General features: G+C 43.3%; 1 protein-coding gene across 5 annotated transcripts; it reads right to left on the minus strand.

Moving 5' to 3' along the window:
- Positions 1–1,106: 1,106 nt before the first annotated feature.
- RGMB (repulsive guidance molecule BMP co-receptor b) lies at positions 1,107–108,325 on the minus strand. Of its 5 annotated transcripts, XM_077462340.1 has the most exons (6): positions 108,167–108,325; positions 105,701–105,760; positions 99,931–99,963; positions 70,426–70,616; positions 39,218–39,726; positions 1,107–7,227 (listed from the first exon to the last, which is right to left on the minus strand). In XM_077462340.1, coding segments are annotated over exons 3-6 (1,368 nt in total). In that variant the 5' UTR covers positions 99,933–99,963; positions 105,701–105,760; positions 108,167–108,325; the 3' UTR covers positions 1,107–6,561. The 5 variants fall into 5 exon arrangements, with proteins under 5 accessions (XP_077318466.1, XP_077318467.1, XP_077318469.1 ...); XM_077462341.1 differs by lacking the exon at positions 105,701–105,760; XM_077462343.1 differs by lacking the exon at positions 70,426–70,616 and having other exon boundaries at positions 108,167–108,324.
- Positions 108,326–144,179: the final 35,854 nt, after the last annotated feature.

A 144,179-nucleotide genomic window follows, 5' to 3' on the forward strand; every position in this document is an offset into this window, starting at 1 on the left:
AGGCTGTGCTCTCTCCCTCCTGTTTATATACAGGAATTAACACAGAACAACTCCAATCAGCTTTTATCCATCTGCCCCAGTTGAGAAACACTGGTCTATACGATAGAGGCAGCAGAACTCATGGTATAGACTCCCCACTGTGCTGTGTCCCACAATGAACATCTAAAAAAGGGATTTTATGTAAATGAAAAGGTAAAAAAAAAAAAAAAAAAAAAAAAAATACTCTCAGAGCAGGTTTCCTGTAAAAAAAAAAAAGTTCACCAACCATAAGGTAAAAAAGTTAGTTACCAGAAGATAGACTTAATGGGAGGCTGGGGATTTACAGAAATGTGTATTTTTTTTAAAAAATTCCATCCATTAATTGCTTCTTTAGGAACAAAAGGTTTAGTGGAGTTCTCCTTTAAAGCCATGCAGAGTTAAATATTAAAAAAAATGAGGAGATACATGACCATCAAGCACGCACATGGTTACAATTACCAAACATAGCTAAGCTGTGAGTCACAGCATATCTGCAAGGTGTACAACAATTTAGGAGAACTTGTTAACCCCCACCCATACCTCACACCTCTTATGTAAAACCCTTATGCCATACCTTACATGTAGATTTTCTAATCAGCTAAGCTGCCACCCCTTCCTTATACCTCAGAATTCTTTCTACTTTTTTTAACGTAAAACCCATTCTGGTTAGTAAACACCCCCCCCCCCCCCCCCCCCAACCTCCCAGCTCTTATGTAGAATCAAATCTGGTCAGCTAACTCCCAATCCACACCTCCAATCTCTTGTGTAGGACCTACTCTGACCTGGTCAGCTAACTTCCGATCCTTACCAAACTCCAGATCCATATCTCCCTTCTTTTATGTAGAACCCACACTAATTAGTTAACCCCCTCCCCACACCATATGCTTTCCTATGTAGAATCTACTCTGGTGAGTTAATCCCTTCACCCTACCTCTTATGCAGAACCCATTCTGCTCAGTTATTTCCCTCCCAATACCTTAAACATCTTATGCAGAATCCATCTAGTTAACCACATCAGCTATCCATTTTTCTTCACTGTTCACTTTTTAACAAGACAACACAGAAAATTATAACACCACACCAGAGCCTTTTTACCTTAGGGTAATCAACTTTATTCTTGTAGCATAATAAGTTAAACTATTTACACAATGCACAGTCACTTTTACACAAACAGATACTTATTGGCATAACTATGAACCACATCTAAAAGTTTCTGCAAAGACACATCATGGGGCTTATCCAAGCACGACAGGAGGAGGCCATTTTGTGCACATCCTCTCAAAAGTTTTAGCTCTCCCCCGAGGGTACTCGCCAAGTTTTAACTATCCTTATGTTTGGCTTCATCTAAAGCTCTCTTAGCCACAACAGCCTGCAAGAACATGTGCAAATAACATTTTCTCAATTCCCAGAGCTGGGCCAAGAGCGGAAAAACTAAGAAGTGCTAAACTACAAGAAAGACGTACAACTAATACTTAAAAGTTTTCTGGACACGTCCCTGCATTTACTCTCAGCTATAGCTAGAATAAAAACATAAGTTTAGAACTGCTCTTCTTAAAGGGTCCATCTACATAAAACTGATATTTGAATTAAAGCTGGGAGGTGGTGGACTCAATCGTTAAGCGAGTAGTATCACCTTGGTCTTCCTTTGATGAGATCTCTGGACTGGACTTGCCAGGTCCTACTATTTAACTTGCCCTTTAACTACTTACTACAAGGAGTAATGAGAAGAGATGAAAGATTAAACAGCAAAGAAATTATGACAGATCCAGGAACTCCAACAGGCAAATCTTGGGAAGTTCATAACATAAATTAGGTCACATTTTCATCCACCAAAATTCTTGCCCATAAGCCAAATATCCATTTTGGGTGTCCTTTGCCTCTAGTTAAAGAGCAACAGCTTTTACTTCTGTTTGCATAATGCACTAGCTGGTGCGGTCACTGGTTGTAAATACATATGTAATAAAAAGCACTGCAAAAGGTTTTCCTCAGATAACAAGGAAAAATATAGTCACTTTAATAAAGTGGGCTTTTGTCATCTGTGATTTATGTTTTTTTCTTCTTACCTTTACTGAGAGGTTTTCCATATCATAGACAGACTAAATCCAGGAAAGGTTTTTCCCACACATTAGAAGACCTACTCTGAAATGTGCACAAATGGGCAGTTTATTGGTTGAAAAAAATGACTAGTCTATAGTTAGCATGTGAGAGGGTCCACTGTAGCTAAATCTGAATCCTTGAAGCTTCACAAATCAAAAAGGAGGATTTGGTTTCTGGTCACAAAATGGATCTACTGGTCGGTACTTCCCCAATCTTACTAAAGTAAACTGGAATCCATAAAACATCTCTTTAAAGCAACATAAAAACCTATTATCCTAACAAAAAGAGGTTTAGGTTTCATTCACAGTAACAAAATGTACAATAATAATTTTCATTCTTGATAGAGTTGTGTGGAAGTGTTTTTATTCTATGTGTGCTTACTAATGCACCATAATCAGCAAAGTAACAATATTAGAGAGGCATGAGGTACATTGTGTTAAATTGGCATGTGGGAGCTGTTGATTCTTGCCAAGTTCACGATTGGTAGTTTGACTAAAAGGACTCTAATGACCATTACCTTTTCAGGAAGAATTGTGGAGCTTTCCATGGCAGAAACCATTCTCCAATCCCTGGGACACATAGTAGTTCCATTATACTTGAACTAGCACACATCATGGAAGTCAAGAGTACTAATGCTATGGGAGGGTTGAAGCTGTTCTTCTACAAGTGAATCACTAAATGAAAAATGTCTCCATTGTGTGTGTGTGTGTTTAAATGTGAGACACGGGTCCAGTTTGAGAAAATACATAAGTAACTGTACGAGCCCAACTATCAGCGAACTAGAGAGAAATGATTAAGGGATTCTGCAAAGACAAGATTACGTATTTTGGCAAAACGTTTAAAAGATAACATCTGGCCAGAAGGAAGGAAATAATAGGAGCATGTCTCCAGGAGCCAGGATCTGAGGGACAGCCAATATGACAAAATCAATGTAAAAGTTAAAAATCATATTGCTGCATCAAATGTAACTGTCATTGGTGAGATAAGGTCAACAAATGTGAATATTCATGTGCAAAAGCACAAAAGTAGCAATTGGCTTTTCTCTATCAAATCAAAGGAAATGAGAGAGATGGCAGAATTTCAAGACAAAAGAGTGACAAGAAAACTTTGATTTGTTAGCTGAACTCATAACTCAATCCTGGCATCTGATTGCAAGTAAAACCGTCATTGACACCTGCCACTCCATAGGTAACTGGAGGGTCCGATCAGGTCCGCTTGAAAAACTGACAGGCAGACCCGATCAGTCCACCTGCGTGAAAGGCCTCCTACATTGTTATTGAAGGGACCACAAAGCCAGCTGCAAACCTATGAATTCAGTGTTGTTTAGTTGTCACTGGTCAGATAATTCACTCAGTACCTATATATCTCTGGACTATATCAGGAAGAAAACATCAGAAGAATTCCTATTTTCACCAAACTTCCATGGTCACTTCAAAGCCAAATGTTGGTAGGGCACTACTCCAAAGTATTACCTATAACATCAAATATGATTGGGAAGTCCCGAAGAGAGAAGTATTTGTAAAAAGGGAGCAGACTGCAACAAAAAGTTCAACAAAATGGGTCCTAAAATAAGCAGGAAGGGTGATTCAATCCATACATACCCCAACCCAAGAGGCTACAGCACACTAAGTGGGAATTAAGCACACTCAATAAAAGAACCTTTTGTGCCAGTCCTGGTTAAAGTGACTGCTAGAATATGTGGCCATGAGGCCGTTTACATGCACTTCCATGGGCTTGACAAAAGACAATGCAGAAGCCAGGCAACAACGGCTCCTTAAATAACTGTGGCACGTACATACGTTTTCTGAGCCTTTTCTGAAGCTGCCAATGGAACTGGTTTCTTGAATTTTGCAATTGCTTTTTCAGCAAAGTTTAATACCTACTATAAAGAAAACTGCACCATGAAGTTTAAGTAACTGAGTAATTTCCATTAGTCAGTGCTACCAAAGACCACCTCAAAGTAATACATTTTTGTATATGTAAGCAAGTTGAACCACCCACTGTCAACTTATCGAGGAACTTCAGAGCGGAGATCTGTCTCACTCTACCCTCTACTTTGGCACTAGACCAGCAAAGATGGAAATTGACTAATTCAACCTTCCAGCACCCACTGAAGACTGCAAGCTCAGTCCTGCTCTAGCAGCTCTGCATTTTTTGTATTGAAGCAGTCTGCTCCTTAGATTTACATGTAATTGGCTGCATCCATTTAGTTAGTAGTGATGGGGCCAGAAATACTGCTGAAAATAAGTGAATTGCAGGAAGATTCAAGGATTTACTGCAGGGTATCCAGCAAAGAGCACCACAGACACGTGAGAAGTGTAAATGGCAGAAAACACATACTTTCCTAAAAGTTATGTACTGTGCTTTGGGGAGTTCTTCCCCCCATTTGGCCTTGTATGTACAAGGTTCAGCTTGTATATGAAAAGTGTGTACAGCAAACCTCTACAAAGCATTGGCATTGCTTGAAAAGCACCATTTCAATTTGGGAAAGTCAAATACAGATCATATTGTACGTGCTGACACTTTAAACATCTTAGCCGATGTTCGAAAGCATCTGTAAGCTTCTGCACTACTTGAAGCTTGCTGAATGTCTGCAGAAGCCTGTTAGCAGCATATTTAAAGGACAGCACTGCAATTCAGATCTCTGTTTACAGGATACATTCACCTTTGAAAAAAAAATAATAATAATAATAAATGCACATTGTTTTTGCAGGTAAATGTGCAGTTACTATTTTGTTTCTTAGGGGCCTGTTAAGCATTGTACCCGCAAATAACTCCTGCAAACTGTCAGTGTAGCCGTCTGCCCGTACCTTGGAAAGTAGTTACTTCAGTCCAGGAAGCTCAATGGACTACGAGAGTGCTCACCAGCACCCTTGCAGTTCACTGAGAACTACAAGTTTTCAGCTGTAGTCCTTCTGAATGAATGACGTGGTCATCTGGGCAGAGCTCCACATGGTCAAGCTCTTTTCAAATTGTGACAGCGGGTGCAGGGAGAAGATCCCCCCCCCCCGATACCACTGTCACAGAGAAGGGTGGGGGGGGGGGGGTATCAGGGGGCCAAGAGTGGGAGCAGGTTATTGTTCCAACTTTTAAACTTTTAATCAAGCCGCTGAAAGCTTTGCAAATATTTTGTAAATGCTTACTGCTCCAAAAATCATATACGTAATTGCTCATCTTTTTATAACTTGTTTACCATGCATTTAGCTATGATGACCTAAAATGAGTAAAAGAGAAAACTCAGACAAGTTCCTTTGATGGGGATTGATCATGTGACTATAACAAAAAGACATTCCCACTCAGTACCTGGAAAGTGGCTGGAGGAAGTATGAAGCTGAGTGAAATCAGTGTGGGGGCTCCAACTGAAGTGGCAGCGGGTATAAAATTGGCCACATTCCTTGCAATGTATATGCTTGACTCGCAGGTAAGGCTGTTTTTTTTTTTCCCCAGCAAAAGTGGAAATGCACTTAAAACCTAACTCCAGACATTTTTTGCTGTTTTTAATATATTGGAGAAGAGTTAAAATATCGGTCAGTTTGTATTTTCATCTGTGTCTCTATCCCTCACTTCTTTTTTGTGATGCCTGTGCAAGTTATGAGGGGGTTGCTGTAGTCAAACACCGTTTTTGTCCCAAATGGAGATTGTTTTTATCACGCCATGCCAGGAAATGAGGGGGGGGGGGGGATTTTGCCAGCAGTGGCACAGGCCTAAGCTTCAACCCTTCCCCACTCAATCCAATGAAAAAGATTTTGGCTGGAGTTGGGCTTTAGGACAGTGTTCTAAATCCAGGAATGCATACGCTTCATAACACCACATCCGATACTTATACCGTAAATAGAACAGAAGAACTACACTTTGATAAAGTGAACTGCATATTATAAATCTATATAATGGGCATTGTAAGACCTTTGTTTATTCCTCTCTATTGCTCTTAAATGGTCCATTTAGAAGACATAAGAAAGTTGTTCACATTAATTCCTGTGAATAAGCCTCAGAAAGAAAGCCTATTCCTTGATCTACCATGGCAAATCTATTACCACTACGTACCTATCCTGGCAACTGACACAATATGGAAAAAAAAAAAAAAAAAAAAAACTCTTAGGTTTCAACACAATACATAAGCAGAGCTTGGTCTGTGTGCTATCACACACATACTTTCTCACTGATAGAGACACATAAATATATTATAAAAAAATAAAGTGCTTTCTAAAAGGTTCCAGGAATGGAACATACAAAACATTTCACAAGAAAAAAAAAAAAAAACACAAATTAAAACTTAATACTACATCCAAATTAAGTATAAACAATGACAATATTTACAATCTCATGGGCATCCCAAGACGAATATCCCTTCATATACACGGTATATACATATACGCTGTTATCCTTGATCAATATATTATAACAATATATATTTTACATTTTTTTGTTTTTACACAAGAAACCCTCCTACAAAAAAGCAACAAGGACCAAGCATACAAGCCCAAGAACGGCGGCCGGCAAAGCTTGTGTCTTGCTCCCATTTCCACTGTTTGGGAAAATTTGCCATAGCTCCTTCTTGGGGTGTAGACCTTCCACGTCCTCCCAAGCACTGTAAGCTGCAGCAGTGAAGTTTGCATCACCCGTTGTCAACAGGTCAAAGACACAAGAGTGGAAGTAGATGTGTCGGACCTGAAACTTTTCAAGACATTTGGCAATTGCACTTTCCAGTGTGTATGCTGATCGAGCCTGACTAGGTAATGGGCTGGGTGGAGCATTAACAGTCTCCGGAAAACGCAGGTGTCCACCTTCATCAATGCGTTCACTAGATGGGCAGCCATTCATACACAACTGCAAGTCTTGGCTCTCCTCATAAGCCATTGCCAATTCTTCTGGCATGCGAATGGCCAAAGTTAGGTAGTTTCCATGTTGTCGTACAATGACAGTTGTTCCGATATACCTGGCATGTATTTCCACATGCTTTCCACTGACTTTCTCTGTAATCCGCAAGGTTTTAGAGTCTCCATCTCCTCCACTAATTGTGCCGTCAACAAAAGCTGCTGGCAGGTCATCAGTCACAGCCTGGTAAACTTTCTGGTCGGTGCAATCAGGAAAGGATTTAAATATTATAGTAATCTAAAAGAAAGAAAAAAAAAAAGAAAAAAGTAAATGGTGTGTTACAACAATATAATAAAAAGTTGCAAATATCACCCCCACAAAAAAATATATAGATTAAAACTCAGGATCCAAGAAGCACACGTCTAAAAACATCTGGCAACAAAGTTTATTCAACATTTTTTACGATGGTCAACTGAAATATGTTTGTTGGCTCTTTGCCTTCCATCTACTAGATCGGACTGACTAATGTGAAGTCAAACTCCTGATCCATACACTTGTTCTGGGTCAGGAACACAGAATGCACCCAAGACACTGGACTGCCATGACACCAGTAAACCGTTTGCTTCTAACCAGCCAGCAGGTGGTTGACCTGCATTTTTGCCCTTCTGCCCATAAAGTATAACTAAAGGAAAAACTTTTTTTTTTTTAAGTTTTGGATAAAGGGGAGGTGGATTAGAACACCTGTCAGTTTTTATTGCGGTCTGCGTCCTGTTTAGCATTTTCATTACGGGTGAAAGTTAAAGAAAATTTACAATTTTGGGCTGTCCCCTGAAAAGTAATGAGTAAAAAAGTAAAATCTTCCAAAGGGGACACTAGTTCTGGTAACCTGGGCATCCCCAAGAGATTCCCTTAATTTGTAGGAATTTCCACTCACTTCCTGTTTGGCTATGGGAAAGGAAGTGACGGGAAATTGCCCCAATGGGACAAGGATGGCAAAAATAAACCTTACAGGGGTTCTTACTCTATCCAAAATGAAAGAAAAGGGTTTATTTATAGTTCCACTTTTTCTCCACAAGCTGCAAACGCATCCTGTACACACCCTAAAGATGATTCCTCCCATTTGGTTTGGTGGGCAGTATTGCTGTCCAACACGACCCATTCAAGTGATGCAGGCACTTGCAGCAAGGTGGGTCCACATTTTGAGGGTTAAAACAGGTGGTGACGAGGTGACATAACCTCTTCCCTGCCTGTCAAACACCACAGGCATGCAATGTAAACTGTGGGTGTATTTCAACGCCCAAGAGAGTCAGTAAAGGTAATAAATAGCTGTAGTTGGGTATTTGCAGTGTTTGTGTAATCATAAATCTTGCAGCAAGCTAAAGTCACATTCCAGGGATTTACGCTATTACGCAAATTTAGAAGTGCCAAGGACAGGTTTGGGGAACGCTGCTATAGATAATGGTTTACAGTTCCTCCTCACAAGCAGATTTAAATCACTTCTCATTGGACACAATCGAGAAAATCTACAAAAAGCACAGGGGCCAACAGTTGGTCATTTGTAATTGCGTGTTCACAAAAACAAAACAAAAAAATAAATTAAAAAAATAAATAAAAAACACTTCTAAATTAAAAAAAGTAGTTTTTTTTTTAAATTACTTAATTGATCAAACACCCTAAATATTACAAGCTGAAAAAAATATAATTTCTGAGAAATGTATTATATGTTTATATAAACATGCTTTAAAAGGCTGAAAGAAAAGATGTAATGGATCACCAAGGTATAGATCTCTTTATTTCCGACGATTTCAGAACAGATAAATATTTTCAACCTTGACAATTTCAGGGCAGGTAATTTATATTTTCACGGTTGATGATTTCAAATGACTGCCTTGAAATGTTAAATGTGATGTTAGGCTTTAAATAACCATAAAAGTACATGATCATATCCAAATGGATGACTAGGACAGCAGTTTACAAGACAAAATAAAAAAAGAAAACAAGAACGGCAACATCTTCCTCAAGTTTACTCAACACCTGTGAGAGTTGAGAGAACTTGCAGAAGCAGTAATAATGAGAGACAAATGACAGGTCTCTTCATTTAATAGGTACCTTAGGCAACCCGCAATCATAACATTAGCACTGTAAATTACAGCATCAACTCTTCTCACAAAGCTAAGCAATTTGTCTACTTGACAGCCGTGACTCATAAAAGTCTCTGACTTCTCCTACTGAAATCCACCTTGATGGAAAAACTGCAGGATTCAACTCGGGCGCTTAGAATTTTTCACTTTAAAATAAAATGAGCAATCACCTAATATTAAACAACTTCTAATGGGAAGCAATCACTGTGACTGGTGGTTTCAAGAAAAGTGCCATTTTGTTCCAGAAAACATCTTGTGTAAACAGGCAGCCATCCCACCATCTTAGACAGAGCCCAGCATGACCGGGCTCTCATGCACAAATTTGAACACATAACTTTGACCCAGGATTCGCACATTTCTCCAACTGAATCCAACTGGAAAGATGTGTGGATCTTGGGTGAAAGTATCATGACTCCTTAAAGGCTAAGTTCACCTTTTGTTTTCTAAATTCCAGTACCAATTTAGCATTAATGTAATTTTTATGCAAAAAGAAAACAGCTTTCCATTTATTCTACACACACTTACCTCACTGTCCTTATGGCTGTTTAAGAACACCTCTCCATTACTTCTGACTTACTTCCTGGACTGACTTTAGGTCATGACACAGGAAGGAGTTGACCAGCTGAGGGTAGATGCAGGGTGTGTGCTAATGAGATCAGCTGGTCAACTCCTTCCTGTTTCATGACCTAAAATCTGTCCAGCAAGTAAGGCAGAAGTAATGGAGCACTGTTTTCAAACAGCCACGAGGACAGTGAGGTAAGCAGGTGTAGAATAAATGGAAAGTGGTTTTATTTTTACAAAAGCATTACATTAATGCTATATTGTTACATAGGCTGGAATTTAGGAAAAAAATAAAATAAAAAAAGGTGAACAATGGAAAACTTATCCTTTAACCACTTCCGTGGTCATCATACGTCAGCTGTTTCAAGAGGGATATCGTCGTTAGGGCAGCAGTTAGCTACCATAACCTCGGTATCCTCTTCTTCAGCGGGCGGTCCGCTTTTAGATAAAAGTAAGAAGCCACAGCCGGGCACCCAGAGTTACAATGCCAGTGTAGCACAGAGGAGGGGGAGATGAGCGGGGCTTCATTCCCCCGCATCGTGGGACCATGGGACAGGTAAGTGTCCGATTATTAAAAGTCAGCAGCTGCAGTATTTGCACCTGACTTTTACATTTTACATTTTTTTTTTTTTTTTTTTTTTTTTAGCAGTACTCCGCTTTAACTGGTCCGACTTTAGAAAAGGTCCCTGCACTACTTTGGTCTGACTTCTGTCCGATTTCAGCCCAAAAGAACTGAATGGAAGTTGCATCCAAATCTGATCCTCATCTTAATTTGGATTTGGATCCTTGATTTGCATCAGACATCACAAGAAGATTACACAGGCATTCCAAGAAGCTGCTTTGAAGTTGCGTTGAAGTCGCCCAGCAAAGTCTCCTGAATTCCATGTCGGAGCAGTGTGAACCCGGCCTAAAACCAAGAAGCCGATTAGTTACTATGCACAGTTGCATCAGATTCTGTGCACACCGGTTTTAGTAAATCTCTGTGACCAATCTACAAAACGCAAGCAGAAGCACAGGAAGATCAAGGATTTCAAATGCTTAATTTCAATGTTTTCCCTTCCATATATTCCATGTTTTGCATTCCATATTTTTTACTCCTTTGTGATGTGCCCTTGAACTTTCTAGGGAATCTGATGATTGCCGGAAGAGTTGATTACCTAACACAGCCACAGGTTTCCCCCTCTGCCTCATCATAGTCTTCTCATCTTCTGAAAGTGTCTAATTAGTCTCTGTGCGGACATCACATTCAACATGGCCGAGCCCAGCTGCAGTCTCAAGGCTTTCAGATGTCTACACAAGGGAGGCTTTTTCAGGTAAATAATATGCATAAATGCAATATAATCTTATGGCAAGATTGCTGTTCAAATGAAAGATCAGGCATCAGGATCTCTTTAATGAAGTCTAAAATACATTTGGTGGTCCGTTTTTTTTAATTGGGTTTTGTCTGTTAAAGAGGTCACCTGACATCTGCCCAGTCAAGACTTCCCTTTAAAGCGGACAAATCATATCCATATGTCGATATTTTAGTTTAGGAGAGACATCAAAACGCACACAATCACTTACTGCTTCTTCTGCTGCTCCTCTAGTTGCTCTGCACTATGCCACAGCCTTAAAAAAACCAAGCTACTATGTCTCACTACTTGAGCTGCATTAACCATCAACAGTGCCCACTAGATCAAATACCAACCAAACTGCCCTCTTTAGTCATCTCAAGACCTCCTGCTGTCTAGCTCCCTTGTCACCTCCTCCCATGCTCGCCTCCAGGATTTCTCCAGAGCTTCTCCCATCCTTTGGAACTCCCTACCCCAATCTGTCCGACTGTCCCCTAATCTATCCATCTTTAGACGATCCCTGAAAACCCTTCTCTTCAAAGAAGCCTATCCTGCTTCTAATTAACAGTTTTACTTCCTCCATCAGCTCATCCCCCAAAGCTATTACCTTTTGTATCAATTGCCCCTTCCTTTTTAGATTGTAAGCTCTAACGAGCAGGGCCCTCTGATTCCTCCTGTACCAAATTGTAATGTAAATGTAATGTCTGCCCTCATGTTGTAAAGCGTTGAGCAAACTGTTGGCGCTATATAAAACCTGTATAATAATAATGATAATAGATCATTGCTGTAACAAGAGCTAGGCCTTAGCCAAAGAAATCTTACTTCTAGGAGTCATCAAGAGAAATAATAGGCCACTAAGGGACACAACTCACCTGCAGGGATAACTAGGGTTAGCCATTTGTTGTCTGTATCGGGTGAATAAACCCATTTGATAGGATTTTGAGATAACAGTCTACATTTCTAGCTGGTAGTTGCTGCCATTAATTTAGTGGAACGTGCATGACGTGTTTACAAGATTCTACAGGTTCTTAGCAATGCATGGTCTATAGATTGTATTATATTATACATCCCTCACTGTGCTCACATTGATGAGCCGGAGGGAGACAATTAGCTCATCTTGAGCTAAAACACCTAACTTGTCTTGTGTCCTTGTACATTAGACGTTCAGGAATTTGGCACGACCACCCCCACCACCAATATGTCATTTATTATTGATAAACAGAAATGCTGTGTATTTAAAACATCAATGCTTATGTTAAGCTTCTTTCCCGGATGAGCTGCTGCACTCATCCATTTTTAAACAATTTGCTCCTTGGCTTCTCACCAGCTGTGAAAACAGGAACATCAAGGTAAGGATGAGCATTCCAGACCTCCCTACAATGTCAAATACTGCAACTAATGTGCATTAGAGCTTCACCAGTCATGTGACCCTACTGGTACTAACAATATTCTTCAAACAAGGATTATACACAGCCTTGTATACAGTGTACTCTATACCCAAACCTGCAGCTGAAATTTAAATTGTCCATGTGTAATGGAGGGCCCCCTCTACAAACCCATGCAGGGTCCTTGTCCATTTCTTATTTACCATGCCTTGAGTAGTAAAACCTTTTCCCGCCATGTGATGGAACACTTCCATGGAATACAAATTTTATGTAGCACCCTCCTAGGTAGGTGCTAGAAGAGGGTATAGTTTTTGGGTTATTCTGCTCATCATAAAGGCTATCAGCTACATTTAGATGCTCTCTGCTTAACAGGGAGCAAGTATCAATTGATGGGGTCTGCTCATGTTGTTTAGGTGCTGCTCATTTTGTCTGAATGTTTCACACTGGTCCAATAAGGGGGAATATTGGAGAGTATGAGGAAACCTGGTAAATGAGGCACAGGCATAGTTACAGCCCCTGCCACTGGAAGAAGAAAGTGCCCCAGTTCATGCTGGGTGACTGTATATATTCCAAGGGCACATATGCTCAGGGTCTTTGGCTGGAGAGAGAGGTCCCAAAGGGAGGAGGCGGCTGCCCCTCCTCTGTAGAAGCTGCCATGTGGCCTTAGGTTGCTGACCTGAGGGCCTGAAGCTGAGAGTAGCTGCAACCCAGATGTTCTACAGAGCTGACTGGAAGGGGGAAAGGCCAGAAAGGATCGGATTCAGTTCACAGCGAGTACAGATCTGTGTCATGGGGCCTGTCCTGCGAGGGCCACCCCTTCAGCTAGAAGAGTCAGGGGATGGGTGTTAAGCCTGGTACACACGATCAGATTGTTGGCCAACAAAGCGGCAGACTTTTGTCTGAAGGGCGTGTGCCAGGAACTTGTCTTGCATACAAACGGTACCCAATTTTCGGCCAACAAACACGATCGTAGTGATGTACTAGGAGGAATTTCAGCTCTTGAGCGCCACCCTTTGGGCACCTTCTGCTAATGTCCTGTTTGGTGAGCATTGATTCTGAGCATGCCCGTTTGTACTTTCAACTTTTGTGTGATGGACTTGTGTACAGGCGATAGGAAAATCTGACAACAGACCGTTGTCCGCCAAAAATGTACTAACCTGCCATCCAACATTTGTTGGCGGAAAGTTGGACAACAATTGTCTGATGGAGTGTACTAACGGTCAGATTTTAGGCCAACAGTCTGTCATCACACAATTCCCTGCCGAAAATCCGATCATGTGAACGAGGCCTAAGTCAAAAGGGATGCTAGAGAGAGCCGTGTATATATACAGTTTCAGAAAGTCTACTTGCAGAGCAAGCAAAAGACTTATTCTTCCCATTCTTCCCATACAAGCTTTGTATGGTTTAACAGCAAGTCTGTTACCACATCTAACCTGTGAGGCTGAGTGAGAGCTGTCCTCATTTGTAATTCGCTCCAGCTGGAGTATCCCACTATTCCCTTCCAAGTTCCAACAATAAATACCAAAAAAGAAAAAACCTTTACACGTGCTTTTGCACACATATTAACATCTAAGAGATGTTCTTTATTTTTACCTTATAAAACTTGACAATAGGCACCAAAAAACGGCTGTACTTTGAGTGACACCACACTCCAGAATGAGTGGGCACCATTGAATATAACAGAAATCTTAGCGTCAATCTTTAAAGCACTTCTGATGAAGCTTTAGACGACAAGTAAAATCAGTCAGGTGTGAACAGGGCCTTCAAGTGTTTTTTCTACCTTAATGTATTCCTTGAACACCGGCAGTGCGGCTCGGGATCCAGCCTGCTGATGTGCCATGATATCCAGCAGAGCCGGTGAGGCATCGGAGAAAAGGAGGTTAGGGGCTGCTTTGTGCAATGGAATAAGTATAAACAGGTTTGTTATTTCAAGGATAATTTCACCTTTTAAAAAAAATAAAAATAAATGCAAATTTTTTTTGCAAGCAAAAATAAATAAATTTGCATTTAATATTTTTTTCGTAGGAGTCTGGAAAGCACAGCACCCGTAAGCAGCAGAACATAGATGTAATGTGAGGCTTCTGCAAACTGTCAGTGTAGCTGTGTGCCAACACCTTGGCCCGGCAGCTACTTTAGTCCTGGAAGCTTAATGGAATACCACCAGCACCCTCATAGTTCATTGAGAACTACAAGCCGTCAGCAGCAAAGGTGGACAGTACTTGTAGGCATTCATTCACAGAACTCGGCAAAGAGCCACATGGCCAAGCTCTTTTCAAATAGTGACAGTGGGTGTGGGGAAAAGATCCCTGGCCCGCTGTCACAGAGAGGGGGGTGGATAAGGGAGCAGAAACATGTTACATGTTACACCCTAAAAATGGCTAAAAACTTATCCTAAAGCAAAAAAACAATTACTTTAAAGGGGTTGTAAAGACAATTAAAAAACAAAACAACACATGTTATACTTACCTCCACTGTGCAGCTCGTTTTGCACAGAATGACCCCGAAGCTGGTCTTCTGGGGTCCCTCGGCGGCTGTCTCAGCTCCTCCCAAGAACTAACCACCTTCATGCAAGCTCTCTCGCATGGTGGTTAGTTCTTGCCGGCACGCTTCCGTGATACGGCCAGTGGCTATAGCTGCTCACTGTATCACTCGGCCCCGCCCCCCAGCACACCGCATCATTGGATGTGATTGACAGCAGCTCGAGCCAATGGCTGCGCTGCTTTCAATCCATCCACTCTAGCCAATCAATGGCCAGGCTGAGCGGCGAAGAGGGCATCGGGGACGAGCGCAGCAGGTGAATGGGCTCAGGAAAGTAAAACAGGGGGGCTGGGGGCGGTATTGTCAGATTTTTTTTTTACCTTAATGCATAGGATGCATCAAGGTGAAAAAACACGAACCTTTACAACCCCTTTAACTTCTCGCTGACCGCATCACGTACATTTACTGTGGGATGGCGGCTCCTCTGCATAAAACCACCAAAAGAAAGCTCTATTTGTGGGGGAAAAAAAAAAAGAGGACATTTTATTTGGGTACAGTGTCGCACGACCACACAATTGTCAGGTAAAGTAACGGCCTGGTCATGAGGGGGGCTAGAACCTTTCAGAGAGGTGGTTAAAGTTAGAAGCTTTTATAACCTGAAGCACAAAATACTCAGATAAAAGTTTCCTGAAATCAACTTCATTTCCAAATTTAACATTTTACCAAATGAATATAAAAATGATACAAGACCTGCTTCTGCTCAGAATTACAAATTCTTTGGCAGGTAAACTAGTGTAGCATATATATGCATATCCCTTTATATTGTAAAGCTCTGAGTAAACTGTTGGCGCTATATAAATCCTGTATAATAATAATATGCATTTCAACTATGCATTATTTGTTTTCCTGGAGTGTTACTTTAGGTAATAAAAACAAAATCTTGTGCAAATGTTTGCAACCTCCATGTCTGCAGTCCCAGGCACAGACATATACAATATCACTGTTGATAAATGGGAAGCCGTCTGATCTCCTTTAACTATGTGGTTTTGAATAACGCTGTTCTGCTGGAGAGGGTGTGTGACAGTGGAGTTACTGTTAGTTGGCTATCTGGTTGTAGATAGAGAAGCTTCTGGTGGAACACACCTTATCATGGCTGTCAGCCAAAAACTGAATCCAAGCAGGACTACTTATTCATGTGATCGAATAGCATTATAAGAAGACTGAAATGAAATGCATGATAACTGAATACTCTGTTCTGTCGATAAATATGTTGTTTTCTGATCCATTATTTGTTCCAAAATATAAAAAGGCCAAGATTTAAGTGAAGAGTACCTTTCAAAGAATTGTACACCTTCTATAGTCAATTGTGTAATCTGGACCAGAAGTCTTCGGTGTTCCACAACTCTTACCGCAACTAAAACATGGCATCTACCATGTAGAATTATGTGTACAATGCTTTACAGTATCTCACAAAAGTGAGTACACCCCTCACATTTTTGTAAATATTTTATTATATATCTTTTCATGTGACAACACTGAAGAAATTACACTTTGTTGTATAAGCTGTACACTCACTACTTTACATTGTAGCAGTGTAAATTTTCTGCCCCCTCAAAATAACACAGTCATTAATGTCTAAAAAGACCTAGTCAAGCATGGTGGTGGGAGTGTCATAGTCTGGGGCTACATGAGTGCTGCCGGAACTAGGGAGCTACGGTTCACTGAGGGAACCATGTATACCAACATGTACTGTGACATACCTAAGCAGAGCATGATCCCCCCCCCCCTTGAAGACTGGGCCACAGGGCAGTATTCCAACATTACAAACACAACTCAAAGATGACCACTGCCTTGATAAAGAAGCTGAGGGTAAAGGTGATGGACTGGCCAAGCATGTCTCCAGTCCTTAACCCTATTGAGCATCTGTGGGGCATCCTCAAATGGAAGGTGGAGAAGTTCAAGGTCTCCAACATCCACCAGCTCTTTGATGTCATCATAGAGGAGTGGAAGAGGACTCCAGTGGCAACCTGTGAAGCTCTGGTGAACTTCATGCCCAAGAGGGTTAAGGCAGAGCTGAAAAATAATGGTGGCCACAAAAAATATTGACACTTTGGGCCCAATTTGGACATTTTCACTTAGGGGTGTACTCACTTTTGTTGCCAGTGGTTTAGATGTTAATGGCTTTGCCTTGGGTTATCTTGAGGGGACAACAAATTTACACCTGTTATACAAGCTGTGTACTCGACACTTTACATTGTAGCAAAGGGTAATTTCTTCAGTGTTGTCACATAAAAAGATATAATAGTTACAAAACGGTGAGGGGTGTACTTACTTTTGTGAGATACTGTAGCTGTTAACAGTATTTTTCCTGCCTATGGGCACAGAAACTACAGTATATCCATATAATCCTTTAATTCTACTTTTTAATCTCTGTGTTATTTTTCAAAAACCTGGAAGACAAATACGGGCACTTAGAACATGACACTGATAAATCCACCAGTTCCCTTCTACAGCCCGATAACACAAAATGAAAATTCTGCCACTGATGTGAGTCAGAAGTCAATAACCAAGCCTACTTGGGAATCCAAAGAGTTAGTGACAATGACTGGCTTACCTATATCTGTTCCCTTTCCAAAGGACGGGGGGGGGGCAAATATAACGCAGGATGAGCCAGGAGCAGTCACCACGGTGGTACCTACTACTCAGCAGTCAGTTTGCAAACACTTTGCCATCTATAAAGTGTTACTAAACCCAGGACCCTGCATTCACTATATCTGGTCTCCCACAGTACACAGAAATGCATTTTTTTTTCTATATATAAACTGTTAAATACCCTTTCTCATCAGCAGTATATAGCAACCTTGTGACTTCTATCAGTGTCTGGCTAAAGCTGTCCTATGAGGCTGCAGGACCCCTGACCCTCTGTCTGGACATTGCCGATTGGTCCTGTGATGATCACATGCACCCTCACATGAAAAAAAAGCTCTCTAGCAATACACAATAATCTGAGCATATGCAGAGTGATTCCAAAGGCTCTGTCTTATCAGGAGCTGGATTGGGGACAGTGGAATAAGGGGAGGAACAGAGAAGACCGGATCAAACAACCTTTTCACACAATGCAGGTTCCACAGTGAGTATAACCAGCATGCTTTCTGGATGTGACATATGAATAAATTACATGAAACCAAGCTGGCTCAATGTAAGCTTAAAGTGGTTCTAAAGGCTGACGTTTTAGCCGTGGCTGGATGGGGATGATCCCTCCTCATTGGCTGAGACAGCAGTGGGAGCCCATTGGCTCACACTGCTGTCAATCACCAATATGAAACAAATCCCCCTACATAAATTGTTCCTGTTTATTTGCAGTCTCTCGTCTGTTCAAAGTTCAGAATTTATAACATTTGTTTGAGCAGTCAGAAAAAAAAAGGGGGCTGGAAGCTGAAGTTACACTGCGCAGAGCTCAGTGAGGGGAGCTCTGAGAGCTGATTGGAGGGAAGGACACAAGCCTTCACACAGTAACAGAGCTGAGGCTGTCAATCAGCTGAAGATCCCTCCCTCCACCCTTTTTCTCTTTGTTTTCAGGAAAACTTGTCAGAAGTGATTCATACTGATAGCAAAGGAATGAAGCAGAAGACAGAAATGACACTCAGTGCTGTGGATAGAGACAAACACAACCTATGGAGGGATATGCTTTGTTCATATTTCATGTCTGAGGTTTACAACCACTTTAAGCTTTAACAATACAAAATCCAAGCCAAATGAAAACAAAACTACTTTTGCACAATCTAGGTCAGGGGTGGGGCAACCCTGGTACTCCAGCTGTTGTAGAACTACTAGCCCCATGATGGACTGCAAGGTTCTGACAGCCACAGACATGACACCCAAATGCATGATGGGATTTATAGATTCAGCACACCTGCCGAAGTTGCCGACCCCTGGTATAGGATATATATCTTCCCACATAAGGGTTGTTTTTTGTAAATAAGCACGTTCAACCAATACGTAAAGAAAACATTGTGACAGTTAGTTTAGTACAATTGTTATTGCCAACTCCATGATGTTAAAGGATTTGTGCATTGCACACGGCTGTGAAATGAAATAATTGAAAGCCAAATACAGCGATTATGGGGAATGGAGTGGGAGAAAGTTTAATTTTAAACTTGGCACTAAGTAAGATGGAAAAGTTTATGTAAAGTTCTCGAGCGCAGATGAGAACGGGCTGCAATCAGAGCACTCAAGTGTGCGTAACTCAAACATACGGGCAGGCACATCTACGTTCTACGATACATACAACTGATCAATATCACTACACGCTTTTTTTGTTTAAAATACATATAAAGGCAACAGGCAGATATCAAGCTAGAATGGATCCTTCGAAGGGCTCATAAAAGCTAAAGTTTTGTACAGCTTCTTCTGCAACGCACAATACCAAAGGTTAGGATCACCATTTGTAACATATTACACCCATGCATAGGATGTAATATGTTACTGTGCTTCAGACCCCGCCCCCTGCTCCCTAGCTGTGCAGGAGCCAACGGCCCCTGCTGCTGTGTCTGAGACAATGAGGAGAGAGGGCAGCAATGCTGCTTTCGTGTACAACGCTGGATCAACATCAGGTAAAAATGGAGGGGGCGGATTTTGGTGGAGGAGCTGTACATAGACATTTTACCTTAATGCATAGAATGCATTACGGTAAAGAAAAAATTCTGCCTTTAGAACCACTTTAAAAGTAAATGGTCTCTAAACTGCGACCCAGATACGGCCCTTGGGACACGGTTCCTCCCACTGACACCAACGATGAGGCACCATTCCTTTTATGGACACCAACAGTGAGGCAGTAATACTTCACTGACACCAAAAATTGGGCATCTTCTACTGACACCAACAATGGGACACTTTCCTTGCACAAAGATAAACAATTGGGCACCATTCCTTCAACTGACAACAGTGGGATATTATTTCTCCCAATAAGACACCTTTCACACTGGGGCCGCGACCACATTAGCGCTATAGCGACGCTCGTTTTAGCGGCGCTTTAGCATTGTTTAAGTGGCACTTTTAATCCCAAAGAAGAGGGTTAACTGCACCGGTGTTGTGGCGCTACTTTTCAGGCGCTGCCCATTCATTTCAATACAGCACTGCCAAACCTCCTGAAAGATACTGCTTGCAGGATTTTCCTAACGTCCCGCAAGTGCACCGCCCCAGTGTGAAAAGTCACATTGAAGTGAATGGGAGGCAGTTTTCAAGCGCTATTTCTAGCGCTTAAAACGTCTGAAAACCACCTCAGTATGAAAGGGGTCTTAAACCAGTGATAGCCCACTGTTCCTCCTCCTAATGACCACAGGCACTGTGCAATATTTTTTCTCCCACTGACTCTGGGGCATTTTCTGCTCCCACTGGTGGCAGTCTGGACTCCATAAAGTCTAAACTGGCCCTTTGTTTAGAAAGTTTGGAGACCCCTAATATTTAGCACTGTGTTTTAAACAGCTTTTTTTTTTTAATTTAGAATATGGTTAGAATACCATTAAAGTATAACTAAAGGAAAACTTTTAGTTTTGGTCAAAGTAGAGATAAATTAGAACACCTGTCAGTTTTTATTGCGGTCTGTGGCCCCCTGTTAAGGAAATCCACCATCTCTATTTGTCCTGTTTACCATTGAAAGTGAGAGTAGAAGAAAATCCCAAATTGTGGGTTGTCCCCAGAAAAGTAGTAGAGGGGATATCTTCCAGTGAGGACACTAGTTCTGTGACCTGGGGGTGAAGGGAAATATTCGCAATGGGACACAGATGGCGAAAATAAATCAGACAGGTGTTATAACCCTCCCTTGCTCTATCCAAAATGAAAAAAAAAAAAAAATTGCCTCTAGTTCTACTTTAAACCTTTTTTAGCGATGGATGGGTTTCCTGATGACAACAGTGGACTATATATCTTACCATATTTAACAAATTATCAAAATGGCCACCTGTAATCTCCACTGAATGCCCATATGACAGGGCGACAACACACGAGCACCCGTGGAAAAAAGGGACAGAGCGTTGTCACCCTATAACAAGAAGGGTATTCTTTTAATTCTGGCTGCAGATTTTAAAATAGCTAAAATTATTTTTAAAACGATTGATATGTTATAAATTGGTTCTATCCATACAAGACCCTGATGAAAGAGAACCCAACTGTATTTTTTCAAGCTTGTGTCCAAAGTCCAGGAATACACCGCGTCTTACTCCCCATGATCGTTGTGCAAGAGTCTCTTTGGCAGGATACAAGATCTCACTGTCTTGTCCTATGGAACTCAGTTAAAACAAAGCAACAAAAAAGTTCGACATGCTGGCCCTGGTCATTAAATATCAGGAAATGTCTTCTCCATCTGGCCATGATTAGCACACTGGATAAGTGATCAACAAGTTCCAATGAATGTCTTTTTTTCTGTAATTACTTACACATCACAATGGGGTTAGGAAGCCAGCTGTAAATCTAAGAACTGTTGTATGCTGGGCTGATTAGAAAAGCTCATTTTCTACAATTAGGATCGTTAGCAAGACATCTGTTCATATGTTACCATTAGCATTCCATGTAATGTAATAAGCCCTTCCAGAAAAGACAAAAAACAAAACAAAAACACAGATTTTTCTATATATATATATATATATATATATATTTTGTGACATTCACTGATGTCTTTAGGCTACAGAAATGAAAGGTCTCTGTATATGACACAGCGTGTATTCTCATAAAAAACGATTGCTGCTTTGCCTTCTATAGCCAATATTACTTGCAAATGAGCATCAAAGAGAATCATGCGATTTATGTAAACCATCCAGCTTGATGCGAGTTTAATTGCTGTTAAAACTTGGTTACCATTAAATGATTTCTATTGGGTCCCCCCGGCTGGTAAATAACATTACATTAGTTACAGAATGAAGCATCTGGCAAAAGAAAAAAAAAAAAAAAGATAACTGTCTAAATTTATAATGGGGGTGGGAAGTGCATTCATAAGGTCAGGAACACACACCACAACAATTAGCCTGGCCATAGGCAAAACATTTTTTTTATAGCCTTAAGGCTGAACAAAAATTATATATATATTCCTCTGTCCACAGCTCATAGGGACACATCTGCAGTGCTGGCTATTGTATACTATATCCACATGTATCTAGCCACTATTCAGCTGACAACTTTCCACCCTGTTGGGTAGGAAGGTGCCAACAAGACCACCAATAAAGCAAAGGTCATATTTCTGGGGATAACAGTTACACCACAGCAGCGACATCAATCTTTCTTATGATGATGTTGCTTCTGCACCATGCTTTACATACTACCGACCCCCGCACTGTGCTTTACATACTACCGGCCCCCGCACTGTGCTTTACATACTACCGGCCCCCGCACTGTGCTTTAAATACTGCCGGCCCCCGCACTGTGCTTTACATACTACCGGCCCCCGCACTGTGCTTTACATACTGCCGGCCCCCGCACTGTGCTTTACATACTGCCGGCCCCCGCACTGTGCTTTACATACTGCCAGCCCCCGCACTGTGCTTTACATACTGCCAGCCCCCGCACTGTGCTTTACATACTGCCAGCGCCCGCACTGTGCTTTACATACTGCCAGCCCCCGCACTGTGCTTTACATACTGCCAGCCCCCGCACTGTGCTTTACATACTGCCAGCTCCCGCACTGTGCTTTACATACTGCCAGACCCCGCACTGTGCTTTACATACTGCCAGCCCCCGCACTGTGCTTTACATACTGCCAGCCCCCGCACTGTGCTTTACATACTGCCAGCCCCCGCACTGTGCTTTACATACTGCCAGCCCCCGCACCGTGCTTTACATACTGCCAGCCCCCGCACCGTGTGGAAATGGTGCAGAAATCAGATCGCATGCGACCTGATTCCAGTGCAGACCAAAAAAAGGATCCTGCACCATTTTGGTGCGAATTCAGCCATACAGTTTGCACAATTTTCATACAATGGCTGAAATCGCATCGCACAGACATCGCATGTGATCTTCGCAGCAATGCGGTGCGAATCACATGCGATGTCTGGCATCGCACTAGTGTGCACCAGGCCTCACAGTATAGTTTTATGAAGTTTCAGAGGGGGATTTGTTTAAATATTTGTTGGTCAGGTAAGGCTTTTTATCTTAAATGCATAGAGTGCATTATGATAAAAAAAAAAAAAAAACCTGACTTTACAATCCCTTTAAAGAATCTGTGTAATATTTATACTTTCCCAATTTGAAAAGCAGATAGGTGTTCAGCAGCTGCATTAGCAACTTCCAATAATTCACTCACCATAGGCAAAACTCTATTGACAATACATACCCTTGACCCCTGCCCTACTTACGCCTGACCCCTGCACCAAAAGTAGTCTACTCCCAACCCCTGCCCAACTTACTCCCGACTCCTGCGTAACCCCTCCGTAGCTTCCTCCCCCCCCCCAACCCCTCCGTAGCTTCCTCCCCCCCCCCTACCCCTCCGTAGCTTCCTCCCCCCCCCAACCCCTCCGTAGCTTCCTCCCCCCCCCCCAACCCCTCCGTAGCTTCCTCCCCCCCCCCAACCCCTCCGTAGCTTACTGCCCCAAACCCCTCCGTAGCTTACTGCCCCCAACCCCTCCGTAGCTTACTGCCCCCAACCCCTCCGTAGCTTACTGCCCCCAACCCCTCCGTAGCTTACTGCCCCCAACCCCTCAGCAGCTTACTGCCCCCAACCCCTCCGTAGCTTACTGCCCCCAACCCCTCAGCAGCTTACTGCCCCCAACCCCTCAGCAGCTTACTGCCCCCAACCCCTCAGCAGCTTACTGCCCCCAACCCCTCAGCAGCTTACTGCCCCCAACCCCTCAGCAGCTTCCTCCCCCCAACCCCTCAGCAGCTTCCTCCCCCCAACCCCTCAGCAGCTTCCTCCCCCCAACCCCTCAGCAGCTTCCTCCCCCCAACTCCTGCACCCTGTGTCGCTAAAACAGGCAATGTACAGCTGTCTGTAAAACATACCTGCCCATCAGACTGGAGGTGGCATCAGGCCAGTCTAATATAAAGACAATGGTATAAATACATACACTGCCATGTCATATAGAGAACATAGCTCCCTCTGTATGTGTTCTGGATGAAATGGCTGATTTTTGTGTTCAAACACCGCATGAAAGCAATGCTCGAATGCATCTTTAATTGCAGCTCGTCTATAAATTACTTTCAGACAAGAGATCAATATATTCAACTATTCTGCAATTCAATTTCCTCCATTTCAACCAAATGGATTGGCTCTTATCACAATCAGCTAATTAAGAGCCTTCTTAGTCTTCTCTTCCACTATGCAAATAACGGAAAATATACAAAAAGAACACAATGCAAAGTTGCAAACCTGAGTATACAATAAAAGAGGTACCTAATGTTGTTAGATGGAAAAATCTACCCCCCCCCCTCCCCTTCTTTAAATATCAGCCACATGAATAATCCACCTATCCACTTCAGGTGGATCTTGCTGCAAGATGAATGATCCATTTATGTCCGCTTCTCCCCCCTCCCCCACCCCAAGACCCTGTAAAAGTCACCTGCTATAAACATGTGCAAAAGGTACCTATAAAAAGGGAAAAGATTTTATATTTACCTTACCCATTATTTAATACTGCTGGGTGTAAAGACATCTTCCTTGGGGGGGGGGGGGGGGGGGGGACTCTTGCAAAAAGACACTCCAAAGACACGTTGGAGGCGGCAGCCAATGATAAGGCAAGTATAAAATCTCATTTTTTTCTTTACAGGAACATTTTGCTTTGAGCACGCGATCTTTACAGAAGACTTCCTGGAGATTATAGGTTGACCTTGCATTTTAAAGTGGTTTTCCCCTATACCCAGTGAGAAGACTGGCCTCAGGTGATACAAAGTGATGAAACAAATCCTCCTACATAAGTTGTACCTGTTCATTTGCAGTCTTTTCTACATCTGTTCAAAGTGCAGAATTCATAAAGCTTGTCTGAGCGTTTAAAAAGCAGGGGGCAGATAGCTGAAGTTACACCCCGCAGAGCTCAGTGAGGAGAGCTCTGAGAGCTCATTGGGAGGGAAGGGACACCCCCCCCCCCCCCCCCTCCACACAGCACACAGGAACAGAGCTGAGGCTGTCAATCAGCTGGCACCTTTTTTCTTGGTGTCAGGAAAACATGTCAGAAGTGACTCATGCTGATAGCAGGGGAATGAGGCAACTGACAGAAATTACACTTAATGCTCTTACTTGAGGCAAGTAAACACTATAGAGAGATATGCTTTGTTCATATTTCATGTCAGAGGTTTACAACCACTTTAATGCAAGGTTAACGTTAAGGTGAACTCATAAAAAGGTAGAACTGCATTCCCCATTTCCACCAAAATATACATACCCCACCTAGGGCTGGGGAAAAAAAAATCGAGTTAAATCTTGAATCGAGTTGAAAGGTCAAATCGATTCAAAATTTAAGAAAATCGTTTGTTTTGGATTTTTTTTTTCCACCACCGCACTGGTCCTGAGGTGCTGCGGGCAGGAGTTTTTAGGCGAGCCCGCGGCTTCGGCCTAGTCCACAAGGCCGGGCGCCATGGACTAGGCCGAAGCCGCGGCCTCGCCTAAAAACTCCTGCGCCTCAGGACCGGCGTGGTGTCCACCAAAAAAAAAAAAAAAACTAGATTCGAATCGTGTTTTTTTTTTTTTTTAGAAAATCGCCCAGCTCTAACCCCACCTTTAAAAACAGCTCCCAAATTTCTATCCTCACAGGTCCACTTTAAAAAAAAAAATGAATCCCAATAAGACGTCAAAGCAGCAACAAGCTTAGCAGATGGCCCATGGCTGTAAAATGCACACCGAAATGATTAGGAAACATTGCAAGGAAAGGGTTAACACTAGGTGAAGCAGCAGCACAATGTACAGTAACAGCACACTATCAACATGGTAATCATGGCATAAAAGGCTACAATTATTTGTATATTATTTACATGTATATGACAATACAGGATTAAGGTGGGCATAGTTATTTGTTATGTGCGGATATGATTTTGTAAGAAAGTCTCAATTTTCACCGTGTTCCTAGTGGAAGCGTTCCTGCTCTGGTCTCCAGGGCATCTCAATTTTCACTCTGCTGCAAACAGTAGGCAGCTGTAATATCACTAATTAGCAGAGAGCGTTATCTACAGCCTGGGTACACGGAACTAAGCTGACCTAATGGAGCAAGAGAGTGGTGTGCCCTACTTATATGTGTGCGTGGCCATGTGGACGTTAAAGCTCATCCCTTTGGATACATATGTGTTACGCAGGCAGCAAGAGGTTAAAAATCGATGTTCCAGCCGCAAAAAAGTCAAAACACTGTAGCTGCTGACTTTTAATAAGGACACTTATTAAAAAGGTAGGAAGGAGAAAAAATAATATATATATTTTTAATATCCAAAAACAAGGGGTGGTCTTTCGTTTAAGACCACTTCTCAAAAGTGAGTGGAAATTCTCTTTAAAGCATATCTAAACTCCAAACCAAAAGATTTATATATTGCAGCTTACCAACCCTAAAATGTAATTACTGCACCTTCATTTTCACATGGCAATCCAAATCCTGCCCATTCATGTCTATGCCTTTCATGCGCTGTCTCTATAGAGGCAGCCATGGCTGTCAGGACTGGATCTTAAAGAGGAAGTAAACCCTGATGCATCACATAGTAGTCCATTATGTGTCACTTACCTGACACAGGAGCCAGCGATGTCACCGCTGTCCCCTGTAGTCCGGAGCCTCCATCTTCTTGGTGGGTCTCGCTGCTCCGGCGCTGTCATTCATTGGAGCCGTGATGTCACTCCCACGCATGCGCACGGGAGCCGCCACTCGCGGCATATTGCCGTTAACGGCGGCGCGCTCAGTGCACCTGCGCGCCGCTGTCTATGGCGCATGCGCCGTAGACAGCAGTGCCTGTCTTTCGGACAAATATCTCCTAAACCGTGTAGGTTTAGGAGATATTTCTTGGTCCTACAGGTAAGCCTTAATTTAGGCTTACCTGTAGGTCAAAGTGGTTTGTAAGGGTTTACAACCACTTTAAACAGTGAGTGTTAGGGACCACACTACACAGAGGAGCCTTGACAAGGCATTATAGCTTCCACTTACACCGATTAGCTTTAATATGACCATCCACCATAAACCGTTGAGGAATGGACTCCACTAGACCTCTGAAGGTATGTTGTGGTATCTACTGCAAAAAACCCAACCAAAAAACAGTCCTAGGAGTGGAAATACCCGCTTAGTGGCACACCCCTTTTATGGGAAGTGCATCCAAAAAGCTCCAGTATATTTACTTGAGAAGCAGGTAGTTCAAGATCAAGTGTCGGTGCAACTAGACCTGGAATTTTCATGCATGCATAAGGCCGCGTACACACGCGGGGACTGTTCGCCCAACTTTGTCCGTCAAACAGTTTCAGCAAACAGTCCGCTCAAAATTAGCATGGACGGACATGGCCACACACGACGAACGAACAGTTTGCTGAAACCGTGCGCGATGACGTGAACGGCACGTACGACGGGACGAAAAATACGACGTCCTATACACTGCATTATAACTTTCGGCGTGTAAATCCTTTCTAAACATGCGCGGAACTTAGTTTGACGAACAAGCCTACACACGAGGGGACTGTTCGCTGAAACAAAGTTTCAGCGGACAGTCTTTCGGAAATTCCGAAAAACCTTGTTCAGCGGACTGTTCGCTGAAACTGTCCGCTGAAAGCCCACACACGAGCTGACTGTCCGCCGAAACACTGTTCAGCGGACAAAGTTGGGCGAACAGTCCCCGCGTGTGTACGCGGCCTAAGACTTATTTTCCCTCAGACTGCATTTTTCAGCCTGGTTACGTTTTTTCTGGGCTATTGCCCCCCTTTTGAAGGTTTTTGGAGGTTTCTACTGGTGGGGAGGATGGTGTGTTTTTGAGGGGAAATTTGGTGTTAGGGTTCTCTTTTGGGACACTGGAGTGGGGGGTTGGTTCACTGGGTGAGAAAGTTGCTTGGGTGGGACAGGGGGTCAGGGGATGTTTGGGGGCTGGGGTTCCCCCTCCATGGATTAGCTGACTGACACGGTCTTGTGCTGTTTTTTGTACTTTTGGATGTCCAATAAATCATATTTTTATATCGCAATAGTACTCTTTGAGGTGCTTTATCCTGGTGGGGTATTTTTTTTTATATGTTGTGGTATCTAGCAGCAAGGCACCAGTAGCAGAGTCTTTAGGTTGCAAGGTGGGGCCTCCATGGATATGACTTGTTTTTCCAGCCCATGCCACAAATCCTTAAATGAATTGAGATCTGGAGAGATTGAAGGCCAAGTTGTTATGTTCCTCAAACCACCATTTTTGAACGTCAGGCCAGGCCACCTTCTTCTATTGCTCTAAGGTCCTGTTCTGATTCTCCAATGCCAATTGTGGGTGCTTTTGGCTGTGAACACAGGTCAGCACGGGCACCCTGACTAGTCTGTGGCTATACAGCCCCCATACGTAACAAACTATGATGCACGGTGTGTTCTGACACCTTTTTATCAGGACCAGCATTTGAGCTAAAGTTGCTCTCAGATTGACAGTCTTCACACCACATGTGCATCAGTGAGCCTTGGACACCCAGGAGCCTGTCCTGGTTCGCCAGTTACTTTCTTGGATAACTTTTGGTAGGTACTGACCACTGCAGACTGGGTGCATCCCACCCATTTACCAGTTTTATTCCACCTACTTTCAGGTGCCATTGTAACGAGATATATTATTCACTTTAACTGTCAATGGTCATAATGGCATGGCTGTTTGGTGTATGCAAATTATTATTATTATTATAATACAGGTTTTATATAGCGCCAACAGTTTGCTCAGCGCTTTACAACATGCAAATGCAACCAAACTTCTTTTTTTTTTTAAGTTAAAAATCAAGTTGGAAAGAGTTTCTGCTTTTAATTAATCCTGGATTTGTACAGTGCCATTGTAGGCTCTTTATATTGATGGTGATATTTCAGGACAGATTGACAAATATAATTGGACTTTAAAGGGCAAGTTCACTTTTACAAAAAAAAAATCTGTAAGGTGAACTTACCCAGGACCCCCAACTCGATGCGCCCCCCCCCCCCCCCCGACCTGGACCGCAGCAATCTCTCATTCTGAGCCCTGGTCTATTCACGTCAGGAGTCCGGGGCTTAGAAATCCCCTCAGCATCCACACATCTTTCCAGCTGACAGGATGGGCTATGTGGCTGCTGATTGGGCGGCAGTGCTGAACAGTTAGAATGCTCCCAGACGTCTCTCCTGATGAGGTATATTTTGGACATTCAGCTGAGGGGATTTCTAAGCCCCAGGGTCCTGAAGCAGATATATCGGGGCTCAGAACGGGATTTAGCCACGGTCCAGGTCACGAGGGGGTCCTGTGTAAGTTCACCTTACAGATTTTTCTATAAAAGGTGAACTTACACTTTAAAATGTCTGTAAGCCCTTTATACCCAGTGAAGGGACTGGTCTCAGGTGATACACAGAGATTAAACAAATCCTCCTACATAAGTTGTACCTGTCTATCTGCATTCTTCTCTTCATCCATTCAAAGTCAAGAATTTATAAAGTGGGTCTGAGCTGTCAAGAAAAAGGGGCGGAGCTGAAATTACACACTGCAGAGCTCAGTAAGGAGAGCGGTGAGAGCCGATAGGAGGGAAGAGATACACCCCCATCCGCACAGGAACAGAGCTGAAGCTGCCAATCCGCTGGAGCTTCCTCCGGGTCACCTTTTTTCTCTTGGCATCAGGAAACCTTGTCAGAAGTGATTCATGCCGATAGAGGAACAAAGCAGCAGAAATAAATTAAACTTTGTGCTCTTAATTGAGACAAGTACAGACTATTGGTTAGCACTCTCACCTAGCAGTAAGAAGGGTCACTGGTTCAAATCCCAACCATGACACTACCTGCTTGGAGTTTGCATGTTCTCCCTGTGCCTGCATGGGTTTCCTCCGGGTACTCCGGTTTCCTCCCACAATCCAAAGACATGCTGGTAGGTTAATTGGCTTCTGTCTAAAATTGTCCCTAGTATATGAATGGGGACCTTGGATTGTGGGCTCCTTGAGGGTGGGGACCGATGTGAGTGTGCAATGTACGGGGATAGGGGCAATTGTAGACACTCACTCAGGTTGAGCTGGATGGACTGGTGTCTTTATTCAACCTAACAAACTATGAAACTATGAAACTATAGAGCAGTGATGGTGAACCTTGGCATACCAGATGTTTTGGAACTACATTTCCCATGATGCTCATGCACTCTGCAGTGTAGTTGAACATCATGGGAAATGTAGTTCCAAAACATCTGGGGTGCCAAGGTTCGCCCTCACTGCTATAGAGGGATATGCTTTGCTCATATTTCATGTCTAAGGTTTACAACCACTTTAAACATTTCCGTTGCATGGTGAATTGCAGGGCCTATTTATTTACACAATACAAATATGGTTCTTTGTGCTTTACCTGCTGAAAATATTCTTAGCCTGAAAAGTGAATACTACGAATACGTTGCCTGTGTCCTATAGTGTTCGATTAAAATATATTAAATTTTTGTTTGTGGGCTTAGATGTGCTTTAAAGTGCATATCCACTTTGGGCATTGAATGAATTAGGCGATTAAACAGAAATCTGACAGCCAATCCATGGGTGGGGTTGAGGCAGGAACTGGGCAGAATCTGAGCAGTCTATGAGGCCTTCAGAGGTACAGGGAAATAAATAAATGTCGTATCTTCCAAGAGCGGGTTGTAGCCACTGCGAAATTCCAGTGTTGTGTCATGTGACCTTTCTGAACACAAAGACTGCTTAGTGCCCACTAACATTTACACCACACTGCGTGCTGGTGACAGCTGAAACTCTGCACACTTTCTATGTGGAAACGAGATAAAACTGAGAAACACTTGACACAAACCGCACTAAAATACACAAATGGCCACATAATGAAACATGCTAGGAAGCACATTGTAACAACATGCCTGTTTGCTAAACACAATGGCCAAGTCAGCCAAAGCAGACAGATGCCGCAGTTTACACATAACACACACCTTGCGAAGGCTGGCTGCCCACTGACTATAAATGCCGCATTCAGCTCTCACAAAGAGAGACTTGAAGAAAATGCATGTTATTAGCTGCTGTACAGCCTAACCCCTTCTCTGCCAGCTTCTTCACGAATGCCTCCTGAGGTGAAACGCCCAACTATACCTTGTGGAGCCCCTCTGCAGAAAACATACCACTTTCCACACAATTTTAAAAGCATAACGATAGGCCTTTAAAATAAAAAATAAATAAAATAAAAACAAAACAACTTTTGTATCTATAGCTAACCAAAAAGTTAAGAGGAAGTAAACTTCCATCTTTGAATTTTACGTATAGGTAAGCCTATAATAAGGCTTACCTATAGGCAGTGTTAATTTTGTTGACTAAATGATTACTATTTTAGTCGACTAAAAACTAAAACAATTGAGATGACTAAAATACGACTAAAACTAAAATGCCATTTTAGTCAAAAGACTAAGGCCCCTTTCACACTGGGGCAGTGCGGTCATCGGCGGCAAAGCGGTGCTATTTTTAACACCGATTTGCCGGTGGGATAGCCGCGCTGCACCATTGATTTCTATGGGTAGAAGCGGTGAAGGAGTGGTGAATACACCGCTCCTTCACCACTCCAAAGATGCTGCTAAGCAGGACTTTTTTTTACCGTCCTGCGATTTTATATGATAGAGCAGATAGACCAACAAAGTGGCACATAATTGCGAAGGGGAAGGAAAATTATAAATCGTTTTTTTACAAATAAATATGTGAAAAGTGTGACGTGCATTTGTATTCAGCCCCCCGAGGCAACTTTGTAGAACCACCTTTCACTGCAATTACAGATGCAAGTCTTTTTGGAGATGTCTCTACCTGCTTTTCACATCCAGAAAGTGATTTTTGCCCATTCTTCTTTGTAAAATAGCTCAAGCTCTGTTAGATTGGATGGAGAGTGTCTCTGAACAGCAAATCCTGCCACAGATTCTCAATTGGATTTAGGTCTGGACTCTCACTGGGCTACTTTAACACATGATTATGCTTTGATTTAAACCATTCCATTGTAGCTCTGGCTGTATGTTAAGGGCATACTTGCCAACAGTCACGATTTTCCCAGGACAACACACACACACGCGCACACAAGAAAGGCAGGAACTGTAGCTGCTGTGCTGCTGGGGGACACAGATCGCTCTGTAAGGCGGGGCTGCCAGGGACACCAAATTTAATGGATGGCTCCGCTGCCGGGGACACCAGATGTAAGGAGGGGCTCCGCTGCCGGGGACACCAGATGTAAGGAGGGGCTCCGCTGCCTGGGACACCAGATGTAAGGAGGGGCTCCGCTGCCGGGGACACCAGATGTAAGGAGGGGCTCTGCTGCCGGGGACACCAGATGTAAGGAGGGGCTCCGCTGCCAGGGACACCAGATGTAAGGAGGGGCTCCACTGATTATGGTGAGTTGAATGATTTTGTTCTATATTACAATGTAATAGTAATAATGCGCTTCAATCATCCTGACACCACAACAACCATGGTGCTGGGATGATTGAAGCGCTAAACACCAGGTGCTTGGAGTATCTTTATCTGCTGATTTGTTAAACTCTGGAATACACATTTCTATCGTGGTGTAGGATCTGAGCCTGCTGTACCTCCATCCCTTTTTCCTCCTCTCTCCCTCCCTCTTTTCCCGTTTCTTTCTGCATTCCTCATTCATCTCAGACTCTAACCACACCCCCATTTGAACCACGCCCATATAAGCTACGCCCACTATTTCACGTAAACCACTCCCATTTTTTCAGTGTGCGCCACATTTTCTTTTTTGCTAGGTCACACCTATAAAAGCATGCCCCGCCCCCAATTATAATAAGACTCCGTCTACAGCCAAAAACGTGTCCCTATAAAATTTTTTTTAGGTTAGCAACTATGGTTTAGGATCGTTGTCCTGCTGGAAGGTGAACTCTTTTGCAGACGCTAACAGGTTTTCTTCTAAGATTGCCCTGTATTTGGCTCCATCCATCTTCCCATCAACTCTGACCAGCTTCCATGTCCCTGCTGAATAAAAGCATCCCCACAACATGATGCTGCCACCACCATGTTTCACGGTGGGGATGGTGTGTTCAGGAGGGTGTGCAGTGTTAGTTTTCGTTACACATAGCTTTTTTTCTTATAGGCCACAAAGTTGAATTTTGGTCTCATCTGACCAGAGCACCTTCTTCCACATGTTTGCTGTGTCCCCCACATCATGGCTTCTTGTGAAACCGGACTTCTTATCGCTTTCTTTCAACAATGGCTTTCTTCTTGCCATTCTTCCATAAAAGGCCAGATTTGTGGAGTGCACGACTAATAGTTGTCCTGTGGACAGATTCTCCCACCCGAGCTGTAAATCTCTGCAGCTCCTCCAGAGTTACCATGGGCCTCTTGGGTGCTGATTAATGCTCTCCTTGCCAGGCCATGTCTTGGTAGGTTTGCAGCTGTGCCATACTCTTTCCATTTTCGGATGATGGCTTGAGCAGTGCTCCATGAGATGTTCAAAGCTTGGGATTTTTTTTTTAACCTAACCCTGCTTTAAACTTTTCCACAATTTTATGCATGACCTATGTGGTGTGTTCCTTGACCTTCATAATGCAGTTTGTTCTCTAAGTTTCTCTAACAAACCTGAGGGCTTCACAGAACAGCTGTCTTTATACCAAGATTAAATTACACTCAGGTGGACTCTATTTTCTAATTAGGTGACTTCTGAAGGCAATTGGTTCCACTAGATTTTAGTTCGGGGTATCGGAGTAAAGGGGGCTGAAAACAAATGCACGCCACACTTTTCAGATATTCGTTTGTAAAACATTTTGAAAACCATTTATCATTTCCCTTCCACTACAATTATAAGCTATTTTTGTGTTGGTCTATCATATAAAACCCCAATAAAATGTGTTTAAGTTTTTGGTTGGAACATGACAAAATGTGGAAAATGTCAAAGGGTATGAATACCTTTTCAAGGCACTGTATTCTCCTAAAACTGCACCGTTTAAAAGATATTTACTGTACATGCAGCCAGTGACATCACTGCGCTGTGCAGGTGACAATTATAACGCATCACGTGGTTTACCTTTTCTTTTTTGTAGAACTTGATTGAAATTACATTGCATTCACATTTATGCACCACAGCACCTTGTGATGTGATGTAGTGCACTGCAACACACTGTGGTGAAAAGGTTGTGCACTTCCGGTCTCCCCCCCAACATACACCACTGCAGTGTGGTGGAGTGAACTGAACACATAGGACGCAAGGCAAGTTGCCTTATCTATGCAGCGAGGCTGCGCAGTGCAACACATTATGGTGTGAACAGGCCCTCAATCTGTCCTGACTAGAAACAACACGCTCTATATCTCAAGATAGCATATGTCAACAGTTCTTAAGAGGAACTCCGGGAAAACCATTTATGTCTTAACTATCCCTTCAATAAAATCACTGTTATTACAGAGAAGACTCTGTCTCTGCAGTCCACCCAGCACTTAGGCCTCATGCACACTGGACTTTATAAAAAGGCCAGTAGTGTTAGCTGTAGAAAGCTGTAGCTATAGAATGAGTTTTGCAGTGTTTTTTTTTTGAAAAACTATACTCCACAAAAGCTTATGGCTCAAAATAAAACGCTGATAAAGCCGAATAGCCGCATTTTTCAGCATTTTTAAGCTTTTATCAGTTACAACTGAAAAATACTTCTTATGCCTCATGCACACTGGACGTTATTAAAAAAAAAAAGCCATTAGCGTTAGCGCTAGAACACTGTAGCTAAAGAGTGATAGGAAATAGGGGGGACCGTTTCAGTTCCCCCCTTTTCCTCATGGGACAGCGTCAGGAAGGGCAGTTTTAAGGCTCCCCTGAGAGCTCGTGGCTCTCAGTGGAGGCTTTTGGAAGGCCACACGGCTTGGCAGGTCAGGTGATCTCTGCTGGGTCATGTGATTTTTGACATTTAGAAAGTCCTAGAACCCCAAAGGGGGTTATATGAAGGGGGTTCCGTCGCCTCAGAAAACATAGCTGTGGTGCTCCACTTCCTCCCCTTTTATGTCGCAGCTGTTATGTGGTGGTGTCATCTTTGTCCAATGCAAAGGGGGACAGATATAGGTTTGCAAAATATAAAGATGTACAGACAAATAAAGATGAATAATATTTGGTGATATGTTGAATTTCTTGTTATGGGAAGTTATTGATTCTGGAATAAATACTATACAGCCTGAGTCATAGTGGCTAGGTTGTTTTAAGTTTATATAATTGAGTGATAATTTATGAATTACTCTATTGTAAAACCAATAATAAATGTCTGCGGCTTTATTAATTCCAAATATTTGTCTGTGTGTTATTCTTTAACCAGTCCAGTGTGCATGAGGCCTTCTAATTACTGAGGTAATCGAGCACTGCTGTCTGTCTCCTCCTCATCTGTAAAACTCCACCAGTATGCTAGAAAAAAAAAAAAATATATATATGTATTATATATATTATATATATATATATATATATATATATATACACACATACACACATACACACAGATCCTAAACTTATGTTTACATTTATTATTTTTTTAGAGAAAAGAGGTCATACCTACTCGCCCTTTGCAACAATATTGCACAGAAAGCACTGTCTTCTTTCTTTTCTGGCAGTCCCCTCACCTACTCCTTGCTCAGAGTGCCTCCTTACCAAGGCAGGTGCTGTGGAGGTACCAGTGCATACAAGCTCTTGAACCAGGCTGTGCATGCCAATAGACAAAACACAGCGCTGGTAAGCATTGAAGCCATAGACAGGCAGGCAATTAGCACCTCACACCTATGCATGTTTGCTTGATGCATTTATTTCTCTTGAGATCAAGGGAAAAGCAGCAAAGTACATGTCCCCGCATGCACTAAGGCCCCATTCACACATAAGTGTAGCGTTTTCAGGCAGAAAGTCACACGTTCTTGCCAGGATTTTGTACAGGTGAAAAGGATCTGCCTAATAATAAAAAAAAAAGGTTCCAGTGTGTTAGTGTGTTGAGATTCAGGCGTTTTGGAGCAGAGATGTGAACCATCTCCATAGAGAATAGATTTTTTTCCCCTCCAGCGTTTTGTAGCTTGAATGGGGCTAAAGAAGCACAGCAACGCATCATGAGGTGTTGACAGGCGGTTTGATGAGTTTTCATTGATTTCAAAAAGGGAAACACATCTGGGGAAAAACCGCTGTGGTGCGATTAAGCTGTAAATGCCAACTGTCTGGCTGTCATTACTGATCAAACGGCTTCAGTATTATTTCGCCAGATCATAAGTTTTGACTGCATTCTGAATTTCTAACCTGCATTGATAATCCAGGTCAGTGACTCACTAGTACTAAAGCCAAAGACGACCAGGCAACTAGCAAGGAGGACAGCAATGAACTCTATATTTCCATCAGTACAGGTTTACTTCAAAATAGTTTTAAGTAGGGATGCACCGAAATTTCAGCCACCGAAACATATTGGCCTAAAATTGGGAGAAAAATGGCCGATAATGGCTAGCTGCCAAAGCCTGGCTGGCCGGCTGGCTGCACTGGGGACACAGGCTGGCCGGCTGGCTGCACTGGGGACACAGGCTGGCTGCATCTGACGGGCATTGGTGAGGCTGCATTGATCTCCTGTACCATGTGCCCAGTCTCTGACCAGCTCCTGTACCATGTGCCCAGTCTCTGACCAGCTCCTGTACCATGTGCCCAGTCTCTGACCAGCTCCTGTACCATGTGCCCAGTGAGGTCATCACAACAATGATAAAAATCCCAGGAAGTTCTAATCTAGCACTTCCCTCAATCTACTAAAAAAACTGTATTTTGTTACCGTTTCAGCTCGCATTGGACCAAAACACGAAGAGAAGGGAAGACCTGTAACAGACAGCATTTTGATGGATGTCCTAGCTTAAAAGAAACTATTTTGTCTGGCGTTGGCCTTTAAAATACCATCAGATAGTGGGCAACAAATATCTGCTATCTAAGCCAAACCTGCCATAATACATTTCAGAAATAAAAGACTGAAAACACGGTATTGGGTGGAAAAGTTGATTTTCCTGTCACTGGCATAACATTTGAAGGTGTCGACTTAACGTCATCAATACATTTAGCTATACAAATAACCCCAGGTCATTTTACCTATAGGATTAAAGATGTGAACTCTATTCAGACTATGTTGCAATACTATGGTATTTGCAGTTTAGCTTTTCCAGGAATACCATGGTTTTTATTCAGTAACGTAGTACAAAGTGCAGTGATTTGCTGCAGCATACATGGAGCAATAAAGATTTACCCTAGCCATACACACACAGATTTCTAAACTGCGTGGGTGGCCCAGCCAGCTATTGCATGCAGGCAGGCAGCTGTCCGATTACCTGAACATCCGATAGAATACAGTTACTTTTCAGTCTACAATTTTGCACCCAGCTCCTTTGATTTTTTTATTTCAAACTTGTCAAGCAATCGCCTGTATTTCAAGCCCCTTTTGGGCAGAGTTAGGGGGACAAATGCATATTTGGTAAAAAAGTAGATTAGTTATCATTTTCATCTCCCAAAACAGTTAACTCAGTTGCCCATTTACCTCCTTCAGCCTGGGCTCACAGTGCTGTGAATCCTGAGTGGTTTAGATGGGGTTAGGGAGCATGTCACTTGAATAGAATGGATATGTGTTTGGTTCACATATTAGCGTTGCAAATTTGAAGCAGGGAGAAAAAATAAAATAAAAATTCTGTGCTTTTTTTGGTGCGGGTGCGATGCAAACTTCTATCCTGCAATGCAAAATTTGTTCCTACCTCAACACTGTAAATTCGCACCTCACCCTGGACAAAAACCTGCATTAAATTTGTACCATATCACAGCGCTGCAGTGTGAACCCAGGCTCCCCGTTTCCTAGAGTTGGACATTTTCTACAGCTTTGACCACACTTGCACAGTGAACCTTTATAGAAATGAATACACTGCATAGGTGCACAAAGCACTAAAGAAGATTGAGGACAATAGCAGTGGAGGCCAATTGGTGAACTAAAGACTGGTGCACACCCAATCCTAATACTACAAGTTTAGCGGTAACAGCTTTAAAAGGAGCACCAACTTAAGGTGAATCTGATCACGCACACTCGAATTTACAGATACCAAACAATCACTAAAAACACTTTAAAAAGCAAGCCCTCATACATCTCTGAAAATTAATTTCTCCGCAATGCTTATAGATACAATATTCACCACACAGGCACTGTGGGTTTCTACTACAGCAGAATTTTGGCAGCCCTCTGATGTAAACAACCAAAAAGCATTTCTAAGTTATCCTGACAACTGTCAGTTTCATAATATCTGTTGTGATCTTGGAGCATAAAATTACTTTACATTAAAAGTGGCTAGAAAGCGAAGCAATGGCTTGTTTTAAATGCTTGTTATGCATATAGTTCAATGCCCATAGTTTGGCCACAGGTGCACTTCATGTGTAGATAGCCACAGAAGAATTGAACTTGCAAAAGTCTGACCAGGAAATAATGAATTCTGATAGGCTGCTATGAATTACGGCACATAAGAATTACCAATTAAGACCCGGTCATCTTGCGAATTCAGGAAAGGGTGACAGGGTCTATGTAACGCCCACCCAATGACCACTTTATACTCGCCTCTCGGGTGCTTCCCCATCATTCTTCCTATTGTGTCCACCACTGCCAAATACCCAGAGCAGGTGGCTTCAATCAATGATACAGTACTCAATCACTAAGCCCAAGCATGACTGGGGGTCTGACATCACCACTCGTGATTTGATACTGTCAAACAATAGGTATTTTGGTGGCTGCAATGGAGGAAGGAATGGCAAAAGAGCACTAGAGAGGCAAGTATAAGTTGGTTAGGTGTTGGCTTTACACAGACACGGTCATGGACAAGGGTGGCAGGACCTCTTTATGGTTTTAGGAAAAAGGCATTGCCAAATCTCCCACTATGTACAGAAATTCCCCTTCAAAACACAAAAGGGCTTCCAGTTAGAGGGCATACATGATCCTGTTAGGGGCAACTACTAGCCTGAAAAGGTCATCAGTACTACGATGGTTGGAAATGTCCAGTGATGAAAAGACGGGGACATTCTAGCCCAGAATTGGTTTCAACAAATCCATAGGTTTTAAGGATGTCAACTACAAGGTTATGTATGCCTACCCTTTTTGTATAGAGGACAGGTACAGAAATATGTAATTTGTACCGACTTATCTGCCGAGATACAAAGGTTTCAGCCATTTCAGTGAGCAGCAATATGCCCAATTACGTAGAAGGAAAACTAGGTAACTGAAACAAATAAAACGTTTCCTGCTTACATGGTTGCATTCAAACATGTTATAAAAAGTTGCTGTTATTTAATGAAAGCGGGGCGACAGTAATAGGTACCTTGTTTGTAGCAGTAGCACTGGATCCAGTGACCACGGGCACATTCGTCACTTGAACAGACAAGTAATTGTTGTCTATCAGTGGCCATGCTCCCTCCACTTTACAAGTCTGAAAATGGTCTTTAAAAGTCCTTAGATGAGGGTCCCCAAACAAGCCACAAAAGAGGTAATTGGGCTGCGTCGGCTCCCCTGCCCTTAGTTCTTGTGCCGTCACTCTACTATGAAAGTTACAAAGGTCGTTGGCAAATTCTGGATTGGTTGAAGAAGTGGGGCCATCCTTGGAGCAATTCCTCTGGCTCATCAGATCGCTGATACCCAACACAGCAGAATGGTAAACTAGGTTTCCACGGCATGCTTTTGAAGTTCTATGCGTACAGCCAGCATAGGCCCGCAAGGCCTTACAGAATTCAGAGTCAAAGCCATCGCTCCCTGTGTTTATGTGTGACGTTAATGACACAAAGTCGGTTGTGCACTTCTGAATACGACACTGCGTTTGCTGATGACAGTAGCCTGCAAGAACAGAAAAGAGAAGGTTATAAAACACTTGAAACATCCAAAAGCTATATAAATTGTGCTTGTAAAATTACAAACCGTGAAAACTAGTATAGAGGCACTCACGGGTAAAATTATAGATCTCTAAAATACCCATTTGTTTACATGAAAACACCTTTAACCCCTTGCTGTTGAACCTTTAAATAACCAGTGAGGGTAGGCTGAGATCGCACTTATGCGTTTACATAATTACGGTGTGCAAATTACAGTGATCAGGTGCCCCTTCTACTGGCTCCCATTCATCAGTACTTGACAGTGAGCTATTTGTGACAGCTCATCACTCTTGTGGGGGTCTCACATCAAGTGCGCCCACAGAACAACATAACGCCACATAAATGTGACAAATCACTACTTACGGCTTACCTCCGTACTGCCACATATATGTGCAACACAGAGGAGAAGCAGTTTATAGCATTCACAGATGAATCTGGAAGCATTTCAGAAGCTTATCAAAAACAGAAAATATTTGTGAAGGCAAGTCGATTTGATAGGCAGACCCACTTAAATATATAAAGTTTTACTATATTGCAAAGTTAAAGCCCAACGGAACTTGAGGTTTAAGTTTAAATCAGTTAAAATATATTCCAGGCTTACAATTTGTTTTCTTAAGAAAGCAACAACAGCCTGAGTAGAGAAGCCTGTCCCCTGCAAGCATGCTGCAGAGAATACCACTTACTGCATGGAAACAGTGGTCTCCCTGCAGAGGTCAACACGCCCTTTGATGTGGTTAGATATAGAGCTCTTCAATCAGCAAAAAACTCTCTTTCTCCCTGCTGATTAATTAGTGCTGACTCAGTTGGTAGTTTGGCAGATCTCTGCACAGAGGGCACTGCTTCCACATAGAAAGCAAGGGTTCTCTTTTGCAAGAGCTGGCCGGGGACAGGCTTTTCTACTCAGACTGTTGCTTCTTTCTAAAGAAAACCAACTGTAAATCTCTGCACACCCTTCGATTTGATGCACTCGGATGGTATTTAGGAACTAGGGTATTTAAAACTTTGGCCTCTACGGCGTAAAAAAAAAAAAAAAAGGCAGACGCATTTCGGCACACGAGAGGCACAGGTGGTGTAAAGCCCACTGCCAGCAGCCTGTCAAAATCTGAAATCCATGGCGGCTGTCCGCATATCTGAGCATAAGACCCCTTTCACACTGAGGCGGTTTTCAGGCGTTTTAGCACCTGAAAACCGCCTCCCATTCATTTCAGTGTGACTTTTCACACTGATGCGGCGCGCTTGCAGGACACGTTAGGAAAAGTCCTGCAAGCAGCATCTTTGGGGTGGTTTGGGAGCACTGTATACAGCGCTCCCAAAACGCCCCTGCCCATTGAAATGAATGGGCAGCGCTTTCAAAGCGCCTGAAAATCGATTCAGAAGAGCCGCAACATGGGTGCATACAACCCCTTCTTCGGCCACTAGCGGGGGTTAAAAAGCACCCCGCTAGCTGTCAAAAAGTGTCGCTTTAACAGGCACTTTAGCGCTAACAAGGTCCAGTGTGAAAGGGTTCTTACTTTGTTTTCAAGGCCGTATGCGTACAGGGAAGGTCAGCATTCGAGACACATGCCCCTGTACACAAATATCACTTGGCTGATTTTGACAGGCTGCTGGCAGCGGCTGTATGTACCCACCTGTGCCGAAATACGCCTGTTTTTTATGCCGTGTGAGCCAAAGCACTCGTGTACATGAAGCCTAGCCGATTTAAACTGAAATTCAGTTGAGCTTTAAATACATTGCCAAAGATCCCATTTACCGCAGAAGATTACTACAATCCATTCTGACTATTTCAGTAGAAATAAAACCTTTTTCCAGCACATTTAACATCCTCTGCCTACCTGGAAAATGTAAAACTTGGTGAAATGGGTTGCAGATCTCACAATTGCACAGCGAGACTTAGTAACTGCAATAAGCATACACATTGTGTACCAACACAGCAGGGTTTCCCCAATGTCAGCGGCCCATTAAGAACGCCTCAATACTTTACAATCTTTTACTCAATGCCGCGTGACTCATTTTTCAGCTCACAATTATATCTCCGGGGAGTTTCAACTCTGCATATGGAAACCTCTGAACCCTGTCTGACTTTACTGTGCATCCTATCCTACCCTATCCAGGAGAGTCTTTATTATTATTATACACGATTTATAGAGCGCCAACAGTTTATGCAGTGCTTTACAGTGTAGAGGGGGGACAGGAGGGCCATGCTCGTACAGCTTACATTCTAAAAGGGAGGGGGTGGTGGTACAAAAAGGTAATAGATGCGGGGAATGATTTGATTGGGTTGTTAGGTGTGTGTGCGATAGGCTTCCCTGAATAAGTGAGTTTTCAGGGATTTCCTACAGGTGGACAGGTTAGGGGCTGTTAGGATATACTGGGGCAGGGAGTGCCAGAGGATGGGAGAGTCTCTGGAGAAGTCCTGAAGGCAAGCATGAGAGGAGGTAACAAGGGAGTTAGAGAGCAGGAGGTCCTGGGAGGAGCGGAGGGGATGATTTGGGTGATATTGGCAGATCAGGTTGGTTATGTAGCTGAGGGCAATGTTGTGGGTGGCCTTGTATGTTGTGGTTAGCATTTTGAATTTTATACGGTGGGGTAGCGGAAGCCAGTGAAGGGATTGTGAGAGAAGGGCAGCAGTCACAGATCGACTAGTGAGGTCTATTAGTCTAGCAGCAGCATTCATAATAGACTGAAGGGAGGAAAGCCTGCATAAGAGTAGGCCATTAAGGAGAGAGTTGCAGTAGTCAAGGCGGGAAATAATCAAGGAGTGAAGAAGTTGCTTTGTGGTGTCATTAGTCAGGAAGGGTCGAAATCTGGAGATGTTGCAGAGGTGAAGGCGGCAGGATTTAGCCAGTGATTGGATATGGGGGCTGAAGGAGAGGTCAGAGTCAAGGATTACACCCAGGACCCTGGCATGTGCGGAGGGACCAATGGTTGTGTTGTTGATCTTAATGGTAAAGTCATGGGGGGGGGGGGGGGACCAGGAAGGAGGAAATATTACAAGCTCAGTTTTAGAAAGATTGAGTTTGAGAAAGTGGTGTGAGATCCACACCGATGTCATTCAGTAAGTTTGAGATCCGTGAGGAGATCGAGGGAGTGAGTTGAGGAGTGGAGAGATAGAGCTGGGTGTCATTGGCGTAGAGGTGGTAGGAAGCCATGGGAGGTTATCAACTGGCCCAGGGAAGAGGTATAGAGCTAGAATAGGAGGGACCCAAGGACAGAGCCTTGGGGTACCCCAACAAAGAGGAAGAGGAGTGGAGGAGATGGAGTTGTAAGTGACACTGAAAGTGCGCTGAGATAGGTAGGAGGAGAACCAGGATAAAACAGAACCACAGAGGCCAAGGGAGTGTAGAGTATTTACTGTGCATCAAAGTCTTTTCTGTGCATCCTATCCAAGAGAATATTTACTGTGCATCCGATCCTACCCTACCCTACCCAGGAGAGTCTACAAATTTAAAAAATGTTCCCCCATTTTAACAGCTGGTATAGGCAACACCCTCACTCTGCCACTTTCAGATTTTAACTGGTGGTTGAGGGTGATGGGAATTTAATATAAAGAAGGATTACAGGTAATTACACTTGGCACAGGTTTTACAATAACATACGTGATTCACTGAATATACATACTGACTAAATATTTTTTACTTTTGCCTGGAGCTCTACAATCAACAGCACACAGAGCAAACAATTTTGGAAAAAAAAAAATGTGAGCTTCACACTGGATTTTTGTGGCCATTAGGTTTGACCACCCTGATGTTTCTTTACAGCCTGGGAAACACTGCCAGGAAAACACAGGCGGTAAGCTAATATTCCAATCCATGTACATACAGTAAAGAGAAAAAAATAAAAAATACAGCTCACATTTCAAGCTATGCAAAACAGAATTGTAGCTAAGCTCTTCCAGCAGACAGAGAGGAACTTAGTTCAACGAGGCCTGGAGCAAATCAAATTTCAAGCTCGCTCTGCCTTTCCCAAGATGACTTGGAACAATAACAACCTATGCTGCAATCAGACAAGATACATTTCTCCGACTGCCATTTCTTCAAAGGTCAGAAAATCTAAACAAATAAAAAAAAAAAGCCACACAGCTGACCTCCACTGACTGAGACGAGGACTTACAGAACGTCTAGAAAACTGCACCTTCGGGAGATCTATACATAATGGTCATGACAGGCCCTGAACTGCAAATAATCAAAGTATGCGCTGTCATTTCTCAGCCTCTGCAACCATCGGCCATAAATAATATTAAACTATGCATTAAACCAATGAAAGTTTTGAAGGGAGTAAATGAGCTGAGTGAAAGGAGATCAACGCCAAGGATCAATTGACCCACCACAGGGTGACTCTGCCCTAACAGATGTATGAAAATATAAACCAACTCAAACAAAGCCCAACCCGTATTACTAAGCAACAGGATTCGAAGGGCACCTTCACATGGGAGGTGGATGTATATGAGCATCCAATCATTTTCACCTTTGTTGTGTTGCACGCCAATTGCTCTTAAAGCTTCAACGTCCTGTACGTCACTGACCCAGAACTAGTATGCAGCCAGTGAAGTCAACAGTCAAGAAATAGCCATTTGTGTCCGTTTGTAACGTGAATGGTTTTATAATTATAAATCAGCTGCTGCACGTGGCTTTAATGAGGGCAGTTACAGGGTGCGCAACTCACCAAAAATTAATTCTTGCAGGGGATGTTCAAAATCGAATTTGTATCTTAGTGAAGATTTCTGGGAAAATCAGTAAGTTAATCACGCAGGATATTGCTCATCTGGGGGGGGGGGGGGGGGGGGGGGTGTTCTGTACATTATCTGTGTACAGAATGCCTCTGGGTAGCCATATTGCTTTTTACAGAAAATTACAGCGCAGAAAATTGAAATGAATAAAGGTAATTTTTAATAACATTCAAATCACAATATGACTTGTCTTGCAATTGTAACTGCTAAACTATTTTTTAATTGCTAGTTTATTTTACTCCACAAAAGTGGAATTACCCTTTAAATTAGTGGCTATTATGTTGCCTCCATCCCCCTTCCCCCTCTCCAAACAGTATTTCCAATGTTATTCTTTCTGAATAAGTGCCACTCCATATTTCTCTTAATTGAGCGCTACTCATTTCCCAAGACCAGTTGTCTCCAAACTGTGGCCCTTTGCTTACTTTTATCCGGCCCTTGGGGCACTATTTTCATCCACTGATACCAACAATGAGGCACAATTACCTCCATTGACACCAATGAAGGGGCAGAATGGCTCCCATTGACACCAATGATGGGTCACAGTTCCTTTCAATGATACCAACAACGGGCCCAATGACAGCAATGATGGGGAACAATTTCTCCCAATGACACACACAATGGGGCACAGTTTCTCCCACTGACATCTACAATGGGGTGCTATTCCTCCCGCTGACTCCAACCACTGACTATTCCAACTGACGTTGGGACCTTTTCTACTCCCAATCCAGTCCAGCCCCTCTTAAGTCTGAAGGACAGTAAACTGATCCTTTGTTCAGAAAGTTTGGAGACCCTTGCCCTAAACTATTTTGACTCAATGGACATTTCTGTTCCGGTTATTACACCGGCTTAGTAATGTCTATGTGAGATTGCCATTTTTTTTTCTGTTCTTGCATTATACAAAACTTAATACATAGATTTACCTCTACATTGGTGGCTATTGGGAGAAGAAGGTTTGCTCCTTACATTGAGAGATGATCCTTACATTGGTGCTTAAAGTGGAAGTAAACCCTCCTATCCCTTTCAGCCAAGGAAGCTGCCATCTTAGCCTTTGTTTAATCTTCAACTGTCATGATGCTGCACATGTGATCAGTTATGACACCAGCCATTGGATAATTTGACAGTTTAGATGAGAGCACAGCCAATGTGACAGTTAGTATTTTCAGAATGCCGGGAATGTAACTGTTTTTTTATACTATTAAATCGATGGGTTTACATCCGCTTTAATTGGCAAAATGCTCCTAAGGTTGCAGCTTAGTGGAAAGAATGTCTCTTATATTTGTGGTCAATGGAAAAGAATGCCCCCCTACAGAAAGTCACAATAATTGGCATTAGTGGTCACTTTAAAAATACAGATTTCTCATCACCCAAGGAACCCATAGCAACCCCCAAGGAACCATAGAGTTCCTTGGAACCCTGGTTCATTAACGCCGCTTTAAAACCAGTGCAACCACAGTTGAGCTGAACAACTATGGAACTAGCAACTTTGGAAGCAGGCAGCACTGGTGTGTCTCATACGTTTACTAGACGTGGTTAGCACCCATCTGAGCCAGGGCTAAAGCTACTAAAATATTGTCTTCCACCCTCTTAATGAATTGTGCAATTAGCACTCACTCCAGCAGGATCATGAAGTAGAGCAATTCAAATGAATGGGGCACCTTGTACTCACAAGCCTTAAAGTCTATACTAATTTTAACGAAGCCTTAGCTCAATACTCTTTATTTGGTCAAAGTAACAGACAATGCTCTGTGCACGTTAGCGCATGCCGAATACCCCTTTCTGATGCTGATCTGTACATGGCAAGGTCATTTCTATAGAGATAGGTGCCATTTCCAAAGTGGAGCGGTGTTCTCATTAAGGTTAGTGTACAATTCAGCAATATGGCCTGAACATGGTTATTTTTTTTTTCTACCTGACATCAGAGACCTGAAAGACTACCAAGGCTTTGTGTCCTCTCAGACGCAAGCTCAGCAATTTTAAATTTGTGTTGTCTAGCGACTCTTCGCAATGCAGAAGACAGGTCAGCTTTAATACAATCCAGGTAGTCCTTAGCGGGATTCAAGCTTAGAATTTATTATGGCCAAGCTGCATATAGATTTCTGATTTAGAAGCCTCATCAATTTAAGGTTTTATCTCTTTGAACATCCTGTACAGCCTACACCCAGAAATATCCATTATTCATACATTTATAATGACAGTGCACACTTTGGTTAGACAGGGTGCCTAAAAGAAAAGAGAAAACACTACTGTCAGAATGCCAGAGCAATGCTTAGTAAAAAAACAAGCTTGGGGAGCCAGCCAAGAAAGGCCATGAAATGTATGAGTAAGCAGCCTCTGCCCCATTTCATCTTCATTCAGGAAATGCATGCATTGCTTTGTTGAAATCAGAAGCCTTTGCCTGGCATTTGGATAGGATTACAAAGAGCTAATGCTTTGATTGATTTACATTTCCAATTTATTTTTAATATTTAGCATTAGATATCTAGGTATCAGAAGCAGAGCATTTTGACTGAGTACTTATCTGCATCATGGAAGAGAATTTAAAGTACACCCGTCATTTATGACTTACTGTTGCGAGACCCATTTTGACATGCATCACAATTCATAAGCATGCAGCCAATCAATTATATGGAAAGCAGGAGCATCCTCACCATTCATAGGACACTGCGGAAAAGCCAAACAATTGGTTCAATCCAATAGATTTTTACATCAATAAAATGGCTGCCTGTATGGAGCATGTCCCACTTCACCAGAAAGGTGGCCCCTTAACCATGCAGTTATCAGGGAGGGTCTAACCCTCACACTCAACTCTAATGCCGTGTACACACGACCTGACTTTGACGGACTAGGTCCGACGGAACGAATCCTCCGGCCATTTCGTTAGTGTGTGGGCTTCATCGGACCTTTGCGGTCTAAAAATCAGACGGACTTTAGATTTAAAACATGTTTCAAATCTTTCAGACGGACTCGAGTCCAGTCGAAAAATCAGTTCGTCTGTATGCTAGTCCGACAGACGAAAACCGACCCTAGGGCAGCTACTGACTATGAACTGCCTTATTCTATTCTGGTCGTACGTCATCACATTCCAATCCGTCGGACTTTGGGTGTGCTTGTGTTTGGCCAAGTCCGTTCGGAAAGTCCATTGAATCTGCCGAAAGTCCGTCGGGAAGACGGTTGTGTGTACTCGGCATAAAGCAACTTTTAACACCTCCACCCCAACATGACATTATTGTGACAGACTAAGTTAATCCATCCTGATACAAAAATATTTGTAAGATCACCATAGGGGGCACTATTTACACCTACACACCAAGAGAATTCATCTCCAAAATGTGGAAAGGTTTCTTCACAGGAAGAGCTGTGAAAATGTGGAATAGACTCCCTTCAGAGGTGGTTCTGGCCAGCTCAGTAGACTGCTTTAAGAAAGGCCTGGATTCTTTCCTGAATGTTCAGAATATAACTGGGTACTAACATTTATAGGTAAAGTTGAGACAGGGAAAATCCGATTGCCTCTTGGGGCTCAGGAAGGAATTTTTTCCCCCTGCTGTAGCAAATTGTAGAAAAATATGTGCAGCGTTCACAATTGTGCTCAAAAATATAACATCAGGGTGAGATTGATTAGTGAATAATCTAATCCAAATAGTAGCATAAATCACGCGATGATGCCAACGAACATATAAATGTGAACAAAGGAACAAGTAGAAATAATGTGAATGGTACTAATAAAACAGTGAATTATAGGACTGAGTCCATATATTGGCCCCAACAATACGCAGGAAAAGTTCTTATAATTCCACTTCTAAATGTATTTGGCTGGAGTGATTGGTGTGCCGGTGGATTCTTCCCAGGGAAAAACACAATAAGGTACTCTTACCGACTTGGGTGGATGCACGTACCAAACGTTAGTGAGTCTAACAAGTATGTCACTCCGAAGGAGTATGAAGATAGGCAATCCCAAAGGAAACGACCAGACGAGACCAACGATTCGTGGTAAGCGTGTAGCAAATTGGATCATGCTTTGCTGGTTTTTCGCCTTCCTCTGGATTAACTGTGGGTATAGGATTGTGTATATGGGACTGTTTGATATTATTTTTATGGTTGAACTAGACGGACTTGTGTCTTTTTCTCAACGTAACTATGTAACAATTATATACAATGATCAAGGGCCATTATACCCGAATGAATGCCAGCTGGCACTCAACTTACGGTCATAAAGAAGATCTGAGCAGTGGAAGGTTTGCCCAAAGAGGACAAGCAGGTCAAAAGAGACTACTCACTAGTATTGCTGATTGGCAATGGGGAAAGGATTACATTGCCTACCAGTCTTTTTCTACACGGAACTGTGTGGGGAGAGAGAGCGAGAGAGAGAGCGATCACCGTTTCTGATCACTAGGTACAGACGATCGCTCTCTACTCACCTGACAGAACTGGGATCCTTTGTTTACACTGACAGATTCTCGTTCTGGGTCTCTGTGGAGCGATCGCGGGTCATCGCAGCCGCCAGCCACGTGCATCGGCTCCGGTGGCTCGCCTGCTATAGCTGTTACACGGAGCACCGTACCGGTATGGCGATTCATGTAATAGAGCCGGCCTGCCAAAGTATATCTGCGGCGGCTGGTCGGCAAGTAGATAAAGTGCATCTATGGTCAAAATGTAAAATTATATTTAAATTTCCACCATTTTATTTAAATTATTCCAGCCTACTCCTATTAGGCCTCATTCACACTGACTGCGGCTTTGAATTTGTGTGACTTCATCTGAAAAATCGCACAATTTCAAAGCCACATGTCTGTGCTACCAGAAGACATCTGTGCGGCTTCATGCACAGATGTCAATGCAAGTCCAACTCGCCAAAAGCAGCGCAGGAACTACTTTTTCAAATTGATGCGGCGCCACAAAACCTGACTTGTCATGTGATTTGACCTTAATCTGAATGATCTTGAAGTTTGTAAACTTACTTTGTGAAGATCCTCTCATTTACCGCCTTGAATCTTGTGACATGTATTCACTAAGCCCTGTGAGTAGGCACTGCTGTGTCACACATTTCACAGAGCCTGCCTTCTGAACCACAAAGCTGCTGAGAACAGGAGTTTCAGAAGGCGGAATCAGTACAGAAATCACTGCTTGCAGGCAGCATGGTACCATGGGATATGTAGTCCTTAGAAATAGAAAGTAAAAAGCAGAGAAGCTGCGGAAAGAGATGGCCAGCAGAGCCGTAGAACTTTTTTCATATAAGCTTATATTGGATTGTCAAATAGAACTATTGTTTGTATTGCTTTTACAATGCTGATGGTATAAAAGGAAAGTGTATGAGGTGACCAAAGATGTCCTTTAAGAACTACTCAGAAATTGGTGAGACGTGCAAAAGCAGTCATACTTTCCTCTATAACGTCTTCTACAGGTTATTATTATACAGCGCCAACAGTTTGCACAGCACGTTACAACATGAGGACAGACAGTACACTTACAATACAAATCAATACAGGAGGGATCAGAGGGCCTTGCTTGTTAGAGCTTACAATCTAGATTAGCACACCTGATTGTAAGCTATGGGCTCTGCAGTGGTCTGGTGACCTTCAAACTAGTCAGACCTATAGCCTTGTAATCAAAGCTTATTCTAGATCTGGCTCAGCAGTGGGATGTTGGAATTCTGCAGAGAGACCACTGCTTCCACACCGCAGCAAGGGTCTTTTTCTGTAGAATGCTGGCAGGAGACAAGCTTTTTGGCACAGGGAGAGTCAGCTTTCTGATGAAAAGGACTGTATTGTTTTATAAGGTTGTTATGGTCACAAACCAGTGTTCATGCTTAAATGGCACATCATTTCCGCCACTTCTAGTGACAATCCCTAAGGACCTTGCTCCAAAGACATACGATCACACTTTCCTAATCTCATTCAGTGTATAGAACACATTATATTCTTATCACTTCTCTAAAAGAATAAACTCTGTAATGGCATACCCATGGTAAACACAGAACGGCTTTATAATTCACACTTTGGTTACATGAAGGAAGGTTAATGCTTCATTTGCTAGGCATCTGCAGAGTGTCAACACAATGAATGTGAAATAAATACCACTCAATACCCGACACAAAGAGCTTTTAGATGGGTATGCACTGACCAATAATTACGTTATTTTCTCTAGTTTTTCTAATCAGTATTGGAATAGAATAATTAGGTGAGTCACTTCTGTGCTGGCTTTGAACCATATAGGCATTATTGAAATCTTTAAATCTTTTACTTAAAATGAATATTAATTAAAGCAGAACTTCAGTCATTTATTTTCTACCAGTAAATACCTTATACAGCCCACTTCCTGTCTGGTAAAAAGCCTAGGCTTATGACATCATACACAGCTCACTCTCCTGAGAGTTTGCCAGGAAGGGGGAGTCATAAGAGGTCCAATGAGAGCTGCAGAGCTGGAGGTGTGCCTCTATGTAAATCCAGGAAGTGAACAGGCAGCAGCTTCAGCTGCCCACAGTTAAAATGGCTGCAGCCAGACTCAGTGGAGGGAAATTTCTGCAGCATATTTGGCAAGTACAGAACCACAGTCTATACAAAATAATATGCAAAGTGGTTGGAGGGAAGCTTCAGAATGGCAAAGTTGTTTTTTAAAATTATGTGAGCAGACTGCAGTTCCTCTTTAAATACCTAAAAACCATCACAAATGACAAGTTCGGTGTGCTGAAAATGACATCATACTTGGCAATAATAAATATCAGAGTTTGGCTCGCATTGGTCGCAGCTAATAGTATAAGTTCAGACTCCATCTTCGATAAGGAAAACATAGTTTGCCCTATAGTTCATTTATCATCCTTTGTGGAAGTAAGCAATGGCTTTTAGTCTCGTCTCCAAACATAGAAAAGAAGAAAAGCCTGTCCCTTGCTAGCATGCTGTAGAGAGGGACCATTTGCTATCTGTGTGGAAGCAGCGGTGTCACTGCAAAGGTCCGACAACCCGCAGCTGAGTCGGAAATATATCTCAGAAATCAGGAAAACTCACACGGTGCTTTTTGATGAGCACTAAGCTCTATCATAGGGACTGTGGCGGACCTCTGCAGAGAGGCCCCTGCCTGTAGAGAGGAACGGTCCTTGTCTAAAGTATTCTGGCAGGGGACAGACTTTCTACTCAGGCTGAGGCTTTCACACAAAAAGAAACAACACATTTTAAACCTTTAGTTTAGATCCACATAGAATTTATTAAGCAGATTTATACTACTTGCGATTTAACTACTAGCAAAGAACAAACAAAGTTTTAATCTGTAGGTCATGGTGATGCTCCAGTGCAGGCCAGGACATCACTTTGTGTTATGGATCATTGTCGCGTTTACGTGCTGCATTTGCGTTTAGAAGCTCTATTTTTTTTTTTTTTTTTACAAATAGTCAAAAATAAAATAAAGCCTGTAAATGAAAACGCGGCTAAACGTACGTTAATGCGTTTAGCAGCATTTACAAACTGTTACAGGCATTTGAAATGCCTTTGAACATCCGTTCTCAACTAATTTTTTTGCTTTCCAAAAAATGCTTCTAAGCTAAACTGCCTAGAAACAACCCTGTGTACATGTACTTATAAGATGACAGAGGAGAGTTCAGGAGCAGCTGAAAAAAAAAACAAAAAAAAAAAACGCCCAACTGCTTCTAAATGTCCGTTTATCAGCAGCAGTGTACATGAGGCCTTAGACCAGCTAGTCTTAAAGTGTTACTAAACCCAGGAACCTGCATTCACTATATCTGGTATCTCACAGTACACAGAACATGGAAATGCAATTATTCTAATAAATATACCGTATATACTCGAGTATAAGCCGAGATTTTCAGCCTCTTTTTTGAGGCTGAAAGTGCCCCCTCGGCTTATACTCGAGTCATCGCTGTCTGCCCGCTCGATCAGCGTGTCGAGCAGACAGACAGCGGCCATTCTGATTCAAAAGCCGCGCCTCCGGCTCCGCCTTCGCCTGTGATAGGCGGAACACTGAATTTCCCAGCAGCCTGTGTTCCGCCTATCACGGGCATCCGCTCATCCTCGTACTACGGACGAGGATGATACGACGTCCGTGATAGGCGGAACACAGGCTGCTGGGAAATTCAGTGTTCCGCCTATCACAGGCGAAGGAGGAGGCGCGGCTTTTGAATTTTACAATGGCCGCCGACGAAGAGGGCACGGGACGGAGGCAAGGCAACGCACGGCACGGGACAGGACAGGACGGGACGGGACGGGACGGGACGGGACGAAGGCAAGGCACGACACGGGACGGAGGCTCGGGACAAAGGCTCGGGACAAAGGTAGGCTGGACACACACACACACACACACACACACACACACACACACACACACACACACACACACGGATGGAGACACACACACACGGATGGATGGATGGATGGAGACACACACACACAGGGATGGATGGATGGATGGAGACACACACACACAGGGATGGATGGATGGATGGATGGACACACACACAGGGATGGATGGACGGACACACAGGGATGGACGGACACACAGGGATGGACGGACACACAGGGATGGACGGACACACACACAGGGATGGACAGGCATGTCTCACCCTCGGCTTATACACGAGTCAATAAGTTTGCCAGTTTTTTTGGGGGTAAATTGGGGGCCTCGGCTTATATTCGGGTCGGCCTATACTCGAGTATATACGGTAAACTGTTAAATACCTTTTCTCATCAGCAGTATATAGCAGTCTTGTGATTTCTATCAGTGTCTGGTGAAAGCTTGTAGGAGGAGTTTTCATTCTTCTCTGACTGTCCTATGAGGCTGTAGGACCCCTGACCATCTGTCTGGACCAGTGGTTCTCAGTGGGTCCTGAGGACAGGAGTTAACAGGCCAGGTTTGCAAGATAACTGAAATACATCACAGGTGATCTCATTTGCTGCTCAGTGATTGCAGTATTCCAGTCTGCATCTCCCCAAGGTAATACTTAAAATCTGGCCTGTTAGTGGGTCCTGAGGACAGGGTTGAGAACCACTGGTCTGGATACTGCTGATTTGCCCTGCGCTGATCATATGCACCCTCCCAAGCAAAAAAATTTTTAATCTAGCAATACACACCAAACTAAGCATGTGCAGCTTGTCCCCTAGTCTCTGTTCTATCAGAAGATTGGGGACAGTGGAAGAAGGGGAGGAACAGGATCAAACAGCCTTAATACACAATGCAGAGGATTAACCCCTTATACCGCATATACAGACCGATTCTACTGTTGTGGGTTTAGTAACACTTTACCCAGTGTTCCATGGAACCCTAGAGTTCTCCCAGAGGTTGCTAGGGGGTTCCTTGAAGTGGAGCTACACGCTTCATACACCACAAACCAAAATTGCTATTTTATTCATTTTTAAAATTCAAAGCAAACTCCCCCTCGTCAATCCACGTCTCCATGCTTTATATTTTGTTGCAAAAACACCCCCTACCATTTCTGACCATGACCATCTTGAGTAAGGCTGGATTCACACCTATGCATTTTGCAGATTTGCACTACAGTCCATTTAACATGGTTTCCTATGGAACAAATTCTGTAGTACAAATCTGCAAAATGCACTAAAAATGCATAGGTATGAATCCAACCTAAGGGCAAGATGATTCATGTAGCATTTACTTCCAGGAATCCACCTGTCATTAGCTCAGGCATGCAGGTAGGAAAGGGTGTGCTTAGCTAAAAAAGCCTCTCCCCCTATAAAAATAATCAATGTCGAATGACAGAGGGACGTTTCCACTTTGATCTCCTATTTGATGGTACCTGCATAGTCCTGGGGCCATTACTACTTGAAAGAGCCAGTGGCACGATGCCAGAAGATCTTTTTATCTGCCTGGAAGGGTGGCATTCTCATAAGTGAGAGGGGTATTTTTCCCACCACCAATGCAAGGGGCATTTTTCCCCAATGCATCGGTTTTGGGTTCCCCGATACCTGAAAATTATTTCAAGGGTTTCTTAGGGGGGGCTAAAAAGGTTGAGAAAGGCTGCATGAGATAACTCAAAGCATGTAGTGTGCTACCATCAACCAACTCACTTCTCTATAATATAACATAGGGTTCCACCATTACTTTTGTCCTTCTACGAGTCAAAAAGTAATTTACATATTTATCTATTTCTTGGCATTCTGGCTCTCTAGGAAATGTTTGATGTTTTATTCTGTTACATTCATTTTTAGTCATTAAGGTTTGGTAAAACACGTCACAGCACCAACAAAGGAAGAAGCAATGAACAGTAGGAGGCCCCGAGCTGCTCATTTGCTTTATACTATAACGTAGCGCTGGTCTTAGAAGATCAATCAAATCAATTTGCCTTCGGGGCCAGAGTTGTGCTAGGAAGGCGAAAGCCCGGAGTCTTCTTCCAACCTCTGTAATGCTCAGAGGCATCTGGTGAAGGGATGGTGAAGGGATGAGGATGACCTCTGCTCTTCGCATAATTCCAAGAACAACGTGGTTGCCTTCTTCAAAAACAAGGACAACATACCTGTACTTCACTTGGTGCAGAATTTATTATATATATATATATATATATATATATATATATATATATATATATATATATATATATTTTTTTTTTTTTCATTTTTTTTTTTTTTTTTAATACTTTAAATCTATATTTATTTGCAGAATAGGTATAAAAGACTGAACCAAGCCAAGAAACTTTCAGTACCTACTTGTGGTGCACATGGATTTTGGGAAAAACATAAAATGCATCTATGACCATGTGACATCTTGCACCAACCATGGTGGTCTGCAAAAATATGTAAATTCTCATGAAGCTATGCATCAATTTTATACCAAAAGCTGTAATGAATAGTTTTAAAAAAAAAATAGCTTCACAATATAATTGTAAGGCCAAACTACATATAACATTCCTCTGAAAGTCCCTGTGATCAGTCAATCCAAACGACCTCCATAAACTTCTATTGTTACCGCTGGATGAACCTGCGTTGCCACCATGGTCTGTGATTGATTTCTACTACAGTGCAAATCCATGAAAGTGCGTAACAACTGCAGACTGCTGCAAAATACAATCAGTTAACGATCACAGTCAGCGTGACAGAACCGATAATCATTTGCGAGTATTTAACATCTCGCGCAAAATGAAAAAAATAAATAAATAAATCGCTTTAGAAATCGGACATATAGCTTTGCTTTCAAGTGCTCTAGGCACTAGGGCAGGGATCTGCAATTAGTGGGCCTCCAGCTGTTGCAAAACTACAAGTCCCATCATGCCTCTGCCTCTCGGTGTCAGGCTTGTGGCTGTCAGAGTCTTGCTATGCCTCATGGGATTTGTAGTTCTGCAACAGCTGGAGGTCTGCTAATTGCATATCTCTGCACTAGGGTTTGTCAGGCTCTAGTTAAATAATTAGGGATTAATACTAAAGATCGGACAAAAAAAAACGATGGAGATGCACCAAAATTTCAGCCGAAAATAGGGTTATTAGCGTTTTGGCAATAGAGAAAAAGGTGGAGAAAACAGCATCGAAAGTGTATGGTATGTTTTCATGGGTCACGTGACTCAAAAACCGCATCAAAAATGTAACATGGGTGCATTATTTATGCTTTCTTGCTGCATTTTCAATGCATTTTAACAGGGAGGTGTGTTTCCAGTGTAGTTTTTTTTAACAGACCAATAATGTAGCAAGCAAGATTTTTAATACAACGGAAGAGCAACAGACCAGTGTGAAGAAGAGGGATGAATTTTTCTTGCGCTAAAGTGCACCTGTGGGTTAACTGAACTTTGCCATAGACTCTGCCTATGGCAAAAGCCGGTGCTGTACAGGAAGCATCGGCTTATAGGCTCTGCTCTGCAGCCGTTTTCTTCCTCTACCACCAGCTTCATTCACAACACCGATGCTGTGGTATGATGGGTTGGCACCCTGCGATCTGGGCTTGCTAACCTACCATTCCAGAGCAGGAGGTTGCAGGCCACATCAGAGGGCTCTGCGGGCCACTGACTGGCCACCCCTGTTCTAAAGGGAGAGGGTGGTGGTACAAAAAGGTAATAGATGCAGGGAATGATTTGATGGGGTGTCCATAATAACAGAGCATATAATATCCAGATATGGTTTCTGCTCTAGCAATCACCTATGTCATAAGTGTACAGAGACCAACACCCGAAAACAGTGCCCTCTTACCCTCCGATTGGATAATGAGCACATAAAGTATCACCCAACAACAGCTATGACAGAAATCAGCCTCTGGGATAGTCTCCAGCGTCTCCACTACAGCACCCGAAGTCTCAATGGACACAAAAGAGACTCCTCATAGTGCAGACATCCCATTAAAGGTTTAATGTAACAAGAACCAAATGAGTACTGTTAAAAACGTTAGCACTCTCATCTAGCAGTTAAAAGGGTCGCTGGTTTGAATTCCAACCACGACACTACCTGCCTGGAGTTTGCATGTTCTCCCTGTGCCTGCGTGGGTTTCCTCCTACACTCAAAAGACATGCTGGTAGGTTAATTGGCTTTTGTCCAAAATTGGCCCTAGTATATAAATGGGGACCTTGGATTGCGGGCTTCTTGAGGGTAGGGACCGATGTGAGTGTGTAATGTACAGGGATAGGGACAATTGTAGACACTCAGGTTGAACTGGATGGACTGGTGTCTTTATTCAACCTTACTATGTAACTATGTAATACACTCACATTTGCAGGAATAAAAACTTGCATGATAGAAACGTCCAGCGTTTCAAACACACAAAATGGCCGCTACGTCCCGCTATACAACCATTGCTTCACACATCTCCGACACTCCCTATGCGTTTCGTCATTTAAATTCATGATATTAAAAAGTCAAATACAGGTCATGTGACTTTCTCAAGGGAAATAAAAGGTTATATTGTTAGAATGTTATATTTCCCTTGAAAAAGTCATGTGACCTGTGACGCAACACGTTGGGAGGAGCCAGTGACATCACCTTCTGTGTTTCACTACACCGGACTTGTAGTGAGGAGGAAAGCTGCGTGCACTACTGATCGTTTTAAGAGCATTTTTGAACCCAACCAAATGTGAACAGCCTACATCAATTGGGGGGTGTTTATGAATTACACAGCAATCTTGCGCAATGATGCGTTTTTATTTCCGACAGCAACTTTTTAGAAATCATCAGTTGGGAGCAAAACTGACCACTTGAACCACATAAGCTTATCAGAGTGGGGATCCATGTTCTGGAGACTATTATTTTGACTCATTAGTGGAAATGCTTCAGCAGTCACACTATTATTCGTTTTTATTTATTTTTAATTTTATTATCATTCCGTACGTTTTTTTGGCTGTGCATATTTTCTTCATACTTTCAGCTATTAAAGCCATTCAACTTTTAAAATTTTCAGCTGATGATTGGACTTTTTTTCTACTATTTATACTTTTTAAAATATTAAGCTTTTTAACACTTTTTTTTAGCATTGGAGTGAATGAGAGCATGATTCAAATCCTTAAAATCTTCCACTCCCAAAAGTTATATGATGGGACAGTTTTGATGGGGGCAATATGATGGGGCAGTTTTGATGGGGGCAATATAATGGGGCAGTTTTGATGCTATTTTCTCCAGGAAATGCCTTTTCTAGTTTGAATTACTATTTGAAGGCGATTGGGAATCTTTCCTCCAGGTGGTGGCTCATGTCTATTGGAACTTTCTACACATATTTCTCACTAGATGTATGATATTATTGTGTTTGTATCTCTGTTCACAGAGGAGGGAGCACTAGTAATAGTTTTTTTGAGTGCATTTTTGGAATACTGTACGACATTTATTTTAGTTAGATTCAAGCGCACTAGTAATATATATTTTTTTTTTATCTCATTATTCTGTATGTGGCAATAAAGCACATTTAAATAGCTGCAGCTGAACTCGTTTTTCACATTAGCAATTAGGTCCCTATCAGCACTTTAGTAAAAAAAAAAAAATGACCAGTTACACTTACCGGTAACTGTGTTTCTGGGAAGTCTTCCAGGACGGCACCCTGAGAGATGACTGGTCCACCTGACAGGAAACACAATCAAAGAGGTTAAAAGCCCCCGCCCCTCCCCGTGCTCCTCAGTTGTGACAAAGTATTGACCCACACCAGTGCACGAGAGTGAAGAAAACCACACCACACCACCACACTCTATACCTTAATTTAAACCTAAAGAGAACGGGTGGGAAGTAGGCCTGCCGTCCTGGAAGACTTCCCAGAAACACAGTTACCGGTAAGTGTAACTGGTCATTTTCTCAAGTCGTCTTCCAGGACGGCACCCTGAGAGAGGAGCAAGTAGCTCAGGCCTACCTTAGGGCGGGACAACCGCTTGCAGGACCTTCCTGCCAAATGCCAGATCCTGAGGGGACAGTAACTCCACCCTGTAATGCCTCAGGAAGGTGTTCTGGCTTGTCCATGTAGCGGCTCTACATATCTGCTCCACTGAAGCTCCGGCCCTTTCTGCCCAAGAGGTTGCCAGAGACCGCGTGGAATGAGCTTTCAGGTCCCTAGGAACTGCATTACCTGACTGCTCATAGGCTAAAGCAATGGCATGCTTAATCCATCTAGCTATGGATGCTTTGGAGGCTTGTTGGCCCTTCTTTTGGCCAGAAAAATTAACTAAAAGATGGCTGGACCTTCTAAACTCCTTAACTTTTTCTAAGTAGGATAATAAACAACGTCTGACGTCCAGACAGTGAAAAGAAATTTCCCTCTCATTTTGGGGATTATTACAAAAGGAAGGTAGCACTACTTCTTGAGACCTATGGAACCTGGATGCTACCTTAGGGAGGTACAGGGGGTCCTGCCTAAGTATAACCCTGTCCTCAAATAAACGAAAGTATGGTTCCTTGACTGAAAAAGCCTGAATATCGCCTACTCTCCTGGCTGATGTAATAGCAAGCAGAAAGGCCAACTTAAAGGTGAGGATCCTGAGGGGGATCTGGTCTATTGGTTCAAAGGGGGGCCTTGTTAAGCCCTCTAACACCAAGGTAAGATCCCATGGTGGGAACCTAGACACCTGGACAGGGGACAACCTCTCTCTGACCAAAAGGAACCTCTTGATCAGAGGATCTAGTGCCAAGCGTCTCTCCAAAAAACAGGATAAGGCTGCGACCTGTGCCTTAAGTGTCTTGGTTGCCAACCCCTGCTCTGCTCCATCCTGGAGAAACTCCAGAATGGCCGGGATCTCTTGCTGTGAAGTCCCTCTCACCTGACACCAGCGAGAAAAAATCCCCCAGGTCTTAGCGTAAATACGCCTTGTGACCGGCTTCCTACTAAGGAGGAGAGTATCCACTACTCTGTCCGACAGGCCCTTCTCCCGCAGGTTCTGCCTTTCAAGAGCCAGGCCGTCAGCCTGAAGAAGCTGGGGTCTAGATGGCAAACTGGACCCTGAAGGAGAAGGTCGCGCCGAACAGGAAGGTGTAGAGGCGGGGCTATGGACCAACCCTGCAGGGCTGGAAACCAAGCTCTCTTGGGCCACCAAGGAGCTATCAGAATCAGGGCGCCTTCCGAGAGAAACAGCTTTTGAAGAACCCTCGGAATAAGCCCCATGGGGGGGAAGGCATAGGCCAACCGGAAGTCCCAAACCTGGGCCAAGGCGTCTATCCCCTCTGAGCCCCCCTCTCGGGCAAGGGAAAAGAATCTCTTTACCCTTCTGTTCTTTCTGCGGGCGAACAGATCTATCTCTGGATCGCCGAACTGCCGACATACCAGGGAGAATACCTCTGGATTCAACTCCCATTCTCCCTGAAGAATCGGCTGACGACTGAGATAGTCTGCCTCTACATTCAGGGACCCCTTTATGTGGACTGCGGAAATGGAGATAATCCGATGCTCCGCCCAACCCATGATCTCTAAAGATAGAGCCAGTAGAGTTGGAGATCTGGTGCCCCCCTGATGATTGACAAATGCCACTGCCGTGGCGTTGTCTGATAGGACCTGAACTTCCTGGTCCTTGATCCTCCTTTCGAAAGCCTTTAATGCCTCCCCGATGGCCAAAAGTTCTCGAAAATTTGAGGATGTCTTTCTCTGACTCACGTCCCAGGAACCCTGGGCTGTTAGATCCTCCAGGTGGGCCCCCCACCCCCAGGAACTTGCGTCTGTTGTTATCCTGAGCGGCTGAAGCTGACTCCAAAGGAGGCCCCCCTGAAGCCTCTGAGGGTGAAGCCACCAGTGAAGAGAATCCTTTACCTCGATCGGAATGGCCACTTCTACTTCTAGAGAAACCCCTTTCCTGTCCCAAGAGGAAAGGAGGAAGTGCTGGAGGGTCCTGGAGTGCAGCTGTGCCCAAGGAACTGCTGGGATAGCTGCCGTCATCAGGCCCAGCACCCTCATAATCCCTTTGTATGGAGATGTCTTTGCCTCTAACAGAGAAAGGACCGCTGAAATTATACCCTCTACCTTGCTCTGGGGTAGAACTAACTTCTGTTGCGCGGAATCCACCAGGAATCCCAGATACATTTTCGTCTGGGCCGGAATCAGTGAGGATTTTTCCTTGCTGATGATCCATCCCAGGGATTCTAAGGTCTCCACTACCCTGGCTAGATCCAAAAGGAGCTGATCCCGATTCTGATTGTAAATCAGAATGTCGTCCAAATAGGGAATCAGCGCTACTTCCTGGAGATGCAGGAAGGCCACTACTTCTGCCAGGATCTTTGTAAAAACCCTTGGACTGGATGCCAGCCCGAAGGGGAGGGCCGCAAACTGCCAATGCTGAACTCCCTCTGGAGAGGCAATTGCAAATCTTAGGAAGACCTGATGGTTCTGAAATATAGGGACGTGAAGGTAGGCGTCCTTTAAATCCAAGGTTACCATGAACACGTCCCTGAGAAGGTGTCTCCTGAGAGAATAAACACTCTCCATGCGGAACTTCTTGTACCGCAGGAAGACGTTGAGATGCCTTAGATTTATGATGAGGCGATATCTTCCTGAGGGCTTTGGTACCACAAATATATGGGAGTAGAACCCCTGACCCTGCTGGCCCTCTGGAACAGGCACTATGACCTCCTGCCTGGCCAGTTCTTCTATATTCTGTAGGACTCCTGCTGCCTTGCCAGGATCCCTGGGAAGGTGGGTCAAGAGAAATTTGGAGGGAGGAGGGGAAAGAAATTCTAACCTGTAACCCTCTTTTATGATCTGTAGAATATGGGGGCTCTGAGTGACCCTTTCCCACTGAGGGACAAAGTGGGAAAGCCTTCCCCCCACTGGAATGTCATTTGGAGGTCTTGTCGCTTGACTTCTGGCTGGAAAAGAGAATGCCTGACTTCTGCTTATCCTTCCCAGCCCCCCAACGTCTATTAGGGGAGACCTTTTTCTCCGAGAAGCGGTTCTTTGCCTGGGGGCCACGAAAAAACCTCTTCCTATCCCTCCTCGGTTTAGTAGGGAATTTCTTCCCCTTTTCGGTCGACCTAGCAAGGGCTTGGTCTAGGCCAGCACCAAAAAGGAGGGAACCCTCAAAAGGGAGGCCACATAGACGGGTCTTAGATGAGCCATCCCCGTCCCAAGTTTTAACCCATAGGGCTCGCCGAGCCGAGTTTAGTAAGGCAGCAGACTTGGCGGTTGTGCGCACCGTCTCCACGGCCGCATCCGCTAGGTATGCAACAGCGCTGCCTACGACCTCCAATGAATCTAAGACCTCCTTAGACTTGGAAGTCTGGGAGATGTGGTCTATCAGCTTAGAGATCCACATGTCCGCATTTCTAGCGATGCAGGCTGAGGCCAACGCGGGGCTCATAGCCGACGCGTTGGCCTCCCAGGCCCTGCGCAAAATAGTTTCTGCCCTCCGATCCATCTGATCCTTGATGTTCCCAGTGTCTTCAAAGGAAAGATCGGATTGTTTAGAAACTTGTGCCAGGGAGGCGTCTAGCCTAGGAGTCTTGAAAAACTTCTCCTCATCCTCCTCAGTAAAGGGGCATCTACGCTTCCATGTTTTGTACTTTAGGAGCCTCTTCTCCGGATCCTTCCACTCCCTTAAGATAATATCTTTGAGTGCAGGATGTACCGGAAGAACCCTGGTCTGTGGTTTAATTAAGCCCCTATACATTTTGTCTTGGGCAGAGACCTGTGCCGTGGGCTCCTGAATCCCTTCAGAAGCGTAAACCGCCCTCAGTAGTCCCTCCATGTCATCGGCTGAAAAGATATGCCTGCTAGACCTGGAGTCCTCCCCCTCATCCTCCTCCTGGCTGTCCAACACACCCTCGTCCGAGAATCCCTGCCCATGGGATTCGGACTCATCCTCCTCCTCTGAATCCTGAGACTGGAGATACCTTGGGTTGTCTGCCCGCCGTCTAGACCCCCTAGAGGAAGCGGAGCCCTCCTGGGAGGAGGCGTCCTTGCTGGTGTGAGCCTCTGAATCCCTAGACTTAAGGGAGGACTGAAAGGCTTTCAGAGTGGACAGCATCTCAGTTTGTACTGTGAGAAACTTCTCCATTATCTGAGAGGTTTCCTTCCCTGTCAGCTTCTGTATACATTTAAAGCAGAAGGGTTAAGGATGATCTGGGGGTAATCTAGCATTACAGTTTCCACAACGCTTAGAGCGGGTGGAAGATTTCACGGGACGGCTGGCAACCCCAAGGGCAGTGGCATCGTCCCCTGAAACAAAAACATACAGGCATTACAATACAGCACTGTACCACCCAGAGGAGAAGAGTTGGGGTACCCTCCCCCATCTAAACCTCCGGCGGCCGGTCGGACTCACCCCCTGTGGTCTCCTCCATGGCCATGGACCCTGCGGGTCTCTCCTCACGTTCCATGCTGCTGGCACCAGTGAGCTTCTTCGGACAGCTAACACAGGCGAAGGCAGCCGGTCTGTGGGAGAAGTGGGCGCCTGCTCCTCCTGGATTTATGTCCCCGATTTGGCAAATCAGCTGTGAGGCTGAGGCTGTGGTTACCTCCATGCTGATACGGCCACCATTTTGCTGTAGACAGGAAATGACCCGAACTCTGAGCTCACTTCCTGTTCTGTGGAGGAAGTGATGTCATTCCTCCACCAAGCTCCAGGAAGATGGTGCCAAACCTCCCCAGAAAGCTGAGCACCTCTGCTGCAAAGGGGAGATACTGCCTCCAGCTGCACCAAGAACCCTCTGGATTGCTGGACCTGGAGTCTTCAGAGAGATACCCTGAGCCAAAAAGGGACACCAGGCTCCTTTTCTGCACGGCCACCGCACAGGTAAGGAGAGGAGAGGAAAATTGGCCCCTGAAGTTCTGGGTACACCACTGTACCCAGGGTCCTTCAGCGCTCAGGGGGGCTCTTCCAGTTTCTGCTGCCCCCCCTGAGGAAAATATAGGGGAACCCCCCAGGAAGGATGAGAACATCCTGCCAGACCTAGAGGCTTCCCAGGCATTAGGTCTGGCTCCCAGGGGGAGACCACCAGCCCCAGGCTTCGGGTCTAGGAAAAAATAACAAACGGTTTCGCTGTGGGGAAACACAATCAAAAACTGAGGAGCACGGGGAGGGGCGGGGGCTTTTAACCTCTTTGATTGTGTTTCCTGTCAGGTGGACCAGTCATCTCTCAGGGTGCCGTCCTGGAAGACGACTTGAGAAAAAAATATATATAATAATAATAATAAATATATATATATATATATATATATATATATTACATATACATATACACACACACACACACACACACACACACACACACACACGTTTTATTTTTTTGGGGGGGTTTTTTTTCGGCCAAGTGCATCCTGCATTTTCGGTTTCAGCGCCAACATTTTCATTTTGGTGCAAAAAAAAGTAAAAATAAATAAATAAATAAATAAATACTTTTTTTAAAATTTTTAAACATATACAATAAAAAAAAAAAAGAAAAAAAAAATGTACTGTATATATTATAATATAAAAGAAAAATGTTTATTTTTTCCCCTCGCATCATTCATAATTGTGTTTTAAAAGTCCATAGAATATATTATATATTAAAGATGGTCTTAAAAAAAATTCCATGAATATATACGCTGGCAGTAACCTTGAACTACTCCGCTGTAAAGCTCTTGACCAGTAAATGTGGTTACTTAATAACCTGCTGATAGAAATCCAGATGTAAACATTTAATAGATAATCAGGCTTTGTTGATCAGATTTAGATTAGCCTGCCCCAACCTTTTCCCAGTTAATCGCTGCAGGAATTATTCAAGGTAATGATCTTGAACAAAAGCACCTCTCAGCCATCCACCCCATACAAACTGTTCAAATTAGTCACAAGCCACAAATATTAGGACGTTATGCAAAGGTCAAATCACATATGTGGACCCTGAACGTCTCAGAAAGTCTAGCAGGCAATTCAAACCTCTGAACTTAACTGTTCCCAACCAGAGGGGAGGAAGTACTGTAGATTCCCAGATGTAATCCTATCTGCTTCTGCTCAATGGCTGCTGCAAACCACATATCGTTGCACACATCAGTTGTTACAATTACAACCATAATTAGCTTCAGAACTTTAGATATAAACAGAACGGGAACACTCCATGTACAGAGGCCGGACTGTGCCGCTCTTCATGCGGCATACAGAATTAGGATCTAGTAATAGAAGAATTAGCTGTCACTTGATAAGGGAATGTCAGATTGGTCTTTCAGAGGAAATCTCTTGCAGGGGTTAAATTCTTTCCGACTCCCATCCAGAGCAGAATCAGCACAAGGCTCCCCTTTCTCCTTGTAGAAGCTGGAAACCTGATCTCAGCCTGACTCCTAGCAAACACCAGGAAAGGAATTGAGGGAAAAAAAAAAAAAAAAAAAAAAGACATCTGGATCATTACACACCGTATACCTAAGAGGGGATACTTAACTCCTTCACGCCTGCAGCACAAAATGCAATCAGTTAAAAAATAAATAAGAAAAAAATAAATAAATTGGTCCTTCAGCTTTATATTCCATGATCAATCATAGCCCGACTCTGCAAATGACTACACAGATCTTTCCCAACTAGGGACCTCCAGAGGTTGTTGTTAGGGGTTCCTTAAACTGTGGCGATTCACCTCGCCTTTGATGGTGCTTGAATAGTTCTGGGGCAATCAAAACTTGGCACAGTCAGCTGCATGACACCAATTGTCTTTTAGGCTGTCTGTAAAGGTGAGATTTTGACCACCAACGTGAGGGCTCTGCCCACTGGCCACCCACGGCTGGGGACCGCTCTGCCCACCTAAGGGAGGGGACCGCTCTGCCCACCTAAGGGAGGGTACTCCAGAAGCTGTTGGAGGTTCCTTGAACTGTGGCTGATTGCACTCCCATTTGATGGTGCCTGAATAGTTCTGGGGCCAACAAAACTTGGCACAGCCAGCTGCATGGCAGCAATGGACTTTTTGACTGTCTGTAAAGGTGAGATTTTGACCACCAACGTGAGGGCTCTGCCCACTGGCCACTTAAGAGAGGGGACCGCTCTGCCCACCTAAGAGAGGGGACCGCTCTGCCCACCTAAGAGAGGGGACCGCTCTGCCCACCTAAGAGAGGGGACCGCTCTGCCCACCTAAGAGAGGGGACCGCTCTGCCCACCTAAGAGAGGGGACCGCTCTGCCCACCTAAGAGAGGGGACCGCTCTGCCCACCTAAGAGAGGGGACCGCTCTGCCCACCTAAGAGAGGGGACCGCTCTGCCCACCTAAGAGAGGGGACCGCTCTGCCCACCTAAGAGAGGGGACCGCTCTGCCCACTCTGTGGCTGATTGACCTCCCATTGGTGCCTGAATAGTTGGCACAGCCAGCTGCATGGCACCAATGGTGTTTCTGGCTGCCTGTAAAGGAGAGATTTTGACCACCAACGTGAGGGGGCCAATCTTCCCAATGGTCACCAGCATAAGACATTCTTCCAACTAAACCCCAACCTAATGGGCATTTTCCCACTGACACCCAATAAATTAATTTGGGGTTCCCCAAAACCTAAAAAAAAAACAAAAAAAAAAACAAAACACAAATTTAAAGGATTCCTCCATTGTAAAAAGTTTGAGAAAGGCTGGTCTAAACAAAACATTTATACACACAAAAAAAAAAAAAAAAAAAAAAAAATTACACACATTATATATATATATATATATATATATATATATATATATATATATATATATATATATATATATATATATATATATACACACACACACATACACACACACTTTGCAATGCCAACAAGGAATAGGAGTTATGCTAAAGGAGTCGTGATGGTGGCTGCTCAGATAAGAGAGCTTTCATAATAACAATGCATCTCTTCATGATGGTGCTCATTCACCGCGCCTGCAGAGAATGCAGGTTACAATACACAAGTAGCGTGAATAAGAACTATATCAATATTGTAGCATTCATTTATCTGCACGTGAAATAAAAACATTGGCATGCTTCTTTGATAAAGCCATACATGAGTAGAACTCCACAACGGGATGTCACTTTATCGGATTTAAATCTGTAAATACGACATCTGACTGGTTGATATTGGTTACCCAACTTTCCAAATGAGTTTCTGAGCCATCAAGAATCCTCCGGAGTATAGTCATGAAAAAGCATCATAGAGGAAAGGCAGAGCCTTGGCACCTCGGGGAAATGACTGAGCACATCCCATTAGAGAGCATCCACCAGCTGCGCCAGCCGACGTCCACACCTCTCCTAACATACAAAGGATATACAGGTGCTCAGCACAGCCATTGCTGGTGTCTTTATGTACAAAGCCCTCCACATCCAAAGAGTGATCACTCTACATCCAACCACAAAAAGGACCTTGACAGCCAGCAAAGGCACTGGAGGAACATCAGTCCAAACATCTTCTCTACACAAGGATTATGAAACTTTCATTAACGATGTATTGGAATTATCTCTATGTGTATGTATAATGTTAGGCTCCATATCAGAAAACGGGGCCCTATCTCCACTGGCGTTAGCATATTCAACACTCACAATAGCACTTTATGATTTATTTTTTAAGCATTTGCAGGCGTGTGGCCACCCTTGGATTTTGAAACTTGTAAGGTTGCCGCTCCTGAACCTCATTCACCCCCCTGTGCGTTTTTCTCACACTTCCCTACGCATGACAACACTTGAGAATCCAATTGTGGTAGAGTATTTTACTAGTAAATCCAACAGAATGGCTTTGTGATCAGCCATTCATTACATCGATGGTGTACTATTGTAGATGTCCAAAATCCCCGCACTCAGTCACTTGAAGCACAAAACAATGCATGAGATTTGTTTAGAGCTGTGTTGGGTGTTTTTGGCCCCACAGACTTTAATTGAAGCGTCGATAAACATGGAACAGAATTAACAACTGTACTACTCTTCTCCCCCAATACAAACATGCCCTAAGCTTGCTTACACGTGCAACCATACTTGCAAAATACTTTAAAAAGTGCTTACATGTAATGCCCCCCAGATCTCCTGAAGACCGCTCACCTCTGGAAATGGGGATTAAAATGCTGCTTTGTTGGTTTTTTGTGATGCCGCTTCTCTGGGTACCGGGCCTATCAACTGCCCTGCCACGGTTGTACTAGGCAGTTCTAGGACATTTCTGTGATGGCAAAACCGCCAGAGGAGACAAACTCATAGGTCTAAGCTCATCATACCGCAAAATGATTTGACTTCTAAAAAGTATTAAATACAGATTGTGTATAATAATACTCTAATACGCAGGCCGCCTTGTAAAGGGTCTCATGTAAGCGTTCTCTGTAAAGTTGCATTAGGTGAAATTCCTCCTCAGTCCCTTCGTCTGCACAGCCCAGCATACTGTTCACAGCTGTGGAAGATGCTGGCGTTTTATCAATAAATAATTAGGATAAAAGGGGAAAATGTCAATAAAAGCCTGGAATAAGTGCTAGCATATGGACTCCTGGGTCCGGCATGTAACCGCTACTAAGCCCACAAAGGGGTGCGGGGGTACCGTCACCATACTGCTGCCAGGTCCTCAGCTCCAAGGGGTACAGACGAGGCTCTCATGTCACCCGGGACAGAAAGTCCACAACCATTGTCCCCATACTGCAGTCCTCAGACCGTCACACAATCCAGACTTGGCAGGAAATACAAATCTCTTACTCTCAGTTACTCTCAGCTAATCCCATCTACTACAACACACAAGTATGGGATAAAACTAAACTAAAATCAGAGACAACCCCCTCCCACACTAAAACCACGATGATCACCCCCCAACACTAAAACCAGAGACAACCCCCCCCCCCCCCCCCCCAACAACACTAAAACCATGATGTACGGAGGGGTGATGATCGCCCCCCCCCCGTGTGTACAGAGGGGTGATGATCGCCCCCCCCCCGTGTGTACAGAGGGGTGATGATCGCCCCCCCCCCCGTGTGTACAGAGGGGTGATGATCGCCCCCCCCCCGTGTGTACAGAGGGGTGATGATCGCCCCCCCCCGTGTGTACAGAGGGGTGATGATCGCCCCCCCCCCGTGTGTACAGAGGGGTGATGATCGCCCCCCCCCCCCGTGTGTACAGAGGGGTGATGATCGCCCCCCCCGTGTGTACAGAGGGGTGATGATCGCCCCCCCCCCGTGTGTACAGAGGGGTGATGATCGCCCCCCCCCCGTGTGTACAGAGGGGTGATGATCGCCCCCCCCCCGTGTGTACAGAGGGGTGATGATCGCCCCCCCCCCTGTGTGTACAGAGGGGTGATGATCGCCCCCCCCCCTGTGTGTACAGAGGGGTGATGATCGCCCCCCCCCTGTGTGTACAGAGGGGTGATGATCGCCCCCCCCCTGTGTGTACAGAGGGGTGATGATCGCCCCCCCCCCTGTGTGTACAGAGGGGTGATGATCGCCCCCCCCCCTGTGTGTACAGAGGGGTGATGATCGCCCCCCCCCCTGTGTGTACAGAGGGGTGATGATCGCCCCCCCCCCTGTGTGTACAGAGGGGTGATGATCGCCCCCCCCCCTGTGTGTACAGAGGGGTGATGATCGCCCCCCCCCCTGTGTGTACAGAGGGGTGATGATCGCCCCCCCCCCTGTGTGTACAGAGGGGTGATGATCGCCCCCCCCCCCCCCCGTGTGTACAGAGGGGTGATGATCGCCCCCCCCCCGTGTGTACAGAGGGGTGATGATCGCCCCCCCCCCGTGTGTACAGAGGGGTGATGATCGCCCCCCCCCCCGTGTGTACAGAGGGGTGATGATCGCCCCCCCCCGTGTGTACAGAGGGGTGATGATCGCCCCCCCCCCCGTGTGTACAGAGGGGTGATGATCGCCCCCCCCCCCGTGTGTACAGAGGGGTGATGATCGCCCCCCCCCCCCCGTGTGTACAGAGGGGTGATGATCGCCCCCCCCCCCAATGTGTACGGAGGGGCGATGATCGCCCCCCCCCCCCCCGTGTGTACGGAGGGGCGATGATCGCCCCCCCCCGTGTGTACGGAGGGGTGATGATCGCCCCCCCGCGTGTACGGAGGAGTGATGATCGCCCCCCCGCGTGTACGGAGGAGTGATGATCGCCCCCCCGCGTGTACGGAGGAGTGATGATCGCCCCCCGCGTGTACGGAGGAGTGATGATCGCCCCCCCGCGTGTACGGAGGAGTGATGATCGCCCCCCCGCGTGTACGGAGGAGTGATGATCGCCCCCCCGCGTGTACGGAGGAGTGATGATCGCCCCCCCCGCGTGTACGGAGGAGTGATGATCGCCCCCCCGCGTGTACGGAGGAGTGATGATCGCCCCCCCGCGTGTACGGAGGAGTGATGATCGCCCCCCCGCGTACGGAGGAGTGATGATCGCCCCGCGTACGGAGGAGTGATGATCGCCCCGCGTACGGAGGAGTGATGATCGCCCCGCGTACGGAGGAGTGATGATCGCCCCGCGTACGGAGGAGTGATGATCGCCCCGCGTACGGAGGAGTGATGATCGCCCCGCGTACGGAGGAGTGATGATCGCCCCGCGTACGGAGGAGTGAAGATCGCCCCGCGTACGGAGGAGTGATGATCGCCCCGCGTACGGAGGAGATGATCGGGAGTGATCGGTCGGGGACAGACAGACACAGACACACACACACACACACACACACACACACACACGGGCCGGTCTCACCTGTGTGCCCCCAGAGGGCCAGTATCAGTAGCGGGAGGAGGTGGAGGGGTCCCGGCGTACCGCGGCGATCAGCCCCGGGGTAGGAGAGTGCGGCCCTTCTCCCCATACCCGTCCATTCAGGTCGCGATGCCGGGCGGTGGGGCTGCGGAGCGGGAGCAGGCTGGCACGGCACGGCTCGCTTCCTTCTCTTCCTGGCGGAGAAAGTTTTCAGGAGGCGGAGAGTCCGGGGCGGAGATCGGGGGAAGAGAGAACACAGAGACGGTTAGACGGAGCACACATCCCGGACACAGCTCACATCACACTGTGTGTGCCGGAGGGGGACCGGGAGAGGAGGAGGGGCGGGACAGAAGGGGAAGGGGCTGCCGCTCATTGGGCGGATCCCGGAGACCCGCACCGCTCCCTCCACCCCACTGACAGGCAGCGCCGTCCAGGCCCCGCCCTCTATCCCGCCCCCCTCTCCCTTTCCTGTGACTGGCCGTGTGGGGTCCCGGGCTGGGCGCTCAGTGGACTGTATCTATGGAGGAGTAGACGGCCCGGACATCTCTTCCTCCCGGGATTTCTTTTACATTGCACGCTTCCAAATTACAAGGCGAACTTTAGCAGCCGTACCCCGTGATTGGCGAAAATAGACAGAATGGGCGTGGTTGATGATGTTTAGGAAACGCCCACTCCCCCATCTAACATTCCTGGGCCCCTTGTCACTAATACACAGAAGAGGGAACAGAGGGCGGGGACTTCTCTCTGATTGGATACAAGTTGTCCCGGCTGTCAGAATGTGTACCGCACTATACAATCTGATTGGTCGATCTCCATCCTCTGTGGAGGGGCTTGCCTGATTGGATGCTATTTGAATGGACAATTGTATCGTTTTGGCTATACAACCCTGAATATATCGTATATATTCTTATATATAATATAATATATATCTAAGGCTAAGTTCACCCTTGTGCAGGTCAGGAATACTCACTAAATGCTGCAAAGCGCACTGTTTTTAGCAGACACAAAGTGGTGCCAACAATTCCTAATGGCACCCGCATGCATTGGCAAACGCAGCGTATTTTTGTGCAGCCAAATCACACGTTGCTGTGGCAGAGGAGCGTGATTTTTTAAAAAGATTCAGGGACTTCTTTCTAAGCGTTTCTGGGGTCAAATGAACAGGCCGCTGTACACGCGACGTGCACACAAACGTGCCGCACATATATGAACGTAGGCCTAGGGCTCGTTTGTATGGGCATCAGCCCTTGCACCCCTCTGAAAAGTGATCTGCAGTGGATTTGCATTTGGCAATATGTTGCCTCCTCACCACCTGTTTTAACCCTATAAATGCAGCACCACTGCACTACAGCCATATGCGTTGGATCTGGTTGCAATGCTCCCCCATACACTTAATGGGTCGTGTTCGATGGCGGTGCCTCCCATCAAATGCACCATGCAGTTTCATTTCTGCATTGGCTACAGCCCTGAGCCGCTGCATGTCCTTCTGTAGGTGGTGGGTGTAAAACTGAGCTTCCATTTCTTGATTTTAACACCCCCTAGTGGCCCATGTGAACAAGCCCTAAAGGAGATTGTACAATCAGATTGTAGAGTGTATGTCCAGCTAGTGATAGAGCTAGCAGATCTCCCAACTGTCCCTGATGTGGAACAAAGTCCCTCTTTCCTCCTTTTGTCCCTTGTTTTGATTTGATCTATATCGTTGTATGAAAATGCACTATTTATCTTTCATTGTTTCCCAGTGCTAAACCTTTTATCCAATTTCTAAATTGCTGCATTTGTAAATTTCAAAAAATCTATTTAAAGGAATAGTAGTGGTAAAAAAAAGAAAAAAGAAAATAACATTTGTCAGTTGAACTAATCATTTTTTTAATAGAATTCTCCTTTAAGGGGGCGTGGCAGGGGGCGTGTCCTATGTGGATATATTTTTGCTAATAGGTGACCCCTTCCCCATCTTAAAAAGTTGGAAGGTGTGCTGACATGCTGTGATGCTGGTGCACCCAAAATCATTGCAGTTATTTATTTTTATTTTTTTACCCAATTTAGCATTCAGGTGGTGAAATACTCATTAGGGTAGATTTACTAAAGGCACATAGACTGAGCACTTTGTACAGTTGCTCCAGAGCTTACTAAATGAGGGGAAGTTCTGCTGACTTCCATCATCCAATCATATGCAAGGAGGAGAAATGCTGTTTTTTTTCCTCGGGTATTCTTTGCAAAGTAAAGCTTCAAGAGGAAGTAAACCCTGATGAGTTTACTTCCTCTTTCATTCCCTGCAAAGGTAAAGCTTAATGGACTACTATGCATCGCATAGTAGCTCATTATGTGTCACTTACCTGACACAGGAGCCAGCGAAGTCACCGCTGTCCCCTGTAGTCTGGCGCATCCATCTTCTCGTGGGTCTCACTGCTCTGCCGCTGTCATTCGGCGAAGCCACGATGACGTCACTCCCGCGCATGCGCTCGGGAGCCGCCACGCGCGGCATATCGCCGTTGACGGGTGCCACGTTCAGTGCGCCTGCGCGCCGCTGTCTACGGCGCATGCGCCGTAGACAGCGGTGCCTGTCTTTCGGCAAATATCTCCTAAACCGTGTAGGTTTAGGAGATATTTCTTGGACCTACAGGTAAGCCTTAATCTAGGCTTATCTGTAGGTCAAAGTGTGTTGTAAGGGTTTACAACCACTTTCACCTCATTTACTAAGCTCTGGAGCAAATGCATTTTTAAAGTGCACAAGTCGGTTTGCCTTTAGTAACTCTACCCATTGTTTTTGCTATAGACAAAAGGGACACTTCACTTTCTACATACAGCAAAAAGACCCTGTTACTAAATAGCAGGTACAAGCACAGACAAATCAAGTATTGTAGATTCTTACTAGCAGTTTTTCTGCTCCATAGATTACCTTTCACGTGTAATGTTCCATTGCTAGAGAATTCAGGAAGGGTCAATTCCTGGAACAGCCCATGCCCTCCTTACAAGCCCCTTTTCTTGGAGTGTTCCGTTACTGTCTGTGCTGGCCCAGCTCCTCCTTCCATTCTTCACCTCCCTATAATATCTGTTATGTAGCTGCCAGGAGAGGGACATAGGGGAAAACTATACAGTGTCACTTAAGGGACAACTCTGAGTCTGTTAGGGCTGCTTTCATCACATCCAAGACTGTCCAGATAAATAACACATATAAAATACACACACTGTATAATCATATGGGGAGAGATTGAATGCAATAAATGGTCTGGTTTTGGTGGTCCTTACTGGCATAGGAGCAACCTCTTGATGTAAGCACCACCATGTCCTGCGTGCTGTGAACCCAAGCTGGCCGCAAAGGCGAACGATAGACTGTCAGTGGTGCAGCGGGCGAGAAGAGAGATGGCATCATCTCTCACCGCCCGCCCTGTATCACCACTGTTCCACCCTCACTCTAAGATAGGACAGAACCCACCCTGCCTCTGTGCTCAATGGACCAATGCTCATGTCTGTGCTGCCACCAATGCAGTGACAGGCTGGCGACGTGGCAAAGTGGCAAGCTGCATCTGGTGGCAGGCAACGGTGGCAAGTGACATGCCAGGGGCTCCCACTGATTCAGCCTTATGGTGAGTTGAACTATTTCATTTCATATTACAATGTAATGATAGAAATAATGAACTTCAATCATCCTGACACCATATCAACCATGGTGTTGTGATGATTGAGGCGCTAAGACCAGCCATTGCCCCGACAAATCACCTGCGAAAAATTGGACTGTACTGACCTGAAGATGGATGTATAACCTGATTCCGTTTTCCTGCATTTTTTTTAAATCAGTTTTTGTGACGGAACTAATGATGTTTGAACAAAGGACCCTTCTGCCTTCCCCCCTCTAAAAATGCTAGTTGACTGGCCATTAAAGCTGCACTCCAGGAAAAATAAAACTTGCAGCGGAGCTGCCTGTAAAGTAAAACCTTGGTTTGAGAGTGTTTTGCAAGACAAGCAAATTTTTTAACTAAATTTTGACTTGATATACAAGCGATGTCTTGATATACAAATAGTGTCATGTCACAGCTGAGTATAAAAGAGAAGAGGGGCGCCTCTAAGTGTAGCAATATGGATACATTTAATGAAGGTACAACATTTAGCAACTCACATGGTTGATGATTAAAACAGGCACATCTAAGTATGCAGGCATCTGGGGTAAAGCTGTCCACATAGACCATCCTCCTCACCGCCATCAACGTCATTCCTTCCACGCTGCGCTCCATGAGCGATTTAAGCCTCGCTTTCAGGGTAGACTTCCCGAACACAATTGCAGACTGACAGCAGTGAGAGCCAGCGGTATGGAGGACAGTCCATGTGGACAGCTTTTCCCCGGATGCCTGCATACTTAGATGTGCCCCTTTTAACCATGTGAGTTGCTAAATGTTGTACCTTCATTAAATGTAACCATATTGCTGCACTTAGAGGCGCCTCTCTTCTCTTTTATACTCTGTAGCTCCTGATGGATTTTGCTTCTAATCCCCTCCTAGAGGCTTCCATTTGTGGATGGACATTTTATGGTTACACAACCTATTACATTGCTATAATCTTTTTATAGGGACTATAAACTGAAGGACTTATGAATAAATGGTTGTGGAACAAATCACCTGCGTTTCCATTATTTCTTATGGGGATATTTGCTTTGATATACAAGTCCTTTGGATTACAAGCATGTCTCCAAAATGAATTATGCTCACAATCCAAGGTTTTACTGTACATTACAAGATTAGGCAACCTATACATAATGCCCTGTACACACGGGCAAAAATTCAGACGGAAAAGGTCAGATCAGATTATATTGTCGGAAAATCCGATCGTGTGTGGGCTCTATCGGACTTTTTCCGTCGGAAATTCCGACTGAAAAAATTTGTGAGCAGGATCTCAAATTTTTCGTCAAAAAAATCCGATCTGACTTTTTCCGATCATTTGTAGAGAATTCCGTTTGGACAAAATGCCACGCATGCTCAGATCAAATTACGAGAATAAGATTGTGTAGTAGTGTATGGCCAGCTTTAGGATGATGTCAGATGAGCGATAATGCCGCTAGCGTAGGGTTGCCACCTCATCCCTATAAAACCGAAACACATATTAATTACCCAGTTTCTGTGGCTGATTAAGGTGGTAATTGAACTGACAGAATACATTGACCAGGAAAAGTTTTCCAGCTCGTCTCTTCGAAAGAAGCCAATCAAAACAAGGACAGCGACACTTCTTGCCGGTCCTTGCTGAACCAGCCGAAGTCGGATCAGTGTATGGCGGGGCGGACTGACCCTTCGGGCACTCGGGCACTGCCCGAAGGCCCCATGCCACTAAGGGGCCCCATCAGGGTTGCCAGCCTCAATAATACTAGGGACAGTATGTAAAAATCTGTGTTTTTTTAAAAATCCCAAGATTATAGCTGCCCCGCTTCTCCAGTACCTTTTCAGTGTGTGTATGTGTATTCTGTGTGTGTATATGGTGTGTGTATATTGTGTGTGTGTGTGTATACTGTGTGGCCCCATAATCTATTGCCTGGGGATCCCATGTTCTCCTATTGCCCAGGGGCCCCATAATCATCTCCTATTGCCCGGGGGCCCCATGAGTTGTCAGTCCGCCCCTGGTGTATGGGCAGCTTTGAGAAAGGCCGAAGACAAATGATGTCTGTAAGATGCAGCAGTGGAGTGTGAATTCCAGTATTTATGGGTGGTCTTCCAGCTAATTCTGCTCTGACAAATTTCTGGCATGCTCCGGCTATCTTAAAGCAATGTTTCTCCATTCTATGCCGCATCCAAGAGGAGGCCACTAGCAATCCATGTGAACTCAACTATGTACTTGTTTTCTTTTCTGGCTCAGCCTCTTATAATAGTGGCCATTCAAAGCGGCTCCAGGAATGTGTTGTTGACAACTGCCACCTCCATTCCATCCTTTTCCTTTAATATGCTGAAGTACAGACTAATATTCTTCTGCCAAATGCATGTTTGCAAACCAGGGACAATATTTTCTTTTTTAATGAAAAAAAAATGACATATTTATTTGTGTTGACATGTCACCTGTGCTTTGCTTCCAGAGGGAAAACGGCTAGTATATTGGATAAGAATGACTTTATATTCACTTGTTTTGAGGGCCGGTTCACATCACACTCTAATGCCCTGTATAAACGGTCGGACATTCCGACCACAAAATCCACTGGATTTTTTGCGATGGATTTTGTTCGAAACCTGTTACAAATCCAATGGATTTTGTTCGGAACGAGGTGACGTTCGTTGCGTACGACGGGACTGGTCTCATAATTTAATCTGAGCATGCGTGGCACTTTGTTCGTCGGAATTCTTTACAAACGATCGGAAAAAGTCCCAGACGATCAGATTTTCCGACAATATAATCCGATCGGACCTTTTATGGCAGAATTTCCGACCGTGTGTACAGGGCATAAGGCTACGTTCACACCTCCGACAGATGCGGCTCCCAGTAGGGGTCCAGTGCGTCCCTGTTCTACATTTCTTGGATGAATCAGGGCTGAATTTTTGCCTGAATTCGGCCCTAAAATGGAGCCAAAGACGCACTGCCCCACCAGGAAGTTGAGAGATAATTGTCCTTCCGGGGTTTTTCTTGGTGGGTTTTCCTGGGGTCTAACCCCCCCCCCCCCGTCCTGTGTCCTATAAAAGGGATGGAGGCCTGGACCTTCGAGGGATCCTAGGACTCCTGGGATCAGTGGCAGTGCTGGGTGGGGGGAGGGTATGATCAATGGCAATGCTGATTTTTTTTTACCGACTCCCAATATAAAGAGGAGTTTCAACACTGGCCACCAATGTAATAGGGGTTTACATTGACCACTAATGTAATTGGGGTTTACACTGACCACTAATGCAATAGAAGCATTCACATTAACCACCAATGTAAGGAGGGATTTACATTGACCACTAAATGTAAGGGGGACATTCACACTGGCCACTAGTGTGAATGAAAGGATTCTACACCAAGCACCAATGTAATGAGAAGATTTACACTGACCACCAATGTAACTGAGACATTTAGCCTGCATTCACATTTGTGTTTGTTGGGGACACATGCAAAATCGCTTTCCTGACACCACAGAAATGTGCTGCCCTTTAGCAGATACACAGCAGTGCCATTCATTGTTAATGACACCCTCACGAATCTGCTGACGTGTGCCTTGGCACCATATGATTTTGAAAAAGAGTTTGGGACTTTCTTCCGCATTTCTAACGCACAGAGTAGCCTATTGAAACGAATGGGCTGCCCTACATGTGACCTACATCTTTGTCCACCCTGTCAGTACACCTTTGCATCCTAAAACCCCTGCTAAGTTCTGCACCCCCCCCCCCATCCTCTCCACTCTAATCCCCCTCCCCTTTAACTCTACCTGCCTCCTCTGCTCATCTTTGCACCCACCTTCCTTACTCCCATACATCCCCTTCTTACTCACCTGTGCACCTCAAACTGTAATTCCTTCTCTGCCTATCTCTGCACACCCCATACTACCCCCAAACACACACACACCTATACACACAAATTTGCTTACCTTTGCAATACAGGCTGTTGTTAGGCTTAATGACCACAGTTGTAGGCAGGACTTTCAAGCATGCCCCTTTATCTCCCCAGTGGGCAGCATTCAGTATAGGTCAGGGATATGCAATTAGCGGAACCTCCAGCTGTTGCAAAACTACAAGTTCCATCATGTCTCTGCCTCTGGGTGTCATGCTTGTGGCTGTCAGAGTCTTGCTATGTCTCATGGGACTTGTAGTTCTGCAACAGCTGGAGGTCCACTAATTGCATATCCCTGGTATAGGTGATGGTGGATATGACCTTGGGGGCATGATATATATAATGAATGATGCCGGTCTGCTGCTATTTACATATGAATGTTGTCAGTATTTACATATCAATGCTGGTATTTACATGTAAACAGAGGGTCTGCAGGTGGTGTCATCTGTACACAACTATAGGGTAGAGCTGGGCAGCATTAGTAACAGAACTTCGCACTGAAATATCAGGACACAGCACAGGACTAAGGGACTAGGGAATTTAAACTAGGATAGTTGGCAAGTATGAGGCAGCTGCTTTGGACTCCAACAACAATGACAACAACAATGACAGGGCCCAAGGCAGCTGCCCCTTTTGCCCTGCCTTAAAGACGGCCCTGTGTGGGTGCACGCTAATGCAGGAGCCATCAGCGTTTACCTGAGCATGATGGGAGGGGGGTACTTATGCGCAAACCAAGGGATAAGAAACCAAACCTACCTGAGCATGACATGTACAACCGTTCACTTGTGCTGGAGGTTGTACATGGCAGGGGTAGCTTCCCAGGCAGGGATTTTGCATATTCGCACACAGGAATAGCTAAGCGTCTGAGGTCTAAATGCCCCGTGCACCATCAAGAGCTTCTAAAAAATACAACAGGGATGTATCTTGCCATGTGTAAACAAAAACATCTTCCATGTGTTGGACTTGGTATATCGGTTTTATGCTTTCATACAATATTTATAGATGGAGATTTTAATAATGTGAACAAAGCACAACATGCTTTTCATGATTCCAAAGCCCTTTGCTTCTCTGCAACAATGAATTGCTCTCAGGCACAGTTGCAGAATTACATACTGTGAAGGAGCTGTCAATCATGTCTACCTCTTTTATGTTTTATGGTGAGGAGAGCACAATGGTGATGTATCTCTGCTAGAGGGGAAGGTCTTTTTCTTCGGCTGCTCTCCTCCACCTGTGTTTTGAAAGCTTTGGTACCATTAGACGTATGAGGGCTTTTTTTAAGTTGCTGCAATTTAAAGAACGGTTGTTGGCTGACAACATCTTTGAGCTTTATTTTATGTATGATTTATGTTACTTGTTTTATATGAAATGGATTAAGCACTTTTGTACCACATTTGACTTGCCTGATGTTTGATAAAAGATCTGCCCGTTCTCTATGATTTCCGATTTATTTATCCACCTTGACTTTTTCTCCATTCTCAATTTTATTTACCAGCACCTCACATAAACTCATTTAGACACCAGTGAATTAAATCGGTATTAAACTCCAACCAAAAATGTAATAATTTGCAGATACCCAATCATTAGATGGGGTGGTTGCATTTGTTTTAGCCTCTTTTTCACCTGGTGATCTGGCCAGTAACACACCTCCTGTCTTAGGGTGCCCCCACTCTGGATGAAGGAAAATAGGGGGCACCTTTGGACATTGTCATTGCTAGTCTGGGGGGAGAGGAGTGTTAGATATTCTAGCAGATTTAAATACAATAACAAATTTAACGAGCCCAATGCTCTGTGCTCCGAGCCCACTCTTTTTGAAGCCTATTAGAGCCTCTGGCTCTAATCGGGTGCTTAAAAAAAAATTACCAACTCCACATTGGAATCCATAGTCTAGTGTCACTGATATGTAGATCAGGGGGCCGGATGCATGGACAGAGAAGGCAGCGTCCTCTATGGACGGGCCGCCACTGGCGCTAGACCGCTTTCACATGGGCTTTCAGATCAGGTTAGCCTGTCAGTTTTTCAGGTGGACACGATCGGAAGCTCCATTCACCTCTATGGAGCGGCGACATGTCTGCTGACATCTGCCACTCTCTGATCCGATCCTGTCCGTGAAATCCAGGTGGATCAGTTTTTATCCCATCTCCCCATAGAGGACACCAGACCTTTTCCTTTTTCTCTCCCCATAGAGGAGAGCAGAGATCTGACAGGTCTGTCTCGGCACAGTGAGCGGAGACTGACCTGCACAGCGGAGATCAGCGGATTGATCCCCCGCTAAGCACACATGTACATGTGTTCTCTGGGCATTTTAAGGCTTGGCCGTTTTTCTTTTAGCCAATGGGAAGCTAGTTATTAGGAACAGGAAAGGCAGGAAATTGTTTGAAAAGTGCACGCTTTCAGACATTTTCCAGGAGCGTCCCATTGAAATTAATAGGGGTTAAAACATATGTCAAACACCTGGCAAACACCCTCTGAAAAGTGATCTACTACCGATCACTCTTCTGATTGTAAAGCTAGTGTAAACGAGGCCTAAGGGGCATCATAAATTCGGGTACTTATAGTTGTCTGATTGGTATTTGGAGCACAGTCCTTCTTTTAGACATATTAAATCCAGGCAGGCACCGTTGTGTTTTTTTGTTTGAATATAAAACTGATGTGGGAAGGCACTGTTTGAATATGTAGACTATAATATATCTAATGATACAGAGCCCATTAATGTGCAGACTGAGAGCGGCTTATACAGCATTTTCAGAAATCCCTTCTTTAGCCCCTATTATCTATGACTTGTCTTCACCTAATTAGTTCATAGTTTTAGTTGTAGCCAAAGGCAGAGGAATGTAGTGACAATTTGTATGTAATGGGTGGGGGATGGGCTGCCTGGGACTTAACTTCTAAGTCAACGATTCCTTTAAATGTCTTATTATATAAATGTAGAACTGTTTTCTACCTTTATATTCATAAAGCAAAGCATCACACAAAAAAAATAAAAAATCCCAGCACACATTGTTAAGTAGTGGTGACTACAGATTAGAGGGGCTTGTTATCAGCAAGTGTGAAGTGCCATCCAATCTACATGAATGGCCTCAACCACTTCAATGCACATTGCCAACTCCCATCCCCCACAGCCATGTTCACACTGCCAAAGCTGTTAACTCTCTCAATGACCTTCCCAAACTGCGAGACACGTCCCCGGGGTTTGTCCTCCTCCGTCATCTACAGTAACTTCGTTAGTAAATTGTTTATTAAGAATAGGCATGCACCAATATAATTTTTTAAATTTTTTATGAGTATCGATACTCTTTTTAGTACTCGCTGATACCAATTACCGATACCTGCCACAACTGTTTATACTTCAGCTGTCAGCAATGGTACAAAGCAATATGAAAGGTGTAAATATATGTTGAAGGTGTAAAAAAGCAAACAGAAAAAAAAGTTGTAATTATTAATGGATTATAAAATAAAAGTGAAGAAAACAATCAGCAGGAAAATAATAATTAAATGGAGAAGGAGAATAATTAAATGGAGAAGGAGAATAAGGAGATATTTAAGGAGTTAAACAGAGGAAGATATAATAAAAAAAAAAAAAAAAAAAAAAAAAATATATATATATATATATATATATATATATATATATATATATATATATATATATATATATATATATATTTTTTTTTTTTTTTTTATTTTGAACTTGACAGGTTGCATTAAAGTGACGTCATCTGCATATCGAAGTTCATGTCTTTGACCTGTAGATGTAAACAATGTTTCTTTTTATCTATGTGTTTGAGCGGCTGAGCAATGTTGTTGATAAACATTACACTTCAGCTGTCAACTGGGGAACCCCACTGACAGCTGAATGAGTCATCAGTTGTTAAGGAAGCTGTAGCCCCGCCCTTTAACAACCGATAATTGCTGGCCTTTTTTATATTTCAGCTGTCAGTGGGGGAATCCTGCTGACAATTAAAAGAATCAAGCCTGAAATTATTGGTTTCAGGTATCGCAGCATATGTATGAGTACCAGTACTTGTACAAATGATAAGTATTGGCACCGGTACCATTATCGGTTTCGGTGCAACCCTAACTATAAATATAGCAATTTTTGTGTGCAGCACAAAAGAGGAAGATATCGTCTCTATTTTGGGGCAGCTCCTCACTCATCTGGGAAAGCATGAGAAAAAAGCCCAGCACTCATGTATGCAATCTAAAATGTATGTTGCTCTCCAGCCAATGTGACCAATTCGAGAACTGGTTACAGCATTGGTCCTTGGTAATGACGCAGGCATCTCTGTTCCTATTGGTTCCCTTGGCTGGTCCTTCACTTATCTGGGAAAGCTTTAAAAACAGTCCAGCACTCATATATATAATCTTAAAAAGGTGTGTTGCTCTCCAGCCAATGACCAATTAGGGCATCATAAGACTCGTAACGGGTTTCAGGACAACTCCACAAACTGATACTGCTCTCTTTACTCTACCAGGGCTGCCGCAAAATACCTGGTAGCATGTGACCTCCTTCCATAATGCACTGTTTGGATCCAATCAACCAATCACTACATTCTAAAACCGTAACTTAAATTGGTAGTAAACTCAGCATTTGAACTTGTACCTACAGGCAGTGCCAGGGCAAGGTCATCCAGTGCCCGGAGCAAGGATGTCAAACTGTACCCCCCCCCTTAGGGTTAGGGTGAGGGTGCCCCCATCCCTGCAATAAACCATTGCGCCCAGGGCAGCCCTCTCTCCTACGCACCCCTTGTCCCAGCTCTGCCTATAACAAGGGTCACCTGTAGGTACAGTGAATATCTCTTAAACCTGTTTAGGAGATAGTCACACTGGATGCCGCTGGTGATGTCATTGGCGCATGCTTTCTGATGGGACAGCATACCCATGCCATCTCTTCAGAGCTCTGTGCCATAATCCATTACTCCCGCTCGCATAAGAGGGAGTGATACCATTGTGGCTCAGCCATTCAGAGCCAGCGAACCCGGCAGGAAGACGGGGGAAGCACTGTCAGTGGTGACAGTGCACTGGGCTTCATTCTAAAGTAAGTATTACATAATGTGCTAGTATGTAGTGCATACTAGCACATTATGCCATTGCCTTGCAGACAATTTTTTTTATTTTTTAAACTGCTTTAACCCTTTCCCGACCAGCCGCTGCAGTTATACTGCAGCAGGTTGGCTCCCCTTTAAGACTCTGTAGCAGGCCCGTAGCGTGTCCCCAAAGCCGAAGCGTGCACCCAGCGGGTGTGATGACCATCGGCAACCGCGATCGCTCATGACAGAGCGAGTACCGGGATCTGTGTGTGTAAACACATAAATCCCGGTTCTGTCAGGGGAGAGGAGACAGATCGTGTGTTCCTACTAAGTAGGAACAACGGTCTCTCTCCGCCTCTAGTCAGTCACATTCCCCCCCACAGTTAGAACACACATGAGGGAACACAATTACCCCCTTGATCGCCCCCTAGTGTTAACCCCTTCCCTGCCAGTAACATTTATACAGTAATCAGTGGCTATTTTTAGCTCTGATCGCTGTATGAATTTCACTGGTCCCAAAAAAGTGTCAAAAGTGTACGATGTGTCCGTCGCAATTTTGCAGTCACAAGAAAAAACACAGATCACCGCCATTACTAGTAAAAAAAAATTAATAATAATAAAAATGCCTCCAATCTATCCCCTATTTTGTAGACGCCATAACTTTTTTGCAAACCAATCAATATAGGCTTATTGCGATTTTTTTTGTCAAAAATATGTAGAAGAATACATATTGGCCTAAACTGATGAAGACTTTTTTTTTGGACATTTATTATAGCAAAAAGTACAAAATATTGTGTTTTTTCAAAATTGTCACTCTTTTTTTATTTATATCGCAAAAAATGGCCTGGTCAGGAAGGGGGCAAATCCTTCCAGGGCTGTGAAAATGTTACTTAGCCTGCACCAGAGAACTAGGAATGCACCGCTGTGTGTATTCCTTGTTCCCCGACCTGATATCAAGCTAAAAAAAATATTGTCATGTTAACTGATGCATACTGAAGCAGCACTAAGGCTGGGTTCACACCGCTGCGGCTGGGAGACCCGGATGTGATTCGCACCGCACTGCAGTGCAAATCACATCCGATCTCTGTGCGATGCGAGTTCAGCCATACAGATAGTATGGCTGAATTCGCATCGCACCCGCCGCAAACTCGCACGGGACCCTTTTTTTGGTCCGCAGCAGAATCGGATTGCATGGGTGTTCACACCATGCGATCCGATTCCTGTCCGAGTTTGCAGATCGCACTGCGATATGCGGACTGATCTGGGGGTGTCATTAACATTTCACTGACACTCCCAGCAGTCCGCATAGGGCAGTGTGAACTGCCGGCGGGAGGCATGCGATGTGGGAAAACGCCGCGGATTCGTGGCGTTCCCGCATCGCTCCGGTGTGAACCAAGCCTTACTCTGGGCATCTGAGCTTCAAAATTTTTGGGAAGGGTTAAAAAAAACAAAAACAAATACACAATGTAAATTTGTCCTGAATAGGCAAAGTGACAGTGGGGATTATTTACTAAAGCTGGAGAGTTCAAAATCAGGCTCACTTCTGCATAGAAACCAATCAGCTTCCAGGTTTTATTGCCAAAGCTTAAAGGGGTTGTAAAGTTAGATTTTTTTTTTTCTCTTAATGCATTTCTTGCATTAAGATAAAAAAACCTTCTGTGTGTAGTAGCCTCCCTAATATTTGCCTGAGCCCCACTTCTATCCAGCGATGTTCTCGCCTGTGTGGGACTCTCCCTCCTGATTGGCTGAGACACAGCAGCGGCACCATTGTCTTCCACTGCTGTCAGTTAGTCAATCAGGAGAGAGGGGGGCATCGGGGGACGAAACGCTGCTCCATAATCTAAATGGACACACGGAGCTGCAGCTCGGTTTCCCCCATACCAAGCTGCTTGCTGTGGGGGCACTCAACAGGAGGGAGGGGCCATGAGAGCCAAAGAGGGACCCTAGAAGTGGCAGGATCCAGGCTGCCCTGTGCAAAACCAGCATGTTTATTATTTTTAAAGAAAAAAAAAAACTAGACTTTCGTATCACCAAACTGGGGTTATAAGCTGATTGGTTTCCATGCAGAAGTGAGCCTGCTTTTGCATGCTCCAGCTTTAGTAAATAAACCCCAGAGTCTCTTTAAAGCAACCTTTCATGTCAAACAGCATCCTGACATACAGGTGGTAAAAAATTAAAATTCTCATCCTTGCAACCTTGGCAACAGTGTTTAGATTGTAGGCAGGATTTTCCATAATCACTTTCCCTCTGATTTTTACTGCCTCCCCTAGAAGTCTGCATAGAGCTTGAGGTCACATTAGACGCATCTTGTAGCATGAAATGTAGACTCAAGTTTATGGGTTTACTGCCTTGCCAATTTATTAGGCCAGACATCCTTGGTAGTCAAAGGGTTAAATCATTCATCGACTCTTACAGTGGTTGTAAACCCTTACATATACCCAGTGAAGGGACTATCCTTGGGTGATATACAGAGATGAAACAAATCCTCCTACATAAGTTGTACATGTTTATCTGCAGTCTTCTCTTCTCTACATGCGTTCAAAGTGCTGAATTTTTAAGCTTGTCTGAGAATTCAGAAAAAAAAAGGGGGCGGAGAGCTGAAATTACACTATGCAGAGCTCAGTCAGGAGAGGTCTGAGAGCTGATTGGAGGGAAGGAACACACCCCCCTCCACACACTTCACAGAAACAGATCTTAGGCTGTCAATCTGCTGGAGGTCCCTCTCCTGTCACCTTTTTTCTCTCGGTGTCAGAAAAATTTGTTAGAAGATATGCAGATAGCAGGGGAACAAAGCAGCAGACAGAAATTAGACTTAGTGTTTTTAATTGAGACAGGTACACACTATAGAGCAGGGGTCTCAAACTGGCCCTCCAGCTGCCCATCATGCCTTTGGGAGTCGTGCTTGTAACTGGCAGCCTTGCAATGCCTAATGGGACTTGTAGTTTCGCAACAGCTGGATGGCCACCAGTTTAATACCCCTGCTATAGAGGGGTATGCTTTGTTCATATTTCACGTCTGAGGTTTACAACCACGTTAAAGGGAGAGGAAATTTAGGTTTGGGCAGTTTTATTTTATTATTATTATTTTTTATTTTATTTTAACTGATGACTATATATATGTGTACCTGTCCAAAAAAACAAACAAACGTCTGTGACATTTTTATTCGAAGCCAGACAATAGAAAATACAGACCAAATATAAAGTAAAACAATCTCTATACATTCCCTTTAATTAGCTTACTGGTTGTTGCTTTAAAGCCATGTGTGGCCAGCCTAACAATAACCCTTGTCTGTATACTCACCTCTCCGGTGCTGGAATCCTTTGTGCCAAAGGCCAGCCCTACATGCACAGAAAAGGTTCCACTGCTTCATGTATACATTACTCTCCAGATAAGTGTTGAAGAGCTAAAGCACATGTGATCTACGTGCTTGAAAGACACCAAGGGGTCTATTCACAGAAAATTCACATAGCCATTCATCCAGAGGATCAGCAGGTACATTCATTCTGTGTGAATTAGACAAAAAAACAAAACAAATGTTCTTTGGTCTATTTTCTTCTCTGAGCAAATGTTCTTTTATTATGGGCAGTTGGTAAAATATTTCATTTTGGCCACTAGATGGAACTGAGGAGCATAGGAAATTCATACAACTTTTTTACAAGAGAAACAATGTAAGAATTCCCAGAAAACACTAGCAGGAATTAGCTGATAGATTTAACCAATATTTACATATATTTGCTAATATCCTTTAGCATTCTCTAGAATTGTTACATTTTATCTCTTGCTATAAAGACCGTGTATTTCTCATGCTCCTCAGCTCCATCTACTGGCAATAATTCAGTATTTCACAATTGCCTATAATAAAAAGAAGAGAAGAAGAAGAGATAAAAGTCTGCAGAATTTGTTTAGCCCCAACTCGCACAGAATGAATGCACATGCAGATTTGCTGGATCAATGACTATGCGAATGTTTTATTAATAGACACCTAAGGTTGGCTGTGGGTGGATTGAAATTCGGCTGCTTCCACAGAGACTGGACACATTTCGATCCACCTCTGGTTGTTCCCATTCATGAGAGGTCAGTCTAATGATCAACTTCTCATGAACCAGCTTGTTGGAAGATTTTGCTTCCATCAGTGCTGCAACCAATCACCTGCACTGCTGATTAGCGTATTCTGATGGTGTAGCTCATTCTGCCAGAATGCAGTAAAATGGTGGGGAGGATTCCCTCATCCACCACGAATGTGTGGATCAGACAATTGGTTCCATTTTTTTCATTCAGCTAGCAGCCATGTATGGCCAGCTTAAATTTAACTCCACTTTTGTTTAGGAAAAAAATCCCTTCTGGGTGATCTATGGACATTTCAAGGATTTTTACAAACTTTGTTTCAGATTCCAACCTTCTGAAATAGCTGTTTGTTTGTCGGTGTCCATGTGCAGAGTGAATCTATATGGGAGTGGTTTTATAATTATCAATCAGCTGCTGCACTTGTAGGGCTCTAAAGAGGAAATGGGCAGGGTCTGCATCCCTTTATACAAGCTTTCCCTTTGGGAGCATTTCACCAAAAATTCATTTTTTTGTTGCAGGGGATGCCTAAAATCGGACTTGTATCTGCAAAACTTCTGGGATCTGTACTGCAGACTTCTGGGAAAATCCTTAAGCCAATCACACAAGCAGGAAATTATGTTTCTAGGGGGTGTTATGTGCATCATCTCTGTACGGAACACCTCCAGGTAGCCATATTTCATTGCATTTTACAGAAAATTACACAGCTGCACATTGAAAAGGATAATACATTTTTAATAACATTCAATTACAATATGACTTGTGTCACAGTTGTATACCCTATATTATTTTTTCTTTATTTGAGAATTTTTTCCCATGATAGTAGAGTTACCCTTTAAGTGTTTTGTTCTGACAGCACACAGTCAATTAGGTAACCAACTTAATAATAGGTCAAACCTTTGTGTTCTGCAAGTAAAATGTGATCATTCTGTACTGTCTCATGGATAAAGTAGATGCCGGATTTATTTTTAATGTTATTTATTTATCTTTTTGTAGAATACTTGCAACTGAAACACTATAGGCTTTTGTCTGCTCACTGCTTCTGCAAACAGTGTGCTTCCAACTAACAAAAGATTTACAGCATGAAGGAATATTTGTGATCAGCTGTTTCTCATTCCTGCAGCACCCTGTTATTATAACCATAAGGTGAACAGGCAGACTGTGTCTGTAGAATTCCAAAGTTGTTTTTTTCCGCTAAAGGAATCTAGTGACTACATCTGTGTTCCCAACACACAGACAACAGAGGGCAGTATTGAGTTATCAGATTTCAAATTATACAGCAGCAAATCAGCTTTAGCTCAAGTGGAAAAGAAGGCTCGACAATAATTCAGCATTTGCCCATCTTTTAATATTTATGATTATTATGCATTTATAGCCATGTTACAAAATATTAATTTTCATGGCTGTACTTCAAGATGCACACTTTTTTTTTACAATGCAATTACATTATTAACAGTTGTGACACTCTGAGCACATCATTAAAAATGTATCATTTTACAGTCCTAAGATTAACTGCATACAGCACTGTGCATTCTTCTACATGTAAAGCTTAATGATCAGGCAAAGAGCCTATGCAATGCTGTTATATATCCTATTATTAAATATCATTAAAAATGGTATATATAAATAAATACATATATATATATATATATATATATATATATATATATATATATATATATATATATATACACATACACACACATATTTATATATATATATATATATATATATATATATATATATATATATTTATATATTTATATATACCATTTTAAATGATATTTTATATATATATATATATATATATATATATATATATATATATAAATTTATATATATATATAAATATATATATATATATACATATCTATCTATATATATATATATATATATATATATATATATATATATACCCCTCATTAATATTTTATTATATCTTTTCAGGTGACAACACTGAAGAAATGACAATTTGCTACAATGTAAAGTAGTGAGTGTACAGCTTGTATAACAGTGTACATTTGCTGTCCCCTTCAAAATAACTCAACACACAGCCATTAATGTCTAAACCGCTGGCAACAAAAGTGAGAACACCCCTAAGTGAAAATGTCCAAACTGGGCCAAAAGTATCAATATTTTGTGCGGCCACCATTATTTTCCAGCACTGCCTTAAAGGGGTTGTAAAGGTACGTGTTTTTTTCACCTTAATGCATTCTATGCATTAAGGTGAAAAAACATCCGACAATATGGGGTCGTTATCATGTTGCAATACTGCTCTGCGGCCCAGTCTCCAAAGGGAGGGGTTCGTGCTCTGCTTCAGTATTTTACAGTACAATTTGGCATTCATGGTTCCCTCAGTGAACTGTAGCTCCCTAGTGGCAGCAGCACCCATGCCGTCCCAGACCATGACACTCCCACCACCATGCTTGACAGTAGACACGACAAACTTGTCTTTGTTCTCCTCATCTAGTTGCTGCCACACAGCTTGACACCATCTGAACCAAATAAATGTATCTTGGTCTCATCAGACCACAGGACACCGTTCCAGTAATCCTTTTCCTTAGTCTGCTTGTCTTCAGCAAACTGTTTGCAGGCTTTCTTGTGCATAATCTTTAGAAGAGGCTTCCTTCTGAGGCGACAGCCATGCAGACCAATTTTATGCAGTGTGCGGTGTATGGTCTGAGCACTGACAGGCTGACCCCTCACCCCTTCAACCTCTGCAGCAATGCTGGCAGCACTCATATGTCTATTTCCCAAAGACAACCTCTGGATATGACGCTGAGCATGTGCACTCAACTTATTTGGTTAACCATGGCGAGGCCTGTTCTGAGTGGAACCTGTCCTGTTAGACCGCTGTATGGTCTTGGCCACCATGCTGCAGCTCAGTTTCAGGGTCTTGGCAATCTTCTAATAGCCTAGGCCTTCTTTATGTAGAACAACAATTATTTTTTTCAGATCCTCAAAGAACTCTTTGCCATGAGGTGCCATGTTGAACTTCTAGTGACCAGTATGAGAGAGTGAGAGTGATATCACCAAATGTAACACACCTGCTCCCCATTCACACCTCAGACCTTGTTACACTAACAAGCCAAATGACACTAGGGAGGGAAAATGGCTAATTGGGCCCAATTTGGAAATTTTCACTTAGGGGTGTACCCACTTTTTTGCCAGTGGTTTAGACATTAATGGCTGAGTTATTTTGAGGGGACAGCAAATTTACACTGTTAGGGTACTTTCACACTGGGGCGGTGGGTCCATTAGTGGTAAAGCACCACTAGTTTTAGTGGCACTTTACCCTAATTTTAGCAGCGCTTTTTGGCAGCTAGCGGGGCGATTTTATCCTCTAGCAGCCAAAGAAGGGGTTAATAGTGCCTGTGTTGCGGCACCTCCGAAGCGCTGCCCATTCATTCCAACGGGCAGGGGTTGTATATAGTGTGGGGGCGGGTATACACCACTCCCACACTAGCCCCAAAGATGCTGCTTGCAGGACTTTTTTTCCTGTCCTGCAAGCACACCGCCCCAGTGTAAAAGCACTTGGGCTTTCACACTGGGGAGGCATGAGAGGCAGTTTTCAGGCTCTTTAGAGGCACTATTTTTAGTGCTAAAACTCCTGAAAACTGCCTCAGTGTGGAAGTAGCCTTATACAAGCTGTACACTCACTACTTTACATTGTAGCAAAGTGTAATTTCTTCAGTGTGAAAAGATATAATAATAAAATATTTACAAAAATGTCAGGGTGTACTCACTTTTGTGAGATACTGCATAAATATATATATATATATATATATATATATATATATATATATATATATATATATATATATATATATAATTGACTATATAATTGACTCTTTCTCTGTATCCTTTTCTCCCTCTATCACTTTATTTGAGTGAAATTCCTGTCAGTCCCCCTGCTTTCCTGAAAAAAACTGACCACACCAGGCATGAAAGCACAATGTTACCAGTTCTCTAGCTGTGCTGGGAACTCAACCTGCTCTCCTCCAATGATCAGACATGTGCTGACCCCCTTCCCCTCCTGCAGAGTCATTAACTGGGAAGACCAGTGTGCAGCTGTTTCTCTTTCCCCAGCTCTCTGAGCTCCTTATGCAGCTGAGAACAGAGGATATGTAATCACTTATATAAAAGGGAAATCATTTTTTTCTGTTTTTATAGCTCTGTACAAATATTTTGCCTTTCAATTCTATTTTTTTTTCTATTTTAATCTGAATGGGTTGTTTTACAAGGTGAGGGTTCACATGTACTTTAATTGGAACTCTTCTTCTAGTACTCTAGTATTCTTCTTAGTTTAAGATCATGCCCCACCCCCATTCTTGATCTTAGCTTTATAATAAAAATACTTCCTTCTTGAACCCTAAACACCCTATACACAACCCTATACGTAGTAAAATATTTAAGGGCCAATTATATTGTTGCATTATAACACACATTGCAAAGCAATAAAATCCATATGTCCTTAATAATAATAGTGGCTGTTTCCATCTCCCATCTCATATTGAAAAATATTACATTTCCTTTTCCTGCATTTTAGTGCATCGGGAGAATAATAAAAGCCAATGGCAGCACATCAAAACATATATAACATGTGTTTCAATGCGTTCACAATGGGTATTACCATACCTTGGTCAATGGATGTTAACCCTATCCAGTCTGAATTCCAAAACGCATTGAAACTGTGTGTCACTGTGCACTAATACAATTCATGTTGATGGAAGACAATGCATCTGCCCATCTTTAGGCACACACACTGTACATGGGCCCCTAATTATGTCCTGAGATGATTTAACAAAGCTTGTTATGATGAAGACTTTGTGACGATATCTTACTTTCTCTGTTCTGTCTCATGACACTCAGTAGTAGATCCAAATGGATATACAGCTGGACGGCATTCAAACACATGTAAGGCACATTAATGGATATTACAGCGAGTGCATTCTTTTCCAGAAAGTGTGTGAAGCTGGAATATAACATGGAAAGTGCGAAGCCTGGCCAAGGAACTGTGCAATGTGTTGTTCCTTTGTTGTGTTGTTCTGTTTGGCATCAATGTTCAACAGATCAGTAATGTGTTCTCAAACTTAACAGATGTAATCTGCCCATCCATTCCCATGTATCGTTTAAAGCAGGGACTGGCTGAATTTTGGTCCATGTATGGGAACTGTGGTTATACAGAAGTCAACCTACCGATCAGCTCCTGTTCAACCACCCTGTCGAATTTTCCTTGCTCGATCAGCACCGCATGCCACACACTGGACCACACTGGAAGCCATTAATGTGAGAGGCACTATAGGTATTGGATTTCCTTACCCTCTCTGTTGGTTTATTTATATACCTTGACAGTCCCAATGGATGCACTTGTATCTTTTGGATTGTATGAAATCTGTATATGACCTTTCCCAATTTTTTGCCTTTTATATTTTGGGTCCTTTCCTTCATTTATTGTAGACCATAGGTGGCATACGGGCATACTTCCTCCGATGATTATTGGACCCATATGGGGGTTGCTATGTGAAGGAACACGGGACAAGAGGGTAGGTTTCTAGGTCAGGTTGCCCGGTAGTTATATTTGGAATAATAACTGCATTTTTTTATCCTATATTAACATTGCCAACTCCCTTTCTTTTTGGACTTCAAAGTTCCTTCTATAGCATATGCTAACAATAAGGGTAGCTGATAGGCAGAAACATTTGGGCAGATCACAAGTAAGGATGAGCCGAACACCCCCCTGTTCTGTTCGCAGCAGAACCTGTGAACAGACCTAAACTTCGTGTGAACTTTAGAACCCTATTAAAGTCTATGGGACTCGAACGTTCACAATCTAAAGTGCTAATTTTAAAGGCTAATATGCAAGTTACTGTCCTAAAAATTGTTTGGGGACCTGGGTCCTGCCCCAGGGGACATGGATCAATGCAAAAAAAAGTTTTAAAACGAGTGTTCTCTGTATTAGCCGACAATTCATTCATTGATAAAAAAAAAAGCGTGGGGGTTCCCCTAAATTCAATTACCAGGCCCTTCAGGTCTGGTATGGATATTAAGGGGAACCCTGCATCAAATTAAAAAAAAATTGACGTGGGGTCCCCCTAAAAATCAGTACCAGACCCTTTATCCGAGCATGCAACCTGGCAGGCCTCAGGAAAAGAGGGGGGGATGAGAGAGCACCCCCCCTCCTGAACCGTACCAGGCCACATGCCCTCAACATTGGGAGGATGCTTTGGGGGTCTGTGACCCCTCAAAACACCATGTCCCCATGTTGATGTGGAGAAGGGCCTCATCCCCACAACCCTGGCCGGTGGTTGTGGGGGTCTGCGGGTGGGGGGCTTATCAGAATCTGGAAGCCCCCTTTAACAAGGGGACCCCCAGATCCCAGCCCCCCCTGCTTGAAATGGTAAGGGGGTACCTACCATTTCACAAAAAAAGTGTAAAAATGGTTAAATAAGACAAACACACTTTTGAAAAATTCCTTTATTAAAAATAAAAAAAATGAAAAAAAGATTCCAGCGGTGGTAATCCACTCTTGCTATCCAGCGACGGATGATCATCTCTCCGGGGTCCAGTGATGGCTGATCTGATCCAGCGACGGGTGATTTTCAGTCCAGCACTGTCCATACATCCATCTTTTGTCTCCACTGCGGAGACACTGCGGGATCCCAGTTCTGACATTTCTTATATTAGGAGGGCGGGACCACCTGTCACCTGACTCCGCCTCCTCTGACGCTGATGAGGGAAGCCATGGGGTTCCCCAGTGATGTATGGGTGACCCCGCCCCCCTCTGATGTAACGCAACTCATCAGCGTCAGAGGGGGCGGGGTCAGGTGAGGGGTGGCCCCGCCCTCCTAATATAAGAAACGTCAGCGCTGGGATCCCCGCAGTGTCTCCGCAGTGGAGACAGAAGACAGATGTATGGGCAGCGCTGTACTGAAAATCACCCGTCGCTGGATCAGATGAGCCATCGCTGGACCCCGGAGAGATGATCATCCGTCGCTGGATAGCAAGAGTGGATTACCACCGCTGGAACCTTTTTTTTATTTTTTTATTTTTAATAAAGGAATTTTTCAAAAGTGTGTTTGTCTTATTTAACCATTTTTACACTTTCTTTGTGAAATGGTAGGGGTACTTTTGTACCCCCTTACCATTTCAAACAGGGGGGGCGGGATATGGGGGTCCCCTTGTTAAAGGGGGCTTCGAGATTCTGATAAGCCCCCCACCCGCAGACCCCCACAACCACCGGCCAGGGTTGTGGGGATGAGGCCCTTCTCCACATCAACATGGGGACATGGTGCTTTGAGGGGTCACAGACCCCCAAAGCATCCTCACAATGTTGAGGGCATGTGGCCTGGTACGGTTCAGGAGGGGGGGCACTCTCTCGTCCCCCCCTCTTTTCCTGCGGCTTGCCAGGTTGCATGCTCGGATAAAGGGTCTGGTATGGATTTTTAGGGGGACCCCCACGCCAATTTTTTTTAAATTTGATGCGGGGTTCCCCTTAATATCCATACCAGACCTGAAGGGTCTGGTATGGATATTTAGGGGGACCCCCACGTCAATTTTTTTTTAAATTTGACACGGGGTTCCCCTTAATATCCATACCAGACCTGAAGGGCCTGGTAATTGAATTTAGGGGAACCCCCACTCTTTTTTTTTTTTATTTTTTTTTTTTTTTTATCAATGAATGAATTGTCGGGCCGACAATGGAAAGTGATTTTAAAAGACTTTTTTTCCTTGCGAAATGACACTTTGTGCAGGGACAGTTCTAAGCACGGGAAACATGCGCCCCTTCACAGGCATACTATAGACACCCCCAGGTACGAAATTTAAAGGAATATTACACTTTTATTGTTTCACTTTAATCATGATTAAAATCACTGCTCCTGAAAAAACGGCCGTTTTTAAAACTTTTTTTTGCATTGATCCATGTCCCCTGGGGCAGGACCCGGGTCCCCAAACACTTTTTAGGACAGTAACTTGCATATTAGCCTTAAAAGTTAGCACTTTAAATTTCTCCCATAGACTTGTATAGGGTGTTCCGGCTTTTCGAATTTGCCGCGAACAGCCCAAATTGTTCACTGTTCGCTGAACAGGCGAACAGGCAATGTTCGTGTCGAACATGAGTTCGACTTGAATTCGAAGCTCATCCCTAATCACAAGTTAATAATCACTGATATATATAATGATACTGATATAAATAATGTACCCATCTGAGAAATACAATTTTTTGTAATTTTTTTGGTAATATTTTTAATCTTTAGTATTTTTAATATTTTATTATATTATGTGGGAGATCTGCCTGTATGTATGTATTATTAGGGAGACACCTGAAATGATCCTGGGAAATCTGCATGTGCTCCTCACATTTGCTATGCTGACCATTCAATATTTGAATGTATACCTCTCAAAACTGAAAATTGGCTTGTGTACAGGTTGACGAATGGATTAAAAGGTCTGAAATACCCTTTATTTGCAGAAAATTAACAAATATAGCACCTTTACTCTTTGGTAACCTCTCTGGATAGGAGAGTATGAAAGGGGAAAACAGAAAATAATTAAAGGGCTTTTCAACCCAAAGCTAATTTTTTAGTTCATGTGGGTTTCAGTTGATTTGCCTCTTTTTTTTCTATCCAGTTAACCGCTTACTGACCAGCTGCCGCGTTTGCACTGCGGCAACATGGCTCGGCTGCGTGAATGGCCGTTATGTTACGTCGCTCCTTCTGGTGGCTACTAGGGGCGCACGCCCGCAGCTGATGCGAGTGCTCTGCGGTCTCGATGACACAGCGAGAACCGGGATCTCTGTGTGTAAACACAGAGATCCCGGGTCTCTGTGGAGAGAAGCGACAGATCATCTGTTCACAAAGAAGTATGAACAGCGATCTGTCATCTCCCCTACACACACACTAGGGAACACAATTAACCCCTTGATCGACCCCTAATGTTAACCCCCTACACTACCAGTGACATTTTTACAGTAATGAATGCATTTTTATAGTATTGATCGCTGTATTAATACCAATGGTCCCAAAAATGTGTCAAAATTGTCCGATGTGTCTGCCATAATGTTGCAGTCATGATAAAAAGATTGCCACCATTAATAGTAAAATAAAAAAAATAAAAAAAATGCTATAAATGTATCCCCTATTTTGTAGATGTTATAACTTCTGCACAAACCTATCAATATACTCTTATTGCGATTTTTTAATTTTTTTTTTACCAAAAATATGTAGAAGAATACATATCGGCCTAAACTGAGGGGAAAAAAAATGTTAATATATTTTTGGGGGATATTTATTATAGCAAAAAGTAAAAAACAATGCGTTTTTCTGTTTATAGCGCAAAAAATAAAAACTGCACCAAAGAGAGCTCTAAAAGAGAAAAAAAGGATGCCAGTTTTGATTGGGCACAGCATCACACAACCACGCAATTGTCAGTTAAAGCGACGCAGTGCCAAATTGCAAAAAGTGCTCTGGTCAGGAAGGGGGTAAAATCTTCCAGTGCTGAAGCGTTTAATGATCCTAATGTTGTCTCTCCCAGCTTTGAGATTTCCCCCCCTCCCCTTAGATAGGCCATACATTATACAATTTTCCTTCCTTCAAACATGGGTTTAAGAAAAGAAAAACGCTTGAGTCCCCCATCAAGTCCTCTCTCACTACTGCTGCTTCATTTTCTATACCAACCAAATAAATGAAAATTCTAGAATGTGACCCACTAACATGGATTACCCACTAACATGGATTACCCACTAACATGGATTACCCACTAACATCAATTACCCACTAACATCGATTACCCACTAACATCGATTACCCACTAACATCGATTACCCACTAACATCGATTACCTACTAACATCGATTACCCACTAACATCGATTACCCACTAACATTGATTACCTACTAACATCGATTACCCACTAACATTGAGCGCAAAAATAAATAAAAAATCTGACTGATTTAAAAGAAAGCATAAAAAAGAACACTTGACTGTGATGTTCTTTCATTCTTTCACCTACTCTAAAATATGAAATCTGGGACTGTATTGGTTGATACGATAAATAAAGACTAGATAAGCTATAAAGAAAAATGGGCGCACATAGTAGAGATGTACAATTAAAGGAGACATGCAAAAGCACAACACATGAACACAGAGCCAAGAAAGCAGAAGGGGAAAAGACAGAGAGAAGCAGATAAAGAATCACATAAGGTGGGTGAAAGGAGGAGCAAGAATAGAGAATAGAAGAAGGAAACAAGATATGCTGGGGATGGAAAAGGCAAGAAGATAGACAAGCAGCAGAATAGATTATGGGGGGTAGGAAAAGAGAGATGATAGAAAGATTATAAAGAAGTTAGAAAAGACAAATTGGCTTATTTAATATGATATTGCAGAAAAAAATTATAATGAGCAAAGTGTTTTCCCAATATATACCAGCAGGCTTCACTTAAAGTAATCATGTTGCCAGACCATTCATTTTAGCATCAATCTTTCCATAATATATATGTGCATGTAAAATATTTCGGCATGTTATTCATCTGTAAAAGCTTTCCGTAGACAACCAAAAGCCTCAGGATGGCTGATGTGTGCCGCCATCTTGGATGTGATGTCAGCAGCCCAAACAGACTCAAAGCTGTCACTCAAATTACACTCTATAGCAGGGATAGGCAACATAGTCACAACAGCCGTTGTCCCATGAAGCATTGTAAGACTATGATAGCACAAGCATGACTCTCGGTGACAGGGGCATGATGGGATTAGTAGTTTCACCACAGCTGGAGTGCTGAGGTTACCTATCCCTGCATAGTATCCCCCCCCCCCCCTCCCCTGGCAGCTACAAAACAAGTGTGAAGAATATAAGGAGGGGAGGGGCAGAGGAGCTGGGTCAGCCCAGAGAGCAATTAGACATTAACAGAAGAGGAAAGAACTATGATTTGCAAGAAGGGAGGGGGCTGTGCTGAAGAATGGACTCTTCCTGGACTCAGCTTTGCTAGAATGTTTGTTTAGCTAGAAAGTTCAAAGATACTTCGCAAGTCAATAAAAATCATTTATGGAAAGGAAAAACACTGCAGTTAAGCAATTAAAACACTTGCTTTTTCTGTGCTTTTCAAATGATCTTGTATAATAAATTCCCTGACACTCTGGGGTTGATTTACTAAAGGCAAATACAAGAGCAAGCTGGGGTTAGAAGCTCATTGGTTTCTATGTAGAAGTGAGCCTGAATTTGCACTTTCCAGCTTTAGTAAATAAACCCCAATGTGTACTTAAAAGTGGGGTATGCCTGTATACCCTGTTTCCCCTAAAATAAGACCTAGCGTGATTGTCGACGATAGCTGCAATATAAGCCCTACCCCCCAAATAAGCCCTAGTTAAAGTCCTTCTATGTCTTATTCTCAGGGTAGGGCTTATTTTTGGGGAAAGAGGGTGGGGTTTATTTGGGGGGTAGGGCTTATATTGCAGCCATCACCGACACTCACGCTAGGTCTTATTTTAGGGGAAACAGGGTATGAGGTAAAAGTTCACTTTATGCAAGGAAAAAAAAAGCATTTTTGCTTGCACGTGATTGGATGATGAAAGTTAGCTGAGCTTCTGCTCATTTACTAAGCTCTGGAGCAACTGCACTTTGCAAAGTGCACAGTCTATTTGCCTTTAGTAAATTAACCCCAATGTTTCTTCTTTGGAGATGGGAGTCAAATACTGTGTGAGTTCCATGTCAGATGGAGTCGGAGCTTACACAAGTTTGATGACATTGTACTCGTCCTTAGGTAATATGTTTGGGTTTGAGAAGTTGCATGCTCTTCCATACCCCAAAGGACCTGATATCTCAGACAGTTCCAGAGGAGCACCAGGAGGAGAACACGGATAAAGTAAGTATATGTGGGTCAGGGGATGGGCTACCAAGAAACTCCTTAACCTGACCCTGTCCAGATCCAACAGCAACACCCTTTAAAAGAAGGAGCTTATTTTTTCTGATCAAGTGGGCAGTGTTTGTTGAATTTTTGCTCTTCACCCACCAATACCTACGTCACCACTGTTTCCTGGAGTGATGTAGTTGATGGAAGGAACCACATTATCCAGCGGGGGGACACATTATAAGACACATCGGGAAGTGTCAGATAGTAACGGCTCCCCTGGTTTTTTTTTAGAAATGCAAAGATTTAGCTCAACATGTGCCAAAGAGATATGTAAAAAGTTTCTTCTTATATTGGGTATTGCTATTGGGAGACTTTTCACCCCCTTACACTTTGGAGTTGATTTACTAAAGGCAAATATACTGTGTACTTTGCAAAGTGTAGTTGCACTCTGCATGAACAGTTACTCCAGAGCTTAGTAAATGAGCAGAAGCTATGCTGACTTCCATCATCCAATCATGTGCTAGCAAAAATGCTGTTTTTTTTATTTTCCTTGCACGTGATTGGGTATTCTTTGCAAAGTGAAGCTTTACCTCATTTACTAAGCTCTGGAGCAACTGCACTTTGCAAAGTGCACAGCCTATTTGCCTTTAGTAAATCAACCCCTTTATGTTGACTCAGATCAGTTAAAGTGGAAGTAAACCCTCCTATTATTTTCAGCCATGGAAGCTGCCATCTTGGCCTCTGTTTAATCTTCAACTGCCATGATTCTGCACATGTGATCAGTTATGACTCCAGCCATTGGATGGTGTGACAGTTTGGTTGAGAGCACAACCAATGTGACAGTTAGCATTTCCGGCATGCCGGGAATGTAACTGTTTTTTGGAACTATTAAATCGTTGGGTTTACTTCCGCTTTAAATTATGATTATCTCCTGCAGGTTATAGTATTCAGACATCATCATTGCTCTTAGCATTGCATTCTGAATAAGCACTAAAATGTATAAAGAAATGAAATGTGGGTGGGTTAAGAAGGGAAAAAAGTGTCAACACTTAATAGTATTTTTTATTATAATGCACAAATAGCACTACTTACATATCCAGTCAGCGGGTCATGTCAGTCTTCAGGCTGTAAAACATTACAAGGAGTGTTGATACCGTGATGGTTTAATGCACACAATGCCCTAAAGATTGTAAGCTTGCAGGGTCCACCTCATTATCTGATTTTACATGCACATTAGCACCAGAATTTTACTTAGAATCCGATTTTCTTACTGTGCACATCTAAGGGGAGCATTGACAGCTTATAAATAAATAATCACAATATTAGCAATCAAAGCAATGGAAAGTTGCATCTGCAGAACAGGTCCACAGTGTTCCATGTCTTTTATTGCTATAGGTAACCTGCTAAACTGCACACGGCCTGCGGCCCTAAAACACTTTCAGCTCCCCATTAGTCAAGCACTCAGGAAAGCTTTACAGTGAAAATACCTAGTCAATAATGTCTTTTCAAGGTGAAGTAATGTAAAGTCAATTACCAACAGGACCAGATGCTTTTTGGCCCCTGTGATCTTTAGTTGTCCCAATAGTGGTTCAAACACAGATGTACTTTCCCTGTGAAGTCACGCACACCAATTTTAGGAAACTCTTCTATGACTTCCAGGCTTATTAGAATATACCTGGAGCTCCATTTACACACTTAATCAAGTTTTTATCCCTGAACAGGGCGCAAAAAGAATATGTTTTTATCCATATATGAATTTTATACAGAAAACATAAAACATGCTTTTACCTCTAGTAAAGGGTAACTAAACCTAATAGACAGGCAGCTTTGTTTAATAAAGAGCTCTAATTTTCACTCTAAAAGCGAAAATTGGCTATCTTAGAGGGGGAATTTGGATGTGTACATTGTGTTTAAAGTGTAAGTTCACCTTTAGGGTAGATTCACACTTATGCAGTTTTAGTGCTTTTTGCATTTTGCAGATTTGCACTACAGTCCATTCAACATGGTTTCCTATGGAAAACGTTCTGTAGTGCAAATCTGCAAAATGAAAAAAGCACAAAAAATGCATAGGTGTGAATCCAGCCTTACAGAAAAAGCTGTAAGGTGAACTTATACAGGACCCCCTCCTCACACTGCAGCGTGGCGATCCCCCATTCTGAGCCCTGCTATCGCCGCCTCACCGGACCGGGGCTTAGAAATCCCCTCAGCTTAATCTCCAAAACGTCCCGCGTCAGGAGGTATGTTTCGGAGCACTCTAATTGGTCTGCGCTGTCAAATCAGATCCCGCATAGCCCATCCTGTCAGCGGGGAAGAAGTAGAGAGAATGCCGAGGGCATTTCTAAGCCCCGATCCGGTGAGGTGGCGATAGCAGGGCTCAGAACGGGAGATCGCCATGCTGCAGGTCAGCAGGATGGGGGGGGGGGCTGTTGTGAGGAGGGGGTCCTGTGTAAGTTCACCTTACAGATTTTTCTGTAAAGGTGAACTTATACTTTAAGCAGTGCTCTGAAAGTGTATCCTGTCTGGAATCCCTCCTAAAAATTAGTGCACTTCCTGGGATGTGAGTGTGCCTATGCACGCCTGTTTCCACAACTTCATAGCTGTATAGCTGCAGCGTGAAATCAAAGACACTGTGCCTCTGACCGCTAGTCTAATGACATTTGTCAATGTCATAACTGTGCTGCCCATTGTTCTCTTTGCTGGAAGTTCTGACATGATTAAGTAAACTCCTGCCACTATCAAGATGGCTGCCTCTATATAGAATAACGCATGGTAGGTCAGTACTGGGGGAAAAAAAAAATCAGTGCCAGGGAGAACACAGACAACACTGGTGACTGGTCCTTTGCCCTCTGCCTGGTGCAACTTCCAGAGTTCTGTTCCAAATGGCATGTCTCATTACATGCTATATAACAGAGTGTTCATACTCACTAAAGCATTTGTTATGTGTAGAGTGAATCATAACTGGTTGATTTTGCCTTCCCCTCATCTTCTCTCGTCCCCACTGAAGGTTGAGATTGTGTTTGTGTAGACCATCTGGTGTCCTCTACAGAGCATGCTCATATTTCAGTTCCCTTCTGAGCCTTTCATTTTCTCCTTTTTCTTGTCTGTGCAACCCACATGACTATAGAGTCACGCATATGGGCAGGGCCGCTGTTAGAAATAACAGCCTACCTGACAGACCACCCCCCCCCCCGGCGAAAATTAAAAAATGATATTTTAACAAAAAATACATGAAAATCATTTTTTTGTGGACTCAAACATTTCATTATACATAAAAAAAAAAAATTCTGACTTCAAGCCAAAATTCTCCCCAAACAATAATGCACATATTCTCCCAACTCTCACCTCAAATACCCACTCTCAGCATCCCAGCACACATCTTTGCCCCCCCAATCCTGCCCCAATCCTGCCCCCCAGCTCAAACCTCACCCCAATTCCGAAGAAGGGTTTGTGGGGAAGGGGATGGAGCCAGGAGGGAGGGATATTTGTGCTAGGAGAGGGTTGGAGGATTTGAATAGGGAGGAAGAATTTTGATGGTAAGGGTAATTTAGAGGAGTTGTGTTAGGAGGAGGGATTTGTCCTAGGGGGGGGATTGGAGAAATAGATTTGTGCCAGGAGGGGGTGGGGGAATTTGGGCTAATAGGAGGGATTGGGGGGATTTGTGCTGGTGGGGGAATTTGGGGGAGAAGATTTGTGCTAGGATAGAAACGTTGAGAAGAATGAGGATGTGTGCTAAACAGGGTGATTTTTCGGGGGTGAGGGAGATTTGTGCTAGTAGGCGGAATTGGGGTGAGGTTTGAGCTGGGGGGCAGGATTGGGGGGGGGCAAAGATGTGTGCTGGGCGGGGGAATTTGAGGTGGGAATTGGGGGAATATGTGCATTATTGCAGGCAGAATTTTTTTTTTTATGTATGACGGAATGTTTGTGTCCACTAAAAAACTTGAGCTATTGAACTCTGTAAAAAAATGTGCTTTCAGCATTTAGCCTGGAAAACAAATGAGCTACCCAGAGTGGCACCTTCTTGCAAGAAAACATGCTTAAAGTGTCAGTAAAGTCTTTTTTTTCACTTGTACTTATGGGTAAGGTTATAATAAGGCTTAGCTGTAGCTAAACTTGCATTGTTTAGGAGATATTCACACTGCATACAGCCAATGACATCACCAGCACATGCGCTCTGAAGGGACGGCATACCCATGCTGTTCCTTTAGAGTTCTGTGTCACAGCCATGACTCCGCACACATGCACGGGAATGATGTTATCGTGGCTCAGCCAATCAGATGGCCGGAGCACTCAAGCCCGGAAAGAAAACCGGGTGAAGATGGAAGCCCTGTCAGCGGTGACAGCACGCCATTGGAGGACTTTGTTCTAAGGTAATTGTTTCACAATGTGCTAGTATGCAATGCATACTAGCAAATTATGCCATTGTCTTGATGGGTTCTGTGTTCACACTGTTCCGGCACGGACATTGCACAACTTCTAAACTGACTCTGCCTTGCAACTTCATGTTCAACTTCCATGCAACTTCAATGAACGGGATCCGACTTTGAGTCTGGTATGCATCTTGAGGGAGAACCCCATATCAAATGTATATAAAAAAAAAGTTGGCCCCCCCCCCCCCCCCAGATCCATACCAGGCCCTTTCAGTCTGGTATGGATCTTGAAGGAAACTCACACGCAAAAACAAATGGCATGGGGTCATTCGCTCATCCCCCCCTTCATGATCTTCCGGCTGCAAGCTTGGATAAGGGTCAGGTATGGATTTTGGGGGGACCCCATGCCTTTTTTTTTATTGGCATGGGGTTCCCTTTAAAATCCATACCAGGCCAAATGGACAGGTCTGGCTTTGGGGGGAAACCCCACATCGTTTTTATTTTCAATTTTGGGTTCCCCCTCAAGATCCTCAGAGTACAAGTCCCATGCCACGAGTCAGATCAATTAAGACGATGATGATGATTTTGACTTCCTGTTAAATCAATGGTCTGAAATCGTGCCAAACTAGGACCAAAGTAGTGCAGGAAGCATTTCCAAAGTCAGATCTCATAGGAAACCATTGATTTTGACATGTCATTCGACTTATGCTCTGGAAGTTGTCGGACCAGTGTGAACCGGCCCTAAAGGGAACTGAGATCTCATGTTGCCATACCTCCCAACATTTTGAGATGGGAATGAGGGATGCCTATTAGCAAACGGATGTAGTTATAGGACACGCCTCCTGCCACATCGCTTAAAGGAGAATTAACCAAAAAAAAAAAAGGTTAATTAAGGGCATTTTTTTACCACTACTGTTCCTTTACATTGGCTTTTACATTTTACAAATGCAGCAACTTAGAATTTGAATGTTTATCACTGGGAAACACTTTTTTAAAGATAAAAAGTGCATTTTATATACAACGATATAGATCAGACCAAAATGAGGGACAAATGAAGGGGAAAGAGGGACAGAGGGACATTGCTCCAAATCAGGGACAGTCCCTCGAAATCAGGGACAGTTGGGAGCTGTGTGTTGCTATATGTATATTATAAAAATATGCTGTGTGCTCTTTTGCATATTCTTGTACGTCTTGGAAATACTGTTTCTTTGTTCTATATGTTATATATGCATTATATATTCTACAACTCTCCTTCTTTTAGCAAAGCTTTATTATATTTAAAAAAACTAAATACTTATCATATGCATCCCCTTTAAAAACAAGAGCTCTTTATTAAATAAGGCCAGTTGCAGTTTAAATAAAACATCATTAGCCATTGGCTCTGTGATAAGTTAAATGTTAATATTGCCAGGGGATATATTGATGCACACAGCTGACTTCCTGTCCTTTCATTCCAGCTGAAGGACACTGCAGTACGTTTCTAGCTGGCCATACACTAGTAGATTTTTGAATGAACATTTGTACGAAATTCTCATTATTGCATTAGATAACATGACAAATGTCATTCGAATGTTCGAAATTTGCTGTTAACATTTGACTTTGGAAATAATGGTTTTTCCTAAACTAAATCCACATTCACTGGTAAAAATTTGTTAGTTTGGTTAAAAAAAAAAAAAAAAAAAACTTCCATCCTGCTCTTTCGAATTTTCTCATGTAAAATAATTGCCGGTTTGATCCCACTGACGATTACTAAAACAAATATTTTCAAACATAAATCTGCTAGTGTATGGCCAGTTCTAGCCTTTTCCTATCCTGAAAAGACTGATAATCTAATACCGCGTACACACGATCGGACTTTCCAGCGTACTTGGTCCGGCGGACTAGAGTCCGTCGGACAATTCAATCGTGTGTGGGCTGCAGCGGACCTTTTCTCCCAAAAGTCTGGCGGACCTAGAAATAAGACTGGTTTCAAATTTGTCTGCCGGACTCGGCTTTTAGTGGACAATCCGTTTGTCTGTGTGCTAGTCCGATGGTCTAAAACCAACGATAGGGCAGCTATTGGCTACTGGCTATGAAGTTCCTTATTCTACGTTATCACGTTCAAATCCATCAGACTTTTGGAGTGATCGTGTGTGGCCAAGTCCGTTCATTTGAAAGTATGGTGGACCTCAGCTGCAAAGTCCGTCGGATTGTCCGCCGGACCAAGTCTGTCGTGTGTACGCGACATAAGACAATACAAACCAAAGGGCTACACAACAAATGTTATGCAGTTTGAAAGATCCAAGTTCTATCATACCTGGGAGAAGTGGATTTGAGGAACTGAGGCAAGGTAGGGTTTTTTTCTTGGATGTTATAATACTCTCTTTTGAAATAGCTGTGTGTTTCAGCCAATAAAATGCAGTTTTAAAACATGTAAATAATTCAGGAGAGAAATATGAGGGTTGTGGATGCAGACTACTTATATAAAATACTAAACAACTGGCTGTTATACTGACCTACTTGCCTTTGCACTTTCTGACTCAATTACTTGGAATAATTTGGCAGATGAAGAAAATCTGAAAAAAAGTAAAAAACAACAACATATAAACTGGCTACACATGCTTAGATTTGTTTAAAAAAAAATGGCTATTGTATTCTGCCAACCAATGGCTGTTCAGCCAATGATCATCCGCCTGGCTTCTTTGATTTTTCATGAGAAGGAGGTCAGGCGGGAGATTTCCAGAAGGGCCACCCAGGGCCTGTGCTACCACTAGGCAAACTAGGCAGTCGCCTAGGGCGCCCTGCTGCCTAGGGTGCCCGGCCACTGGTGTTCCTACTTTCTTCTCTCTGCAGCAAGCAACTAAGTCTCAGCATCAGCAGGCAGCCACCACTCTCTGTGCACATAGAGTCAGAGGCGCAGTGGCGGCAGAGGACTGTGTCTGTGTCCCAACTCCCGAATGAATGTAAGCAAGCGAACATTAATTGATGGGCACTGGTAGGCTACATTTCATGGGAGCTGGTGAGGCTACATTTGATGGGCACTGGTGAGGCTGCATTGATGGGCACTGGTGAGGCTGCATTGATGGGCACTGGTAGGCTGCATTGATGGGCGCTGGTGAGGCTGCATTTGATGGACGCTGGTGAGGCTGCATTCGATGGACGCTGGTGAGGCTGAATTGATGGGTGCTGGTGAGGCTGCATTGATGGGTGCTGGCGAGGCTGCATTGATGGGCGCTCGTTGGCTGCATTGATGGGCGCTGTAAGGTTGCTTTTGATGGGCGCTGGTGAGGATGCATTGATGGGCGCTGATGAGGCTGCATTGATGGGCACTCGTAGACTGCATTGATGGGTGCTAGTGAGGCTGCATTTGATGGATGCTGGTGAGGCTGCATTGATGGGCGCTGGCAAGGCTGCATTGATGGGCGCTCGTTGGCTGCATTGATGGGCGCTGGTGAGGCTGCATTTGATGGATGCTGGTGAGGCTGCATTTGATGGGTGCTGGTGAGGCTGCATTGATGGGTGCTGGTGAGGCTGCATTGATGGGCGCTGGCGAGGCTGCATTGATGGGCGCTTGTTGGCTGCATTGATGGGCGCTGTAAGGTTGCTTTTGATGGGCGCTGGTGAGGATGCATTGATGGGCACTAGTGAGGCTGCTTTGATGGGTGCTCGTTGGCTGCCTTGATGGGCACTGTTAGGCTGCATTTGATGGGCGCTGGTGAGGCTGAATTGATGGGCGATGCTAGGCTGGATTGATGGGTGCTGGTGATGCTGAATTTGATGGGCGCTGGTGAGGCTGCATTTGATGGGCACTGGTGGGCTGCATTTGATGGGCCCTTCATTAAAAAGGTGGGGTTTACATGGGCAGGGGAAAGGGGGTGGGGTCAGGGGTGGAGCCAAGGGTGGCGACAAAATTCGATTTCGCCTAGGGTGTCAAAAATCCTTGCAACAGCCCTGGGGCCACCCATGGAGTTTTTTTCGCCAATTTATGTAAAGTTCATCAGCTTAATTTGTATCCTTGGTTTGGGGGCGTGACTCAAAAGGGCTTGATAGACTGTGCACTTTACAAAGAGCAGTTGCTGCAGGACTTATTTAAGAATACCAGTCAAATACAAGGAAAAAAAAAACAGCATTTTTGCTAGCATATGATTGGATGATGGAAGTCAGCTGAGCTTCTGCTCATTTACTAAGCCCTGGGGTAACTGCTCTTGCAGCGTGCAACTGCACCTGGCAAAGTGCACAGTCTATTTGCCTTTAGTAAATCAACCTTAAAGTGTTGAACCAAGAATGTCAGTATGACAGCCAAGAAACTAGCACTTTCAGAAAGAAACATCAGCAATGGCAGCTTGCATTTATCTTTCATGCGATTTCCTTTAAGACAATAGACTCCACGCAGCTACACATCAAAGTATTTGAACTTTTCAATGTTTGTGTATTAACCACTGTTTATAAAAGTCACTTTTTTAGGATTAACGTCTCGTTAAATTAAAAGTTACTTAAAAACTACGAGTACAGTGAGCGGAGAACTGTTTACTCAGTGACAGCTTGTATCGCATGGGCAAACACAACAGCACATACAAAGAAAACAAAGAACTATCTATGGAACTCTTCATGCTGTACAGAGATGCCAAGTAAGAGAAGTACATTGGAAGTCAATGGAACGATTCCCTGTTCTGTAATAACATGGAAATGCTATGCAACGTGTATTTGAAATATTTGTATGTTCAATATTTGCACACAGCCTAGTATGTACAGGGGCCAGGCTGTACAAATATATTCCGATGGATTTCAGCAGACAGGGCAAGCCATTGTTGCATGAATGACACTTTTGCAATTCTGGCATTTACTTCTGTGCAATGACAGGTGTAGGGATTACAGAAGAATAAATATATTTAAGTACCCCAAGCTCCCCAGTCATCATAATGTTCTACATCTGGAATAACAACTAAAGAAATAAAAATAAAGAAAAAATGTGTGCCACTTACCTAGAGAGGAGACAGAAGGGGACTTGATGCCTGGATGTTGAGCAGACACAGGTTATAGAGTTGCTTGCCTTGACTGGAGACTTGGATGAGCCTGCGCTGGCTCTGCCTGCCTTCCTCTCCCTTTCTTTGTGTGTGTGTGTTTTATTTCTCAGCTGTAAGAGGAAAATTAAGGTTTTCGTCACAGCAAACAGTGACACACTTACCAGCGTGAAGTGAAGACATGCTGGTTAGGCATTTTGGCATGGGTAGAAAATGCAAGCTGCGACTGAGAGAACAGGACTGAATATATAAAATAGCACTCTACATTATTTACAGACAAAGAAGCTTTTCCATGCCCTGTGCTCACCGCTACTCTTCACAAAACATCGTCTGTTCTGTTCATCATCTGTTCTGAGGATCGAAGTTTATCAAACCTGTAGACACAACTTATCCAATGTGCGCTATTTCTATTTTTGGACCATCGAATAGGTTAGATCAGAACAAATATGGCCTTACTCTATCAATGGAAATAATCAGGTGGCATTTGTTGATGTATTTTACGAAACAATGTAGTATTTTGACAATTTTATTGATAAAAATATATTTCAATTCACAAAATGATTGCACAGGTATCAATCATTAATGAAGTATGGCCAAAAATGATTTTTGTATATTTGCATATTTAAAATTGGTTACCTCCAATGAAGTGTGCCTCATCTCTGGCTGCTGACGCGTTTCTTAGAACTTTTACCGATTTATTCAGCCTGCACTCCTCTGTTGGCATTGAATGTCTGGTGCTGAGATATATACAGGCATACCCCACTTTTAAGTATGCAATGGGGTTTATTTACTAAAGCTGGAAAGTGCAAAATCAGGCTCACTTCTACATAGAAACCAATGAGCTTCTAACCTCAGCTTGTTCAATTAAGCTTTGGTAATAAAACTTGGATCTCATTGGTTTCTATGTAGAAGGGAGCCTGATTTTGCACTTTCCAGCTTTAGTAAATAAACCCCGTTGTGTACTTAAAAGTGGGGTATGCCTGTAGTTCTGGCTGCGATACAGATATCAGAGACCAGCCTTTTTCAGCCAGGGTGCCTTGAGGTTTTGGTCAGGGGTGCCTTGGCAAAATGCCCGAAAATTGCCCAAAAAATTGTATACAAGCTGGCGGGTGGATGAAGCCTTGCTTATAGTTACACAAAGCCACAGGTTTTCATTGTACACCATTATGACCTTCTAGATGCTGACCCCCTAATGACTAATGACATTATCAGTTAATACTGAGGATGTTAGTCGCCTGCATAGCATCATTGTTTGACCCTCCCTTGCCTCTCTTCATCAGCTTTGAGGTTATATTAGCTAAGTGATGGAGTAAAAACTGAGGGAGAAGAGAAACATTGGGATACTAGTCAGTAGGAATTGAGCTCGGTGTTCGACTTGAACGCATGTTCGACTTGAACATTGGCCGTTCGTTTGTTCGGCGAATTCAGAACTTTGTGGGCCATTCGCATCAAATTCGCGTGGCATGAACGGCCCACAATGCAGGATGCCTGTGGCCAATTACAATTCAGGGGGTTTAGTACACACCCCACACTATATAAGGCTGCCAGCGGCCTTGTGTAGTGTGTTCCAGCGTGCAGGGAAAGAGCTAGATAGGCAGGGACAGTGTGTTCTTTTCTCAGGCATCTTAAAGTTATAGTTGTGTTGTGTGCCTCCAGCACAGTATGCACCTGTATCTACCCTTTATTGCTGGTGTTCTATAATAAAGGAATCTGCAGGAGTTAGTGGGTGTTGTGTGCCTCCAGCACAATATACACCTGTATCTACCCTTTATTGCTGGTGTTCTCCAATACAGACATCTGCAGGAGTTAGTGGGTGTTGTGTGCCTCCAGCACAGCACAGTATACACCTGTATCTACCCTTTATTGTTGGTGTTCTCTAATACAGGCATCTGCAGGAGTTGAAGTGGGTGTTGTGTGCCTCCAGCACAGTATACACCTGAAGATATCCCTTATTGCTGGTGTTGTCTGTTGCATATCTTGCATATTAGCCTTTAAAATTGTTGACTTACAACAGGACTAGAAAAAGGAAGTTCAATAGCCAGTAGCCAATAGCTGCCCTTGCGTCGTTCTTGGTCAGTCGGAATAGCATACAGACGAATGGTTTTAACAGACGATAGGGATTAATTCCGTGGGAAAGATTTAAAACATGTTCTATTTCTAGGTCCCTCAGAATTTTTGAAAAAGAAAGTCAAATGAAGTCCACACACGATCAGAATATCCAATTAAATTATTCCGTCTGACCTTTTCTGCCGGAAAAGTCTGGTCGTGTGTATGTGGCATTAGAATAGTTTTTACATTTTAGAATGGGGTGCCTCAAGACTGTTCATAATTTTGGAGGGTGCCTTGAGATTGTTCATAATTTTACAGGGTGACTTGACTGAAAAAAGGTTAAGAAACACTGTCATAGACAATTTCTTGCTGGGTAGCTCCTCCGCTCAGGAAATATAATGTACTTAGAGTGCAGCGGTCAGGAGTATGAAATGTACAACATAACATCTATTGTGCAGGACTCAGAAGTGCTTAATGCACAGAGTGCAGGGTTCAGGAATGCAACCAAAAATAACCTCCTCTTTCCAGTGCAAATCCACCCCCCCCCCCCAGCCCATATCCTCCACAGTACAGGTCTCCCCTAACATCCTTAAATCCTTATTGACAGCCCACCCCCCAGTAAAGACCTCCACCCTAGTAAAGACTTCCACCAGCTCCAACCACTTCACTAGAACAGACCCCCTCAGTAAAGAGATTGGTTAACCCCCCAAACATATATTTTCTGAATCAGCGAAAGGAGAAGCAGCACAGAAATGGCGTAGTTAGTGGGTTGTAGTCCACACAGGGTAAGCATAGTGAAGAGACTTGTAATTAAAAGTGAAGCTGCAGCTGAGAAAGGTTGGGTTACCTCCCCTACTAAACAGGGCTTGTGTTGCGGGGCAGAGCTTTGTAAATCTCTTGGTACTAAATGGACAGAGATACAAACCCTTTGGTAGGTAAAACTTCTAATATAGCTGTATTTGTTATGAGTATTTAGCTGTTTGCCTGGGATTTATCATTAACTACTGGTCTACCGGTGCCATTTTATAAATGGCGACTGGTAAAATGGGATTTTAACCGGTTCCCAACCGGCTCATGTACTTTTACTGCTGCAGAATGGCTCTCCTGGACGAAATCCTGTACAGGTACGACTTTGCCCAGGGGAGCCGTGAGAGCACACACGCCACCGGAGGCACCCGCTGCATAGCAGGGGACCCAATGCGCGTGGCCGGCAGGCACGACTGCCGCCGGCCACACACAATCGCGTGCACGAGAGCCAGCATGGGGATTTGTGTGTGTAGACACACAAATCCCTGTGCTGTCAGGGGAGAGGAGACAGATTGTGTGTTTCTACTAAGTAGGAACAACAATCTGTCTCCTTCCCTAGTCAGTCCTATCCCCAAACAGTTAGAACACACTGAGGGAACACACATTTACCCCTTGATCATCCCCTAGTGTTAACCCCTTGCCTGCCAGTGACATTTACACAGTAATTTACACAGTAGTGCATATTTATAGCACTGATCGCTGTATAACTGTCAATGGTCCCAAAAATGTGTCAAAAGTGTCTGATCTGTCTGTTGCAATGTCACAATAATTCTAAAAATCACAGATCACTGTCATTACTAGGAAAAAATAAATAAACAATAAAAATGCTATAAAAATGCCATAAATCTTTCCCATAGTTTGTAGACGCTATAACTTTTGTGCAAGCCAATCAATATACGCTTATTGGGATTTTTTTTTTTTTTTACCAAAAATAATACATATTGGCCTAAACTGATGAAGAAATTTGTTTCTTAAAATTTTTGGGGATATTTATTATAGCAAAAAATTAAAAATATAGTTTTTTTTCAGAATTGTCGCTCTTTTTTTGTTTATAGTGCAAAAATAAAAACTGCGAAGATGATCAAATACCGCCAAAAGAAAGCTAATTGGAAAAAAAGAACACACATATCGTTTGGGTACAGCATTGCATGACCACGCAATTGTCAGGTAAAGCGACGCAGTGCCAAATTGTAAAAAGTGCTCTAGGCAGGAAGGGGGTAAAATCTTTTCCAAAGCTGAAATGGTTAAACACACATGAGTTTGCTGTTCTCTCCACCGGTGAATGAAGACAGAAGTGGGGTGTATTACGTCACTTCCGTGTTCGTCAGTCACTTTCCTTGACTGCTGTGGCTGGGGAAGACTCAGAAGGAAGCTCTGTACTCCATTAGCTTCAGTGAAGGGCAGGGTAGATATAAAGGGTTAAATATCACCCTAATGTCTCCGTAAATGAACCTCAGATATGGTATGCTCTCACATAAGTTAAGCGTAAAAAAAACAAAAAATAAATAAAAAATCTAAAGACTTACAATAAATAAAAGAAACACAAACAATTTTTAACGTCCCCTATCTCCATGTACTAAACACAGGACTGTGCACATTAGAACATAAATGAGTGCAGTGGGTGTGCCTATGTACAAAAACAACAACTAAGACACACATGAGGTATTGCCTCAAATGTCAGAGCAAGACGTATAATTCCAAGGTCATCATTCATAGTTAAAGTGGAGGTTCACACAAAAATTGAACCTCCGTTTTTCAAAACCCTCCCCCCCTCCGGTGTCATATTTGGCACCTTTCAGGGGGGAGGGGGGTGCAGATACCTGTCTAAGACAGGTATTTGCACCCACTTCCGAGCATAGACTCGTACGGGAGCCTATGCCTCTTCCTGTGCCACCGTGCTGTCTGCTGGGACACATAGGACTCCCAGAGACAGCAGGGACCATTCGTATTGTGCATGCGTGACTCGCACATGCGCAGTAGGGAACCGGGAAGTGAGGCCGCAAGGCTTCATTTCCTGATTCCCTGACCGAAGATGGCAGCGGCAGCATCCGAGGAGCGAGGGACAGGTGAGTGTCCCTATTTTAAAAGTCAGCAGCTGCAGTATTTGTAGCTGCTGACTTTAAAAAAAAAAATTCACAGGACTCCCGCTTTAAATCAAAACTAATAACCTGCAAAAACATTTAAAGTGTTGGCTATGAGTAATTTGGGGTACTGAATTTTATTGCTGTTTCATGGGGATGTACAATTTTTGTCTTTACGTGTTTGGTGTCTATTTACTCATTGCAACCTCATCTTTTACATTTTACTAAAAACTGTGTAGTATGTTAAATTTGTGTGCACTAGAATTAACTTTAGTTTATTTTTGATTGAACATTAGCTTTTGTGCACTAATATCATGTGCAACTACCACCATTTTATTCTGCAGGGTTTTTGCGTTCAGAAAACATGTAAAGTTTTGAGGGTTAACTGACCCCAGGCCTAAAACTAATTTTAACATGTGTGTGAAAAAATGGCCATGGTTAAAATATGATTAAGTTATATGGCATCGGGGGGAGGGGGGGGGGGGGGGAGTGGTGGACAGAATAATAACCAACACCAAAATGTATAAGAATATACTATTTTATATAAACATTGATTTTTTATTTCATACAATGGAATTGGTATCAGTGTATCTTTTGGATTCATTATATTGGAAATAATATACTATAAGTAATATATTATATATTTAAGAACACTTAAGAATAAAAAAACATTCATTAAGGTTTTACACTTATTGCTTCTATTGAGCATCATGAGATTGTAGGACCAGTAAGCCAGTTTAGACTAAAGTCCTCCTATCTACAAAATCATGATCTTCCTGTTTTACCCTGTTTCTGGGTAAAGCTGGCCATAGACGGTTTAAATCCTGCTGAACCGGCCAAGATCCAAACCATCTATGGGCAGGCTGAATGTACCCATGTTGATCGATTGATCAACTTGGGTACAACCTGACAGATTTTACATGTGATTATTTCTAGTGGCTGTTATAGCCGCTAACAATAATCACTGTGTTCTTCCAGCAGGGACAGCCTTCCCTACCCCCCCTGCCAGGAGAACACAATAGCTCTGCAGGTGGGATTCCGCTGTCAACAATGTCTGTCTTGATGGGGAAATTGAGCCAATCTCTTCCCAGCAACCCATGGTTGCAGAAAAGAAATTTGCTCCATCTATGGATGGCCTTAGGATACTGCAGCCTAATCCCTCCTGGCCTATTCTAGATTCTCCACCAATTTAGATGAAAGGAGATAGATCAAGTATGAGCCTTATGCCATGTACACACAAGCGAAATGTCCGACAGAAAAAGTCAGATGGAATCTTTTCATCGTATATTCTGATCGTGTGTATGCCTCATTGGACTTTTTTTTATGAAAGTTCTGATGGACCTAGAAATAGAAAATGTTTTAAATCTTTCCAACAGAACCAATTCCTGTCGGGAAAACCGCTCGTCTGTATGCAGTTCCAACGGACCAAAATCAACGCATGTTCTGAAGCAAGTACGAGACGGAGGCTATTGGCTACTGGCTATTGAACTTCCTTTTTCTAGTCCTTTCGAATGTGTTGTATGTCACCGCGTTCTTAATGATCGGACTTTGGTGTGATCGTGTGTATGACAGTTTCAGCGGAACTCTGTCGGAAAAACCTTCGGAGTTTATTCTGACGGGAAAAAACGATCGTGTGTAAGCGGCATTATGGGTAGCATTTATATAAGCGGTCATGACACCAGTATCCAGAGAAAACAAATTTTTGAACTCATGCTTGTTGCTGTACATAATTACATAGTCAGTCAGGTTGAAAAAAATAAGACACAAGTCCATCTAGTTCAACTATCTAGTTCAGCCTTTCTCAACCTTTTCAACGCAAAGGAACCCTTGAAATAGTTCTCCGGTCTCAGGGAACCCCTGCTAAAAAATTTAATTCTACAACTTATAATACATTAGTGTGATGGTCAGTGGGAAGAATGGTCCTTACACTTGTGGTCATTGGGAAGAATTACCCCTTACAAATAGCTAAAAAGATCAATGGTGTCAGTGGGAACTTATCTGAGAAGCAGAAATTGCCCAATGCTGAAGGAACCCCTAGCATCCTCTGGAGGAACCCTGGTTGAGAATCACTGATCTAGTTCCTCTTAAGCCCCGTACACATGATTGGACTTTCCGACGGGAAATGTTGGATGTGAAGCTGTTGGCAGAAAATCCGACTGTGTGTATGCTCCATTGGACAATTGTTGTCGTACTTTCCACCAACAAATGTTGGCTAGCATGTTTTCAAATTTTCCGCCAACAAATGTGTGTTGTCGAAGTTTCCGATTGTGTGTACACAAGTCCCTCGTGTGTACACAAGTCCAAAGTACAAACACACATGCTCGGAATCAAGGACAAGCCAGAAGTGCTCGGTCTTGTAAAACTAGCTTTCATAATGGAGATATCACATGACTATTGAACTTCCTTTTTTATCAGCTCGCATACGTCTTGTACATCACTACGTTCATAATTGTTGGCCAACATTTGTGTTACCGTGTGTATGCAAGACAAGTTGAAGCCAACACCCTTCGAACAAAATTCCATGGTTTTGTTGTCGGAAAGACCGATCATGTGTACGGGCTATGGGGCATAACAAGTAAAACTAAAAACAGACATGGAGCACAGAAATAGGATAAACTACAATAATACTAAATGTCATAAAATTTTATATAAAAAACAAAAACAAATGTGTGTTGTCGGATTTTCAAATCGTGTGTACACAAGTCCGTCAGATAAAAGTCCAAAGTACAGACACGCATGCTCGGAAGCAGAAGCGGTCGGTCTTGTAAACTAGCGTTTGTAATGGAGAATTAACATTCTTGACATGGCAAATTATGAAATCTCCAAATGCAGCGCACATTCTCTTCTTCTTTAATGGGATAATAATGAAAACTGCTTTGCTGTTGATACTGATGGAGTTATTGCAAACTAATTTCCAAAGGCTTTTTTTTCTAGTGATATCAAGAATAATATATATATATTTTTTTTGGGCAAGTTACCACAACACTATTATCCTGTAGTTTTTAAGATTAAAGATACAACTATGTTGGTGTCCCTTGTCAATTTTACATTGTATTTTTTAAAATGTAACTGCCTGCTCCCAAACTGTCATTTGAGGTAAAACACATAGCCAAGTATTAGTGTCCACAATTTTTTTTATTGTGCATTAAAAAAAAAAAAAAGAAAAATTAGATATGCCAATAGAACTTAACCAAAAATTGCATTCTATGCATCCAAAAATATAGAAAATGTACCAAATCAAATCATTATTCAACCAAAAAAATAACGTCAAACAATAACTCCAAGGCCAATAATAAATAACACGTTATCTCCTCCGATTCCGCAACATGTCTGGTTGACGAGCGGCTGTTCAGAAATGAACTAAAAAGCACGAAATAAAAAGCGCTAAATGAAAAGCGTGAAAAGAAAAAGCGCAAATCACTCACCAAACTTCTACTAACACGAAATTAGCAGAAGGAGCCCTAAAGAGCTGAAAAACCACATAGTACCTCTAGTACATTACTACGTTCATAATTATTGACCAACAATTGTGTGGCCATGTGTGTGCAAGACAAGTTTGAGACAATGCCCTTCGGACAAAATTCCACAGTTTTGTTGTCGGAACGCCCGATCGTGTGTACGAGGCTTTAGTCATTGCCCAGAACCTAGGACAATAATTTAGGACAAGGTCGTAAATGAATAGCGATGGTAAACCTCATTAGAAAACATCTTACATGCTTTCCTACCATAGAGTGGTACTATAGGCATATCATAACAAGTCATTATTGAGAGCTGTCATTCTTTACCCACAAATCAGCTGTATTTATATTCCAACTGTCATTTTTTAAAGGAAGGGTTTACTATTGATAATTTTGTTTTAAATTAATAATGACATGCTGATACCTGAAGCCAGTCATCCTCGGCACCGCAGACACTGACCCAATCTGATTGCCCAGTTCATGTTTCTTATATGCAGATACAGGACTTAGTAGCTTTACCCTGGAAGTGCTGATATAATCACTCTAAAACAGCATTTTTCTAAATTTCAAATGTTAAATTAAGAATAGAAACATGTCTGCAGAAACCTATATGCAGTATTCATAGAATTATTTTCAATATATTATAATATATCAATTCTCCATGTCTGCAAGGCACCTAGTAGTTATCAAGTAATCACACTCACTGGTTTATACTATGTAAATTGTACTTTTCATGATAAATAAGAATATCTATGCGATGTATAATTTTTTTTTCCCTAATAAAAAATACATCATGGATATATTTTTTCTATCTCATTGTCATTCTTCATTTTCTTCAATTGCATTCAATATCATTTCTATGTTAATTTACTTATCTACAAATTGTATGCATCGTCTCAGTTATCCTCAAAGGACGTTGTTTAACTTCATCATTTAATCATACAGCTTTAATTTCTAGGCAGGCCCTGAACATCCTGGCTTCACCTGTGTTTCCTTCTGGCTATGTTTGACTTTTAATTGTCTACTTCACCATTTGTCTCACCCACACAAGCATGCTTGAGATCAGCACATTATTTAGATAGCGTTGGTTTACATAATACACTATGTATGCTAAAATCCATCTGATCCCCACTCTTCCAGGCAATGACAGAGGAGATGTAGATGGTTCCCTGAGAGACTTCCCATAATGTCCTCATCACAGCCCGGCAAAACAGCTGATGTCATGTCAATGGATTGAAAAGGGAATAGCAGTCCCTTGAGCATGAAAAGTAGGATGTGTGAATTGTCAGCAACATAATTATACTTTTAGTTTTTATGAGTAAGAAACTGCATACTGGCTTCTAAGAAATGATGATGTACAGGGACATCGGTGGTAATTCATTAGGCCGTATGAGTTATTTTACTTGTGTTATCTCCTGTGTCCTTCATTTTCTCATGAAACTTTTTCATTTACATCCATAACTATCACTTGAGTGTGCAATTATACAATTTTTACTTACAATAGTTTATTTTGCAAGCCTTCATTTTTTATGACTCGTTATGATCTCATTAAGTGTTATTTTATCACTACCTCTATTGGCTGTATTCTTTGCTTCTCGCGGTCTTCTCGCGGTACACACTTCATGGAGATCCATACTAAACACCAGTCACAAGCTAGTAATATCTGAAAAACTGAAAACCTGTAATTATTTTAGTGAATTGTCTTTTACTTACAAATGACAGCAAAAATCGGTCAGGTAATGTATTTGCTGTAAATTCAGTTGATCTGTACAATAAAACCTTTAGTGAATTAAAAATATTAAAACAACACTTGTGATATGCCTTAGTGAATTTGTGAAATGACTCCAGAGACTCAAAATTCAATTTGGTTTTAGTCTACTGAAATCACATATTTAAAATATGCAATTTTAGTTGGTTGCAATTGTAGAACTGCCTCCGTGGGGGTTGCTGAGTTTAGACTTCCCTCCCACTGATTATCCTGTTAACAGTTAACAGTTAAACGGGACTTTCACACAGCCAGGTGCACACACTCTTCAGCTCGTTGCCTCCAAAGACCAGTCTAGGGCAGTGTTTCTCAACTCCGGTCCTCAAGGCGGCCCAACAGGTCATGTTTTCAGGCTCTTCCATTATTTTGCACAGGTGATTTGATCAGTTTCACTGCCTTAGTAATCAACACAGTCGTTTCATCTGAGAGAAATCCTGAAAACATGACCTGTTAGGGCACCTTGAGGACTGGAGTTGAGAAACACTGGTCTAGGGGATTTTTTTTATGTTTTATTTGGAGAACTTAAATAGGAGAAGGGAATTAGTGGGATACTCCAAATTAACTATTCACATGCGAGGACAACTCTCTTTCTGTAGAACTATGGAGCGAATGGAGTGGAATTTGTCAATGGACTTAAGTCTTCAAGACACTAGCTAGTGTCCCCTTTAGCTCACACACCCAATAGGCTGACTTTTAGGACCAGAGGGGGATTTCAGCAACACACTCAGTCTCAGGGATCACTTGATGTGTCTGTACTCACAAAATGTCCAGGGACAGCTGGTAGCCTCCTTCCAACTCCCAAGCAACACTCTATACCGGTGACATAAGACCAGAGAACAATAGACTTGCTCCCTCAGTCAGCTTGCACAGGAACCCAGGGTTGCAGCTTCCAGGCTTCAGGCTCTCAGGTATGGCACCTGAGGCTGCATGGCAGCCTATGCTGGGGAGAGGCAGCCGCCTCCTCCCCACCTGTGCCTGTCTTCTTAGAGGTGGGCTGGAGTGGAACCCAGAGCCCATGTGCTTCTCAGACTTAAATACAGGCACTCAGCATTCCTTGGGGCACATCCCCTTCTAATTGGCCAGGGCTGTATCTGCACCCATGCTCTCACCTGCTAGGTTTCCTCCCACTCTCCAATATGCATTCTTGCTATTGGATCAGTGTGAAACATCAAGTAAGCATGAGCCACCCCCACACCAGAGCACACTGAGCAGACCTCACTAATCAATCACTGCTCTCTGTTAAGCAGACAGCACTACATTTTCCTGTCTGCTTCTCTGTTAAGCAGAAAAGCCAAACACTATTTACACTCTCTAGCACCTACCTAGGGGGGTGCTACACAATTATAAATAGCCTAAATAGTATAACGCATGGGTATGCTCCAAAACTGGAAGAAGGGTACATGCCTGGGCTTTCCATAGCAATCACTTGGATTCCCACCATCATTCTTCTTCTGTAGTTATGAAGGTAAAAGGACATATTTGACACAAGCAACAGATTTTTTTTTCAGTGTCAGCTCTTTCTGCTTGAGCCCTGAGGGCACATTCACATCAGGATGTTGCGGTATTCCACAGTAATGCATTGGTACTCCAACACGTCTCCATTCTGCATTGCTGCCTGGACTAAATTTTTATATGTTGAAGTGCATTGATTTAGAATGGGCTGCCTAATGCCGCGTACACACGATCAAACAAGCGGGTGGAAAAGTCCGGCAAACTCAAGTCCGCCGGACAATCCCCCCGTGTGTAGCCTCCGGCATACTTTTTTGACCCGAAAGTACGGCGGACTTAGAATGTAGTTTTACACTCCAATCTTCCCGCCGGACTCGCATTTCGGCGGACAATCCGGCCGTGTGTATGCCAGTCCGCCGTACTTTTGAAATGAACAGACTTTTCCCGCCCGGAGAAAAGTCCGCTAATTTCGAGCGGGTCTCCAGGTAGGCGGGGCCCGCGAAGGAGACGTCGCTGGCCCCGCCGCCTGCTATGGACTTAAAGGGGAACCCCAACGCCGAAAAAAATCGGTGTGGGGGTCCCCCCAAAGTCCACAACAGACCCTTGTCCGAGCACGCTACCCGGCCGGCCAGGAAAGGAGGGGTGAGCGAGCGCCCCCCCCCCCCTCCTGAGCCGTACCAGGCCGCGTGCCCTCAACATGGGCGGTGCCTTGGGGAAGGGGGGCCGCGTGGCCCCCCCACCCCAAAGCACCTTGTCCCCATGTTGATGAGGACAAGGGCCTCTTCCCAACAACCCTGGCCGTTGGTTGTCGGGGTCTGCGGGCGGGGGGCTTATCGGAATCCGGGAGCTCCCTTTAATAAGGGGGCCCCGGATACCGGCCCCCCACCCTATGTGAATGAGTATGGGGTACAATGTACCCCTACCCATTCACCTGTAAAATAAAAGTACAAAAAAAACACAACACACGAGATAAAATAGTTTATTGCACAGCTCCGGGGGTCTTCCGTCTTCGGGGGTCTTCTCGCCGGACTCCTCCGCTATCTTCTTCTAGCTCTTTTGCTAGCGGAGGAGCCCGGCTTTCTTCCTCGCCGCCGCCCTCTTCTTCCGACTTCGGGGGTCTTGTCCCCCTCTTCGGTTCTTCTGCCGGGCCACCGCGCCTTCTTCTAGCTCTTTTACAGGCGGTGGCCCGGTCTTCTGTCGCTGCCGCCGCCTTCCGTTCTTCTGTTCTTCTCTTCTTCTTCTTCAGATGTTGCCTCGCCGAGTCCTCCGCTCACAATGACGGGGGACCGGGCACACGGCGACTTATATAGGGACAAGGGGCGGGGTCTGCGGTGGATGTCACATGGGTTGATGTCACATGGTGACAGTCCCAGCATCCTCCGGGACTGTGACATCGTAAGGGGGCGGGGTCACCATGTGACAACAACCCATGTGACATCCACCGAAGACCCCGCCCCTTGTCCCTATATAAGTCGCCGCGTGCCCGGTCCCCCGTCATTGTGAGCGGAGGACTCGGTGAGGCAACATCTGAAGAAGAAGAAGAGAAGAACAGAAGAACGGAAGGCGGTGGCGGCGACAGAAGACCGGGCCACCGCCTGTAAAAGAGCTAGAAGAAGGCGCGCTGGCCGGCAGAAGAACCGAAGAGGGGGACAAGACCCCCGAAGTCGGAAGAAGAGGGCAGCGGCGAGGAAGAAAGCCGGGCTCCTCCACTAGCAAAAGAGCTAGAAGAAGATAGCGGAGGAGTCCGGCGAGAAGACCCCCGAAGACGGAAGACCCCCGGAGCTGTGAAATAAACTATTTTATCTTGTGTGTTGTGTTTTTTTTGTACTTTTATTTTACAGGTGAATGGGTAGGGGTACATTGTACCCCATACTCATTCACATAGGGTGGGGGGCCGGTATTCGGGGGCCCCCTTATTAAAGGGAGCTCCCGGATTCCGATAAGCCCCCCGCCCGCAGACCCCGACAACCAACGGCCAGGGTTGTCGGGAAGAGGCCCTTGTCCTCATCAATATGGGGACAAGGTGCGTTGGGGTGGGGGGGCCACGCGGCCCCCCCTTCCCCAAGGCACCCCCATGTTGAGGGCACGTGGCCTGGTACGGCTCAGGAGGGGGGGGGGGGGGGCGCTCGCTCGCCCCTCCTTTCCTGGCCGGCCGGGTAGCGTGCTCGGACAAGGGTCTGTTGTGGACTTTGGGGGGACCCCACGCCGATTTTTTTTGGCGTTGGGGTTCCCCTTTAAGTCCATACCAGGCGGCGGGGCCAGCGACGTCTCCTTCGCGGGCCCCGCCTACCTGGAGACCCGCTCGAAATGAGCGGACTTTCCTCCGCGTGTGTGGGCGAGTCCGTTCATTTCAAAAGTAGGGCGGATAGTACGGCGGACTTAGTACGCCGTATTAGTCTGCTGAAAAGTGCTGTGTGTGGGAAAGTAGCCCGTTCAGAAAGTCCGACGGACAGTCTGGCGGGAAGTCCGCCAGACTAAGTACGTCGGACAGACGGCTACGTGTGTACGCGGCTTTAGACAGCATGCCACAATGGGCCTCAATTCACAAAACATGTACATTTAGCTCATGACTTGTAGTGTAAACCAGCCTTATATTTAATCTGTGTAGCACCCTCTAGTGTAGAGTGCTAGGTAACGTAGGTTTTTTTCTAGTGTAGGTAAATTGAGGCTTGGCTGTCAGCCAAGCCTGTGTGTTTTGAGAAGGAGTGTTGAGGAGGCTGTTGGAGGCCCTTGAGAGTAGACCCCTGGTCTGGGGTGCAGGGGGGGTGACCTGGGGCCTGGGGCTCAGGTGCTGGAGGGATCCGCTTCAAACACACAGAGGAGTCCTATCCAGAGGCACAGGAACAGTTGTGAGGACAGCAGGAGCCAGCAAACACATCCAGGAGCTCTCCAGGGAGAAGACAGCCAGGTGGCTGGTGAGTGACACAGTCGGGGAGGGCTGAGAGACAGCCTGAGAGGACTGAGGAGTGGCAGTCTGGGATGGCTGTAGGGTCAGTCTGGGAGGACTGTGAAAGATTAGCCAGGAGGGCCAGTGAAAGGGGCAGCTTCAGCCAGGTGGGCTGCTAGTTCCTGAAGAGGAGGTGCTGGGATCAGTAGTCACAGGAAGGTAGCTGAACACTGGGACTTTTTTTACACTTTTACACTTTTTTCTGTAAGCAAGTGATGTGCTGGAGGAAGAGGAGTGTACATAGTTAAGTGTCCTTGAAAAGACTTTGTTCCAGTCAGGTGGGCATGCCATGTTTCCTGTCTCAAGCAAGGCTGTGAAAATTTGGTGTGTCTGGCTGCGAAGGGTGGGGGATCCCTATTAGCGGATACAAAGACAGAGCTGTGCCGCTCCAGGTGGGAATGATTGCTCCCTTCAACCTTGTGGTGCAGGTCCAGTCCGCAGCCTGAATAAGAGCCAATGGTTCAAGAAAGGTTGACTGCACCCCCAGGTATGAAGCAGTGATAATTATTTTATTGAAGATAAAAATCCATCAAGATACTTTATAAGACATCATGAGCCCTCTATGCAGGCATGACAAGATTAATGCGTTTCACGAATCAAGGTTTGCTAGTCATAATCTGAGGGATTTCTATTCACCGGCGGCTCATACGGGGGGTGCACTATAGCATTTATATAGTTTAGAGCAAGTTCCCTAATATATTACCAGCACTCCATGTTAAATGTTTTATTTTATAATGTGGAATTATGGCATTAGTGGGTGGTTTAGAAAATGAATGCAAGTATTTAACTCAGCAGTTAACACATCCCGTTGAAAAAATTAAATGCATCCAAATATAGATTATGAAATCGTAAAAGTTTACTTGCAAGCACCTATAAAAAAGGATGTTTATATGGGTTTATAGTTTTTAAGTTACTGTGTCATAATTAAGCCATTAATCGTGCAAATTTCTTACTCCTTTGTACTTCTGCAAACTAGTGCTTAACAGCCTAACTTTTAGACATTGTTCTTATAGGTTCTAGAAAGATAGAAGGTGCCTATCTTATTTCTGCCAGCATTCAGGCAATGTACCTATTACAGTCGCAACGGTGGGAGGAAGTAGAGGCCAGGCACAGGGAAAGCTGTGACTGAAGCAAATGCCTTGTACAACTGGAATCCTCATTCTTCCATATGTGGGAAGTGGTGGTGATGGTGGGCATTTCACAGCTGTTTAAATTGGTTAAGTGTTCCCTTTAAGTCTGGGTGTGCATTATCTTAATGTATAATGGGATGCATGCTGCATGTCTCTGTACTACATCAATTAAACGGTACACACTGCTACCAGTTAGACTTCATTTTTTCTGTGCATATTAAAAATAAATGCAAACAGTTGACTGGCAGCAATGAACAGTATGTATGGCAGTATGTGAATATAAGAAACCACAAAAGCAAGCTAGAAGTAGACTCAAGTTAAATTACCCACAGACACATCACATGGTCTTGCTTATTTTGGCTACGATGTGAGACATTTGCCTATCTGTTTATACTATGTGACCTGTACAGAAATCCCAGACTAATCAGTTTAGTAGAGAATCTATTGAACAGATTGAGTTTTCTTGCATGATTACTATGTTTTCATGGAATTAGGTTTGTGTCAGCTAGGTATGTCTGCACAGTGCATAAAGATGCATGCTCAGCCAGTGCTAGTGTGCATATTTATACAAAAACTGTTATACCAGTACTACAAACTATTCTTTTCATAATTGTAGAGTGGTTTTCATGACAATGCATTGTCACACGATTTCATGATTAAATGCTGGCACTGCATACTGGATGAAGGCAATCTGAAGCAGTGTACCAGGCATATGGGCGTATCCAGTCATTAGTAATTAGCATGCAAGATTTGGTACTAGAGTATGATCCTGGAGTTAGGATTGATTCTTTTGTTTGCATGTGTTACTGTGTGAAAGGCTCTTTGCATGAAATTCCCTCCATTACAATGCTAACCATCCATGTGCTTGTAGGATGGAGGCCCTGCTTTACCTCTAGAGTGTCTGGCCCCTGAGAGGTACCCTTATTCAAATGGTCAACTTACAGGCCATTATTGTAAAGGATAACAGACCAGCCACTATTACTGACTATACAGGGTGACTGTCTGGCCTATCTTTTATACTCTTTACAATATTCACTTCATCCCCCTTCATAGTGTTGCTGAAGACAATGAACAAGGCCTTTGCTCTTTACTTGCAAACTTTTCTGAACCTTGATAAAAAGTTATTTAAAAAGGAACTGAGCTCTGGAACCCAAAATTAGTAGGCTGATGTCAAAGGATGAGCCAACAGTATTGCCCATGGTCTCCCTGTTCTTCCCTATTGTTAATGCCTTGTTCTGCACTGTGTGAAGGTGGCCATATTGCTAGAGGTAGGGTTGTATTTTCTTGATGTCAGAGCCTCCAACAAGAAGAACAGTGAGCAGAACAGTAGTTACATCCCCAAATCTGATTTCATATCTCCTGAAAGACAGTCAGAGTCAACAGTGCCTTAAATCTCATGCTACAGATATACTATAAGGCTATTGGGATAGAAGTCAAAAAACAAGAAATGGAAAAAAATTCCAGCTCACTTACCATCCAGCCTGCAACAAACTGAATTGTCCTGTTTAGTGCAGGCTGGTTGGTAAGTGAGCTGGCAATTTTTCTTTGTTTTTTTTTGACATGTGTCGCCCTTCCATGTACTCTTTGCTGCAACTGGCAGTTATAGGTTGGGGTGATTGCCATTTGTTTGTAATATTGGCACAGGAGTGCCTAGAAATGGACAAGAGAAAAATACAAACGAGACTATAGCTTCTCATAGCTGCAGTGTGGAAAGTACAGCATAAGTGAAAGCATGATTTTTAAACTACACAGCAGTGATCCAAACATGGGATAAACATTAATAGAGGTCATTTAAATTTTTTTGCCACCACAAATCACAGAAACCTATTTGCCTGGAGTTACACTTCAACTGCTGTTGTACCTAAAAAGAAGATCTGGATAATTTCCCCAGAGAAATGTGCACATATTACTAAGGGACTTATTTATACAGCACTCAACTTGACATTCACCAAACATTCACTGTAGGGGAATATTTTAGGTACATTTTTTTCTTAAAATAAACATCTCAGAGTGTGCATGTGCCATGTGTGCGCTCCATCTCCCTCCACCCTGTCCTCTTCCTCCTGTGCTGGGGAAGTGTGGCTCCATTCTCCTGACTGTGTCAGGAGAGAGGGGAAGCTCCTCTCACCAGAATTGGACAGTACTGTGCCACCATCTTCCTCACGTAATTCGAAGCTGGCTATCCCTGCCTGGTTCTTGCAGTTAACCTTAAACTTTTGAGGAAATATCTTTATAAACAAATATATAATTGTACTATATTTGGAGGTGGTCAGGACCTCGATACCACTTGAAAAAGGAGTGCGCATGCTCGAACATTCTCCGAAACGAGTCACGCAGCATTCTGGGATCTGTGACGTCTGCACCCTCTCCACCACTCGTGCAACGCTGCGCTCCATGCTGTGTTCCATATCGGATTCCGGAACCGCTCTGCAGCTTCTGTGGCCATCATCTGGCACAGCTCCTGTCTCCCCCACAGCATGAGACACACCGCTGCCCAGCACACGTGGAAAATATAGAAAAGACCCCTTATAGTGGATCCATATTGAAGAGCTTGTATACTGCCTACCTTTTGTGAGTAACCCATTATGGGGGTCGTATTAAATTGCATCTAATACTACACTTAGGGGTGCTTTTTTTTTTTTTCTTTTTACCTTTTTATTCAGAAAAGCTGAAATCTCTGCTTGGTTCCGGCGTGGCTAAAGGCAGTCAGCATCAACACGTACACTCACCTTCTAGATTGTTAAGACACTTAAAAGAGCCTATTCTTCACAAGACCTTCCTGTTTCGGAGGACCTGGCGGTATTCCCGAGTCTGGCTCGGGGTGGAATTTCAGAACCAAAAGTGGTAACCCCAAGCCAGACTCGGGATTGCATCGCAGGATCCAGGATGAGTGTGCTTACCTTATCCCCTGGATCCAGCGATGTCCCCCTGCTGTGTGAACGGCTCATCCTCCGCTTGATGTATCACGGAGCCGAGCTCCGTTCCCTGCGAGCGTTGCGACGCCCGGGGGCCTGAGAACGGTACCAAATTCAAAAAGTGAAACACACATTACATACAGTATAAAATTATTTCACATTGCTTTTGTCCCTAGTGGTCTGTCCAGTGCCCTGAATGTAGTTTTATATTATAAAAACGGTTCTTTCTGCCTGGAAACTGGAGATTGTCCATAGCAACCAAAACTGTCCCTTTACATCAAAAGTGGTTTTAGACCAGCTAGAAAACAGCGATAATAAATTAGAATCACTCGCAGAATTGAGCGATAGTGATTTGTGGGGAGATCTGTCATCAAATACTGAAAAGTAATGACAGTGACAATTCTGCAACTGAGCAAATCTCAGTGGTTTTGATTTGATTACATTATTGAATAATTTTTATTATTATTATATTATTATTATATTATTATTTGGTATAATTATTTATAGTTATTTATTATATTTTAATTTATGATTTTGTTTTTCAAATTTTATCATACCCAGGATGTCTACTAGACTCTGATTTGGACAGATTTAAGTGAGTTATTCCTAAGAATTACAGGCCTACAATATAAAACGCCAAATTTCCATGCAAAATAATTGTACCGCTTTAAGCATCAAAAATCTGAAATAATCATCCCGCCAGGGAGGTTAACAGCACATTCAACCAGGACAGTGCCAGCTTTGTGGACAGAGCAGTGCAGAGTGTCTCCTGAGGCTATTTGCAAGTCAGCAATATAGTCCTCCCAGGAAACCTTCATTACAATTTATTAGGTGAACCCGGCTCAGCTCAAGACAGTAAAATTAAAAAAAAATCACTGTGCATATTTACGCTACTGACCATTACAAAATTTTTATTGCAGCCTCTGGTATGGCAAGTTATTTCCAATTGTATGCTGCCATGATGCACCAGGAAAACTGAAAATTGTATACTCGCCTTTCTGTAATTTTCCTTTCCTGGTGCATCTTCATGGCAGCATACAGATTCCCACCCAAATGGTGAGAGTTACAGAGAATTCTGAGTCTGTCTTTGGTTAATAATTACCCAGTTTATAAATGTGAGCATTGACAGGGAAGGGGGATTGAGAAAAAAAAAAAAAATTAATAAAAGAACCTTCACATAAAAGACCTCAAAAGAAAAATTGTGGGTTCAGTTGGACTTTTTAGGCATAAAAGAAGTTGTGAACACAACCAATATATTCAAGATGAATTATTTCTATTTATTATTAAGACAAAAGTAGAAACAAAAAATAAATAAAAATGTTTTTTTCCTTTTTACAAAAAAAGAATTATTTCCTCCTTATAACTACACCATTTGAGACCTAATTGACATCCTATCAAAGATAATAAAATCCACTTAAAATTTCCAAAGGGGAAAAAAAACAAAGTGCATATCTATATAAATATAGAATCAAGGATATCAACCATACAGTCAACAGTTACATATATTCTGGTGCTCTACATATTCGCGTCTGGAGATGACGCTTCTTCAGGAGCTGATAACAGTGTTCTATATTGTAAGGAGAAAGAATAAATAAATAAAAAGAAAACATATATGTATATATATATATATATATAAAATACTAAAAAACATATATAAACTACATGTATCCAGATACACATAACATATTTCATTATACCACCTATCAAAATGCTAAGGTGTTCCAAAAAATTGGGAAAAAAAAGGGGGGGGGAGGGGGGCCACAGTGTGGGGGCGGATACAACATTCTTATTTCATATATTATAATATCAAGCCATAAATACTTACATTCCTTCATAAAGTGTGTCCCAGATAGGGAGACCACCGTTCCCGGAGGAAAGTAGGGAAGTTGGCACGATTTTCATCGTACGGGGACAATACCAGAGGGGGCTGTAAGAAAAACAAACAGGCCCTCATGGTAGAGCGCAAAACCCCATATCCCAATTGGAAATCCCATGGGATCATTAGGGGTCACGCTCACGTGGTCGCACACTGTGATTCCAAGAAAAAACAAAAAGGGGGGAAGGGGGAAAAAAAAACATATTACTGGTAATAGGACCAATTGGGATATGGGGTTTTGTGCTCTACCATGAGGGCCTGTTTGTTTTTCTTACAGCCCCCTCTGGTATTGTCCCCGTCCGATGCATCCGAACTAGGGCCCTCTTTTCAGTTCCGCAGATCGGGGAGGAATATCTGTGGTACTCCTCCCTTATCCGGTGCATGTTGTTTGCGACTGTGGCCGGACGTTTGTCTGGTCTACAGCCAAACACATGTGCCATGTGCGAGGACGCCGCACTTCCGGGTGCGGCGTCATGGCCGGTCGGACGCATCATAGGAGACGCTGGTCGGGTAGTTGAATGTCACTTCCGCCTAGTGCGGAGTGACGTCACTACCGGGACGGACACACATAAAAGGACACACATGGCTGGTGTCCATGAATAGCGGCCATTTTTTACAAAAATAAATACGATAGGGGTGAACGGGCTGAATAGCCTGCCTGCTTGATTCCCCCTATGCCTTCCCCCTTTACCCAGTGGGAACTCGGCTCGCTTTACTGCACTTAAAGGTAATTGGTTTGCAAAATTGTATGTATCTTTCTCTTTCTTTACTTTTATTGGATGTACTTCCCAATCCCCTCCAAACTATCACGGTGGGTTTTTCTTAGAGCACTGGTAATGTAACACTCTATTTTTAGTCTCTACTGTATAATACTCTCTGCTGGTTCTTTTTCCAATTCTCTTTGGTGTTGCTGAAACAATTGGTGTTTCACCTGACTAATGGGTTTTAATTTATCTCACTCTGAGGGACACTTTTATTTTTATTTATTTTTATTTTTTTATGTTTGGACACTCTTCATATCAAATGCTAAAACATCCCCCTTTTTTTATTATGCTTTTTTATACAGCTCAGGGGATACTCAGAGTACCTATCACCATTTAACTTCTGGCTACCCACATTTTAAGAACACCTACTAAAAATTAAATGTTTGAAACCCCATGGGCTCAACACATTTTTGAAGTGATCCCACCAACTTTATACTCATACTTGCATTTATTGCTCAATGTCTACTCCTCCTCCCTCCCCCCTTTTTTCATTTTTGGAGAAACGGGTGTTTGAAAATCGTGCCAACTTCCCTACTTTCCTCCGGGAACGGTGGTCTCCCTATCTGGGACACACTTTATGAAGGAATGTAAGTAATTATGGCTTGATATTATAATATATGAAATAAGAATGTTGTATCCGCCCCCACACTGTGGCCCCCCCCCCCTTTTATTTTTATTTTTTTTCCAATTTTTTGGAACACCTTAGCATTTTGATAGGTGGTATAATGAAATATGTTATGTGTATCTGGATACATGTAGTTTATATATGTTTTTTAGTATTTTATATATATATATATACGTATATATATATATATATATATATATATATATATACATACATATATGTTTTCTTTTTATTTATTTATTCTTTCTCCTTACAATATAGAACACTGTTATCAGCTCCTGAAGAAGCGTCATCTCCAGACGCGAAACATGTAGAGCACCAGAATATATGTAACTGTTGACTGTATGGTTGATATCCTTGATTCTATATTTATATAGATATGCACTTAGTTTTTTTTCCCCTTTGGAAATTTTAAGTGAATTTTATTATCTTTGATAGGATGTCAATTAGGTCTCAAATGTGTAGTTATAAGGAGGAAATAATTCTTTTTTTGTAAAAAGGAAAAAAAATGTTTTATTTATTTTTTGTTTCTACTTTTGTCTTAATAATAAATAGAAATAATTCATCTTGAATATATTGGTTGTGTTCACAACTTCTTTTATGCCTAAAAAGTCCAACTGAACCCACAATTTTTCTTTTGAGGTCTTTTATGTGAAGGTTCTTTTATTAATTTTTTATTTTTTTTTCTCAATCCCCCTTCCCTGTCAATGCTCACATTTATAAAGTGATAACCAAGACGTGGCATTCTGTTTAAACTTTTCAGTGTATCCACAGACACCACCCTGTGATAGATACACATTTTTTCATTTAAATACTAATAATTACCCAGTCCCATCAGGTTGTGTGGGTGGAGTCACAACCCATTGTATGCTACCATGAAGATCCACCAGGAAAGGAAAATTACGAAAAGGTGTGTATACAATTTTCAGTTTTTATTGGCACAACTGCTAAACATTGCAGTAAGAGAAGCTTACAAGTTCTTGGCAAACAGTCTTAATCAAAGTCTAGTTTTCATACACAATCTAATCCAACCTTTTTTTTTTTTTTTTTTTTTTAATTAAAGTTTATTTAAAGTTTCAAAAACAAGTATACATTACCAAGTTACAAATACATACAGACAGAGATCAAATTTTCTCTTACATAACCTCACACAAATTTACTCATTGGTCAAATGCTTCACTTTCACCCATGCTGCCCGAATTTTCCCACATTTTTTGGGACAGTTTCTACCTAAATATGTTAATTTGTATAGTGGTAATGCTGCATTCACTAGGGATTGCCATAGTTGTCTAGTGGGTGATAAGGGCTGTTTCCATTGCAATAATATTACTTTTCTAGAGTAGAATGTGGTACAGAAAAGGAACAGCTTTTTCCCCAGGAGACCTCCATAAAGTCACAAATACCCAACAGGAGAGGGCTTGGGCTGTATGGACTGTCAATTTTCCGATAGCGTTGATGTCAGTCAGGACATTTCCCCAGAAATCCACCACCCTAGGGCATGACCAAATTAGGTGGAAGAGGTCAGCTCCATTCAAGCCACATCTAGGGCAGTTTGCCGTTCGGTCAGGGTATATTCTTGCTAAGCGTGCTGGGGATGAAGCCCCTGAGATTCAAGGGGCAGGTATTGCTGGACACCCTCCTCCCAATCATCATCTACTAGTTCTGGAATGTCTCTCTGCCAGATCTCGAATAGTTGGGAGACCTTAGACGTGTCGAGCGTAGCCAACATATTATATAAAGTGGAGAGTGTTCTCTCACTAACAGGGGATCTGAGTTCACTCTCCACAGCTGACATCTCCAGAGTCACCAGAGAGGGAAATTGAGAATGAATAGCATGCCGCAGTTGGAGAAACCTAAAGAACATATGTTTAGGTAGGCCTCAATCTCTTTTGAGAGCATCAAAGGAGATCAGTTGTCCCTGAGACACTATGTCCCCCAACACTATGATCCCATGTCTGGCCCACACTATTGGATCAGGGATGGAACGGGAGTGGGGCAAGCAAGGTTTCCCCAAAGGGGGGGGGGGTCACCAGAGACCACACATCAGATCCCATAATTTGCCTGTTGACAGTATCCTACACCTTAAGGGTCGCACCCATAGGTAGGATTATCTGTGAATTCGATCAGGGCCCTCTATGGATCAGGTTCCGCATATGAACCCAACAATGCTGCCTCCAACGAGGAGGCAGGATTGCCCGAGTTCTCAGATAGCCACCACTTAACGGTCACAAGGACCGCAGCCCAGTAGTATTTCAAGAAGCAAGCTAATGCTAGTGTAAGAGGTAATTGTAAAGTCGTTTTTGCTATTCTAGGGGCTTTCCCATTCCAAACAAAGGAGGTAGTGATTTGGTCTAATTGCTTAAAAAAACGTTTTGGTGTGGGCGCAGGGGTCTGACGGAAGAGATAGGTGAGCTTGGGCAGGACCAACATTTTAATTAAATGAACCCTTCCCACCAGTGTTAGGGGCAAGAATTTCCACGTATTGTATCTTTGAGATAGCTGATTAATCACTGGGCTCAAGTTAAGGGTGACATATTGTTTTAGATCCCGGTGTATCTCCACTCCCAAGTACTTGAATTGGGAGACCCTCCGGAGCTGCTCATTTGTCTGTGAGGAGCCAGCTCCAGAATGTAGGGGGAATAAAACTGACTTCCCCCAGTTTATACATATACCGAGAAATGGCCAAATTTGCCAATAACCAATAGGGCCGCCTGTAATGAGGTCCCATCATCTCTAAGATACAACAAGGTGTCATCGACACCTTTTCCTGAAGTAGGACCCTAGTAATCCCCATGACCTCTGGTGTGGACCGGAGGAAAGCTGCCATAGGTTTGATCACTAGTGCAAAGAGCCCCAGGGAATGGGGACACCCCTGTCTGGTTCCCCTGTTCAAAGAGAAGGATGGAGAGAGAACCGTACCAGTACGCACCCTGGCCATTGGGGCCTTGTACACTGCCTTAACCCAGTCTTATCCAACCTTATAGGAGCACATGATCAAAAAATATGGATCCAGTGTTTCTTTTGCCGAGTACGTGCGATTGGAATTTCAGACAGGAAATGTTGGATGTGAGCTTGTTGGGGGAAAGTTCGACCGTGTGTATGCTCCATCAGACATTTGTTGTCGGACTTTCCGCCAACAAATGTTGGCTTGCACGCTCTCAAATTTTCACACCAACAAATGTGTGTTGTTGGACTTTCCGATTGTGTGTACACAAGTCCGTTGTGTGCACACAAGTCCAAAGTACAAACACACATGCTCAGAATCAAGGACGAGCTGGAAGCACTCGGTCTTGTAAAACTAGCATTCGTAATGGAGATATCACATGACTATTGAACTTCCTTTTTTATCGGATCGCCGTATGTCTTGTACGTCACTACGTTCATAATTGTTGGCCAACATTTGTGTGACCGTGTGTATGCAAGACAAGTTGGAGCTAACACCCTTCGAACAAAATTCCACGGTTTTGTTGTCGGAAAGTCAAATCGTGTGTACAGGGCATAACAAGTAAAACTAAAATCAGACATGGAGCACAGAAACACAGTGGATGTAGGACAACCTACAATAATACTAAATGTCATAAAATTTTATAAAAAAAACCTCTGTGTCAGTAAAACGCAACCCTGCACGAGACACGATTGTAATCACCCATGTGAATGAGACCTAACACTTAGGCCGCGTACACACGCGGGGACTGTTCGCCCAACTTTGTCCGTCAAACAGTTTCGGCAAACAGTCCGCTCAAAATTAGCATGGACGGACATGGCCACACACGACGTACGAACAGTTTGCTGAAACCGTGCGCGATGACGTGAACGGCACGTACGACGGGACGAAAAATACGACGTCCTATACACTGCATTATAACTTTCGGCGTGTAAATCCTTTCTGAGCATGCGCGGAACTTAGTTTGACGAACAAGCCTACACACTAGGGGACTGTTCGCTGAAACCAAGTTTCAGCGGACAGTTTTACGGAAATTCCGAAAAACTTTGTTCGTCAGACTGTCCGCTGAAACTGTCCGCTGAAAGCCCACACACGAGCGGACTGTCCGCTGAAACACTGTTCAGCGGACAAAGTTGGGCGAACAGTCCGCCCGTGTGTACGCGGCCTTACTGCTTTAAAAGTATGCCTCCTAGTGTGTCATTTTTCTATATTGTCATTTTATTTTAAAAAAAGTTGTAGAAATAAAATAAGCATAGTGAAATAGAAAAGATTTACAATAACATTATCAAGAAAAATAATGTTATGAACAGAATGTAGAAGAGTAATATATGTAGTAATTAAAATAGATGAAAATACAAGTAATAAAAGGAAATGAATTTGTATTTGAACCTCAAACACTGTTTCAACCATAATAAATATTCAAAGACATATAGTATATGCATTGCAATAAACATCATAAACAAATTCAACAAAGTTGAATGGTATACATTGAAATCAATACTAATACTGCCAATTGGCACAATGACTGGCAATCAGCACAATTGAGCATGTTGTTTTTAAACTGTGTTGGATTAATGCCCGCATAATGTTGACTAAAAACAATCAAAACTTAAAAAAATTGAATTCTCATCATTTTGTGGGGTTGCTTTGCTAGAGGGGTAGAGGCTGCCCACTTTTCTAAGATAGATGTTGGCAAATAAGGTGTTCATTTTGAATTCTCAATCAAGTGCAAGGGAAATGTTTTTAAAAACCTGTTTTTGCAAGCATGTGATTGGGTTTTCAAAGCTTCATCTTATTTAATCACATTCACTTTGCAAGGTGACTGTACAGTTTGCAAAATGAACATTCACGTAACTAAACTGATTGTAACCCCCCCCCCCCCCTTTTTAAAATTACAAACATGTTAAACTCACCTGGTCTGTGCAATGGTTTTTCAAAGAGCATCCCTGATGCTCCTCTTTTTGGGTTCACTTACGGTGTTCTGCCGAGAAATGCCCGCTATCGAAAAGTGCCCAGGCCAAACGGCGCATGTATTGGCCGAACGGTGCATGGAACAGCACAACAGCTGATTTAATGATCAGCTGTTGTGACGGCGAGACAGCACAGGCACACAGGTACACCTGGCTCCTGTCTCCCACTTCCTCTCTATAGATACACATAGCATGGCTTGGTAGCACCAACCACCCCCTCCTCACTGGTTGTGATTGACAGCAGCCAATGGCTCTCACTGCTTTCTCTAGCCCAATGAGGAAACCCAAGAGAGCCGCTGCTCTTGTGCACATCGTTGCATCAAGATCAGGCTCAGATCATTGTAAGGGTGGGGTGCTGCAATCAGAAGGTTTTTTACCTAGTGCAAAGAACGCACTAGGGTAGAAAAAGAACCTACTGCCTTTAGAACCAGTTTAAGTGAACAATCTCTACTCTATAGGGAAAATTTCACACTTATTCATTATTAGGCAAATGCATTTCCACTGAAATCAATGTAAGCCCATTAAAGTGTTAAAGTCCAAGTTAACACATATTGTGGAACCACTAAAGCACATGTTAATGCACATATGATGACGTGTGTTATTGAATTGAAAGACAGCACATCACAGGTAAACCTGCACAACAGCATCGTGAATGAATGAATTGTAAAACGCTACCTATGCAAACTGAATCGCCTCAGGGCGCTTTCTTGCCACCAGAGTCCATCTGCAGTCCTTTACCCCATAAGGTCCTGACACGCTTACAAACACATACAACATTGACATACACACACATATTAAGGCCAATTTTTTTTTTTTAGACAAGGTCTAATTAACTTACCTGCATGTCTTTGGAGTGTGGGAGGAAACTGGAGTACCTGGAGGAAACCCACACAGGCACAGGGAGAACATGCAAACTCCAGGCAGATGGTGTCGTGGTTGCGGATTTGAACCAGCGACCCTATTGCTGCTAGGTGAAAGTGCTAACCACTACACCACTGTGCTGCCCTATTGTGGTTAAAAAGATGCCCTCTTCTTGCATTCTGTGCAAAATAAACTTTTTTCACAATACTTGCCCACACAATTCACAATTCAATGCAAACCAGATGTGTCCAAAAAAGTGAACTCCTAGCCATTACAAAACAGGTTCATTACATCAATGCATGTTGTTTTATGTTCCTGACATACTGATCTAAAGTAAATTGTCAGTAAAAATATCAACATACCGTACAAACACAGCTGTCATATAGCAGACAATATGATAAATGCTGGCTACAGATATGATACAGTATTGCATTTCACAGCTTTGGCAACTTCTAAATATCAATAAATTCCAAGAAATAAAAAATAACAGTCCACCTTTTATTTTATTTATGATATATATATATATATATATATATATATATATATATATATATATATATATATATATATATATATATATATATATATATTTATTTATTTTTGTTTTGTTTTTTTGTTTTTTTTGTTTTACTGTGCTTTCAACACACTGGTCTAGGTTAGATGTGTAACAAGAATTCATGAGTACTGTCATATGGATTTGAGCCAAGATGTAAGATAATGGGATGCTATCATCCCAACCAGTCTATAACACTGACACTGTCTCAAGCATGAGGTCTGACAACCATCAAACAACATATGGAAGACCCTAGATGCCCCTTAATGGTGGGAATTAATGATTCTAAGCATACAACCCACTGGGCATTTGCACTTTTAGTTACCCTTTAGTCTAGCCATTATTATAATGTCCTTGGCTGCTAAACTCTGTTTACTGTGGTCCTATGATTGTCTCTTCTGTTAGGCAGGTAAACCTCCCATTAAAGAAATAAGAAACAATTCTGTCAATGGTATCTTGTACCTGGTTCAAGCAGCTTATTTAACATCCCTGATCTATACCATTTCTTGGTAGGCAGGTGGGCCCATAGGATTTAAGGCCCATACACACTTTCGGACTGATCTGTTTTATCGGACAATCTGACCATCTGTTGCTCCATCGGACAATTGTTGCTTTTTAAACTGACAAATGTTCGCTGTGCATGCTCTCAAACTTTTTGACAACAAATGTCCGATGGAGGATAATGTGATGTGTACACAAGTCCATCGGACTAGAGTCCAAAGTACAAACACGCATGCTCAGTCAGAACCAATGCTAAACATCAGCCAACAATAGCAGAAGTTGCCCAAAGGGTGGCGGTAAAGAGCTGAAAAACCACGTGATTTGGTGAAAGTTGGCTGAAAATGTTCTGCCGTGTGTATGCAGAACAAGTTCACAACCAACGCCCATTCAGACAAAAATCCACTGAAAAATCCGATGGAAGTCCCATGGAAGTCCGATTGTGTGTATGAGGCTTTAGGCTAAATTTACACACAAAAAAACCTAGAACCTAAATTTAAAGACTTTAAAAGTACCACTTGAATATGATAAAAATTCCAAACATTTATTGTACAAAGATTAAAAACATGTAAACAGTGAAGCAAATCATAAAGCAATACACATTACACACACATGTACAAAAATAGTATGATGCTGTATGGCAGTTTCCAAATCCCTGCTAGGATTGGGTGAGGGGTTGCTTCCTGTGACTTTGACACGTTTCATGGGTCGCTGCCTGCTTCATAAGGAAGAGAACTACAGCCAAGCGCTATCATATATATCTAAAAAAAGCATACAAAGGTACACTCCAAAAGCAACACGACCAGTTAGTGCCAATTTCCACACCAGATAGGGCAGTTCCTCAGATTTGTCAAGTCAAGACACTAACCAAAATGACAGATTATAATAAAGATGAATATCTTGATAGTTTTTGAGTGTCTCCAAATGGTAAGATAAGTAATGATAAGTGTCCAACGGTCGGTCTGTCTATGGTAACAAGGAGCCAGCTGGGGAGAGAGAGAGGCAACCTTCATATCCTTGGTTCAGCAGTTGTGGATTAAGCTCTCATTCCACAATTTATTCCTTTAAGTTTATTCCACAACTGCTAAACAAGGGATATGGTGGATTTCTTCTCTCTCCCTGGCTGGCTAACTGTTACCATAAACAGACCTTTGGACACCTATCTTACCATCCTAGGGCACTCAAAAACTATCAAGATATTTATCTTTATAATAATCTGTAGGTGCCATCCTGGCCCTGCGCTCCACCATGCGTTCCAACTAAAGCGCGGTGTAACATCAAGCCACCCCTTCCGCATGGATTGACTGGAAGAGTCTGCTCCACACTCCCTGATGGGTCTCTTGACCTGGCGCATCAAGCGTCTGACTGGATGGCCTCCATCTAGCCGCTGATTGCTAAATAGCCGACAAACAACTGGAGGATGTACTAAGGAGTCGTCAACCCGCTGACTGCAGCGTCTATGAAGGAAGCTTATCCATATACCACTTTCACATCAGACAGTGCAATGAAGCAGTGGGAGCCTTTGGGCAACCCCACCCCCCCTTTTTTGTTTAACTCCTCAGCCAAGATCCCAGTGCTGTGCTATACCCCTTCAACACAGGACTGGTAAGTTCACCAAGGTGTATACTGCATGCTATACTGACAGTTATCTCTACCCATGACCAGATCGAACTGTCATCAGGACATTTAGAGATCTATCTCTTTCCATGCTATACAAACACTGGTACATCTAGAGCTCAGTGAGTCGGCTATATGTTGCCATATGCATTGCTATATAACCAGTCTATGACGCTCCACTACTGTGAGCCTTACAACCCTGTGAGATGAATACACTCGCTATAATTTTAGCTCTACATAATCACTGCACAAGCCCTATTAATGGACATGCTAGATGTAGAATACTGAACCACTGTTTATCAGATTATCAACTATTATTCCATACTGGATTAGCGACTCTGAGCAGCACCAGTCCTTCCATAGTTGGTTGTGCATGGGTGTGTGTGTGGGGCCCCGGTATTGGCGCCATATTGTGACAACATTGTAATTTTTTGCATGTGTTTTTATTTGGGTATGCTGGGGGGGGGGGGATGTTTCCACTATAACGGTGTTACCATTACAATTAGTGGACCAATTCTTTTGTTTATTCAATAAAGCTTTTCTAATTTTGATACACCGTGGTTGATCCTCCTATTTGCTACTCTTCTGGAGACATCCCTTTTTTTTTGTTTTCCTATTGCTTTAAAAGCACTGCAAAGGCCCCACAACCATTTAAATCGGGTTTTGAGGAGTTGTTGACTCTCCTCCTCACCGCCTGTCAATCACCTCTGAAGTGGGAATCGATTGTAAATCAGACTTCAGAGGAGAGGTAGGTTTAGGTGCACTTAATCCTAATCTACCCCAAAGCCTCGTACACACTATTATTTTTTTTTTTCATTCCACCCAGCTCAGGTCAGAGCCATTGTACTAACAATCTGATGTTAGTACGGCAATCTCACCTGCTGAGCTTTTGTGTTCTGACTGGGGGACGCCCCCCCCTTTGCCAGAACACCCTGGTCAGCGCTTTCCCACCATTATTCATAAGCCTTCGACTGGCCGACATTCGGCCCGTGTATGCCTTTTCAAGTTTAAAGTAAAGCAGAATATAAACATTTTAAACCCGAGGAGGGATGCTACATTAATCAAGCAGTTATAGTTTATTAATCTGTGATGAGTTACGCGCAGGTTTACTTTTCAGGCATTGAATATCTGGGTGAACAGTACTTGCACAGTGCTATTTAAAGTAGCAGAATATAACTTGAAATTTCTTGTACATACCAACGTCTTTCATAAATGCCATACATAATACATATTAGTGCTCAGACATGGTTCCTAGATGAAAATACTGACTTGATCTATGCAGATTGCACAGTGATATCGTGCTGTAATAAACCCTGACAGTATGGCTGTGATTGGATGCACTAATCCTCCCGTTGAACAAAACTATTTTCATTGCTTAACGAAAGCAGCCCTTGGTTTATTTATCCTCTTAACGATGCCACTGGTAAATTAGCAAGTGCATTGAACATAATAGGCTGGCTTCCTTGCTTAGGCAGAATCGGAATTGATGGGCTTGAGACACACAATTGAATATGTTCTTCTCATTAAGGAGGATTTAGAAATCCCTTCTTGCAGCTTGTAGTAACATGGGGTGGTAATTTACTCCGAGCTTCCATTTATGAAATGCAGCTCTGCTGTAATCAGGAAAGCAGGACATTAGCTTTGATAATAAAACCCTGTGAGTTTATTCAGTCTCTCCCCCATTATATTCAAAGCACAATGAAGGGCTGTGCAAGTGTGCGTAAAATAATGGATTGGGAAATTCAAGGCTGTATCAGGAGCAATCCGCAGTTAAGGGGCTTGTGTAACAATATTCTCAAACAAAGGCACTTAGCTATTTAGGTGCCAAGGTTCTGGGACCAAAACGTTTTGATTCATAATAATACTCAATAGAAAATGTTATACACAGTATAGTAAAGGCAAAACCTGTTGTCTGTGTTCCTACTGGGGAGATTCCCCCCTCTATTTGTCCTAGTACGTTTCGTCATTGGGACTAAAAGTGAGGGAGGTAGAGTTGAGTGAATCTGGCCAGATTTGATTCAAGCTGGGTTTGGTGAGCTCAGCAGGAAGTCCGGGGACACCAAACTTAGCAAAGAAATCCATATGAAGTCTATGGGGGATGAAAATAGCTAATTTATTCTGTCCTCTTTCAAGGCTAATAGGCAAGCAATTGATGAAATAGGGCATGAGTACTTGGGGTTGGAGACATATATCAATGCAAAAAGGGTTTTAAAATATACTGTAGATCAGCGAGAGGGTCTTTTCATACAGCTAAAAGCATAAAATTGTAAATACACAAATTGCTTGAACAACATGCTTGGGGGATGCCTTAAAGGCTCGTACACACTATAAGACGAACATTTTCGTCCAAAGAATTTTCGTACGATATTCGTATAGTCTGTACACAACTTTCAACAGGGACAAACTCCAAAATGTTTCTCATATGGGAACAGAATGAACAATATTAGTTTAATGTGTACCGTTTTTGTACGATTTACTTACAAGAAGAATCAGAAAACAAAGACGGCGCATGATCAGAAACAATAAACAACAACAAAAAAAATTCTTTGTCGTACGAGAATTTTTGTAGTGATTTGGTTACGATTTGCTGTGAAACAATGAAAATCGGACGATCATTCACCTGATTTTCTTATAGTGTGTACCCTACTTAAGGCTACACATGGTGTTACAGAACAGTATAATGTAGTCCTTTAAAAGTGATGGGAAAAAGAAGATGGCCCATACACACAATCCGAAAATCAGATCGTCTGTTTTTTTTTTTTTTGCATGTTAGTCGCGTATCGAAAATGGAGTGGTTACTAAAGTGACGAAAATTCTCGTACGACAGAATAAAAAAACGGAAGTGATCTCATGTTGTAGTATATTTCCATTGTATTTTCGGAGGACAACTGTACTGAATAAACAAAAATCGTACTATTTGGTATCCTACGAGAAAAATGTTTGTGTTTGTCCGATTGGATAATATCGGATGAACTGTCATCATTGGTTCTTGAAAACCCTGTACTAACAATCCGATTATCGTACGATCACTTTGAAATCTGTATTTTTTGGCCGATTTTTTGGATAAGCTTAGTAAACACTACTAGTTTTTTTCCCGTTCAACTCAAACTGACAGCTCCTGTTGGAGCCACTGTACTAACAATCTGATGTTAGTACAGCTATATCCCGCGCTGAGCTACTGTGTTCTGACAGGGGGATGGCCCCCCTCGCCAGAACACTCCGGTCAACGCTCTTAGCCATTGGCTGAGAGCACTGATTGGGAGCTGGTCGGCTGCTGGTTTTCCAGCATGACCATCCAACAGAAATCGGCCAAATGGTTTCTGTTGGACCGGCTGCCATACACACGAGAGTAATATCTGCTGGTTTTATTAAACCATCCAATGTGGCCCAACATTTGCCCCATGTGTACTAGGCTTCATCCTTGCATGTGGCATGGGTGGCCAGCAAAGGGAGGGCAGTGAGTGTCCCCTCCCCCTTTTTGCTATACCAGACCAAGCCGTGTGCCTTTCTTTATGGGGGGGTGTGCCTTGTAAGGGGGGCATGACATAGCCTTTCCCTTTGCAAGGAAACATATCTCAATGTTGAAGAACAAGGGCCTCTTTCCCATATCTGGTCCTTCAAAAAGGATGTGGCGGTTATTGGGAGGGGACTTTCAGTGGAATTTTGAAACCCCCTTTATAATAAAAGGGTATTAAGATATCTGTCCCCTACCAAGGGAATGGGTATAGGGGTATATTGGTACCCCTTATTACTCATTGCCACAAAGAGTTAAATTGAAATGAACTAAAACGCTGTGTAAAAGTTCTTCAATGGCATTATAAAAAATAAAAATAAATGACAAAAAGGATAAAAATGTCCCCTGACACCTTCAATTATGTCATGCAGCAATGTAAATACATTGTCAGTCACAGCATCCAGTGATGTGAATACATTGTCAATCATGACCACCTGCCGTCTGCTGATATGTACACATCGCGCTTCTGTCACACAATGACAAATCCCAGAGACTGCAGTAATGTAAACACAGTGTGGCGGATCCCGGGAGATTTCATTGACCACATATGCTAATGATTTCATTTGATCGGTGGAGTCACCCAGGATGATGTTTTTACAATACAGCAGCACCACAAATTTGGGCCACAAATTTGGAACACAGACACAAACAACTGCAATAGTCTGGTGGGTGTGTGAATAGCAAGCAGACTGACTTTGACCCAAATGCAAATCTCATCCCTACTAGACTGAACAGTCCAGGTTTGGAATCATGTGTCTGGGTTTCCGCTGGTCTGAAACCCCGGACACATTACTCATACTGGACTATGACTTCCCAGAAGGGTTGTTGGCTGCAATTTTTATAAACTGGAAGTGTCTGTTATGCTCTCTCGCCCACTGCCCAAAGCCAGCACTAACAGTCTCCCCCTCCACACACACAGATGGGAGAGGAGAGAGGGCTCGATCTGCTCCTCTTCCTCCTGCACCTACCCCTCTGTGTCTGACACACGCCAATCCCCAGCGCTGTGCCTCAGGAAAGAAACATTTGGGCCGTAAATTTGAAGTCCAGCAGTCTCAGATATATCTGGATGAGAGCTGCTGACTGCCAAGGGGTGAGGGAGCATACCATCCATCCCTGTCTGTGACAGAAGTCTCTCCCCCGTTCTCTCTCCTGCCTTTGAGTGAGTACACTAAGGTAAATAAGGGTTCTCAGAGCACCCCTTACATCAGAGTTCCCCTTTACACCAGAGGTCGCAGTGTTCACCCTTACATCAGAGTCCTCTCCATACATCAAAGTTCTCAGTGGGCCCCCATAAATCAGTGTTCCCAGAGCATCCCTTATGTCAGAGTCCTCAGAGTTCTCCCTTGCATAGGAGTCTGCAGAGTCCCCTATTATAGTGTAAGGGAACTCTGCGAGTTCAGATGTAAAAGGGGAGCTCTGTGGATTCGGATGTAAAGGGGAACGCTGTGGATTCAGATGTAAAGGGGCACGCTGTGGATTCAGATGTAAAGGGGAACTCTGTGGACTAAGATGTGAAGGGGGATTCTGTTGACTCAGATGTGAAGGGGGACTCTATGGACTCAGATGTGAAGGGGGGCTCTGTGGATTCAGATGTAAAGGGGGACTCTGTGGATTCAGATGTAAAGGGGAACTCTGTGGACTCAGATGTGAAAGGGGACTCTGTGGACTTTGATGTAAAGGGGACTCTGTGGACTCAGATGTGAAGGGAGACTCTGTGGATTCAGATGTAAAAGGGGGACTCTGTGGATTCAGATGTAAAGGGGGACTCTGTGGATTCAGATGTAAAGGGGGATTCTGTTGATTCAGATGTAAAGGGGGACTCTGTGGATTCAGATGTAAAGGGGGACTCTGTGGATTCAGATGTAAAGGGGGATTCTGTGGATTCAGGTATAAAGTGGGACTCTATGGATTCAGATGTAAAAGTGTAAGGGAACTCTGCGAGTTCAGATGTAAAAGGGGAGCTCTGTGGATTCGGATGTAAAAGGGGAATCTGTGGATTCAGATGTAAAGGGGAATGCTGTGGATTCAGATGTAAAGGGGAACTCTGTGGACTAAGATGTGAAGGGGGACTCTGTTGACTCAGATGTGAAGGGGGACTCTATGGACTCAGATGTGAAGGGGGGCTCTGTGGATTCAGATGTAAAGGGGGAC

Source organism: Lithobates pipiens, unplaced genomic scaffold (assembly GCF_037356315.1).
Source record: "Lithobates pipiens isolate NorthernLeopardFrog02 unplaced genomic scaffold, aLitPip1_a1.2 Scaffold_3, whole genome shotgun sequence".
NCBI classification, from domain to species: domain Eukaryota; kingdom Metazoa; phylum Chordata; class Amphibia; order Anura; family Ranidae; genus Lithobates; species Lithobates pipiens.

Excerpts from the sequence above, each read along its gene's own strand:
- RGMB (XM_077462341.1), bottom strand. Across the intron at positions 39,727-70,425 it reads GGCCCTCTGGGGGCACACAG|GCTACTGTCATCAGCAAACG; the intron begins GTGAGACCGGCC and ends CTGTTCTTGCAG. Across the intron at positions 7,228-39,217 it reads GTGCTACTGCTACAAACAAG|ATTACTATAATATTTAAATC; the intron begins GTACCTATTACT and ends TCTTTCTTTTAG.